Source organism: Arvicola amphibius, chromosome 7 (genome assembly GCF_903992535.2).
Source record: "Arvicola amphibius chromosome 7, mArvAmp1.2, whole genome shotgun sequence".
In the NCBI taxonomy this organism is placed as follows: domain Eukaryota; kingdom Metazoa; phylum Chordata; class Mammalia; order Rodentia; family Cricetidae; genus Arvicola; species Arvicola amphibius.
The window spans coordinates 50,470,141-50,594,467 of record NC_052053.1 but is presented as its reverse complement, the minus strand read 5'-3'; the positions used below and the strand labels follow the sequence as shown (position 1 = coordinate 50,594,467).

At 51.2% G+C, this 124,327-nt stretch overlaps 6 protein-coding genes across 10 annotated transcripts; all 6 read right to left on the bottom strand.

Moving 5' to 3' along the window:
- Positions 1-2,752: 2,752 nt before the first annotated feature.
- Positions 2,753-12,719, bottom strand: Ak1 (adenylate kinase 1). Its single transcript, XM_038337455.1, has 7 exons — positions 12,618-12,719; positions 9,673-9,711; positions 8,269-8,304; positions 7,728-7,891; positions 6,800-6,916; positions 4,032-4,223; positions 2,753-3,881 (listed from the first exon to the last, which is right to left on the bottom strand). Exons 2-7 carry the CDS (start codon positions 9,677-9,679, stop codon positions 3,813-3,815), a joined length of 585 nt encoding a protein of 194 aa, XP_038193383.1. The 5' UTR covers positions 9,680-9,711; positions 12,618-12,719; the 3' UTR covers positions 2,753-3,812.
- Positions 12,720-16,059: 3,340 nt separating this feature from the next.
- Positions 16,060-30,683, bottom strand: St6galnac6 (ST6 N-acetylgalactosaminide alpha-2,6-sialyltransferase 6). 3 transcript variants are annotated; one of them, XM_038337228.1, is made up of 6 exons: positions 29,577-29,754; positions 28,285-28,375; positions 25,664-25,843; positions 20,889-21,295; positions 18,125-18,232; positions 16,060-17,515 (listed from the first exon to the last, which is right to left on the bottom strand). In XM_038337228.1, exons 1-6 carry the CDS (start codon positions 29,600-29,602, stop codon positions 17,269-17,271), a joined length of 1,059 nt encoding a protein of 352 aa, XP_038193156.1. In that variant the 5' UTR covers positions 29,603-29,754; the 3' UTR covers positions 16,060-17,268. The 3 variants fall into 3 exon arrangements, with proteins under 3 accessions (XP_038193156.1, XP_038193157.1, XP_038193158.1); XM_038337229.1 differs by having other exon boundaries at positions 16,060-17,519; positions 29,577-29,753; XM_038337230.1 differs by lacking the exons at positions 28,285-28,375; positions 29,577-29,754 and adding an exon at positions 30,536-30,683.
- Positions 30,684-39,751: 9,068 nt separating this feature from the next.
- Positions 39,752-50,298, bottom strand: St6galnac4 (ST6 N-acetylgalactosaminide alpha-2,6-sialyltransferase 4). Of its 2 annotated transcripts, XM_038338028.1 has the most exons (7): positions 50,161-50,298; positions 49,704-49,804; positions 47,685-47,870; positions 43,362-43,774; positions 42,147-42,228; positions 41,848-41,955; positions 40,327-40,462 (listed from the first exon to the last, which is right to left on the bottom strand). In XM_038338028.1, exons 2-6 carry the CDS (start codon positions 49,713-49,715, stop codon positions 41,890-41,892), a joined length of 759 nt encoding a protein of 252 aa, XP_038193956.1. In that variant the 5' UTR covers positions 49,716-49,804; positions 50,161-50,298; the 3' UTR covers positions 40,327-40,462; positions 41,848-41,889. The 2 variants fall into 2 exon arrangements, with proteins under 2 accessions (XP_038193955.1, XP_038193956.1); XM_038338027.1 differs by lacking the exon at positions 42,147-42,228 and having other exon boundaries at positions 39,752-40,462.
- A 3,139-nt stretch (positions 50,299-53,437) lies between these two features.
- On the bottom strand, positions 53,438-62,937 carry Pip5kl1 (phosphatidylinositol-4-phosphate 5-kinase like 1). The gene is given in 10 exon segments (XM_038338071.1): positions 53,438-53,705; positions 56,639-56,786; positions 57,010-57,122; positions 59,592-59,647; positions 59,737-59,771; positions 60,042-60,166; positions 60,382-60,536; positions 60,719-60,772; positions 61,861-62,024; positions 62,733-62,937. Coding segments are annotated over 10 exon segments (1,323 nt in total).
- Positions 62,938-68,555: 5,618 nt separating this feature from the next.
- On the bottom strand, positions 68,556-71,548 carry Dpm2 (dolichyl-phosphate mannosyltransferase subunit 2, regulatory). 2 transcript variants are annotated; one of them, XR_005286219.2, is made up of 5 exons: positions 71,439-71,548; positions 71,062-71,151; positions 69,733-69,835; positions 69,060-69,178; positions 68,556-68,942 (listed from the first exon to the last, which is right to left on the bottom strand). XR_005286219.2 is itself a non-coding variant. In XM_038337066.2 (4 exons), exons 1-4 carry the CDS (start codon positions 71,439-71,441, stop codon positions 69,120-69,122), a joined length of 255 nt encoding a protein of 84 aa, XP_038192994.1. In that variant the 5' UTR covers positions 71,442-71,548; the 3' UTR covers positions 68,556-69,119. The 2 variants fall into 2 exon arrangements, 1 of the variants encoding a protein (XP_038192994.1); XM_038337066.2 differs by having other exon boundaries at positions 68,556-69,178.
- Positions 71,549-72,533: 985 nt separating this feature from the next.
- Positions 72,534-103,715, bottom strand: Fam102a (family with sequence similarity 102 member A). The gene is made up of 11 exons (XM_038337413.2): positions 102,791-103,715; positions 83,307-83,427; positions 82,990-83,019; positions 81,211-81,327; positions 79,113-79,159; positions 78,821-78,978; positions 76,873-76,977; positions 76,568-76,784; positions 75,992-76,113; positions 75,828-75,897; positions 72,534-74,868 (listed from the first exon to the last, which is right to left on the bottom strand). The coding sequence occupies exons 1-11, from the start codon at positions 102,934-102,936 to the stop codon at positions 74,823-74,825; spliced, it is 1,179 nt and encodes a 392-aa protein (XP_038193341.1). The 5' UTR covers positions 102,937-103,715; the 3' UTR covers positions 72,534-74,822.
- Positions 103,716-124,327: the final 20,612 nt, after the last annotated feature.

Sequence of the window (124,327 nt, the reverse complement as noted above, 5' to 3'; positions counted from 1 at the left end):
CTGACCTCGGTTTCTCCCACTGTAGAGCTGGTGATTTTCCTGAGCTGTTTGCAGACCAGAGGGCTGGCTGCGTGGAGGCGACCCCTGCATTAGACCTGTTTTGTTTTTATTTACTTATTTTAAGACAAGTTCTCATGAAACCCAGGCTGGCCTCAAACTTGCTATGTAGCTGAGAATGACCTTAAATTTCTGATCCACCTGCTAGAATAACAGGTGTGTGCCATGGATCAAACCTGGAGTTTTTTCTGTGTGTTAAACAAGTACTCTACCCACTGGAGCTTCTGTCCAGTCATAGACCTGATTTAAAAATAAGACATTATTTTTATATGTGTGTGTGCATGCGTGTTTGTGTTCACGTGTGTGTGTGTGTGTGTGTGTGTGTGTGTACATGAACATGTGCCCTTGGAATCCAGAAAAAGGGCTTAGGGTCCCTTGGAACTAGAGTTACAGGCAGCTGTGAGCCCGTATCCCCACTCCCATGTGAGTCCCTGGAACAGAACTCTGGGCCTCTGGAAGAGTAGCAAGGCCTCTTAAATACTGAGCCATATCTCCAGACCCTAGTTTTGGCTTTTCCTTCAGACAGAGTGGCGCCATTGTAGCTCTGGCTGATATTGAGCTCATGACGAACCTCCTGCCTCAGTCTCACAAGGGCTGGGTTTACAGACCTTTTTACCTGGCTATAAACCTTCCATAAGCCCCACCTACAAGGACCCCCTTGTCCTTGAGGCTCAGCTTGAACACTGACATCCTTTCCAGCTAGCCACGGGTGTGCAGGACAGCGATGGAAAGGGGTGCACTGGCTCTAGGAGGAAGCCGGAGGGGGACCCCGAAGGAGGAAGCTCAGCAGGATAGCCGTCCTATCACAGACCCAAGCAAAGGACAGAGCTGTCCTCTATGGAGAGAGGTCTGTCTCAGCTGGAGCTCAGTGGCGGAACCCCTGCCTCATGTAATCATGAGGTCCTGCACAGCCTCCTTCGCTGGTACCAGTTCTCAAAAACCTGATGGCTAAATGCAATCGTGTGGTCGTACATCACACCTTGGCTTCAGCCAATCAGCTCCGAGGAAAATTAGGGAGTCATGGGAAGCCACACAAGGACCCTGTATTGGCTGGGTGATAGTGGGGACCCTACTGCTACCATACAGACTATGTTCAAGAGTGTCCTGGTTCCTCCAAGTCATATTTTAGGACTGGAGTTTCCCTTAGAGGCAGGGTGGCGGCTGCATGTGGTGACACCTGCCTGTCACCTCAGAGCCTGGGAGATGAAGGAAGGAGGTCTGAGCCTAAGAGTTCACCATCAGCCTGACAACAAAACAAGCTTCATCTTAAAGAGTGACTCTTGGGCACAATGTGGTGGGGCAGACCTTCAGTATCATCATTCCAGAGGCAGGTGGATTTCTATGAGTTCGAGGCCAGGCCATTCTACATAGTGAGTTCCAGGCCAGCCAGGGATATTATAACCAGACCTTGTCTCAAAACAAGAAAGGATCCCCACCCTGTATCTGTATGGAAATGACTTTCGTGCCAACACAGTGCAATGACACATGCATACTGTCTAATGAATTATGAGCACTCTAGAGACCACACAGAGTATACTAGAAGGTATCTGTAGGATCTTGTTCTCGTTTATTTTTTCTTTCTTACTTTAGCAGGGAGTAGAGTCTGAGGGAAGCTCTCTCTCTGTTGCCTAGGCTGCTTGGAGACCCTTCGATACACAGGCTGTTTTGAATTTTCAGTGATGCTATTGTTTCTGCAACCTGAATGCTGGGATTACAGGTGTGAGATGTAATCCACAACCAGCCTCTCTCCTCTCTCCTCTCTCTCTTTCTCCTCTCCTCTTCTCTCTCTCTCTCTCCCTCTCCCTCTCTCTCTCTCTCAAATGTTTATCAGTTCTTACACTATATAATCCAAGCTGGCCTCCAACAACTGTGGCAATCCTCCTGTCTTGTGATATAGGCATAAACTACCAGGCCAACAATGAGTATCCCACCCCTACCCCATCACGGAGGAGCACAGGCCCATGCCCCCATGTCTAGCCTCTGCAGTATTTTACAAAGGACATGGGTATGCTGAGCTCTGGGTATGTTCAAGGGCCCTAGAACTAGGTCCCTTCAGATGCTAATGGACAAAGTGACCCAATGGTGCGGAGTTTTTGGTTTGATCAGCAAGGTTTTCATAAACTGGGACCCACATGAATTAACTAAGCTGTAATTCACAAATAAAGACAGCAGGGGGTTTTCAGGCCTCTTTCTCCAGCTTTCTCCTCCCTCCATGAAGTCTGTTCACTCCTATGCTCACTTTAAGACAACCATGTTCAGAAGGGCTGTTGGGGGGAGTCTGTGTAAGAGTGTATGTCTGCACAGTTGTGTGTGCATGTGTGCACGCACACATGTGCACGTGTGTGTGTGCGTGTACACGGCAATGGGGGGAGAGTTGCTACAGAGTGACATGGGGTTCCAGACCCTTCCACATTCATAAAGTCAACATGGGGGACAGAGGACAGGTGTAGACAGCTCACCCCCAAACCTTGGCCGAGCAAAATCATGTTCGTGGTGATGCTGCCCGCTCCCTGCTAACAATGATTTGTTTCAAGCTCTCCTTTGAGTACACTCACCTTTATAGCTGAAATATGTTTATTTATTTTAAAGGACAGCTTAAATAGATGGTGCAAATGGAACAGAAGGGATGAGCACTGTCACCCCCAGGGGCAGGTGCCCCTGGCGCAGCTGGGGCAGCTGGCTACAGGCTGTCTGGGCATAGAGGGGAAGTCAGTAGTGATGGGGGCGGAGGTCAAGGACCGGGGAGCACCAACAGAGCTTTCCTATGTGATGAGACGTGCCAGCTCCTCTGGGGATCTCGGGTGTCCTCTCCAGGTTCCAGGCCTGGTCCTTGACCTCATGTCCATGTCTATGACAACTCACACACCTCGATCAGTAGGTCCTTGTCCTAGCACTGAGGCTAAGGCCTGGGACACAATGTTATAAGTTTTAGAACTGGAAAAAGCTCACAGGATGGTGAGGCCTGGCAGGGCCACACCAGAGTCCCCCTCAGGAAGGCTACCCTGACCTCAACGTCCCACCTAGCTCTATGTCCACTGCACAGCGCCTGCCACCTGGTAGCCACATGGCCCCGGCTGATGTGCCCATGTCCTATGCCCACTGCAGTCCAGGTCCCGGTCAGAAATAGCGTGCTGGCCACGGTCACAGGATTGATCCCCGACACCCCATAAACCAGGAGCGGCAGTGGCAGACACCCGTGGGCACGGCACTCAGAAGTGGAGGCAGGAGGATCAGGCTGTCTTCGGGTACATAGTAGGTGTGAGGCCAGCTTGAGACACGTGAAATGCTGTCTTAAAAAGGAAGAAAAAAGAAAACTCATTCGAGAGAGATGATGGCTTAGAGTCAAGCCATACAGTAAGGCTATGAGAAAGGGGCTGAACTTCAGAGCTCAGGGGCAGTCTGTCTGTCAACCCAGAGGCCCCCAGGCCTGGCACGGCTGGGCTGAGGAAGGCCTAGGATCCCAGCAGAGCTGGAGGGAGACAAGACAGCTGGGCTGAGGCACGGGCAAGAATGGGCAGGCAGTGCCGGACCCTCGGCTGTGGCAGCATGAATCACCTCAATAGGAAGCAAAGAAAAGGGAGTGAGCCCAAACGTCCTTGGCAATTCCTTTAGTGCTCGGATGTCCATGGAACAGGATAAGGTGGCTTCCTGTGTCTGTGCACAGCCCGGCAGGGTGGAGACGCTGGGCTCGAGCCAGGATGCCTGGGGTCAGGGGGCAAGGGTGGGGCGGGCTGGGAGCTGGCCAGGGTCTCCAGTTACTTCAGGGAGTCCAGGTAGTTGCAGACCTGGGAGAACACAGTGTCCACGGTGCCTTCGGCATTGACCTGTGGGGATATGGATGATGAGGGCAGAGATGCCATGGCAGGCATCCCACACACAATCCCACTCCAATAGCGACTCACTGAACTAGGGGGAGAAGGAGAAAGCGAAGCAGAGGGAGAGGCTGGCCTAAGGGCCTCTCATAAGAACCCCACCTTGCGCACAATGCCGCGCTTCTCGTAGAAGGAAATGACAGGCTCCGTGGCCTGGTAGTAGGTCTCCAGCCTCTTCTTAATGGTCTCCTCATTGTCGTCCACACGGCCACTGGTCTCCCCTCGCTTCAGGAGTCGTTGGGTCATGGTATCAGCGCCTGCGTCCACATACAGTAGCAGTGTGGGCTGTCCGATCTGTGTAGGGAGGACATTGTATCATTGCGACCTGTTCCTGCTTCCAACTCGGAAGCCCCACACGAGACGAGCTCAGAACGTCAATCCTTTCCCCAAGGCAGCCAGAGGGCCTTTCTAAAAACAACTACCCATCACTCCTCTGTTCACACCTCTTCCACAGCTTTCTAGAACCTCCAAGAGAAAGCCCAATGTCCTCACCACAGGTAAAGCACCCTGTTCCTCCCTCCTTCCTTTTGACCACACTGGCCTATCTGTCTCCATCCCGTGCCAAGCCAGCACAGATCCCTCTGCTGTGAGACCTGTCTCTTTGCCACATCTGAGACTGACTGAGCCTGAGCTAGAATCTCATCCCCCGCCCCCCAGGCAGTCTTCTTAGATGTGGCCCTGACTATTCCTAGTCCCTTGGTCTCCCCTCCCCTTGACAGATTATGTATTTTCCTAGTGACCCCCCTCCCCACTTCCCTCAGCCAAGGTGGGAGCTGACGACTGGATAAGGCCTGACTGACAGAAACCAGAGCAGGGACAGGGTGACGACTGTTAGGAAACCTGAATGATGTCACTGTCACTGGTATCAGCCACTCCAAGGTGGCTTGGAGACATGTGAAGGAATAAGGCCTGGCAGCCCTAGATCTCAGTTCAGCTTCCAGTGCCTCTCCAGTGTCCCGTGCCCAGGCTGGGCCTTGTTCTGAAGCTGGCAATCTAGGGTACCCCATCCCTCAGAGCGGCCTCTCCCCACCAGCTCTCCAAGCCTGGCACCGGCTAGGCTGCGTTTGTGAGGGAAGGAGGGGGACGCCCGGCCTTCCTATGACGAGGGAAGGAAAGCCACCTTTCTCTGGATAGCTTTGGGCCTGGGTTAGGACTTCTTTACAGTCTCAGAACCCTCTGTCCTACAGAGTCCAGTGTCTCCAGAGGTTGCTAAGCGGCTGTCACCCAGACTGCCACACTCAGTTCCTCTCCTGCTTCCGTCCAACCAAGTGCCCTTCTGAGTCTGGGGTTGTCTCCTGGGTGGTTGAGGGTTTAGGGTAACAAGCATCATCTACCTTAAGGAAGGAGTGATCACGTGACCTGCTGACCTTGGACAGTTTCCCAGGTTCTTCTCTTACAGAGACTGTGGGTGACAAAGGTCAGGTCAAGGCTGCCACCCCCTGTCCATCAGTCATCAGGTGCCCAGACACTCTGAGTCCCCAGGACCAAACACAGCAGACTTTGGGTGGAGGTGGTGGGGCTATAGTAACAGCTAAATCTCTGGGTAGTTCATCCCTGGCTGGAGCCTCAGTTTCCCAATCTGAAAATAGGCATCTAGCTTGAGGAGTGGGCCTTGGACACTGCCCACCCCAAAGCAGCATTTTAGCCAGCAGGATAAGCCATTTCTAGGCCCACCCCTCCTTTAGTACAGTTCTGCCACCCCCTAGTGTCAAGATATGAGAACTTCAGTTATTTGGAGACCCAGAGGACGCCACCAAGCCCTGGGTGAAATCTGCAGTCCCTTGTAATAATAGCACTGACAGGCTATTATCGTAATAGGACTGATAGGCACTTTTATTTGCTGGATGTGGCCCTGAGGGTTGCAGGTGACATCACACGACTGGGGAAATGGGGAAAGACCAGGCATGCCTCAGGGTTGCTACAGGCTCTGCGGCCTCAAGGAAAGCTAGACTAACTCCCATTTCACATATTGGCAAGCTAAGGCTCAGAACAAGGCAAGCACTTTCTTGAGGTCTTTAAGACTCTTAGAGGTTGCAACATACAGTCCCCTGTTTTTGGCTGTGCCTTACAGAGGTGGGCAGGAATGAGACTGGACGTATTCTGCCCCAAGCCCACCAGGATGCCCAGTTAGCCCACCACCCCACCTTTGTTTCCCCCTACACACACAGCACCTACAGCCCCACAGTTCCCTGTGTGGCCATATATGGTGTAAATGTATGCATACATGCATGAATGTGCCAGCATATGAATTCACATGCATGTACTCCTATAGTGCTTGCTACACCCAGAGCACACGTGTGCATGAATGTGCACTGTATGTGTATGCATCCTATGTTGCCTATTGCTTGTGTAGAAATGGGCCATGTGCACAAATGTCTGTCTGTACACATGTGTGTTTGGGGGAGGCGTCTCACTCTGTAGACCTTGTTTTCCCAATGGACAAAGGCTTGTGGAAACTTAGAACTGTCTGTCATTCTCTGCCTCCTGAGTGCTGGGATTAAAGGTGTGCACCACCACCGCCCAGCAGAACTGTCATTCTTGATGCCAGCTCTCCCCGTTCCCTGTGGCTGGGAAAGAATATGGGTCCTGTCCCTGGCATTCAAGGTTCCAGTCAGAGTTGAGGATCCTTCTTCCATATCACTCTGACCCCATCTTCTGGTCAACCCGGCCAGTACTGCTCTTGACCCTTGGGCTGTGTGTTTCTGGGGTGACAAGTCCCACAAAGATGAAGTCTCTCAAATCATGCCTTTCCTTGCAGCATTTATGACGAGTCTCATGTGACTTCCCCACCCTCCTCCTGCAGCCTCCATTACCCTCCCTCTTTTCAGCTGCAGCCCGGGCCCTGGCCAACAAGATCGAGGGCCTCTTACCCGCTGTTCAAATTCTTCTCCCTGCTTCACCTCCCTCGGGTAGCCATCAATCAGGAAGCCATTGGAAGACTCCACTTTAGCCATCATGGCATCACGAAGCATGTCCAGCACCGTGTCCTGTTGTGCAGCACAGGGGCTCCTGAGCTTTCTCTCCCCACCCCTCTGGGCCTTGGCTCATGTTGGCCCACCCAAGCTGCCCTCTTTCCTGGAGCATGAGCATGCATGAGTCCCCGAAAGCCCGTCTCTCCAGGGTTGGGCTTAAGTGAACCCCTTTCCAGTCAGGAAAAGTACTGAGTAGTGAACCAGCTCTTGCAGGCTTCCTGTCCCCACCCTAGCCAAGTCCAGGGTCTTGGGGAGGGGACAGATGGGGACACAATGGGGACACATTTGACTTACGATTCAAGCATGACACAGAAAGGAGGGATAAAATATGAGTAAAGAAGGAGACCAATGGGTCAGCAGGATGGCTGGGTGGGTAAGGGTGCTTGCCACCAAGCCTGATGGCCTGAGTTTGATCCCCAGCACCCACAGGGTGGGAGGAGAGAATCAATTCCTTCAAGTTGTCCTCTGACTGCCACATGGGTGTCGTGGAACCCAATAAACAAATAAAATAACAGAAGGGGACTACTCCAGTATAGAGTTAGGGGGGTCTGAGTGCCAACAAAGAAGGTCATTCCAGCCATAAGGGAGTTTGGACAAACAGCCAAGGTACTAGGGATGCAGAGTGGGAGGCAGGGTCTTAGTCATTTCTGGAAGCAACTTTTGAACAAGGGCAATGGGGAATCAACCACACAGGCTGACAAGCTAGAGAGGGACCTGGTCACCCTTGCCAGCATATCACAGGCTTTGCTGGCTGATCCCAGGGGCTCAGGCTCAGAACCGCCACCACTCCACCATCCTCCACCCCAGTCCCCAGAGGGGTCTTTACCAGTGGCACCAGCTGCCCCTTTTCCATGATGGATGATAGCATCTTGCCCCTCTCCGATCCTGAGCTGACTTCTGCCCGCAGCAGGTCCCCAGTGGAGAGATGGGTGTAGCCGTATTTCTCCACAATCTTCTCACACTGGGTGCCCTTTCCTGAGCCAGGCCCACCTGCAAGCACCCACGCATTCAGTAACCCCAAAAAGGAAGCCCCAGGAAGGACACTGATAGGGTCCCTCAATGAAAGAAGACCAGAAAAGCCCGCAGGCCTTTAAACCCAGCACTAGGGAGGCAGAGGTAGGCGGATCTCTGTGAGTTCGAGGGCAATCTGGTCTACAGAGGAAGTTCCAGGACAGCCAGGGCTATGCAGAAAGACCCTGTCTCAAAACAACGACAACAACAAAAAAAAACAAAAACAAACAAGCAAACAAAAAATTTCCCCAAACAAAACAAAACAAAACCAACCAGGAAGAACCCCAGTCCCAGACTTCCACAGGGCCTGCTCGGATCCTTCCCACTTGCCCACCATGTGCCTGTCCACAACTCACCCACCACAAAGATGATCTTGGCTTTCTTCAGTTTCTCTGTGGAGAGAACAGGAGACAGGAGTCAGTGATTGGCTAGATAAGCAGGCAGAGGTACCTCTGGGACCCAGGCTTGCACAGAGCAGGGATAGGCACAGGGTGTTCTGAACCCACCCAGACAAAGCCCAGAGGCTAAAAACTCAGCTAAGAACTCAGAGGAGGTTAAGGGACTGGGGTGGTAACCACGTGGCGCCTTCTGGGGGTACCCCCAGGTATTGGTCACCTCCGGCTTTCCTGTGTCCCTCTTCTTGGGGTTCACTAGATGAACAGCAGCCCATGATCCTGTTCGAGCAGCCGCCTCCCCTCTGCTCCCTGGCTTGGCCCTCCCCCTTGCTGGCCTTCCCAGCAGTAGTAACTTGGGCTGACAACCACAACATATTTTTGCCATAGAGATGGTTGCCAGGGAGGAGGCCTGTGGGCAAATGGGACTCTTACTCAGACAGGGAGGTAAGCAGACTTCCCAGACTGCTTCCTTAGAAGCCACAGCCCTGGTGGCCTGGGGTGGAAGTAGGTGACAGAGTGGCATGAGAGAGGCCCTGGGTCCCCTACCTGATGCTGTGCAAAAGGACCTCACAACTCCCTGCGGAGAGGGAAACTGAGGTCTACAGAGGGAGGGGCTTACGCAAGGGACATCTGAACTCAAACTGGAACCCAGGGCTTTCTCCCGGGTCTCCTCCCCTTAGGGAGACAGAACTGAGCAGGGGCCTCGCCAAGAAGGAGCCTCTTTGTTCTGTCTCTGACCCAGGCGGAGGTGGGATTCTGTCCCTGACCCAGGAAGCTCAGGCTGCTGGGGGGCCGGAGCCTTGAGGAACTGTCAGGGAAATGCCTAAGACTGAGAGAGGCAGCTAAGGGACAGACTGGTGGCCGCTAGCTTTAGACAGTAGCAGCACTCATGTCTGACCTGCTCTCTAAAGGGCCACCCAGGCAGAAGCCCAGGACCGGGGAATGTGCTGCCAGAAACCAGAGCCCACCCTGGCACTCTGCCCGTGCATAGGAGCAAGGAAGACTCAAGACCTTAGGGTCCACCTGATTGGCAACAAGGACACTGAGTCCCAGCAAGGGCCAGACAGGCGCCTACCCCACCCCACCCCACCCCCTGCTTGGCAGTTGATACATCTGGAATTTCTGCACCGAGTATCCCCATGCGCAGTATCCTCCTTCCCCAGGAAAGGGCAGGCTTGGCTATAAATATTAGCATATGAGTTCTGGGGCCCTCAGAGAGGCCTTGCATAGTAGGCTTAGAGGCCAGACATATCGTGACAGGCCAGAGGAGGACGCCTGGGGCCTCCACCAGCCCTTCCAGACGACCCGTGAGAACTCACACCCCTTGACACACAGACACTCTGTAGCCAGGAGAGGGCCTCATACCTTCCATCTTGCTGAGTTCAGGGAGCTAGGTCAGCCGCTCTGCAAGACAAGGCACAGGCAGGGGTGAGGGGTTCTCCTCCCACCCGACTCAGCTTCCACCAAGCCCCACCCACAGCAGCGGCAGGTAAGTGCCAGGCTCCAACATGCAATTTCCAAACAGAGGCTAAAAGGGAAGACGGACGCCCTGGAGGCAGAACGACCTTAGAAAAGTCACCTTCCTGCTGGCTTCTACTGCCTCTGTCACCCCTCCAGTGTGTGCCTTGATCTGTTTGGAGGCACCTGGGTGGAGGTCACAGAGGGGCGTGAACAGCACTGTGGAGTCTACAGAAAGAGTCCCTAGTGGGGGACTCTTTGAAAAAAACGCTCCCTGCTCCCGGGCATGGGAATGTTGGCAGGAGTGTCCTGTTTTCTTGCCTGGGGACAGGACAGGTGGGAAGAAGAGTGCTCTAAGACACAGAGACCCAGGGACACTCCTGGGGGCACAATCCTTTACAGTTTGTTGGGTTTTGCTCTGTTTAAGACAGGGGTCATTCTGTGTAGCCCAGACTGGCATCAAAGTAACAGCCACCCTCTTGCCTCCGCCTCCCCAGCCACTGGGACTACAGGAGTGTTTGCCACACCTGGTTCTTCCTGGTTCCTTTTTTTTTTTTTTAATTTTATATGGATGAGTGTTTGCCTGCATGTATGTAAGCGAACCATGTGCACACAGTACATGAAGACACCACCACTGGATGATACATCTCTTGGAACTAGAGTTACAGGTGGTTGTAAGCTATCATGTGGGTGTTAGAACCAGAACCTGGGTCCTTTGGAAGAGCAACAAGTGCTCTCAGCTGCTGAGCCCTCTCTCCGGCCCTTTCCCAGTTTTCAAACTGAAGCAGGCTCAAGTCCACCTCACGCGAGACCCTACCACTCACCCCACGGGGAACTTTCTTCACCGTCCCTAGTTTGCCCATCCTTTCTTCACAAATCCCAACCCCTCCAGCCTCTTTCAAACTACTTCTTCAGCTGGGCGGTGGTGGCGCACACCTTTAATCCCAGCACTCGGGAGGCAGAGGCAGACGGATCTCTGTGAGTTCAAGGCCAGCCTGGTCTTCAAGAACTAGTTCCAGGACAGGCTCCAAAGCTACAGAGAGAAACCCTGTCTCGAAAAACCAAAACCAAAACAAAACAAAAAACTGTTTCCTCACTCCCTACCTGTGGTCTGTGTCCTTAGATCACGGCCTGTCTCCACAGAGCCTCAGGGTAACACACACACACACACACACACATAGTGGTCAGATGTATTTTCCTTGGCAAATGACAATTTTGTGGCCCTCCTGCTCACAACCTTCCATGTGTTGTCCTCTTGCCTCCCTCAACCAAACCTGAACCTCACCTCTCAACCTAGCTGGCAGAGGCTGGGTAATCTGGCCCCTGCTTTCTCATCTACTGCAGTGCTGCCCCCCCGGCACCTGCCCACCTGCCCACAGGTCTTTGCCTCCCCCCGGGCACCTGCCCACCTGCCTACAGGTCTTTGCCCCCCGCACCTGCCTACCTGCCCACATGTCTTTGCCTCCCAACTGCACCTGCCTACCTGCCCATTGCCCACAGGACTTTACAGTGTTACATCCAATTCTTGGGGGATGTCTTTCTCCAAAGCTACTGGAGACCTCAGCTTGTCTCACCTACTTCAGGGTGCCTTCCAAGACTCCACCACACAATTCCACAGGTATCCCCTTCTGAACTGCTGGTGGCAGGGCACCCAGCAGAGGGTACCAGACTGTTCTTTTGCACTGTGAGCCTTGTTCCTGGCCCTGATTGGGCCTGGCAGGAGATGAGCCCTGGACTGGGACCCTCATTCCATCTTGCCTGTCATCTGGGGAGGGGACTGAAGCTGGGGAGGAAGGCAGACTAGCTCCAGTCTCTGTCTGGGTTCAAGCTCAGGCCTGGAGCCCCACACCAGACAAGGACCTTGAGCAACTTTGCACAGATACACAAGCAGACAGCTTCTAGTCCTGCAGACTGTGCAGAAGGGGGTGTGGAGCTGCCAAGCCCCTCAGCAGTTGCCCAGGGGAGGAGGAGTGTCCCAGGCTCTGGAAAGCCACCAGGATGTCCTAGGAGGCCACTCTACTCCACCTGCCCCACCCCTCCTGGTAACCTAAGCTCCTCTGCCCCACAGACACCTGCCACTTCCTTGATCTAAAATAACCTAGGTCGTGAGGAGGCCTCCAGGAGGCAAGGGGTCCCAGGCAGAGTAAGGTTACAGACTAAGCAATCAGGCCTTATAAGGCTCCCTGGGCCAGGGCCCCAGTGATTCCTAATATGACCGGAGTGGTCTTCTAGGAAGTTCAGGGAGCAGAGGCCCCACAGAACCACCATCTCCAATCCCAAGGCCTCGAGAGACGCTCTCCCAGAAGCTGGCGAGCAGATAGGGTTCAAATCACAGCTCCATCACTCAGCTGTGTGACCTTGGGCAGCCACTGTCCCCTCTCTTGCCAGTCTGCCTGTTACTCAAGTGCCGTGGGTAAGCAGCTGCCCAGAGCTGTGAGTCAGGCTGCAAGGCTCCTTCACAGCCCTTGATCCAGCAGGAGGTGCTGGCAGGGCTCCACCGTCCAGAGGCCCCAGGTCCTCCCGGGCAGGGACATAGGCTGTCTGTCTCCCTTTCCTTAGGGCCTCAGCAGGGATCTGCCAAGGGCACAGAGCTGAAGCCCCAGAAATGCCAGGTGGGGCAAAGGGGTCTGTGAGGCCGGGAGGAGTCACACACACAGCCACAGGGCACATGCACCCAGAGCTGAAAGAACGCACATGCAAAAGCTCAGTTCATAACCATGGATACAAACAACAAACACACACAGAACCCAAGGGCAGCCTGACACAAGCACCCCCACCTCCCCACAGGTGATGTCTCCCCACTCCCTCGGTGGAATCCACATGGGCAGACAATGGAGCAGTCACACACTGACCTGGGGGAGGGTGTAGTGGGCGCTGGGGCCAGTGCGTGCCCTGCCAGTCCTCTCAGCCGCCTGCAAAGGCGGCTATTTATAAGGCTGTCAGCGCGCACGCATGGCATGCCGGGAGCCAGCACTCTGGTGAGAAGGCAGGGAAAGGGGAGGGAAGAGGGAGGGGAAGAGGAGGAGGGGAGAGGAGGAAGCAGGGACTCTGATGGAGAGCCTCTCAAGAGTGAGCGTCCCCCAACAGGCACCCCAGGGACTGAACCTGCACACAGAAGTCTGCCACTCCCCTATGCCCACATCACTCCCCACAGACAAGGGTTCTACAGCTGGAGAAACTGATGCTCAGATGGACGGATTGTGTGTAAGATCTCACGGTGCTGGTGGCAAAGAGGCAAGTAAGAAGGGACGGGGACCAGGGTATGGACCTTGGGGTTCAAGGGCCACAGTCCTCATGTTCTGAGATCCCACCCTGAGACAATTTTGTTGGAAAAGACTCTGAGCCCCTCTGGGACCCCGAAGATCTGATGGTTAGGTAGATAAGCCAGCCCTGACCTCATAAAGCTGCCGGCAGTGCCCCATAGTTGAGCACTTGAGACACAGACTTTCAGAATGCTCTGTGTATCCAGACTGGGGGGGGGGGGGGTGTAAACCATGAGAGCTCTCATTGTGAGCACCTGGATGGAGCACTAAGCCAGCTGCCGACCAGCTGTGCCCAGGGAACCCAGAATAGGACCCAGAAGCTACCTGAGGCTCCTGGGTGGGAAGTCGTGTGCTTCTGGAACACTATGCAGGACAACAGGCATTGGGTGACAGGTACTCAAACAGCAGGGCACAGATGAGAGCCCAGGACCCTCAAGGGTCAGAACTCATGTATTTGACGGTCAGCAGCTCCAATGGCGAGATGGGGTGAAACTGCAAATTGTCTTGTAAACGCTAGGGAGCCACAGAAGTTCGGGTGTTGCCTTAGCAACAGCAGTAGCATGGATACCAAGATGCCTGATCTAGTCCCAACTCTGCCACCTGTGACATCATCAAGCAACCTCACTTTTGCAGTTGTGTGTGTGTGTGGGGGGGGGGGGGGTTCTCAGTGAGTCAGAGGTACTGTGTTGGTCTGAAAGCCCTCTTAAAAGACCTAGGGCGGGGTGTGTGTGCCATGACACAACTTTTGGGGAAAGCAGATCAATGATGTCATCCAAACTTCTACCAGATCCTACTTTTAGAAACCCATTCAAGCAAACGCTTGTGGGAACAGAGTTCATACCAGGAAGGCTCTTCATGCCTGCTGTGACTGACTTGGGGGCCATGGCGCAGCAGGATGCATGGGAGGCAGGGACCCTGCTATAAGGTCTAAGTGAAAAAGAAACCCAAGCAGCCCCTTAGTGTGAGACATGAAACTCACCTGCCCAGGTCTGATCTCACCTGAATAAAAATGATTGTAAGATGGGCTGTGGTGGCTCACACCTTTAATCCCAGCACTCAGGAGGGAGAGGCAGGTGGATCTCTGTGAGTTTGAGGCCAGCCTGGTCTACAAAAGCTAGTTCCAGGCAGGACAGGCTCCAAAGCTACAGAGAAACCCTGTCTCAAAAAACAAACAAACAAACAAACAAACAAAGTCCAGCTTGGTCTACAGACAGACAGGGCTACACAGAGAAACCCTGTGTCCAAAAAACCAAACAACAAAAAAATGAAAGCAGTTTAAAACACTAAAAGATATTCTGAGGGCTGGGAGGATGGTTCAGCAATTGAGAGTGCATACTGCTGTCCCAGGGACCCAAGTTCAGGCCCAGTCGTCCTCTGGACAGTGGGGAAGGCTCACAACAGTCTTTAACCCCAGTTCCTCCCTGTGGCTTCCTTGGCCACTTGCATTCACATGCACATGCCCACACACTGACATATAATTAAAAGTAAAATTAAACATGTGACTACAGAAAGAATGTGGGGGCTTGAACAGGAGCCCCACAGGGGTGAGAATGCGAGGGGTAGATAGATGGCCCTGGGCCGCTACACTGAGGCTCCCAGCCGGACCAGCTGGGGTTAATACTGAGAGAAGGGACAGGAGTGGGCATGCCCCAGGTGGACTGGTGGAACACAACCACCAACAACCCCAGGAAACATCTGGAAGCTGAGAACAGGAGGGAAAGGCTCTGCAGCTGCTTTAGGTGAGACACAACAGGAGGCAGAGAGGCTACAGCCTCTGGCAGAGGGAGAGGAGACGTGAGCCATGGTTTCACAGAATTCCCCCCACCCCCACCCAAGAGTGCAGACAAAGACACAGGGCCTGGATTTCAGAGTCACGGAGAGGCGGGCTTCAGAAACCAGAAGGTTTCCAATGGGTTCCACCTGAGGTGAGAATCTGACATCCCAGTAACAGGTCCGTATTCGGCATCTAACCTCTTCTTCACACCCACCTGTGGGCAAGCGGAGGCACCAGGATTATGGGAGAAACTCTACCGGGACACCCTTGACAGGATCCAGCTCCCCAGAGGCCTCCACATGAAGCTGAAGTGTGCCGTCTCTAGGCTCAATCAAGGCTCAGGACACCCCTATTATGACACCGTAGAAGCCTCTGCTTCTCTGGTCCCTTGTCACTGCCTGCATCACAGTGGTTGCCACCTTCTAACCTCCTGCCTAGCCTGCTGCTGCCCCACTGAGGGCTACAGACAAGTACCAAGGCTTTGCCACTCTCAGGTGGGTAGTCCCGGCTGCTGGCCAGCTGGCCGAGTCCCCCGCTTTACCACTCCTTACTGTTGCTGTCACCGTTACTGGTCCCAGCTGACACTGTAATATGGTTTGTGGCATCTGATGATTAATGATCCACACAGGACAAGGAACAAATGCTAGGTGTCTCTCTTGCCTCCCGGCCCTGGTGGCCCACCGTCTTGCCTGGCCTGGAGCCCAGGACAGCTCTTGTTCCTAGCCCCTCCACAGTCTGTCCTTGTCTCGTACAGTCACCCTTTGTTAGGCCTGCTCCCATGGGACTCTTATCTGCTGTAACAGGCTGTAATTTCCTCTCAGGAGTCAGGGACCCTTCACCTCCTGCCTGTCTGGAGTAAACAGTCCTTACACTAAGAGGCTGGCAGCCATGTTTACAATCTGCCAAGCTCCTTCTACCTAGAAGGCCGTTTTCCTGCCTCCAGGCCTTCTCCCTCCTCTTCAGCTGTTCTCTGAGGGGTCAGAATTCTTCCAAGAGCTCACGGTGCTTCTCCCTCTCCTGAACCCAAGCTCCTTGCCAGCAGTGTTTAACCCCTGACACCTCCAAACACAAAATGCCTTGCCCAACATCAGATCTATCGTGTCTGGACCCAAGACTCCCCAGGCAGCTGGAATCGAGAGGCTTGACACTGCTCATGAGAGCAGCTAACCCAAAGGCTACAGGTTGGTCCTTAGCATATTCCCAGCTGGGAGAGAGGACACAAGCAAAAATGCAGACTCAAGACACAGAACACCGAGCTGGGGCTTAGGTGTGTTTATTTCTGTATAAATCGTTACAAAACCAGATCTCTGGGGCTGTCACCGACCCCCATTACCTCAGTGTGCAAGGACTCAGAACTGGCCAGCCCCCACCCTCACAGACACTCCACAGCCTCCGCTGGGAAGGCCTTCCCTTGCAGGCTGTGTAAGAGTGGGCCTTAAACACACCCCACCCAGGCCAACTTTAGTAAAGTGCTTGAGCAGGAGACAGAATCCAGGTAATCCGGCTCCTGTTTCTATTCCCATTCCAAACTTGGGGGGCACTTCTCCCCAAAGCCCTCAGCATCTCTAAACAAAGGCTGCCCTGGTGTGGCTGGGAGACCCGGTCTCCATCCCAAAGGCTCCTTGGGCAGAGGGAACACTCACCTGCTACAGGGCAGGAAGAGACGCCTGGCCTTTCGAGCCAGGCTAATGGCAGCTGGACTGAGAGGGGCTAAGAAAACAGGTGCATGTTTGCCCCACTTCCTCAGAGTTCCTCAACCGTAAGGGCATTTACACAAAAATACCCTGAAGTCTCTAGGAGGTGGGGAAGGGCACCCCAGGCTCCCATCCCCAGGGACTGAGTCCCCCCAGTGACGATGATAGCTAGGGGAATTTCACGTGAGTATAATGTAGAGTAAGGGTCTCTGTCTGCACACAGGAATGTGATGTCATCATAGCATGCCAGAAAGAGAGGAGGGCTTGTCCAAGGTCACTCAGAAAGAAGCTAGGACCTGGACACCTGCCTCCTATCTCCCAGCCCTCCCTACCATTTCTAGAACTCCACAAAGTTCTAGAAAGTGCCTGGCCTCCTGACAGCTCCTACCCCATATAGTATCTTTGATTCCAGAACTGTGGGGCAACACAAAGACCCCAGATCCTTGGGACAGGACCTCTTTGTCCCAGCTAAGGAGGGGAAGATATGGGGCCGATTCCTGGGGCTCTGATGCAAGGCCTATGGGCAAGGACATGACCTAAGCCTCAGACTAACTCAGCAAGACCCCTATACCCTGATTGACTATGCTCAGACCCTGACTAGACAAGAAAGACCCCCTGACACCTGATTAAACCATACAGAATACCAAATCCCTGATTGACCAAGAGATAACCCCAGCCCTGATTGGCTGGAGGAAAAACCCTCATCAAGGCCCTGATTTGATTGGCTGGGAAATACTCCAGTCAGCCCAGACTGGCTGGAAGGTGGCCATGGTCAAATGGCTGGACCAGAGCCACTTTGCCTGCATCTCTCCAAGACTGCGCTGATGGGATGGCTAGGTCCAGGAGGGGTGAGAGAAGGTGATGCCATAGAGCTGGGCCCAGGATGAGAAGACCCTCTTCTCGGTGATGAAGCGGTGGTGGTTGCCCTTACGGCTGTGCTCGTTCTGGATGTAGGTGACACACTCATCAGGCCCCTTGGGCTCATAGTAGTGGTATGGCATGCGCTGCAGGCGGGGCCGCTGGCTGGGCACAGCAGACAGGGATGTCAGGGGCATCGGGGACAAGGCAGGCACCTGTAAGGGCTTTGTTCTGCTTCCACCCCTCACCCATCCTAGAGTCCCAGTGATGTCAATCTCTGTCCTTCCCCAAGCTTCAGTTTCTCCATCTATACAGTGTATGGTGTGGATTAAATTTGTGGCACCATCAAGCTTCTTTTAAACAAAACGGAACATTTTTCTTTCCCCAGCAGAGCAGCAGTGGGGGCTGGGGGTGAAGCAATGGTAAAGAACTGTGGACTCAGAGGCCTGGTATTCCTTACAGTTTCTGAGACCTTAGGTCCCCTCACTAAACACCTTTCTCGATTTGCACTTGTAAAATGGGGAGGGCAGTGTCCTGGCAGTGTGTGAAGAAATGATGCTCGGTGCATGGTTGGCACTCATTAAGACGTGGCTAGCACTCTGGAATTTTCATATGGTCAGTACAACAAACCCAAAACTTCGTGGAAGCCCCTGGGGCAGCTCCAAGGAGCCATCTCTATAGAACAGCAAGAATTTAACCAACAGGGGCCCTCAAGACGTAGCCTCAGCAACTGGGTGTGGTTCTCAGGGGTATTGACCAGGGGAGCTCACCTGCAGTAGTCGGGAGGGACCATGCCGTACACGTGCACATGGTCACACAACTCCACCGCAATCACCATGGTAAAAAAGCCCGTGCTCAACCAGGAATGGGATTTTTCCCTGGGGGCAGAGAAGAGTCTCAATGAAGGGATGTGCAGGCAGGGATGGGGAGCAAGCAAGGAGAAACAGTCAAGCCCCATGGAGGTTCCCAGATGCCCTGCCTACTGTCTATCCAGACACTGTGTATCATCCACTGTGGGAGTACTAAGGCTCCCGAAGGGGAAGGGCACAATGGAAACACCATGAACTCAAGAGGCTAATTAAACAGGGCAGGCTGGGAGTAACCATGACCATAAAGCATGCTAGCAGGCAGCTGTGTCTCCGCTGGGACCAAAATGGGAACACTAGCAGAAAAAATGATGCTGAGGTGACCACAAAGCAAGGCATAAAGGTATGGGCTCGTACCCTGGGGCTACAGCAGCCACCAGCTACATGTGGTTTAGTAAGCAGTTGATATGTGTCCAAAGGTAGCATGAAAAGCAGAATATAGACTATGTCATTCATAGTGTTTTGAAGTTGATTACATCACACACACACACACACACACACACACACACACACTGTTTTGTTTTTTGGTTTTTTTTTTTTTTTTTTGAGTCAGGGTTCTCTCTGTGTAGCCCTGGCTGGCCTCAAACTCACAAAGATCCACCCTGTGTGCATACACCATATGAATGCAGGGCTCTTGGGAACCAGCAGAGGGCAGCAGATCACCTGGAACTAGGGCTCTAGGGGGCTGTGAGCAATGGGTCCTGATGCAGGGGCTGGGGACCAAACTCTGGTCCTCTGGAAGAATGCAGGTGCTTGTAACCACTGAATCATCTCTCCAGCCCTAATTACAACTTAAGTCGAAAATGTTTTTCATGTATTCGGTGGAAAGCGGTTCTTTGAAGCATTTCAAAGAAAAGCACAGCAGTAACAAGTGTAACAAAAACACAAAACAAAAACCAAAGATGGCACACGGCCCAAGCTGCCAAAGACAGGAATAAAAGAAATGGCCCCTCTTCTTTAGGGATGTTAGGCAGAATCCACAAACACCTACAGCTACAAGTCTCACATGAAATGGGCCAACTCCCCAAGATGAAAGAGGTTGCCCAAACATTCTATAATATAATATTAAAGAAAATTAATCCAGTAACTCCGGGGCTGGGGATGCAGCTTTAGTAAGAGAATGTGTGTTCAGCAAGATTTGGGCCCTGAGTTCCACCCCTAGAACTAAAAACTAAAAAAACCAAACATCTTCTACAAAGAGGCTCTACAGGCCCAGACAGTTTTACCAGCAAACTCTACCAAATGATATCTATTGGGGGGGAGAGAGAGGGCAGGGGGAAATCTTAAAAAAAAAAAAAAGCTGGGCAGTGGTGGCACATGCCTTTAACCCCAGCACTCGGGAGGCAGAGGCAGGTGGATCTCTGTGAGTTCAAGGCCAGCCTGGTCTACGAAGTGAGTTCCAGGATAGCCAGGGCTACACAGAGAAACCCTGTCTCAAAAATCAAAGGTCTAGTCCCTGATAAGGCCACTTCTTCCTCCTGAGGGTGACCACCAAGGTCCAGCAATCAGAATCCCCCTTGGCTCACCTAATTAACATGCCCAATAAGACTAAACACCTCACCCTACCTATCACAGGGTTCCCCTTTATAACCTGACATTTGCCCATGTGACCCATCTGTCTCCTCTCTATCCAGAGGCAGGACCCCAGCGCATTCTAACACAGACCTCCCCTTCTTCTCCTCGTAAGAACCACCCATGCAAGGTCCTGCCCAAATCAGAAAGCCGCCACTTTTTCTTCCCCTACTTAATAAAGAATCTCTCTGTGAAAACAGGTGTTTGGGTGTGGTTTGTGCCTAATCAGGGGTCTGGGAGGGAGCCCTTCATGTGCAGGAGTTCCCCCTTTAATAGCTACAAATCTTTAAAAATAATTAGGTATAAAGGGGACTGGAAAGATAGGTCAGTGGTTAAGAGCACTGACTGCTCTTGCAGAGGACCTGGGATCAATTCCCAGAACCCACAAGGTATCTCACAGCAGCCTGTAACTTCAGTTCCAGGAGACAGAACACCCTTTTAGGACCTGCTCAGGTCCTAGGTACGCAAGTAGTGCACAGATACACACAGGCCAAAGGCTCAGACATGAATCTTTAAAAAATAACTAGGTGTAAATCTAAGAATCTATGTATACAGAAGCTGTATGTTAAGCATATTACTTTAAATAACACTGAAGTTAGCTGCACCCACTGCGATTATCATTAGCTTTTTTTTTGACACAGCTACTATAATATTTTAGATCACACATGTCCCATATTGTATTTATATAGGAGGAGACTGACTAGGTTTCTAGAGAGATTAATTGGAGAGGAGCATGTTGGGAAAGATAGTTCCTTAGAACAGAGCATGCTGGGAGCACCTGTGTGCTTATAGCAAGGCATGCTGGGAACAATCTACACTCTAAGAGCCATACTATGCAGAGTACCACCTAGAAAGATGCTAGAAACACCTCTGCAACAGCGCAGAGCATGCTGGGAAGAAGCAGGGGTGAGGGGTGGGAGGTGGCGGCAGACAAGTGAGGGAGGCCAAGGTGAATGCTGTGAAGATGACCCAGGTTAACAGCTGAGGAGAGCTGGGGAACCCTGAGGACGGCACAAAGTGGCCACACCCTCAACATAGTGCATGCTGGGAGTATCAGGCCAGAGATGACTGCAGCGGGCAGGTGGGAGGCTGGTACCTGTCCTTGCCCGTCTCACCCCGGAAGAGGTCGTCAAATTGCTGCATGCGGGCGGGAGAGACGGCATAGGCCTCCATGTTAGGGAACGCAAGGCCCGCCCGCTGGATAACTCGCAGGAGGCTGCCCTGTGGCTTTTGCATCTTGTTTGGGGGGCCCCAGAAGATGAACACCGTCTCAGGGGTCCGGTTGACGAATTCCTGGGGCCTCCTCAGCACGCGGAACACACTGGAATGGGCCACTATGCGGAAAGTGGTTTTGTTGCCGACGTCGGCTGAGTAGCCAGAGGTGGGAGCATCATTCATGCGGATGGTACACTCAGCCCGCTCAATCTCAGGGCCCAGTTTGGTGCCCAGCAGGTGGCTGGAGCTGGTTATGATCACGCACTGGTTGCACCGGGAGGGCAGCGTCTGTGGGGCAAGGAGAGGGACGTTGTCAATGGTGCTCTGTACAGGGTTCTGCACTCTAACAGCCAGGCCTGCGGGAGCTGGGGACCCTCGTGACCGTTCAGAGCACATTCAGCCTAGTTCTGTGGATGTTCCAAGTCAGCTGGGGACAGAGAAACAAAAGACAGGTCGTCTCCCTCAATATGTTTGCCATCTCGAGCATCCTCCAGAGTCTCTACAGGCAGTTCAGAGATGCTGGGGCAGTGCTTAGAGTCGGGAGAAGAGAAGGAAGATGGCCAAAATGCATCATATACATGCATGAAACTGTCATAAGAAACCCATTATATAATTAATATAGGCTTACACAAAACAACAACAAAAGGAAGACAGAGTTCGGGAGACAGACAGCATAATACACAGTAGGAAAAAATGTGGAAGGAGGTGATCAGAAACAGAGAGATGGAGGCTTCTTTAGAACAGTCTTTGGAGCCAGGCCATGGTGGCGCACACCTTTAATCCCAGCACTCGGGAGGCAGAGGCAGGCAGATTTCTGAGTTCCAGGCCAGCCTGGTCTACAGAGTGAGTTTCAGGACAGCCAGGGCTACACAGAGAAACCCTGTTTCTAAAAACAAAACAAAAAGCAAGCAAGCAAGCAAACAAACAAACAAACAAAAAACCCAAGTCTTCAGAATCACACCTGAAGAGTAAGTTGCCACTTAGGGAAAGAAGTTCCAGGCCAGAGGAAGAGCAAGTACAAAAACTTGAGACAGAAATACAGCAGCACATTGAGAAACAGAAGACAGAGGCTGGCTGGAGCTCAGCTGTGTGTGGCCAGGCTCCCTAGAAGGATGCCTCCTCAAATGCACCAGGCCATTTTCCATAGCCTTCAACAAGCTCCAACCCAGTTACACTCCCCTAACTAGTTTTCCCACCATCAGGCCAGGAGACGTGACAAGCCAGGCTCAGGCTCCTTTCCCTTCAAGCCACCCACACTCGAGCTGTCCCTTTCTCTCCCCATCCACTCTCCCATTCCTCTTTTTTTTGTTTTGTTTTGTTTTTCGAGACAGGGTTTCCCTGTAGTTTCTAGAGCCTGTTCTGGAACTAGCTCTTGTAGACCAGGCCAGCCTCAAACTCAGAGATCCGCCTGCCTCTGCCTCCCGGGTGCTGGGATTAAAGGTGTGCGTCACCACTGCCCGACTTCTCCCATTCCTCTTAACCCCAACTATGGGCCCCTTCTAGGGAGTGTAGGCCCATATTTCTATATGGTGTGACAGCAGGGAGACTTTGGACAAAGAGATCCCACTGAGATGAGCTGACTGCGGTGTCTGCAACTGGCTGTGGATTGAAACCTGTTGCTTCAGAACTAAGATACAAACTGAACATTTGAGTGTTCTTGGTTTATGGGACACAGAACTCATTTTGAATAAAATATTAAACCTAAGAACTACGACCTAAGCTTTCCCCTCAGGGAAAGAAAGACTCAAAATAAAGAATGATTAAAACCCCTCTTCACTTAACAAGGGGGCAGACTAAGGACTAAGGGTTTTTTTTTTTTTTTTTTGGTTTTTCGAGACAGGGTTTCTCTGCAGCTTTTTTAGAGCCTGGCCTGGAACTAGCTCTTGTAGACCAGGCTGGCCTCGAACTCACAGAGATCCGCCTGCCTCTGCCTCCCGAGTGCTGGGATTAAAGGCGTGCGCCACCACCGCCCGGCTCAGACTAAGGGTTTAACAGCTGCACAGACTAAGGGTTTAACAGCTGCACAGTGACTGAAAATGGGATTTAATGACAGCAAATGGTATTATACTCTTAACGGTAATGACCTGATATTTACAGCTGCATATAAGGTGATGGGAAAAACCTGGAAATGACCAGTGGTGCTAAATACATCGGTAATGACCAAAAAGAATATGAAATTATGGTAAAGAAAATATGAAAGAGTTGTTAATGACCAACTAAATATAAAATTATGATATGAAAAATTGGAAGATTGGTATTGACCGATAATGTGGAAAAATCATGATCGTGAATTGTTGCGATTGGAAATTGCCGAAAGAGAGGTTGTGACAGTGAATGTTGAGAGTTGATACGTATGCTGAGAATGTTAGCTCTAAATGATGTTCTGTACCAGCGAAAGAAACATTCTCAACTCAGGCGATTCTACTCTCCTTTAACATAGGAGACTATAGCCTTTGGGAGCATAATTATTCATAAAGCATTCTGATATATCCTGACAAAAGATATGGCTGATCACAGGGCCTGAAAAGTATATTTCTCTCCACTAATCTCTTCTCTTTACAGAGGTCGGCAGTCAATGACGGGTTTAAAGCTTCTCCTCCCCAGATGCCTAAGACAGGAAATCTTGCAAAGCCACTTTCCAAAGATGGGAAAATTTGGGTAATAGGAAGAAGACTTTGTCCAAGCCAGGCACGATCCATCTGTCCTGTTGCAGAAGCACAGGGGTTGTTAAAAATTCAATAAGAGAAAGTGGATTGTAGGCCCATATTTTTGTATGTGGCAGGCAGGCTCTAAAGCCATAGGCCCCATCTGAGGTGGTTACTAGCCCTGCAGACAGGCTGTCACTGCCTAACAAAGGGTCAGGATGTTGTTGCTCCTTTCTTAGTAATTTGGAGGATGCCTTATAGAGATGCTGATTCAAGCCTACGTGACAGCTAGCATACACAGCAGACAGGTAGATGCAGACGTGACAAAACACCATTCACCTGGTTACCTAGGAGACAGGTCTGGTGTATTTTTCTGCTCAGTTTATATGTTGGTATAAAAGCTGTTTGAATAATAAACACGGGTAGATCTTCAGGAGAGGAGAACCCTGAGATGCCCTTCCGCGGTGACCGTGTAAGCTGTGTCTGATTATTCCTTGAGACTCCGAACCAGTCCAGTTAGGGAAAACAGTTATCTATGTTGGGGCCCACGGGCTGTAACAGGGAGGGTTCATCCAAAGCCCAGGGACCTGCTCTGGGTACACAAAGGCTCTGAAGAAAATCAGCAAGGGAAGAGAGTCTTAATTCATGAATTCCACAGACACCCCAAGGCAAAGAGAGGTACTCAGGGAAGACATAACAAACAAGGTCCATAGAGGTAAGAGTGCCGGAAACGCACCACTAGACCCCAGTCACTTGACCTTTGGATCTAGCTGCAATTTAGTAGGGGCTGGACAAATCTCTCCCTCCCGTGTGGCATGGTGTTAGCCAGGTGATTCACATCTCTGAGCCTTGATCACTTCTAGGGAGATAATAGCACTGGGCAGCTGGCACTCTAGAAAGGACAGCCATTAATTGTTTCTGCTTTGTGTTCTCCAGAGCCTCAGGGGTCTCCTCCCAAGCTTATCGGGGTATGTCTTATTGGAGTCTGACTCCGGAGACAACAGAAGATACAGTTTTGTTTTGTTTTAATTTTTAAAATAATGTGTGTGTGTGCATGAGTGTGTGTGGGGGGGGATGGCATCCACAACACACTCCCACATGTGTGGAGGTCAGAAGGCAACTTGCAGGTATTGGTTCTTTCCTTCCACCATGTGGATTCCAGAGATGGATCTAACACACGTCATCAGGCTTGGCAGCAAGCGCTTTCTCTATGAGCCATCACATTGGACCAAGACAATAAACTTTTTTTTTCAAGATAGGGTTTCTCTGTGTAACAGTCCCAGCTATCCTGGAACTCACTTTGTAGGCAAGACTACCCTCAAACTTGCCGAGATCCACCTGCCTCTACCTCCTGATTAAAAGCGTGCACCACCGCCGCCCAACAAGAGACTTTTTAACACTAAAGTCAGGACCCTGGTGAGAACTGAGGTTCATTGCCAAACACTTGTCCAAGATCCCACCCCAAGCAAAGGGCCATGATCTTGACTCATGACCCTCATCCATCCTTGATGGGGGACTTCAGCCAATCGCATGCTGCTTAAGGTGTGTCCCCCTGGGGCCACACATAGCCAATAAAAACATCAATGTGCGCTTTGCTGGAACCCTGGCTGTGTAAATTTTTTCCCTTCCCGTTTTTTTTTTTTGTTTTTTGGTTTTTTTTTTTGTTTGTTTGTTTGTTTGTTTTTTTCTTAAGACAGGGTTTCTCTGTGGCTTTGGAGCCTGTCCTGGAACTAGCTCTTGTAGACCAGGCTGGTTTCGAACTCACAGAGATCCGCCTGCCTCTGCCTCCTGAGTGCTGGGATTAAAGGCGTGCGCCACCATAGCCTGGCCCCCCTTCCCATTTTATTAAAGCTGAATCTATCTTATTTAAGTTGGTCTGGTTAATTCTAACTGCTGATCGACTATGCCCCTTCACATCCTCTTCTCTAGGAGGCAGAGGGATATGGGAGAGAAGAGCTGGGAGGTAAGCCATATCAGCAGCCCACAGAACTCCCCACAGAATCTGCTCTACCTTGTTTCCCAGGATAGGAAAGTAGGCGTTGGAGAAACTCCACTTCTTGAGGTTGACGGGCGGACGCATGCGGCCCCTCAGGGAGCCGTAATGGAAGACCTCGTTGGCACTGTTGGAGCTGTAGAGGATGAGGATGGTGATGAGGGCAAAGAGGACCACAAACACTGCTGACCGTTGCTCCTGGAGAAGGAAGAGGCCATTGAGGGTTCAGACACACACAACAGGCTCGATATGCCACCTGCCTGCAGCCCACCATGCCCGTCACACCAGACCAGGTGAGTTCGGGTACTACTTCCTTCTGGCATTCCACCTCTCCCGGGTCCTAGGGATGGAACCTAGGGACTCATGCAGCCGAGACAGTTCCTCTACCTCTGAACTATCCAGTCCAGTTGTGTCGCCTGCAGACTGCTATCCCTTCAACCTAGACCTGTAGCTCTGAGTACCAAGGATGCGTCAGCCTTGCTCCCAGGCCCCTGGGTGAGGCGTGCAGAAGGAGCCCAGGAAGAGCACCCAGCATGGTGCTGCACACTTCCCAGAGATTTGGAGGCTGAGGCCTGAGGGTTGCTGCAGGTTTGATGCTAGCCTGGGCTACAGAGTGCAGGAAAAATGTGCCTGAACTAGATGTGGGTGACACAGGTGGAGAGAGGAACACCCAAAGGATCCAGACCTTCCAATGACAGTAACTCTTCATAAGCTGTCAGTGTACGGCTGGCCGCACACACCTTCAGGAACGCAGATTCAACAAACCACAACCAACAGTGTAGTCAGGCCTAGAATGAGTGGACCTTCCTATCTTGTTATTAGTCCCTACTTTGTGAATTTTTTTTGTTCAGAAGTCGTCTCACATAGCCAGTGCCATCTCCGATTCACTATATTATAACCAAGGCTGGCTTTGCTCTACTGATCCTCCAGCCTCCAGCTCCTCAGGGCAGGGATGACAAGCAGTGCCCTACACCAGCAGTTTTGCTGCACACACCGAGTTAGGCATTGTAAGTTATCTAGAGATGATAAGCCTCATATAGTGTGAAGGTTATATCCAATTACTAAGCCATCCTATATGAAGAACTTGTGCTCACGCCCTTGGATTTCTGTCTCCTCAGGAGACCCCGGAAGCAAGCCATCATAAATATGAAGGAACGGGTCACCTCTCACTCTATGCTCACCTATTTTGCCTGCTTGGTGAAAATGGATCTGGGCTCTTTTTAAGTATCTTTCCTTGCCAAAGTGTTTTAAGATGCCCCAGTAGAGGGAGCTGTTAAGAATAAAGGCAATATGGGCAGGCCCCCTAAAGACCTGGTTCATACTGGACCACAAGCTATTTAAAGTTCAGATTCTCCAGGGCACTCAACCACCAGCAGCCCCCAGAAGCCAGTAGCTGTCCCTTCACAGGGCCAAGTGGTGAGCAGACTGCAGCCCTGTCTCCAGCTGGTCCTGCGCTTGGGGCTGACACCTGGTCCTGGATCTAACAATCAGGCTGTGCCCTGATCAACCTACTGTAACTAGGAAATATCACAAGGGAGAAGATGCATTTAATTCAGGCGGTCAGCTCAGCCACGTCCCAGCTAGGCGGCAGCAGCAGGGAATGTTCCTCTCAGCAGGAGGGGCTCTTTGGAAGATGAAGGCCTCAGCCCCACCCAGTATCACCAGGGGTAGCATAACAAACAAAACCTCAGGTTTCAGAGTGTAGGTCCCACTGAATGCTTAGCATTTTTTTGCAACATCAAAAGCCCCCGTCTGGCAGCTGGGAGTGGAGGTCAGATGACAGAGCTCAACTAGCGTGCCCAAGCCCAGGTTTTGATTCTCAGTGTTACGTAAATAAGCCTGAAGTCCCAGCACTGGGGAGAGGGAGGCAGGAGGATCAAGAAGGAATTCCTAGACTACATAGAGAGGCCAGCCTGGGATATACAAGACCCTGTCTCACACACACACACACACACACACACACAATTTTTTTCTAAGTCTAACTATGACAAATCAGAGATCCCCACATTTTTTTTGTTTGTTCTCTGAGACAGGTCTCTCTACTTAGACCAGGCTGGCCTGGAACTCGCAGAGATTCACCTGCCTTGGCTTCCTGAGTGCTGGGATTAAGAGTTCCATTCCCTGTTGCTCCATGCCCCATTGCCATTGATAATTCTCTGTATTAAACCATCTCTGTCAAAGGACTGAGTTATCTTTCTCCTAAACGTAGAATGCTACAACCACATGCCCCACTTTCAAATCTCAAATTCTGCCATGGAGCCCAGATAAAGGTATGGGAGGTGGGTGTCAAACACATAGCAGGTGTTCAGGACACACATGATGGGGAACTCAGGTGCTCTGATTTTGAACATGGCCATCCATTCATTCCCTATCCTGTGTTCTGCACGGCATCCACCTTCACACAGTAATTTCCCACAGACGAGTCAAGCTTAAGACACCAGAGAGGACACTGGGCTCAAAAAGAAGCAAGACCTTCCCAGATCAACGGCTCAGTGGCTGAAGTGGAGTTTGAACCCAGGCCTCCCGATGTGGGTTGGAGCGCCTTCCATTGAAGGCTGCCAGCGGCTCGGATGGGGAGAGCCCCTCCCACTGAAGGTTGTGAGCAGCTCAGACCGGGATAAGAAATGAAGGGGACTTACTTTGTTGCTACTCATCTCTCTCCGGCGTCTGCTGAGGGGTAGGGGCCAGCGTCCTGCAGGTGGCCCGGGGGGCAAGGTGGTGGGGTCACACCTGTAAGCCACCAGAAAGGGTTATGGCCAGAGGCCCTCCCTAGATGCGGCTGGATCACAGGTCTTACCCAACAGCTCTACTACATGCCCCAAACTTAAAGGCTCAGGGCTGCACCCATGTTGTCCTGGTTCCCACTCATACTTCATGCTGAGTTGGTTCAGGTTTCCTAGGTCGTCGATTCTCCCCAAGCGCCACCTCACAGACCTCTGAACGATATGACTCAATGAATTCAGTTATCGGCCAGTGTGATCTTGGGGGTCAAGGGCACAGCCCTGATTCTCAGAAGTCCAGTGGTGTCTCAGCTGAGGGATGGCTACAATTGCAGCCTTGCACAGGCCTGCCTGCCCCGGACCAGCCGTGTGCCTCTCCCCCACCGCTGGGCCTAACCCTTCTACACTTCCCTTTCCCCACCTATAAGCAGGCCATAAGTATTCGGATCCAGTCCACCTCCGACAGCTACAGCCCAACAGGCAAATCTAATGATGGTGTAAAAAGGAAGAAAACGGCCTGGATCCTCGGAGGGGATCCCCGCTTCAGAGAGCTCCCCTGGGGGCCTCTCGGTTCCCGTCACTATCTCCGCCCCCTGACCTAGCAGCTGTTTACTCCCACACCAGGAATAGCTGGAATCCTCAGGCCAGAGCGCCACACACTCACCCCGCTCCTGATTGGCCAGGCCTGGCCCCTCCCATCGCCGGGCCCGGCCCCGCCCCGTGACGGCCCCCTCTGCTCTCCCCAGACTTGGGGTTCTCTTGGGCCGTGCCTGCACCTCCAATCACGGAGACCCCAGCCTGCCATCGGTCCCCACCGGGCACTCCAGGAAACCGAGGCTCATCGAAAGGGAGGCGCGGCTTGTCCTTGGACTGAAACCGTTAGAGCAAAAGACAGGCGGGCGTGCAGAACCCAGAATCTTTCGAGTCGCCCCAAGAGCCCTGCCATCTCCAGCATTCAAAGCGCTCCCGGGTCTGACCGCAGCTCCCAGAGAGACCTCGGTCTTACTACCCTGTCCTGCGCATGCCCCTTCTCCAGCCACCTGGAGCACTCCAGGTGCCAGGCCCACGCCCCACTTTCCCACCTTTGCCTGAGCAGTGCCCTCAGCCAGGACCACGGTCCCCCTGGTCAGCCCCGTCACGGTCCTGCTCTGAGAAGGCCATAGTCAGGACAGCATGTCAGGTGCCAGTGCGAATGTCGGGTCCACACTTACTGGCTGGGGGGCCTCGAGCAAGCCATGTGACCTCTCTGAGCCTCAGTTTCCTCATCTGCGAAATGGGAATGATAAGAAATGGTAACTCCTGGGGTGACTGGAAGGATTCACGCAGATGTGACAAAGGGCGCCCGAGGCTTGAAAGTGCTCTATCAGATGTCCTTAGCTTTAGGGTTCAATGCCCGCCCCTGCACCAGCCTGTCCCAGAAACAATCCTCCTCCCCTTGATCCCAAGCCAGGGGCCACCCCTATATTACGGAACATGCCCCATCGCCCGCCTACAGAATCCTCCTAGCAACGCGGCTGGTAGGTGCTTTTGCTCCCCATTTCACAGATGAGGAGACTGAGGGATCAGGGCGGCAACGTGCCTTGCAGGCCGGCCGGAGCAAGCAGAGAGAAGCTTAGACGCGTTTGTTTACAGGGCGGAGCCTGAAAAGGCCTCCCGGGGGTCCCCCTCCTGTCCCCGCGAGCGCCCGACGTCCAGCTCGGCACGGAGCGGACGGGCCTGATGGGGAGAGGCTGACCCCGCTGGGAGGTGGCACCCCGGAGCCCGTACTCAGCCGCTAGGCTGGACGTGCGGAGGCTGAGCGCTGAGCTGCGGGTGAGGGCCGCACCCTGAGCTCGGTCTGGGGCTTGGCTTCTCCGGATTCCGGGAGCAGGGTACCCCCAAGTGCCGCGTGGGAGGCTCAGTCCCGCGCCCCCTCTTCGGCTATTGCAACCCGGGATCGGGCACCCTGACCCCTGCTCCGTAGGAGAGGGGAGCGGGGCCGCGGCAGGGTTCCCCATCTCCAAAGCGGGAGGCCCAGTGAACCCCGCGAGCCTTTAGATCTCGGGGCGCGGTTAGCAAGGAAAGTGGGTCTCGGGGAGCCCCGGGGACCCCCTCCCCAGCGGCTCTCCATCCCCGCGGCGCAGGCACAAGCCCCCGTCTCGCTGCCCGCCCCCACACAGCGCCCGCTCACCTCCGCCGGGGAGCGCCAGGCCCCCCGCGGCCCCCGAACCCCCTCACATGGCGCCGGGAGCCGAGAACCGGGGTCCCCGCTGCTCCGGCTGCCCAGGCCCCGCCGCAGCTCCGGCCCGCGGGGTCCTAGCGCCGACGCTCACGACGGAGCGGGGATGGGGGGGGGGGGGGAAAGGCAGCCGGGAGGGCGGAGCCTCCGGCTGTGGGTGGCCCCGCCCCAGGGAGGTACCAGAGAGGAAGGATGCTCTCCAACAGCCTCCCATCCCATCCAATTTCTCACCCTCCGTGTGGACACCAACCAAGACCTCAGATAGGGAGACTGAGATTCGGAGATCTGGCCAATAACTCCCTGGGCTCCTCCACCTTGAGATTCAGTAGTAACTCGCTGGGCAACCTGATACATTACTTTAATTCAATACGGCTGGAAAATGGAAAGATCGTCTCAAAATGTAGCTTCTGCTGAGCCTAGTGGTGCAGGCCTCTAAGCCGCACTTAGAAGGTAGAAGGAGAGCAGAAGGCTGTTGGAAGTTTGAGGCCAACCTAGTAGACATAGTGAGTTCCAGGCTGGCCAGGGCGACCTTGGCTCAACCCTACCCACCTATTCATTGTATTATTATTATTATTATTATTATTATTAATTATTATTAGTTTTTCGCCAGGCTTATTGTATTATTTTATGCATCTAAAAGGAAGCATCACGGGACTAGAGAGTTGGCTCAGCACTTAAAAAATGCTGGCTACTCTTCTAGAGGATCTGGGGTCTATTCCCAGCACAGTCCTAGGGAATCTGACTCTCTCTTCTGGCCTCCATGGACACTACACATATTTGTGGTACACAGACACATATGCAAGCAAAGCACCCATACACATAAAATAAAACTTAAATTAAAAAAAAGACTAAACAGTGGTGGCGCATGCCTTTAATCCCAGCACTCGGGAGGCAGAGGCAGGCAGATCTCTGTGAGTTCAAGGCCAGCCTGGTCTACAAGAGCTAGCTCCAGGACAGGCTCCAAAAACAAACAACAAAACAAAACAAAACAAAACAAAGCAACTGTGGGCTGATGAGATGGTCAAGTAAGCCAGACATGATGTTGTGTGTTTGTATTTGTTGCTGTTTGGGTTTGGTTTTTTTAAGACAGAGTCTCACTGTCTAGAACTAGCTGTCCTAGAACTCGCTCTGTAGACCAGGCTGGCCTCACACTCACAGGGATCTACCTGCTTCTCCTTCCGAGTGCTGGGATTAAAGGTGTGCACCACCACCGCCTGTTGCGGTCATGTGTCTGTAGTCCCAGCTCTGGGATTACTCTGGGGATGTGAAGACAGGGAGATCCCTCTGTCTGGTTTACCCTATCTGGGCCTTCCAGGTCCATGAGAGAACAACATTGGAGTCTCACCTTTGACTTCCACACACACGTGAACATGCACATATGTACACACGCACCCGCAGAAGCCACCTAAGGAGCTTGTTAGGAGACTGGTTAAATAAACACAGACACGGCCTGCCCATCCATTGTGCTCTAAGCGGGTGGCTTGTTGGGAGAGGGCCCCTGGGACGTTACAGGACACCTAAGTATAGAGAGCAAGTTTGAAGAGCTTTGTTGTGGAATCACCTTGGAAAGCAACATAGTAAAAATTTCCATTTCACACCGTGGGTACCTAGAAGTCCCTGCAGATGTACCCAGTGATGTTTACAGTAGCACCGTTTAAATACAAATGTGGAAATAGTCCAGCTATCTGGCAATGGGAGAGCAGAAGGTTTTGTTTGGTCTGGTTTGGTGTTTTGAGCCAGGACTTGTCTGTGTAGCCCTGGCTGTCTTGGAATTCACTCACCATGTAGAGCAGGCTGGCCTTGAACTCAGATCTATCTCCCTCTGCCTCCCAAGGTGTGTAACACCACTGCCTGGCAAGGTATTTTTTTTTTAATATTATGAAACATTTACCCTGCGGCATATCACCCAGCAAGGGCAGTGAATAGGCTACAGGTGTGCTGGGGAATCTTGGAGCCCTAAGGAGTGAAAAGGACAAACGTGGGAAGGGGGCAAAGCTACCCACATGGCTAGGGGAGTGGATACAGTAGATACAGTAGATCAAATTCAAGGGCAGCCTGGGCAACAGAACATCAGTTTCCTTCATCCCCTTCCCTCCTGCCTCCCTCCCCATTCCCACCCCTCTCCATTCCCCGACCCCCGCCAGCTCTCAGCTACTGCGGGCAGACATACCCCCTGCCATGATGAAAATGGAATCAAGCACCCAACTAAATGTAAGAGTTGCCGTGGTCACTGTCTCTTCACAAAGAACACAAAGAAGAAACCTACACAGCACTGCCAAGGGCAGGAGATAGCCTTGCCCGTATCACTGATTAAAGTTTTAAGAACCCTGAGGAGGCGCGCACATTACAGTAACCGTGGATATTGAGTTCAAGAGGCTCATGGCATCCACATACATTATAATTTACTAATATGACGTAGACAGCTCAGCCTATCACAAAATCAGAATATCACCATTTCAGAAGAAAGTTCAGGGCTGGAGAGATGGCTCAGCAGGTAAAAGCGATTGCCACCAAGCCTGATGACCTGAGATTGATCCCTGGAACCCTCATGGAAGGAGGAGAGACTCCACTCCTGCAGGTTGTCCTCTGGCCGCCACATGTGCACTGTAGCATTCTGTGCCTCCCCTCCCCCATAAATAAATAAAATGTAGCAAAAAAAAAAAAGTAGCAAAAGAAGAAAGAGAAAACAAGATATTTTTGTTCTTTAGGGTAGCATGCCTGTGAATACCCAGGACTCTGAGACCAGGTGTTCTCAGAGTCATGCCCGAGGTGACAGGTTTCAACATAACTCAGGAGCCAGTGCTGGTTCAGACCTCCAGTTTATTTCAGAATGAGTGTGGTGGCACAGCCTGTCGGTTCAGCTGCTGGAGCAGCTAAGGCAGGAAATCCCAAGGGTTCTGATGCCCTCTCCTGGCCTATGAGGGCGCCAGCACACACTCAATTTACATACAGACAAGCAGGCATGCACACATACAGTAAATTAAAATTTATAATAAGGGTTTTTTTTAGTTTTTAATTTTTATTTTATACCTATGGGTGTTTTGCCTGCATGTATGTCTGTGTATCACTTGTGTGCTTGGTGCCCACAGAGGCCAGAGGAGGACATTGGATCCCTTGGATTTGAAGTTACAGACAGTTGTGAGCTGCCGGGTGAGAAGTGAACCTAGGTTCTCTGAAAGAGCAGTTAGTGCTCTTAACTGCTAAGCCATATCAGATTTTGTTTTGTTTTGTTTTTTGAGACAGGGTTTCTCTGTGTAGCCTTGGAGCCAGGCTGGCCTCGAACACACAGAAATCCACCTATCTCTGCCTCCCTAGTGCTGGGATTAAAGGTGTGCGCCACTACTGCCCGGCCCAGATTTTTTTTTTTAATTTAAAGGTAGTTTTCATTTATGATTTTATTTCCTTTAGTGTATGGGTGTTTTGCCTGCATGTATATTTGTGCACCATATGCATGGCTGGTGCCCTCAGCTGTCAGAAGGCACTGGATCCCCTGGACCCTGAGTTAGAGGTGGCTGAGTCATCACAAGGCTGGGAAAGGAACCCTCTGCAAGAGCAGCCAGTGCTATCAACTGATAAGCTGTCTCTCCGGTTCCAGGCCTTTAAGATGTTTAAAATTGAATTGCACGTGCAGCTTGCGTGTGAGTGTCTCTGCTCGTGAGTGCACGTGTTGGTGTCAGTGTGGAGCCAGGGGCTGACCTCCACCACTCTGCAGACGCCTTCTTGTTAGGAGAGACACAGAGAGAAACTCTGCACTGTTCTGCCCTGTGTGAGACTGGCCAGACAGCCTCAGGGATCCAGGGATTTTCATGTGGGTTGTGAGGACTAAGCTCAAGTCCCCAGGCTTGCTCTACACAGCACTTAACCAAGTGAGCCACATCCCACCTTCCCTTTCTTTTCCCCTACTTTTTTTTGTTACCTCCTGCTTTGATACAATTACCATGTTTGTAAATGCACACAAAGGTGTGGGGTAGAATCCACAAGGAACTGAAGTGCTAACTCCCTGGCTCAGTGGTTCTCAGCCTTCCTGACACTGCGGCCCTTTAGTACAATTCCTCATGTTGTGGTGACTCCCAACCATAAAATTATTTTCACTACCACTCCATGCCTACAATTTTACTACGGTTATGAGTCATAATGTAAATATTTGTGTTTTCCTCCCATGGTCTTAGGAACCCTTAAGAAAGGGTCATTGGACCCTTGACCCACAGGTTGGGAACCTCTGCCCTAAGGGTTGGGGGGGGGGAGGTCATCATTTTAAGTCGTTTGCATTGCATTCATTTAGTAAATTGTGATTGGTGCTCAAATTCACTAGGTGGCCTAGGATGAGCTTTAGTTTCTGATCCTCTTGCCTCCTTTCAAAGCACTGGGATTACAGGCATGTGCTGCCAAGTCTGCTTTGGTAAGTTAATAACTTTTGCTTTCTTAAACAAGTGTGATGGAGAGATGGCTCAGTGGTTAAGATCACTGGCTGCTCTTCCAGAGGACCTGGGTTCGATTCCCAGCACCCACACAGTTGTTCACAACCATCTGTAACTCCAGTTCCAGGAGACCCAGTACTCTCTTCTGTCCTCTGGTTGCCCCAGGTGTGTACATGGTTCACAGATGTGGACACAGGCAAAACACCCAAACACATTAGATTAGTAGATTAATTTTAAAATTGAGTGTGTGTGAGTGTGTGTGAGTGTGTGAGTGTGTGGTGTGTGTGAGTGTGTGTGAGTGTGTGTGTGTGTGTGTGTGTAAGTGTGTGTGTGAGTGTGTGTGTGAGTGTGTGGTGTGTGTGAGTGAGTGTGTGTGTGTGTGTGGTGTGTGTGAGTGTGTGTGAGTGAGTGTGTGTGTGTGTGTGTGTGTGTGCGCGCAGGATAAACTCCTTCCTCCAGCCATGGTGAGAAAGCAGGCAGCTGAACCAGAGGGACGCAGGACACAGGAACCCTGCTCTCTAATCTCCACCTCTAGTGTTCACCAGCACTGCAGGCCTCCTGACCCACCCTGCAGGGCAGAAAGGAAACCGCACGAGTGTGCTTGAGGAGAAAGAAAGGAAGGGCAGGTGAACAGTTGATGAATTTGACTGCACATGGCTCCCATGAGGAAGGACAGTCAGGTGGAGGCTGTGCCAGACATGGAAATACCCGTCCCCATCACAGCTCTCTCCCTACCCAGGCCCTGGCCTGGACCCAGACCAAAGCAAAGCGTGGGAACCCCATTAAAGCAGGTCAGATCTCTGAACATGTTCCAGGAGGGCTGGCTTCTCTTCCTGGACCCCAAGAACAGCAACAGCCCCTTTTGTGGTACTAATACTGTGGGTAAGAGTTGGTACACACCTTGGGAGACAGAGGCAGGCAGATCTAAATTTGAGGCTAATCTTGTCTACAGAGCTAGCTTCAGGATAGTGTGGGCTACACAGGGAAACCCTGTTTCAGAAAAAGGAAAGAAAGAAACGGGGGGGGGGGGGGGAGGGGGGGAGGGAAATGGGAGGAGGGGAGGAGGTGGAAATTTTTAATAAAAAAAAATAAAGGATAAAAAAGAAACAGGGGGCAGTAAGAAAGACATAAGGTCCTCTTGGGGTGCTTTTCTCTGCATTAAGCCCTTTCCAAGCACCCCTTACTGAATCCCTAAAAGACCTGGGAACGTGGGAGTGACCTCCGGCTAGTCTCTGGAGACGCTCACTCCATTTCAGCCCTTTCTCCCCAGGGAAGGTGTATGTGTAACAACCAGGTACCCTACTTCCTGCACTTTGCCAAATGGTTTTCCCCTCCCCCCACTGCTGGGGTTAGAACTCGGGTGCACCTAGCAACACACCTGATTCACTAAGCTACACCTGATTCCTTCCTTCAGCAAACTTCTTTGTGCTCTTAGGACTTTTCTGGAGTCTTTTTCCTCACCCTCCTGTCTCAGTTCCACGGACAGATCTGTGCTCAGCTCAGCTGGAAGCCAGGACTGGGGACTCCAACTTTCAACCTTTAAGGAGGAGGCTGGAGACAGAGGCAGAGCTCTGAGCCTGGTGCTGGGGTTCCTGGGTCTCCATGGACAGGAGCTGGACAGAGGTACCCAGCTGTTCCCGGTAAGCATGGGGTTCTTTTCTTCCATGGAATAGACACCACAGAGAAATTCATACCCCAGCCGGAGGTCCCTGAGAAGAAACTCTAAGACACCAGGGGCCGTGGGACCCACCTCACTTCCTTTCTGGACTTTAGAAAGAAGTTGATGAGTTCCCTGAAAGGCAAGGAACCAGAGCAAGGACACGGGGATGCCCGAGCTCAGAGAGTCTGTAAACCTGAGTGACTCCCAACACCTCAAGGCTTCGCGGGGCCCCCATCCCCTACTCACCTTCCAGCAGGTACCAGGCCCACAGTGACTGAGGAGGGGGCTCTTCATTTTCAGCACGGGAGAGCCTTCAGCAGACCCTGCTCCAACTGGATCTGTCAGAGGGCATCGTTGTGTGCCAGGAGGAAGCAGCAGTTTCCTGGGACTATTGGACTATTGGACCAAACTAATAGTAAACACCTCACCCAGAGGCAGGGTCAGAACAGAAACACTTCTGTGTGCTGGACCCAAGGGTTGGGCCAGCATTTCCTGGTGGTTAGAAAACACGACCGGCTCTCAAGAAAGAATACAGCCTGAATCCGGATGGGAGGAGTATGTCTTTTGGTTCTGAACATCCAGGGTGAGGGCTGGAAGACCGGCTGGCTTGAGAAACCCATCCCCACTGTGAGAACTGAAAGCAGCTGTACCTACAGGGACAGTCCACAGGCCCCAAATCGCTTTATCTTGAGCTAGCTTTAGCTTCAAACAGCCATTCCTTCCTATCTTTGTCAGAATATCCTGAAACTAATAGATAAAAACCTTTGAAAGTCTTTAACTTAGCAGACTGCTAGCGTCCACAACTCTAAAGCTAAGAACACCATCAGATAACATCTCGGGCCAATAGCAGGCTTCCCCGTCTTGCTGTGGCTGCCTCTCTGGTGCACACAACCAATGTATTTTAAACTTGCCTTGATCTATGTCTTTCTTTGTACTGTGAAATTATGACCCTTCATGAAACGGCTTCCACATTGGAACATGGAATTTGGAGTAACCTAAATTTGTGTCCTGGGCCACGGATACTCAAAATGGCTCCAAAATTAACTAATCCCATTAAGGTAAGAAATATTTTTTTTAATTTCTTTGGTTTTTCGAGACAGGGTTTCTCTGTGTAACTTTGGAGGCTAGCCTGGAGCTCTGTAGATCAAGCTAGCCTCGAACTAAGAGATCCGCCTGCCTCTGCCTTCCGAGTACTGGGACTAAAGGCAGGTGCCACCACCGTCCAGCTAAGAACTGTATTTTTTGCATTGATACCAGCTATACCAGGGTGGACAAGGACCACTCGAGGGGTTTAAATGGTGGCTTACACACACACCAAGTGCCAAGTGTGCTCTAAGTCCCATGGTCAGCCTAGCATCTCTGAGCTCATGTAGTCTTGTGAGGTAGGAATTACTTGATCGCCTTTATAGGTGGGGAAACTGGGACCTCAAAAAGTTCTAATCAACCAGAGCCACAAATCAGAGAGTGAGCTGTGGAGCCAGACTGGAGCCAGGCCAGTTGCCAGGGCCCTCCATCTCACCCACTACATACCTCTACCCTATTCCTACCCACAGCCCCTCAGCACTGCCACACCTGCAGAAGTGGTTTGGCATCCAGCCTGCATGCTCAGCTCAGAGATCATCTCCCTTCCCCCCTCCTACTCATGAGAAGGCTTCTAGACCACCTGGCACAGGATATGCAGGGGACAAGGGCAGTCCTGTCGGCCAGGTGCCAAATCTCCAGTCAGTGCTGAGAAAATGGGGCAGAGGGAGAGAGGGCTAGGCCACCAGAGTCCTCAGCATGACAGGCTCTGTCATTTGTGGGAGCCCGTACAATACTTAAGTGAGAGGTTCCTTGTTAACAACCAAAACGTAACACTACAAAGAATTTCAGGGCTGGAGAGATGGCACAGGTTAAGAGCACCGCCTGCTCTTCCAAATTGTCCTGAGTTCAATTCCCAGCAACCACATGGTGGCTCACAACCATCTGTCATGAGGTCTGGTGCTGCAGGCATATATGTAGACAGAATATTGTATTCATAATAAATAAATAAATATTTTTTTAAAAAAGAATTTCAAGCCGGGTGGTGGTGGCGCACACCTTTAATTCCAGCACTCGGGAGGCAGAGGCAGGTGGATCTCTGTGAGTTCAAGGCCAGCCTGGTCTACAATGGCTAGTTTCAGGACAGGCTCCAAAGCTACAGGGAAACCCTGCCTCGAAAAACAAACAAACAAACAAACAAAACAAACAAAGAATTTCAACTTTGTAGTGGGGGAAATCAAAGGAACACAGGCCTGTAGGGGGTTGCACAGGTCACACCCAGAGGGTCCTGAGCTCTGGAGCCAAGAGCTGAATTCTGGGTTCCACTCTTCAGTCGTCCAAAGAGGGGAGGAGGCAGAGGTAGTGAGCTCTCAGGCCTGCGGGTATCCCAGCTCAGCCACCTCACCAAAGGTAGCCCGGGCTACTTTATCTGTAATAAACAGCTGATCCCTCCTCAGGGTCACGTCATACCCTCGTGAACAGCAGGATGGCAACTGTTAGCCCTTCAAGAGTGGAAAACAAGCAACGCTCAGAGAAAGGGCTGCCCCCGAGACCCCTTCCTTCTACACAGCACCACTTTGAGCTGCATTCTGCCTTTCTCTCTTATAAAGGGACCAAGTCCCAGAGTTAACAGGCGGCTTGACCAGCAAAGCTATGGGGCTCTGACTCATGGGACAGAAAACTGGCATTGGGTGGAGTCTCCCTCCCAGGCCCTGCTCTGTGCCTGACGAGGGAAGAGTTCGTTTCCTGGGCCAGTATAGTCTTGTGGTTAGACCTGGCCTGGGGATGTGGGGGCAGGAGGCTGCAGCGCTGCAGGAGGCTGAGATGCTGCTGGAGGCCGCGGTGTGCAGGAGGCAGTGGTGTGCAGGAGGCTGCGGTGTGCAGGAGGCCGCGGTGTGCAGGAGGCCGCGGTGTGCAGGAGGCTGCAGCGCTGATGCCCAGACACAATGCTGGAGTTGCCGACAGCTGTGGGTCTAGAGAAGGGCTGCAGGGCTGTCTGCCCTCCAGTGAACAGGCTTCAGGTCTGTGTCCTAACTCTATCCCACATCTGTTACCACACAAGACACAGTGTCCAGAAAATATGCATTTACTGGCACACTTTTGAGACAGTCCTGGGAGGCTGATACTCAAATTCAAAGGCCCTTGTACCCATCAAATCCCAGGTTCCAGTCTGCACCAACCAGAGCCACCAGCCTGAGAACATGGCACCATGTGGCTAGGAAAAGGTAGAAAAAAGACCAAGACTGGCACAGAGCCATGATGCTGGTGAAGGGGCATTGGACAGGATGCTGGTGATTGGCCTCAGGGCAAAGGCCACCTGAACGACCCGGAAGTAGGACGAACCCCAAGATGAAGACGTGGATTTGCCAGGGAGCAGGGCTGGTATAAATGGCACACTCTTGACTCCCCTTCAAGTCACAAGGCCCAAGATTTCTCCAAGTGTATGCAGTGTGGGGGGTAACAGAGAACCCAGGTTCCATCTGGCATCAGGCAGAAGGTCAGAGTCATAAAAAAAAATGTTCATAATGGAGCGTGGAGGCCTGGAAAGGGTTGCAGGCCCAGCAGAGGCCTGGTGGCACTGGCAACAGGAACTACTCCGCCCTCCAGGACGGGTGGGCGAACACGATGGGTCTCTTCTTGGCCCAGCGGGAGAACACAGCCTTCTCAGTAATGAAGCGATGGGCACTCCGTGGTGCCTGTTCATGCAAAAGGTACATCTGACACTCGTCCAGCCGGCCCTTTTCAAAGTAGTGGTAGGGTACCGAGGGGCCACGCTTGTCACTGTCGGGAGGGGACAGGGTCAGGTGGGACATCACGACCTCAGAGCTGCCCACCTCAGGACTACACTTCAGCTACTACAGGTCCAGGGACACCCACATCTGGACAGATGGCTGCGGGACCCAACAGCCACAACTCAGAAACTGCTTCTTGGGTAATTCTGGGTAAGAGAAGCTTCCTGAGCCAAACAGCCCATCTGGAAAACGGAGCGAGCGGCACACTCAGCTCAGGGGCGAGCAAGTCACTCAAATGGTGCTCTGAAGAGTGGTAACTAACCGCCATGCCCAGAGCTGTGGGCTCTGCACACCCCGTCTTTTGTGGGCCACTCATGGCAGGGACCGTGCTCTTACCATCTCGTGTGCCCAAGACACAGGGTCTGAAGGAAAGAGAATGAAAACCTGCGACTTTCTACAAGCTCCTTACTTGTTATAATATTGAAATCTAATAAAGTAACATGGTTAAAATACAATTCCACTTCCACATCTGAACTCACAGTATTTAAATAATACCACAACTTAATCTATCTTGGTGTTCTATTAAAATAGATATAGGTGGGACTGGAGAGATGGCTCCGAGGTTAAGAGCACTGGCTGCTCTTTCCAGAGGACCTGGGTTCAATTGCCAGCAACCACAGGGTGGCTCTCAACCATCTACAGTGGAATCTGAGATCCTCTTCTGGCATAAAGTCAAGCGAGCACTCGTATACATAAAATAAATAAATCTTAAAAAAAATAGATACAGGCTCCAAAGGGGGATGGGCAACCCTTTAAAAAAATCATTCCATCAGATGGGCCCAACCCAAGGCCTATCTTGCCATGTATTCTTAGCAACTTCATTTTTTTTTGCACTTACTTACTTGTGTGTGGGGGTGGGTGGGCAAGAACCTGCCACAGTGAACAGTACACGTGGAGGTCAAAAGACACATTGAAGTCAGTTCTCTCTTTCCTGGTGGGTCCTGGGGATGCTTAGCAGCAGGTGCCTTTACCCACTGTCCACTGAGCTATTCCACCAACCCCTTTTTTAGTAACTTGATGCATGGCTCTTTTTTGTTTGTTTGTTTTTCGAGGCAGGGTTTCTCTGTGTAGCCCTGGCTGTTGTGCAACTTGCTCTGAAGACCAGACTGTCCACCTGCCACTGCCTCCCGAGTGCAGGGATTAAAGGTGTGTGCCACCACTGCCCAGCGACGGCATGGCTCTTAAGTGTGATATCATGTCACAGTGTCAAAGGTCAGAAGTCAGACACACCTGCTCTGATGGCTCAACGACCTTCTGAGAAAAGTACAAGTCTTTGTTTTCGCCAAAGGCCTGCACTTAGGAGGTCTGTGCCTGGGTCAGCCATCACCAAGCCCTCACGCCTTCCCCCACCCCCAGCCTGGGAGCCAGTCTGACCTGCAGTAGCTCTCACTGACCATCCCGTAGACCACGATCTCCTCACACAGCTCCAGGGCCAGGATCATAGTGAACCAACCAGTGCTGAGGAAGGAGCCTGACTGCCTCCTAGGGAGGATGGGACATGTCAGTGGTCCCCTGACACCCCTGCCCCCCACCTCACAGCTAGGAAGGGGTCCTGAGGAGGATGGGACATGTCAGTGGTCCCCTGACACCCCTGCCCCCCACCTCACAGCTAGGAAGGGGTCCTGAGGAGGATGGGACATGTCAGTGGTCCCCCTGACATCTCTGCTCCCCACCTGATAGTTAGGAAAAAGTCCTGGGGAGGATGAGGAAGAGGCAGCAAACCAGCCTGAGGTCAGCAGTGAGTCAAGGGCAGAGCTGTACACAAACACAGTCTGATCAGTATTGCTACCCAAGCTGCTGATGCGCCTGGGTCCCAGGGAGACCCCAGTACATGAGAGCACAGAGGTAAAAGGGATGGAGTCTGTAGGAGAACCCCACCTCTGCCGTAGGGCAGCTGATTCACCCCTGAAACTCCCAGCCTCAGTGACTAACTGTGAAATCGGGAGACTTCCGGGTGGCTTTGAAGAGGGAATCCATTAGCCTTGCCCATGCCCCACCCAGCATTCCGCCAGTGTCAAGGTGCTGTTGCAGCCCCAGGTCTCAGCTCTCTGGGTACTCTCCAAGCAGAGGGTCACCGCCTCTGAGGGTGCAGCTGGCTCCCCCATTCATGCTGAGCACAGCCAGCACCTGCCCCACCTGGAGCTAACACACACACAAAGTGATGTCAGATGGGACAGGCGCTAAAAAGACTGGGAAAGAGGAGTGAGATGCGGAAAACCGGGGCAGACCGCTGCTTCAGACGGGGTGGCCCGGGAGGGCTTTCCTAAGAAAGTGACAGTTCATCTAGACCAGACAGAGACAACCATGGGAAATTTTACAATATTCTAGGCAGAAGAAACAGAGAGCATGCGCAAGGAACTGCAGCTGGGGACAAGTGTGAGCATCTGAGGATGGGGGTTGGGGCACAGGCATGCAGGTGAGGTACGTGGGGAATTCTGAGGGCCATTGAACAAGGTATGAAAGAGGTGTCATGCACAGTGCTTAGCTCAGGGCCTGAGACCTGAAAACAGCTGGTGTTTTGTTTGTTTGCTCATTTTTGAGATAGCGTCTCATGTAGACCAGGCTTACCTCAACCAAACTCCCTATGTAACGGAAGATGCCCTTGGACTCCTAACCATCCCGCCTCTACCTCACGAGAACTGGGATTACAAAGGCGGGCAAGGTCAGTTTATTCTGTGCTGGGGTTGGAACCCAGGGCCCCATGCATGCTAGGTCAACACTCTGCCAACAGACGCACACCCCCAGCCTGCAGGCAGCTGTTCTGATTGCAACCCTTATTTCAGTTATCTGGGACAAACCTCAGAGGGCACCTCCAATCTTAAAGCATTTCCTGGCACAAAGAGGCTCTTGGAGAAAGCAAGCCCCAGGTGCCGGGGTCCCCAGCTCACCGGTTCTTGCCCGTCTCCTCTTGGAAGATCTGGTCACAGTAAGCCATCATGCGTTCAGTGAAGGTGTACACCTGCAGGCCCGGGTACATTCTGGTGAGCTGCAGCAATGTGCGGTAGGTGCGGCCACCCAGCATCCGGTCCATGTGCCTGCCCTGGCCCCACACCACATAGAGCGTGTCTTGGGCCTGCTGGAAATAGTGCGAGTAGTTGCGCAGAAGCAGCGGCACGCTCGTGTGCGAGATCACGCGCAAGGTGCTACGCTGGCCCACGTCCTCCTCAAAGCCCACGGTGGGTGCCTGGTTCATGCGTAGCACACACTCAGCACCATCGATCTGGGCACCCAGGCCTGAACCCAGCATCTGGCCAGAGCTGGAAACCACGGCACAGCTGTGGCAAAGCTCTCGGATAAGGGGCTGCAGGGGAAGGTAGAGAAAGAAGAAAACCTCAACATTAGCCGCCATCCACCTGTCCCACCTGCCCCCCTCATACCCACCCACCCTTCCCACCTGCCCCCACCATACCTACCCAACCGTCCCTCCTGCCCCTACCATACCCACCCACCCATCCCACCTGCCCCCACCATACCCACCCATCCCTCCTGCCCCACCATACCCACCCACCCATCCCACCTGCCCCCACCATACCCACCTATCCCTCCTGCCCCACCATACACACACACCCATCCCTCCTGCTCCACCATACCCACCCACCCTTCCCACCTGCCCCCACCATACCCACCCATCCCTCCTGCCCCACCATACCCACCCACCCTTCCCACCTGCCCCCACCATACCCACCTATCCCTCCTGCCCCACCATACCCACACACTCATCCCTCCTGCCCCACCATACCCACCCACCCTTCCCACTTGCCCCCACCATACCCACCCACCTGTCCCTCCTGCCCCCATCATACCCGCTAACTGGCCTATAGTTGGATGAGTTCCAAGGACTAAGATTTACTGGGTTTTGTTTTCATTTTTAAAATTTGTCTATGTACACTTGTGTGTGCACAGGGGTGGGTGTGCTGCACACATCTGTGTGCATGGGGGGCAGGTCAGAGGTTGACACTGGGTATCTTCCTCAATCACTCTTTAGTTTTTTGAGGCAGAGTCTCTCACGGAACCAGGATCTTGCAAATTCTGCTAAACTGGCTGGCTAGGCACCCCAGGGACTGTCTGCCTCCCAGCACAGGATGGTAGGTACATGATAGGCACCTGGCTCTTACATGGATGCTCAGGACTAATCTCTGGTCCTCATGCTTGCCCACTGATTACCTTTACCAAACGAACCACCTCCCCTGGTGCTAGGGACTTTGGGGGGCGGAGCCCGTGCCACAGTGTACACATGAAGATTCAGGGCCAGCTTGAGTGGTCAGTCTCTCCTTCCACCATTTGAGTTCCAGGGCAGAACTAACTCATCAGGTTTTTAAGAAACGCTTTCATCCACATTAGGTCACCTGGCTGGTCCCAGTTTTCATTTGTGACATAGACTCACTTTGTTGCTTAGGTGTGTCTTGAACTTGTGGCAGCTCTCCTGTTTCGACTTCACAAATGCTGGAATTACAGGTGGCAACCAGTTTGCCCACCTGGCAAGCTAGGCATGTGAAAATGACTTCCTCAAGCTATAGCTAGCACTGTGGCTGTCCCCAAGGCCTTGAGAAGTCCCTACTGGGACCTTGTTATGGCTATAGGAGCAAATATTTGTAAGGCTCTTAGAATTGGCCCCTGGCACCGGCTGGATGTCATGCAAGTGTTTGGTAAGTAAACATGACAAGCCTCAGCACTTCAGAACTACCTCCCCAACCCCCACACACACCCTGTCCAAGTCCAACCCACGCCGAATAACAGGTGGGTTTTCAGGAGGGGGTCTTCCACGGCCAACCCACGACAGCTTGGGCAGTCTGGTTCCCAGCCTAAATTCTGGCTCCAACCCTTCCTAGCTCTATGGCCCAGGGAAGGGCATGCTACCTCTCATCTATGAAGCAGGTGTGAATACCTCTGCTGGTTCTCTTGAGAATGCAAATAGAAAAAGCACAAGGAAACAAGGAGCTGGGGGGACACAGGGCAGTCTTGGAGACGGGCTGCCAAAGTCAGCAGGCTAGAACACAGCGGGATGGAAAAGGGGCCTCTCCAAGCTTCAGGCCTGCCCTAGAACTTCTCAAGGCCAGAGAGGGCTGCAAAATGGCACGAGAGAACTGGGAGTGACAGAAAAGCACTGTGTCGCCATGGTGAGAGCTAGCCGTGTTCTCCAACTTCTGTCAAAACTGACTGTCCGGGTGTGACGGCGCAGGCCGTTAGTTCCAGTACCGGGGAGGCAGAGGCAGGCAGACCTCTGTGAATTCAAGATCAGCCTGGTCTACACAATAAGTTCCAGGCCAGTCAGGGACACACAGTGAGACCCTGTCTATAAGAAAAAAAAAAAAACTCCATCGATCTGTATATTTATAACTGGTAAATTATTTTACAAATCATACAGTTCAATAAAGCCGATTTAATCTGTTTATTTTTTATTTGTTCTGCCTCTGCCTCCCGAGAGTGCTGGGATTAAAGGCTTGCGCCACCACTGCCCAGCTGTTTGTTTACTTTATGTGTGTTTGCACATGTGGACAATCATCCACGTGGAGGCCCAAGGTTGACACATAGTGTCTTCTTTGTTCTCCACTACATATATTGAGACAGGGTCTCAATGGTGACACACTGAGAACACTGTTTTGGCTAGTCTGGTTAACTGTCTTACCTTGGGGGTCCCACCTCTGCCTCTCCAAAGAAGGGATTACAGCAAGCTAGCATATCGACCTAGCTTTCTGTGGGTTCTGGGGGTCCAAACTCCAGTCCTTACCCTTGCAGGGCGGCACACCCTTTATGACTGAGCCATTTCCCTGGTTCTGCCCCACCTTTTGTTACATAGAGACTGACATGGGACTCGAATGCTGGGACGACAAATGAAGCCACCACACAGACCTCAGGCCCTGGAAGGGCCACTGTCTCCAATCTGTTAGACGCAAACAGTGTCGGGGCTCCCAGGGAAAGGCTGGGCCCTCACCTGGAGGAACTCAAGTTTATAGAGGCATGCAAAAGATACAGGGACATTAATTCCACCCAATAAAAGACATTGGGAAATCCCATTCAAGTACGTTACTTTTTTATTGGATAAAATGTTGATTTAAGAACTTGTATTTTCTGTACCACAGTGTTAAGAAAAAAAAAAAAGACGACTGACCCAGGCAGGATGGGCAAGGCTATAAACTCAGCACTCAGACACGGAGCAGGAAGACCAGACTGGACAGTGTCCACCCAGCACATGCCAGCACTTGTCCCCCCACCTGGCCGTTCTGGGGGATTGGAGAGTTCTCACCCCAGGATTTTTTTTTTTTTTTTTTTTTTTGCTTTGGTTTGGTTTGGTTTAGTTTCTGGTCCTAGGGATTGAACCTAGCATCCATTCTTGCTCACAAGGAACACTAGACTTAGCTCCAGCCCCGGCCCCAGGTGTTCTCATCTTTTCAGCAAAAAGCCACGCGGCAGCGGTGCTATGCCCTGTCCGCTGTCTGTCATCCTCTGAGTTCTCGAAGCAGACCAACAGAGGCAAGTATGACTCGGATGGCCCTTTATAGATGAGGAGGTGCCTGGGACTCCAAAGGACGAGGACCCACATGTCTCTGGCAAGCCAGAGCTTCTAAGCATACCCCTAGGGCCAACTAAGAGCCAGCAAACTAAGACCCAGAACACTAGTGCCAAGAACGAGACAGGATGGCATCAGGGGGCTGTTAAAGGTGAAATGTTGACATGTAGGGTCACTACTCTCAGGGTCAAGGATGGAATGTCCCTTTGCCACACCAGGTGCAGCACCTAAGGGGACAGGAGTCACAGGCGTCTTGTCACACTTGGACTCCAGCTTCCCTGTCTCGTGAGTCATGGGACCATAGATAACCTTGACCTATGTTAGCTCTTTGTCCTCAGCTGCCACACGATGCCAGACACACTGCAGGAGCCAAAGCCACGGTTGCTGGGCATACAGTGTGGAGACCCAGAACTCTAAAGATACACACAGGTGCACACAGACACAAAACAGCAGTCCCAGGTGGGCAGCCACCCTTTCACCCCAGAATGTAGCTGGGGGGAGCCAGGCAGTGCTTGCTTAGTGCAAACCCTATTTCCTCCTATACCCCGAGAGCTCAGAGAGGTGAAGTGACTGGCAGGAGTCACACAGTTGGTGAGCAGAGAAGCCAAGCTCAGAGTCTAGGCTGGCTTGCCACCAGTCCCGTTCTCACTGCTTCTAGAGCTGGGGGCATGCTGCCCTCCTGAGCGTTTCCTGGCTGACTCACCTTCCCATCTGGCACGCTGCTGTAGCCACTGAAGTGCAGGGGTCCTGGCACAGTGGGTCTGGGTGCCATGGGGAGATGGTGGTCCAGGCAGGCTGCCAAGCAGAGGGGCAGGCAGGTCCAGCAGCACAGGAGAATGTAGACAGCAGAGAGCGTCAAGGTACACAGTATGAGGAGCAGAAGGCGACCCTGAAAGAGAGAGACAGTGGTCATGGGCCTGGGGGGTACCGCCTTCAGTGGAATCCAATCTCCACTGATGAGGCCTTCTTCAGGGATGCCTACATCTTGGCCCTTGAAACTAGAAATACCTCCCCCAAATCCCCTCTTCCAGGTTGAGACACCCATTTGGGATAAAGCCTACATACTGCTCGAGGCCACACAGCAAAAGTGCAGGGTTGCAGGGTACAGGCTGGGGTCTTTTTTTTTTTTTTTTTTTTTTTTTTTTTTTTTTTTTTTTTTTTTTTTTGGTTTTTCGAGACAGGGTTTCTCTGCAGCTTTTTTTGAGCCTGTCCTGGAACTAGCTCTTGTAGACCAGGCTGGCCTCGAACTCACAGAGATCCGCCTGCCTCTGCCTCCCGAGTGCTGGGATTAAAGGCGTGCGCCACCACCGCCCGGCTCAGGCTGGGGTCTTAAATCCAAATTGCAGAACCCAAATTCTCACCTAGAACCCAGATACACTCTGTAGTCTGGGGTCTCGATGGTCCTCAGCCCTGGCCAGTGCTGCCCCCATGGCCTCGCCTCCACCACCCTGCCCCCAGCTGGCCCAGGGCTGCCCCCATGGTCCCACCTCCATAACCCTGCCCCCAGCTGGCCCAGGGCTGCCCCATGGCCCCACACCTCAATCACCCTGCCCCCAGCTGGCCCAGGGCTGCCCCATGGCCCCACATCTCCATCCTTGGCTAGGGTCTGGGTGGGCTCTATAGGAGGTGGATGGAGACCCACCATTTCAGAAATGCTTCAAGGGCTGGAAAGAAGGCTCAGAGGTGACAAGAGCTGTCTGCACTTGCACCAGGTCCCAAGAAGCCCCGATGCCTCACAACCACCCATTACCTAGACATAAGACAGGTTAGATACATGTCTCCAGGCATGACAGCTCATCCCTTGCCTAGGCTAGGATTGTTACAAGTTTGAGGCCAACCTGGGCTACACAGCGAGTTCCAGGCTAGCCTAGGCTACAGACTGAGCCCCTGTTTCAAAAACCAAAAACAAACAATAGAAGCCACTTTGAATAGTTGGAAAGCTTCTGCTCAGTCACCCCCACTTCTAGAGATGATATGCCAAAGGCCACTGGAGGTCACCCTCTGCCCCTCTCGCCTTGGGGCGGCTACCCCCACACTCACTCAAAGTGCCGGCCAGGGTACCTGTGACTCTCGGACCTGCCACTCCAGAGGAAACACTAGGAGCTGGCCAGTACGCCCAGAAAACCAGAGGTGCAGAACAGCCCCTGGCACATCCTGCCAGGGGCCCACCCTTCCTTGTCTGTCCATAAGCCACACCAGCTTCTAAAAATAAGTCTTCTCTGTGGCCAGCTGTCCAGGAGACAGGGTTCACAGCCCCTGAGGCCTCCGGCTCCGCATAGCAACGGGTCCCCTGCCCACAAGGGACTTAGAGACCTTGGCTCAGGCAGTGGTAATTAATCTTGCCACCCTAACATTCAAGGGGCTCACCAGTAAAGGCAAGAGTGGCTGATCTTAACCTTCACACTTCTCACCCCCTCGGCCGAGTGACCCCGTATGGTGACCCCGTATGGTGACCTCCATTTCAAGATGAGAAGAGCAAAGTGAAACTAAAAGGGGAACAAGTCACTCACGGGGGTCACAGAGCCTCAGGAGCAGGGGGCGGCACAGGAGCAACCACAGGGGCTGTGGGCGGGATGTGCTTAGCATCTACATGGCTCTGAGTTCTGTCCTAACACCAAAAGGGGTGGGAGGTCCCTATAATTCCTGACATAAGATGACTGTAAAGCTCTGCTCAGATTGTCCCCAAGTTCCCAGTGAGCTTTCTTCCTCCCATGTCACTTACCCGGGTCTTCATGCTGTCTGTGCCCTCAGCAGTCCGGAGGCTGCTGTCTCCAGAGCTTGGGATGGGAAAGGCTGGAAGCTGGTCCTAGGATATGGGGGAAACTGAGGCAAGGGAAGAGAGTACAGATCCAGGTCAAGGCAAATGGCCCAGGAACCAATAGCCTTAAAGTCTCCAAGCATGCGACAACGTGCCCCGTCCTAAAGGATGTGGGTTCAGAGACCCTGCCAAACCAATCCCCATTGTGCAGATGGGGAAGGATAGGCAGGGAGGAGACACTCTCGGCTCAAGGTTACCCATTTGGTCAAAGCCAGGCAAAGAAAGCCAGGAGCAGGGATCTCTTTCCTACCCATCCCATCTCTCTACCGCGGGGCGATGGAGAGGCCTGGGGCGGGCGGGATGAGGAGTTTTCTTTCACCCTGCTAAATTCCATCGTCCCCTCCCCACATTGGGCACTAACCAGACGGGAAGGCTGGGGCGCGCCGGGGGCTCACGATGCGCTGCTCGGAGCTCCATGTCCAGTGGGCCCGGCCAGAGGGCCTGGAACCGGCCCCGGGTGGGAGGCGGTGCTGCAGCCGCAGCTTCTGCTGGGTGGAAGATCAAGCAGCGCAGCCCGGGGGCATGGGCGGTGCCTGGCGGAGGGGCGGAGGTTTTGCGCGCGGGGGGCGGGGCCTACACCGGGTTGGGGGCATGCGTGGCGGCCTCGGCGATCTCGGGACTGGAGGGCCGAGGTCTAGACGTCGGGGGCGAGGCCTGTCTACTTTAGCATCCCACCCTACTTGTTGTGTGCCAAGGGCATGGAAGAAAGAGGAAAAAAAAAAACCTCCAGAAGGTCTGAGCCAACATGCAAAGGCTGCCTGGCCTGGGAGACTTGAGGTTCTCCATTTCTTTTTTTTTTTTTTTTTTTTTTTTGGTTCTTCATTTCTTGAAATGGCCCGGGAAGTGACAGGCGACAGGAAATGAAGCAAGAGTTTCGAATCAAGCAGCCCCGGGTTTCAGGCTGGTAGGGCTGTCTGCTCAAATGAAGTACAAGATGTGAACTTGACATTCAGATCGACAATAATGAAGCATGTTTTCGTTTCTGAGACAGAATCTCACATGCTTCAGACAGACCTCGGACTTAACCAGGATCCGGCTGCCCCTGTTAGCCGAGGTAGAGGGTCGAGAGCTGGGATTAATGACTCAGGTTGTTTTCTTTTTTCTTTTTTTTTTTTTTTGGTTTATCGAGACAGGGTTTCTCTGCAGCTTTTTTAGAGCCTGTCCTGGAATTAGCTCTTGTAGACCAGGCTGGCCTCGAACTCAGAGATCCGCCTGCCTCTGCCTCCCGAGTGCTGGGATTAAAGGCGTGCGTTGTTTTCGATATACCCACTTTGTATTGATTATGTCAATGCAGGTCGTCCCCCTGCCCTACCCCCCCCACCACCTCCGTAAGGTGGGAAAAGTCACTCTCAGTCAAAAAAGGGCAGAGGTGGTTCAGGGCACCACCAGAAAATCCTGTATCCCAGAAATGCGCTCTGGCTTGGTTGGTGTGGCATTCCCACTACTCTCTCACGGTCCTCAGGGCCCCTGGGGATGAGAATGGCCCCCCTCCTTTGTGGCCACCTTTTGAGCTCATAGCCAGCTCATTCCTATCTTAGGGCCCTGCACTTGTGGCAGAACTACCTCTGGGCTGCTCCAGTCACATGCTAGTGGGGCTCCTTGTCACTCAGCTCAGATCTCAGCTCCTCGGGAGCACCGTGGCCAACCACCCTTTACAACGTGACACCCCAAATTTATTTTATTATTTCAGACAGGATCTTTCTATGTAGCTGTCCCAGCTTGCTTTCTGCTGCTGTGACAAACACCACGACCAAAAGCAGCTTGGGAAGGAGAGGGTTTATTTCACCTTACACATCCCCATCACAGCCCACATCATAAAGGGAAGTCAGTGCAGAAACCTGGAGGCAGGAGCTGGAGAGGGGCCTTGGAGGGGTGCTGCTTACTGACTTGTTCCTTAGGCTCACATTCAACCACCTTTCCTAAACCACACAGGACCACCTGGCAGGGGAGGCACTGCCCACAGTAGGCTGGGCCCTCCCACATCAATTATTAATCAAAAACAGAAAGGAAGGAAGAAGTGTCCCCAAAGACGTGCCTGTAAGCCGTTGATGAAAACTCACTAGCACAGGAACACCCAGAACAGGCCATGTGTGTGTTTGGAAAATGACAGCTGCTGGAACGTTCCACTGAGGCCAGCCTCGTTTGCTTTCCCCTCCCATCCCGTCCAACTAGCCACTCTTTTTGTGTGGTTTTTCAAGACAGGGTTTCTCTGTGTCGTTTTTGATCACGTTTTGGAACTAGCTCTTGTAGACCACGCTGGCCTCCAACTCACAAAGATCCGTCTGCCTCTGCCTCCCGAGTGCTGGGATTAAAGGTGTGCGCCACCACCGCCCGGCCCACCAGCCACTTTTCAAGGTCTGGCCATAGCCAATGGGCCGGTAGAACAATTATTGAGAGATTTTTCCAGGGTCCTGGCTGGCCAGCCTTGGGGGACCATCTCTCAATCCCTCACAGCTGCCACAATGCTACTTCTTGCTAAGAGGTTTCCTTTCTCCCAAATTCCAGGTCCTTCACTGTGTCCTTGGCCTGGGAACTAAAAGGGACACGTCTGACCAGTCTGGTCTCAGTTTAGAAGTTAAGGTCCCTTCCCTCCTGACACCACCTGGGAGGTGATTTGATAATGGTTCCTTTCCCCAGGTCTTTGACCCCAGGCTTCTCCCCAAAGCTGTGTATCCCAGGAAAGAGCCTGCTATAGGGCAGTTGCCCAGGCCTTGTCGAGTGTGTTACTGAGGTCTGTGTGTATCTTTCTATTTCATACATTAGACCAAGAAGGCACCGGAGGTTAGCACCATGTCCTGGAAACACAGCCAGGCTCTAGACCATCTTGGAAGAAAAGGCCGTTGAGCAAAATTGTCTCAGACTGGGGTCAGAGGTCATACTGGTTTCAAGAGGAAGGAAAACAGGTGGTAAGGGATTCTAGTGGCTAGCCTAAAAGTCTTGTACTAGCAGCTGGGGCTTCCCTACTTGACAGGTGACTGAGAGATCATTCAAGATCAACAGTGAACTCTGGTTGCCCCCCGTCCCGCTTCCCCCCCCCCGCCACGACCAACTCCAGGACGACTGCTCTGCCTCATCTTAACCCATTTGTCTCCCAGAGGGGCACTGTGGAGCCTTAATCAGAGCTGGGAACTGGGAGGCCTAGTATCCGGGACTGGTCTTGCTCCTAACCTGCACCTTAAAGCCTCTGGACTTGTTCTCCCATTGGGACAAGGGGGCAGAGCTTCCGCTCTCCCCTTCTACAGAGTGTGAAGCTAGGGCTACAGGAGCTGGGTGGGTGGCCAAGACTGTAAGTCTCCAGGCTCAAGGCATGGTGAAGGCTGATTCCAGCATTTATTGCTGTGGTCTTTTCTCACCCCCTTCACCCTGTGAGCCTTCATTTCGCGGTCTGTAGAAAGAGAATATCAACATTTTTTAATAGTAAATGAGCTAATGGGGATGGGGGTTGGGGGGGGGGGGTCCTTCCTCTAAACAGGGCACAGCACCATCACCGAGTAGGGCTGAGTAGTTACAGCATTAGTTAGGGGATGCTGCCCTCCTGTGGCTAGTAGGAGTAACTGCAGGCTAGCTCCCTGGGTACCGCTGGAAAATTGTTGCGGGCGCGTGCCCATTGTCCAGATGAGAAAGCAGACAGGTGAGAGTCACACGGTGTGCGTCTCCACCCACTGACAGAGGCGACGGGCGTAGCGAGCCGGGCTGACGGTGGAGAAGGACTGGCCTGGATAGCGCATCATCTTCCACAACTGCTCCAGCCGTTTGCGAAGCCCATAGACGGTGGTCAAATCCACCAAGCCCAGAAAATAACGTTGGTCTGGCCCATCCACGACATGAAGGGCGTTGGGGACGTCTAGCAGCAGCCGGCGATTCTGGTCCTCCGTCAAATCCAAATTTGGTGCACCATGTATGGACCTAGGTGTGGGAATAGGATAAAGCTGTCCCCTCCCAGCCAGTGAGCTACATTAGGAAGCTGAGGAATAGTGTAATTGACAGTCAGACACTGGCCACAAGTGGCTGCTGAGCCCTTGAAATATAGCCAGGGTCATGGGAAATATCAAGTTCCAATATAAACTGAACTTAAAAGTCAGTACTGAGGGCCTGGAGAGGTGGCTCAGCCATCTTGCTGCTCTTGAAGAGGACCAGAGTTCAGTTCCCAGCATACACCAAGAGCCCCTCAAAACTGCCTGTTAAATACCCTGTAACTCCTGCTCCAGGGGCTCCAACGCCATCTTCTGGCCTCCGCAGGCAGTGCATTCATGTTCACACATGTAATTTTAAAATAAAATCTTTTAAAAGGGCAGTATTGAAAACAATGCAAATGGTCTCATATACATTTAGGTTGTTGAAATAAAATATTTTTGTTTTGAGACAAGGTTTTGCTGTGTAACAGCCCTAGTTGTCCTGAAGCTCACTTAAATTTTGGCCTCAAATTCAGAGATCCACCTGGCTCTGCCTCCCAAGTGCTGGGATTAAAAGTTTGCACCACCACACACTGCATAATCAAATATATTGATTCAGTATTATTACTTTTTAAAGGTATGGTTTTCAAATTTTTATTTATTTTTATTTTATGTTCATTAGTGTTTTGCCATGGATGTCAAGTCTCTTGGAGCTGGAGTTACAGACAGTTGTGAGCTATCATGTAGGTGCTGGAATTGAACCCAGGTCCTCTGGAAGAGCAGCCAGTGCTCTTAACCACTGAGCCATCTCTCCAGCCCCCTCAATATTATTTTCTAAATTTTTGGGTTCTCCACCTCCCTTTTTTTCCCCCAAGACAGAGTTCCTCTGTGTAACAGACCTGACTGTGCTAGAACTAGCTTTGTAGACCAGGCTGGCCTCCAACTCACAGAGATCCACCTGCCTCTACCTCCCAAGTGTTCGGATTAAAGGTGTGCACCACCATGCCAGGCCTTGGTGTATTAGATAAACTCTTTAACAACAACTGAGCTACGTCACCAGGCCAAAAAAAATTAATTCTATATTCAAAGACTCAAGAGCCACTTGTGGCCAGTGCCTATGAATGGGACATAGGGCTCTAGACTAAATTATATTTCTGTTGGGGAGGGCCAATCTCAAACATTTAGATCATACAACCTGGCTCTCATCTTGTATCTCCTAAGCCTCTGTGGGTAGTTCAATCCCAGAAGCCTTCGGCACATAGAGATAAAGGACTGAGAACAGAGTCTAACGGCAGTTCATAGACCTGTGAGCTCCTTTTAAATGTGTGTGTGTGTGTGTGTGTGTGTGTGTGTGTGTGTGTGTGTGTGTGTGTGTGGTTTTTCGAGACAGGGTTTCTCTGTAGCTTTGGCCCCTGTACTGGAACTTGCTCAGTAGACCAGCCTGGCCTTGAATTCACAGAGATACTTCTGTCTCTGCCTCCCGAGTGCTGGAATTAAAGGCGCGCGCTACCACTGCCGGGTTCCTTAAATGTGTTTTTAGGAGCAGGTTCCTGCCGCCAAATCCCAGGCAAAGCAAGTTCAATTTCTCTACTTTGTCCTGCAGGGGACACTATAGGGCAGTGGTTCTCAACCTTCCTAATGTCGCGATCCTTTAATACAGTTCTCATGTTGTGGTGACCCCAGCCATAAAATTTTTTCATTGCTACTTTGTAGCTGTAATTTTGCTACTGTTATGAATCGTAATGTAAAATCTGATATGCAGGATATCTGGTATGCAGCCCAAAGGTGTCAAGACTCTGGTTGAGAACTACTGCTGTAGCTGGGGGCGGGCTCTTGAAGAAAATTCAACCAATGAAAGACAAGCCCCACCACAGTACCGACCAATCAAGAGGGGTGTCAGAAGAGCCTGGGCAGGATTAAGCTGGAAGCTGAGGAGCTGTGAGGCAGGGATAAAGAGCCTATTGGGAAATAGTTCAACCTGACGACTATCCTCTGCAAACTGGGACTTGGCAGTGCTCCGCCCGATGAGCCGGGCTTGAGCAGCACTGCTCCGTGGATGCCCCTTCACCATCCCATCCAGATGTGGTTGGGCTGTGACTGTGTGGGCCATTATCACTCTGGATCCTACTCAAACCTCCTCTGCCATAGATGGGGCAGAAATAGAAGGTGCATGAGAGCCGAGGGCATCCTCATCTTTTATTCCCCTGCATTAGACCAATGGGCTTGGGTTCAGGGTTGGTGTTGTTTGAGACAGGGTCTCACTATGTAGCCCTGGCTGACCTTGAACTCAGAGGTCCAGCTGCCTCTATCTCCTGAGTGCTGGGATTAAAGGTCTGCTTTAAAGTATCCATCCAGCAGACTTGGTCTCTTAAATGGCCCTTCTGTTCAATCACAGGGGTGAGCCTTGGAGAATGCTATCAGAACAGGAGCCCTTTGACTTCCCTCGCCTGCTCTGAATTTGACATCTGTGAAGTGAGAAACAGCCCATGGTTTCAGTGAGGGTCATGGCCAACATGGACAGAGTGACAGTTACTTCTACACAGTACACGGTGATGGTGCCAGTCGTGGGGACTTCAGGGGACTAGAGATGGAACGACTAGGTAAGAGGGCACAAAACTCAACAGATCTTATCCCCGCTCAGAAACCTCTGGTGATCCCATATGCCCTGCCAGAAAATAGGCAGACTGTTCAAAAACATCATTAATAGGCCTTGTCCAGTTAGACTCCTTTAGTTCTGCTCTCTGCTGTGGTCGATCTGGGCCCCTTGCCTCTAGTAGCCGTGCTCACACACGCGCGCGCGCACACACACACACACACACACACACACACACAGTACTTCCCAGCATTCAGGCCTGTGTCGTGCCACCAGAGGGAAGGCAGCCCTCACACCCCACGGCCTATCTTTCCACACCCGTCCCTGCCATTGCACTTGAAGGCAAGGCTCACCTGATCATACTGTAAATGTTGTAAGAATCCTTTTCATCTTCGTGGAGAAGCTGAAAGGCCACCAGGAGACTGTAATCCAGCACATTCAGGTCCCGCAGGAAGGCGGTGTCCAGCTCCATCTGGCGGAGGAACCAGCTCCGCTGGGGTCCTGTGAGACCACCAGACCCCACCTGAGTCCTCCTCATGTGTGGGCTGCACCTGCACTTGCCCCAAAGTGTAAATGTCATGGCCATCCCCATCCTTGTACACCACCCCCATTGTGTAAGTCTGGAGCAAGGATCTGAATTTGGGCACAGGGCGGTACTAGGGACCCTCTTCCAAACCTCATCCTGGATGGAGGAAGAGGAGACAGTGACTACCACAGGACTCACCCAGGTTAATGGTCTTCCCCTCAAAGTTGAGATCCTTCATCACCAGGATAAAGGGGCTGCCCTCAGGGACTGGCTCCACCCAGCGGCTCACCTCACAAGCCTTGATGTCATACCTGGGAGGTGGGGTACACACAGAAATCATGGGAAGCAAGAGCTTCCCAGATGTGATTGTTCCTATATGGGCTAAGACACCTCCAAACATCAGCACCCCATAGACTGTGTCCCCATGTTAGAGATGAAGACATAGAGTCTCAAGCATTCCTTTAAGTTGTCTGTGTCACAGGGTAAGCAAATAACAGAGCAAGGATTTGAACTCAGGCCTTTGCAAGTCCAACCCCGGTGTAAGCCCTGCCTTGCCTGTTTCTCGGTATTTTGTCTGCCAGAAGAGGATTCCACCAGCAGGGTGGGTCTGTTCTCCAATTTTAACTACATTTCTTTATTTTTGGTTTATCTGAGACAGGTTTTCTCTAGGTTTTGTGTAACAAACCTAGCTGTTCTGGAGTTTGCTTTGTAGACCAGGCTGCCCTTGAATTTACAGAGATTTGCCTGCCTCTGCCTCCTGAGTGCTGGGATTAAAGGCGTGCACCACTGCCTGGTCATTTCTTATTTCTATGTGTGAGTGCATGGTGCCTGTAGCTGACTTGAAAGAGTAAGTTAATTCCCATTAAAATCCCAGCAAAAGTCTTCAAAGACCTTGAAAGAACGGTACTCAACTTCATTTGAAAAAGCAAAAAACCCAGGATAGCCAAAACAATCCTGGGCAATAAAAGAACTTTTGGAGGCATCACAATCCCTGACTTCAAACTCTACTACAGAGCTACAGTAATGAAAACAGCCTGGTATTGGCATAAGAACAGACAGGAGGACCAAAGGAAGTGAATCGAAGAACCAGATATCAATCCACACATCTTCGAACACCTGATCTTTGACAAAGAAGCAAAAAATATTAAATGGAAAAAAGAAAGCATATTTAACAAATGGTGCTGGCATAACTGGATATCAACATGTAGAAAAATGAAAATAGACCCATATCTATCACCATGCACAAAACTCAAGTCCAAATGGATCAAAGACCTCAACATAAAGCCAGCCACACTGAACCTTATAGAAGAGAAAGTGGAAAGTACACTTGAACGCATTGGCACAGGGAACCATTTCCTAAATAGAACCCCAGCAGCACAGACACTGAGAGAAACAATTAATACATGGGACCTCCTGAAACTGAAAAGCGTCTGTAAAGCAAAGGACACAGTCAACAAGACAAAATGACAGCCTACAGAATGGGAAAAGATCTTCACTAACCCCACATCAGACAGAGGTCTGATCTCCAAAATATACAAAGAACTCAAGAAATTGAACACCAAAAGAACACATAATCCAATAAAAAAAAAAAAACGAAGTACAGACCTAAACAGAGAACTCTCCACAGAGGAATCTAAAATGGCTGAAAGACACTTAAGGAAATGTTCATCATCCTTAGTCATCAGAGAAATGCAAATCAAAACAACTCTGAGATTCCATCTTACACCTGTAAGAATGGCCAAGATCAAAATCACTGATGACAACTTATGCTGGAGAGGTTGTGGGGAAAAGGGAACACTTCTGCATCGCTGGTGGGAATGCAAGCTGGTACAGCCCATTTGGATGTCAGTGTGGCGATTTCTCAGCAAAGGATGCTCAATCGTGCCACAAGGACATGTGCTCAACTACATTCATAGTAGCTTTGTTTGTCATAGCCAGAACCTGGAAACAACTAAATGCCCCTAGATCGAAGAATGGATTTTAAAAAAAGTGGTACATTTACACAATGGAGTACTACACAACAGAAAAAAATGACAGCTTGAATTTTGCAGGAAAATGGATGAAGCTAGAAAACATTATTTTGAGTGAGGTAACCCAGACCCAGAAAGACAATTATCACATGTACTCACTCATAGGTGGTTTTTAAACATAAAACAAAGAAAGCCAGCCTACAAACCACAATCCCAGAGGATTTAGACAACAATGAGGACACTAAGAGAGACTTACATAGAGTTAATCTACATGGGAAGTAGAAAGTAGAAAATGACAAGATCTCCTGAGTAAATTGGGAGCATAGGGACCTTGGGGAAGGATTGAAGGGGGGAGGTGGGAAAGGCAGGGAGGGAGCAGGGAAAAATGTAGAGCTCAATAAATATCATGGGGGAAAAAAAGAGGAAAAAAAGAGTTAATGCTTTCCACCGTGTGGGTCCTGGGGATTGAACTCGAGTCCTCAGGCTTGCCTGCAGGCGACGTTACCGTCTGAATCATCTTACCTGTCTTGTTCTCTGATCCTATTGACTTCCTCAGTTTCTCAACTATAAAATGAAGGTGGCTACTACCGTGTGGTGGCCTGTGATCCCAGCACTGGGGAGATAAGGCAAGGGGAGAAAAGAATGGAAACAGCTCGATGCCTTTTTAAGAGAAGTGGGTTGTGGGGGTCTGCCTCCCGCCTACTGACCTTGGGAGGATCATATTTGGTAGTCTAACGCAAAAGTACTGGGGCCTCAGACTGTACCGTCCCTGTGAAATCGGAACCCTGCATGCGCTCCGGAAGGACTCACCTCTCGGTGATGCGGCCCACAGGGTAGAAGATGCTCTGCATGATGATGAAGTACTTCTGGGGACAGGGGTGGGGAGTGAGGGGAGCCCGGACCTCATCCTCCGGCAGCCCCCACTGTTGAGCCACCTCGCCTCCGCCACACCCACCTTTTTTCCGCGAGCCACCCGCAGACTGTGCACTCCTGAAAGAGGAGAAGGCTCCAGGTGAAGGACTCTAACTCCGCAATCACGGATCCATGTGACTGGTCGCGCATCTTTCTCAAGACCCACAGCATACCTGAGTTTGTCATTCCAGTTCCGCCCCCAGACTCCCTTCTGAATCAGTGCTGTTCCACCCCAAAATACTCCAATCCCAAATCGGCCACTTTGGATCCGCCCCAGGATCCGCCCCGTCCACAGACCCCGCCTCTCCAGGCACTTTGCAGTTTAGGACCTGCCCCCCAGCGGCGTACCCAACAACCGTGCCAGCAGCGAGTGTGGGTGCCGCCGCAGGTGCTGCACGTAGCGGGGCAGGTGGGCGAGCAGCACCTGCACCTCCTGCTGCCTCTGGGTCTTCAGAAAGAAGCGCTGGTCGTGGCTGCGTGTGAGAAAGAGCAGTTACTGTCCAGACTTGACTGGAGCAGCTCCGACCCGATCTTTTTCTTGCCCCTATTTTGGCACGAGAATGGATGTGTCTGACTACCCTCCCTCGCTTCATTCCACCTTCATCTGGCCCTGACCCTCTCTGCCCGTGGCCATCCCGCCAGCTTGGAAACGAGCCCCCAACCTGCCCCACCCCTGCTGCAAGCTCACGACAGGAAGAAGCTGGCCTTGCTCTTGGAGGTGCTAAGAAATTGAAGGTAGGGGCCACCGGGGCCCAGAGTAGCCTGGTAATCCTCTTCGGTCAGGCCCAGAAAGTGCCTCAAACGTGCAAAAGCTGGGCCGGCCAGGGTGCCCATCTCGAAGCCCTGTGGGGGAGAAAGCAGCCCCAAGGGAGATCATCCATGTGGGTTCAGGTGTATGTAAGCAGCTGCCTCTAGTTTGGGAGAGGCAGGACACACAGCAAGGTCCCGGGAACAAGCCTTCACTGGCACTCACGGCTGAGGGGGAAGGAGCCAAGGCAGACTCCTGTTCCTTCTGGGTTCCTTACCTCTTCGTGAACCTGGGTCATGACTTCAGAGAAATCCTTCTGGGTGGGAGGTCCCTGCAGGGGTGAGTAGAAGGATTTAGAGAAAGTCGGGATCGGCTGCCTACCCAGAGATTGCGAATAAAACACCTGGCCTTGTCTGTTACTTTAGCAAACAGGGACTGGATGAGTCTTGTTAGCCTGAGCTGGGCAGTTGGGCTTCGGGCTCACCCAGGGCTGGAGGAAGGGATGGGCAGGACCTGAGGCACGGCCCCCTGGGTGTGTGCTATCACCCACCTCTGAGTCTTGAGGACCAGGCTGTGAGTTCAAGCCTGCGACATTTTTTTCCTCATGCTGGCTGTGTGCAGCCAGAATCCATCCCAGCCAAAGGAAAGGCCCCTGAAGCCAGGCCATCTGCCTGCTGTGCCTGCGAGAGCCAGACTAGAGAAGGCTGCCTGGGGAAGGTGGCCTCTGGGAAAATCGGAAGGGGGATGGTCCTCAGCACTGGCAGCCAGAGGCAGGGTAAGAGGGTTCAAATGTTTGGAGCCCAGCCGGAAGGGCAATGAGTGTGGATGAGTGGCCAGCCAGCCCGGCCCCCAGCAGAGGAACCAGAGGTGATCTTCTGCAGGTGAAGTCAGGCTGTGCTCTGGGGAATTTCCTCCAGATGTGGTAGTTGGACTGTGCACACGTGTGCACACACAAACAACATACAGGCTCACTCGCCTACTGGGTTGCTGAGCTGGCAGTTAGGTGACCCTTTCTGCTGAGCCAGCGTGGCCCCAGCCTGACAGGCTCCAGGGAGGATGGGCTGGGTTGGCTTGGGTGGAGCTGGGGTCCCTTCTCAATCATACAAGCTGGCAGGGCCCAGGGGCCTCAGCAACCAAGGGGTAGTAACCCCTCCACCCATTATACAGATGGGGGTACTGAGGCCCACCTAGAGAGAGAAAGAGGCCCGCCTAGAGCACACATCCACCTCTTGAAGCAGGGAGTCCTTCATACCTCCCAGGCTTTCCAGCTTCCCACCCCAGAATTTCTGCTTCCTGACACAAATCCCTGCCTCCTTCTTTTTGTTAGGTTTCTCTGATCCCCAGTATCACAGCATCACAGATAGCCGGCCGGGTGTCCCTCTTGGAGTCTGAGGTGCACGCGATGGACTGGTCATTCACCTTGGGTGGGTTGTCCATGAAGACCTGAGTGGCAGCCCACAGCCCTTCCTGCATCATGCGTGTCATTCGGTGCAGCTCGTGCCCTGGATTGACCTCAAACAGGCCCACTCGGTTTTGCTTGTCTCGGAGACGCCACAAGAAGCCATGGTGGTTCCCCGGGGAGACTGCCCTGGTTGCAACCTCCAGGGAGGCCATGTGATGGGAAGAGGCATGGGAGACAAAGAGCACGTGGTGGTGTCCCCGAAGGGAAATGCACAGATTCCGATCTTATCTCCACTAACTGGGAATCTCTCCCTTGGGCTCTCTCTGCTTCACTTTCCCCAGTCATAAAACACAGGGATGATGCTATGGCCGCCCCTGCTGTTGAGGGGCCCACGTAGCACCTGACGTGCGATATCCAAATAGGATGAAGACAGAGCATAAAAATTCCCATTTTCTTTATTCTATGTGTCTTTTACATCATGTTTCTTGGTCCCATTCCTTTCCCCGTCCCGCATCCGCCCACCCGCAGCATGCCTTCTATTGTCAAGTCCAGTTGAGTCTGACTGGCTCTCAGAGGCTGCCTGGCCTTAGGTTAGTCGGGGTCTCATTTTTTCCTCTGCATCATGTAAGGTCTGTTAAATGTTAGCTGCTACTGTTGTGTCTGAGCTGCCTTCAGAGGAAGCCTTGCCAGCAGGTGCTAGGATGCTGGGAGATTCCTTGCTCTGTGCCAGCAAGAAAGGTCAAGTAGATGCTGAAATCATATCAGTTGCCCCATTGCTAGTGGAGACCCACCATATACTCAAAGCTGAGAGTTTGCGCTCTTAACAGCCTTATGGAAGACCTTATCATTCTTTTCCTGATGAGGAAACTGAGGAGACCTGGGGGGGCACCCACCTGATTATAGCCCCCTTCATACCTGTGCCCATATGGGGCATGTCCTGGTCTTCCCAGAACAAAGTCCTACCCTTGCTGAGATGGGGGCGTGTCCACACCTCTGGCCAAAAGGAAGGCGGGACCTGTTCACTCACCCTTCCCTCTTCTGTCCCCTCTCCGGTCCGCACCTACCTCGCGAGGCCCCGGGCTTGGAGTGGCCATCGCCCCAAGCTGCTGCTTCTCTGGCTTTGGCTGTATCCCCGAGACCGCGATGCAAGAATCAGGCCCCACCTCTGCATTGCGACAGGCCAATCGCGTGGCTGCTGTCCGGGTCACGCCCAATCCGCGAGGTGGGCGCTGGCCTTTGCCTGAGACTCCCTTCTCCGCTGCTGCTGCTGCTGCATCTTTCCCACCCTGGGCCTGGTCGGGTGGGGCTGCTGGACTTTGTTTAGGACGTCGGCGAAAGGATTTTCCTTTGAATTTCCTTCTGTACCGAGGCGGTGGGTTTCTGGTGCTGGCTCTGGAGGCAGGTAGTCTAAACTGTGTTCTTCGGCTATTTTTAGGCATGACTGTCTCTCAGGTGAAGAAACTAAAAACATAAAAAGAAGTGACTATCGCCAGGTCATACAGCCTTCCATATGACTTGAAGCACCCACCGGGGGCCAGAGCGGTGCCAGACTCCGGGGCTTTTATGGTGAACTAGCTGGAGGGATACAGCTTCTAGCCTGATCTTTTAAAGGCATGGACGGGATGATGTCACCCTTGTCCGTTAAGCCTCCAGTGATTTCCCTTGGCAGTGGAACAGAAGTCAACCTCCTCACCATGGCCCAGGCCATGTGACCTACTCTAGCCTTGTCTCCAAACACCCGTTGCCCTGAGCACCGGCTGCAAGCTTCCACCTCGAGGGTTCTTTCCCCCTTCCTGGACTCCCTAGTAGTTCTGTCTGGACTTTTACTTGCCATGATCCTTCTTGCCACCTTGAGGACTCTATGCACTTCCCCTGAACCCTGGGTCACATGACCTTTATTCTCATCACCCCTGACATGAGCAGACATTGTCTTGCTCATGTATTGGTTTATTACATCAAAATCCTCCTAAAATGGGAGTGCCACTAGGGCAGAAACCACATGGAGCAAATTTCCTGCCTCAGTGCCCAGGACAAACTGGTGCTTGAGAAGTCTAGAGGGGAATGATGGGAGTGGGGGGTGCAGGGGGCCTTGATGTGTTCCCACAAGTAAGAGACCACAGTGGCTGTAGTGATTAGAGATAGTCCCTGTCATGCAGGGCCTTGGGGCAGTGGGAGGAAGAACCCAGAGAACTAGAGCTGTAGATGAGAAAGGTGTCCAGACATTCTGGCTTAAATGTGTCTGTGTGCGTATGTGTGGGGTACAGTGTAGATGCTGGCTTAAATGTGTCTGTGTGCGTATGTGTGGGGTGCAGTGTAGATGCTGGCTTAAATGTATCTGTGTGCGTATGTGTGGGGTACAGTGTAGATGCTGGCTTAAATGTGTCTGTGTGCATATGTGTGGGGTGCAGTAGACTCAAGAAGAGAGGTTGGGTCCTCTGGAGCTGGAATTGCAGGCGACTGGAAGTCACTTAATGTGGATGCTAGAACTGGACTCTGGTCCTCTGGAGTAGCTGCTAATACATCTCTCTAGCCCGATATGTATTTTTGAGAAGCCAGAGTGGTAGGGAAGCACAGAAAAAGAGATGGTGGCTTTGTAGTCAAAAAGGGGGTGGAGAGAACTTGAGAAAAGAGTGAGAACTGATACAATTTGGGGTCATGTAGATGAGATTTGGGGGAAAGAGAGCCAGGGTGAGGGACACACGCTTGCCTAGCAAGCATAAAGCCCTATGTTCACCCCAGATATGGTTTCCCAACCTTGGAGTCCCAGCCCTGGACAAATGGAGACAAACAAAAGAAAGAAAGAAAGAAAGAAAGAAAGAAAGAAAGAAAGAAAGAAAGAAAGAAAGAAAGAAAGAAAGAAAGAAAAGTAAAGAAAGAAAAAGAAAAAAAGAGCAGAAGTTCAAGGTCATCCTCAGCTACATATTTTAATGCCAGCCTAGGCTATATAAGACCTTAAAAGATGTGCTAGGCTCCTCTCGACTCCCCAGCTGTGACTTTTCCCCAGCCAGGACCATGTCTATCCCAGTTCCTGCTTTACCTTGTGTGTGGCATAGGGACAGCACGGAGGTAGGACAATGAGGCAATCTGAACCCCCTCCAGCCATTCTCGCCAAAGCAAAAAGGTAGAGAGACAAACACCAACCAACACGATTGACATTTATTTGTAAATCTTCCCAAACAGGCCTGCTGATTATATATATATATATGTGTGTGTGTGTGTATATATACACACACATATATGTGTGTGTATGTATATATAAATATGTTTTCCCCTTACAATATATATATATTACATATATATTACATATATGTATATGTATATATATATTGTAAGGGGAAAACTCACGAAACAGGAACGAGAAGTCCAAGCTCAGCTATGCGGCGAGGGAACCACTGAGAGAGAGCACACCTGGGTCGCAAGTTCTTTTTCTCCAGTCCCAGAAAACCACACCCTAACTTGGTCTCACATCTTAAAGATAATTGGTTAACAAGGCTTCCCCATTACTTCCCCCTTTTGTCTAAACAAGAGTGATCCAAACCCAATACAAAACTATATACAATAGGAACAGATATCAAGTATAAAATTACAAACAACAAACAATATTAAGCAAGGAACACATGATAAATGTTTTAATAAACATTCTATTTCAAAGAGTCTAAGTCTTGCATCGGAAATAATCTTGGCTATATCATAAGAGGAAGGTAACTACGACTATCTAATCTTCAACCCCATCGAAGGCCTGAGAAGGGAGATCATATTACTTGAGTCGAGCAGTCTATGATGGAGACAACTGGCTACTTGAGCAATCACCTAAAGTCTCATTTGCAATGTTGAAGCAACCAACTTTGGCTAAGGCTTAGAATAACTGACAGACCATTTTTAGAGGCAGGGAATTTTTTAGAACCGTTTTACCCTGTCTTGGCAAGGGTTGGTAGTCCTTTTCCTTGTGTCCTGCTTATCCAGTCCCGATACCATGTACTTTGTCAGTGGTTGAAGCATGGACAGTTCCTTGCCCAAAATCCAATGGTGCCAAAGAAAAAAACAAACTCTGAGTGGAGTGTCTTCAGTGTTCAACATTCTCTCGGGAATAGATTGGTGCTGTCAGGAGCAATTATATCTCATGTCAACAGAACCCTAAATTATTTAAATGCCATGTTCTACAGATCCTTGAAGTGGTTGAAGGTGAGCTATCTAGGCAGGATACAATCTCTATGTATCTAAAGAACCTAGTTAATTTGACTATATGTATAACAAACATGAACAACTATTGACCTATAATATTTAATACCTGTATAACTTAAGGACTAAGACTTCATGTCAGAATATTAAATAACCTGTAGACAAATGTGCAGGAAATGAGGACAATGACCTCAAAATGTAAACAATGTATAAGTATCTTGGTCGGAGGTAGGAATAATATATAATACAATATGAAAATATATCGTAAAAGTTGTATCAATATACAAAATGTCCTAAACAGAGATAGAAACATGCATGTATACAATCTGACAGAATTTTACATAGGTGTCCATATTGTAAACAGAAATAACAAATATAATTTGAACTTATATCAATATACAAAACTATACCAATAGAAATTATCCATAAATAGCTCACAAGTATTCACCTTATTACCCACTATTATTATCTCTTTTTTTGTGAACACCCCTCAAAAAATTACTTTGCCCAATAAACAGCAAGAAGCATTTTGGAGAGAACTATGCCCATATTCCCAAATATTGTTTATAAATGTTTTTCTACATTTAAAGAGGATATGTTATAGATCCATTGGTATGGATCTTGGTTTATTGATACAAATTTCAAGTCAATTTGTTCTACTGTGTATATATATTTCTGATCTTGATTAAGGTATTGTGTGTGTGCAACTCAATTAAAAATGTAATGTATAGGGGCTAGAGAGATGGCTCAGTGGTTAAGAGCTTTGCCTATTCTTCCAAAGGGCCTGAGTTCAATTCCCAGCAATGACCAGCAATGACATGGTGGCTCACAACTATCTGTAATGAGATTTGGTGCCCTCTTCTGGCATGCAGGCATACATACAGGCAGAACACTGAATACATAATAAATCTTTTAAAAATATTTATTTATATATTATGTATACAATATTTTGTACACATATTCTGTATATGTGTGTATGCCTGCAGGCCAGAAGAGGACACCAGACCCCTTTACAGATGGTTGTGAGCCACCATGTGGTAGCTGGGAATTGAACTCAGGACCTATGGAAGAGCAGGCAATGCTCTTAACCTCTGAGCCATCTCTCCAGCCCCCCATAACAAATCTTTTTTTTAAAAAAAATGTAATGTATAAAAAAAATAGGCAAATAGAGAGTCTTCTATAACAGTCAAGCTTGTGGTCATGTTAGTTAGATTTTCTAGATGGACAGATATGTATTTCAGATGGATAGGTACTCTTCAAATCTTTCAGAGACCTTCAGAATATGGCATTTAAAAATGTTTTAAAAACTTATGACTTTTCATGACTATGAGACACATCTGCTCCTGGCAAGAGAAAAGAAAGATGGACATCAAAGAGACTCCTTATGGAGTTGGTTAGCCATTTGGGCAAGGAACTGCTTTTGCCTGAGTTGCTGAACTGGACATGCAGTACCCACAGAGAAATGACTGCTGAACTTGCCTAAAGATGAGATGGGTCCTTCAGGGTGCCTGCTTCATAAAGAATTTGCCAGACATTCTGCAGGACACAGAAGAAAGTGACTGACAAACTGCCAATATAGGCGTAACTGTCTTTGAAATTTCCTGCTTTATAGAAAGGTCTGCTGGATACTATGGGCCAATAGGCTAAAGATGGATGCCCCAACAGTAGAGAAGAACTTTGGGTGACTGTCCAGGTAGCAAGATGTCTCTTTCAATTCTAGAGTTTTGGAACTTCCTGTTTACTTAGGTAATTTATATCCTTCTGGAGTCTGTGATGAAGTTGAAAAATTTATAGTTATAATTATAGTTTTTCTTAATTATGATAAAAGATAAAGTAGATATAAATATTATAATTCTTGCTTGATCCTGTTTTGTTGTATGTAATCTTGCTATGTTAAAGTTAAAACCTTCCTTTTTATTTAAACAGAAAAGGGGAGGTGATGTGGGATTCCCCTCTGTATGCTGTGAATATCATTGGTTAATAAGGGAACTGCTTTGGGCCTATAGCAGAGCTATAGGGAAACAGAGCTAGTGGGGAAAACTAAACTGAATGCTGGGAGGAAGAAGGTGGAGTCAGAGAGAAGCCATGTAGCCCTGCTGGAGCCAGACAGAACTTTACCCAGTAAGCCACAGCCACATGGCAATACACAGATTACTAGAAATGGGTTAAATTAATATGTAAGAGTTAGCCAATAAGAAGCTAGAGCTAATGGGCCAAGCAGTGATTTGTTTATTTTTTTAAGGATTTATTTATTTATTGTGTATAGTGTTCTGTCTGTATATATGTCTGCAGGCAGAAGAGGGCATCAGATTTCATTTCAAATGGTTGTGAGCCATCATGTGGTTGCTGGGAATCAAACTCAGAACCTCTGGAAGAGCAGCCAAGTGTTCTTAACCTCTGAGCCATCTCTCCAGCCCCCAAGCAGTGATTTAAATAATACAGTTTCTGTGTGATTATTTCGGTTCTGGGCAACTGGGACGAACAAGCAACCTCCAGCCATTCTCCCCAAAGCAACAAGGCAGAGAGACAAACACCAACACGATTGACATTTATTTGTAAATCTTCCCAAACAGGCCATCTGGGATCTGGGGTGGCTGCCTGGATGTCCCTGGGTTCTGTGGTCTGTCAGTCTTTCCCTAGGGCTTTCTGGGTCCAGAAGTCCTCATGGAGTCTGGACAGTGTCAGACACAGGAGAGCTGCCATGTGAAGGGACAGGGTTTGTCCAGGAGGCGGGGAGGCTGCACACAACCATGGAGCCTGCTACATCTATCAGCACATGACAAGAGGAACACAGATGAGAGCAGGACCCTGTGGGAGTGGCAGGGAGCTTGGACTGTGAGGTGGACAGGACCAGCCATGTTCAGGCCTGAGCCCAAAGGGAATGAGGGAGATGTTTCCCAGTCAACCTTCCTCTTGGCTTCTGGAAGGACAAATAAGAGGGGAGAGGGTTCCAGTTTGTCAGAGCTGACTTGGAAGCAGTCCCACCTCCCAAAGAGGGCTGCAGCACAGCCAGGCTGACTGTCTCGCAGGCTGTGACCTTTGGCCTCTTCCCTGGAGGAGATATGGAGAAGGTTCTGGAAGCCTCATCGCTGGACCTTCACTGAGCCTTCTTGGTCACCCTCTGGCTCTTCAGCATCACATAGGTGATGAACAATCCTGGAATACAGAGTGAGAGGACTGGGCAGACCCAAGTGAAGGCTGGATGGCAGGGCAAGATGACCCACACGCGGGGTCGGGCTCCCAAGCAAACACCCGTGGGCCAGTCAACCATCGTCAAGTGAATGCAAGGAGCTTTGCTGAGTGCTTCCAATTTTGTGGGGAATGATCTTCCTATCCATCTACTCACACATCCCTCCTACCCACCAGCAACCCATCCTACTATCCCATGCCCTGATCACTCTCTGCACTAGCTCAGTGAGCTTAGAACGCTGTAATGATGAAGACAGTACCCAGCCCACGGGAGCAATAAGAGATGCAAGGGTGGCAGGAGGGTAGGGGGCCCAGATGTGAGGATGAGGCTGCGCCCGCAGGAGGGAGACATGCCCTATCGCCCCAAGAGCCTGTGGTTGTTAAGGAGGAACAGGGAAACCCCAGGGAGAGCTGGGGACAAGGAGCAAGTGTCAAAGAGTGGACGCACACTCGGGTGAGAGTGGCCAGTCTTCCACACACCCTGCCCCAGATCAGAGATCACTGGAGAATGGGAGACTTACCCACAAGCAGGAGCAGCAGGAGGCCTGTGACCAGTGGGATGAGGACAGCATAGGCACGGGGCAGGAAGTACTTGTGGATGACATGCTGGCTGTCGATGAATGGCTGGCACCAAGGGCAAGAGCTCTGGTGAGTATTGCTCATCTTACCCAGCCTGAACAGGAAGCCATCCCACCTCCTTTGTCCAAGGGGCTGGACCCAAAGACAGCACTGGGCACTGAGGACCTGTCCTGATGGTATCTATGAGGAATCCCCAAGAGGTCCCCCACTTTCGCTCTTCTAGGTGGATATGTATTTTAACAAAGTCTCACTGTATTATCTCAGGGAGCCTTCTGAGTGCTGGAAACCAATCTTTTTGTTTTCTGAGGCAAGGTCTCATGACATAGCCCTGGCTGACCTGGACCTTGCTATGTAGTCCACACTGACCTCACAGAGTCCTCCCTTCCCCTCTCTGCCTTTGGAATGCAGGAACTCTAGGTCTTTTTAAACTATTCTATTTTTTTTATTATACATATGTGCACAAGCATGCAGGTGCACCTCATCCACACCCTGGATCTCCAACCCAGCTAACACTTAAGAAGACTGGTGTGCCAGGTACTTTGGCTGGATTTCCTTTCTTTTTTGGGGTGGGGGGGTTCAAGACAGGGTTTCTCTGTGGCTTTGGAGCCTGTCCTGGAACTAGCTCTTGTAGACCAGGCTGGCCTCGAACTCACAGAGATCCACCTGCCTCTGCCTCCCGAGTGCTGGGATTAAAGGCATGTGCACCACCACCCGGTCTTTTGCTGGATCTCCTGGAAATGGATTATAGATGGTTGTAGCTGGCCATGTGAGTGCTGGGACTTGAACCCCAGTGCTCTGGAGGAGCAGCCACTGCTCTTAACCGCTGAGCTATCTATCTCTTCACCCCCCTAACTTAACTTTTCTTTCTAAAGTATACCAGGTACTGACTGCAAGGTTACCCTTTTCAAACACAATGCACTTTTAAGCAATAACTAACAGATTTTTCCAGAGAGAGAGAGAGAGAGAGAGAGAGAGAGAGAGACCGCGCGCGCCTCAAGGTGTTTCTACTGGCGATTGCTACACCCAGGAGGTGCAGGCTAACCGTACAGTGCAGCAGTTGAGAGAGGCTGGGCCTTACCCTTTTCCCTGGGTCTCAACCTCACCTATAAAATGTAGACACCATCAGCAATCATAGTGGAAATTTCGTGAAATTAGGCCAAGCACCCAGCACAGTGCCTAGCATGCAGATGCTGCTTGAGTCGTGTTAGGAGTCGGCTTATTAAGAAATCTAGGGCAGGACGAAGGTGAGTTTGGGGAGCGGGGGCACATACCAAAAGAATCACCCAAGTGGTGTAGTAAGTGAAGATGATCAGGCTAACGGCGACGAGGCCAAATCCCACCACTTGGTCTGTCCCGGTGGCCTGGAGAAAAAGGAAGGCTCAGCTGGCGAGATGACGCTACATGGGCGTGCACTAATGGAGGGTCCGCACAGCCAGTTTACAAGCCAAACTTCTCATTCATTCAACAGCTGTACACGGGGGCTCACTAGAAGTGGCGCTCCAGTTTAGGAAGCCACGTCGGGCCCCGTGTCACCTGTCCACAAGCGGTCGGGAGAGCGATCCGGGTTCGGAAAGCCCGACCCCAAATAAGACCCCAGACCCTACCATTGATATCCCCAAATCACACAGGTACCGCAACCCAGGCTCACCATCTCCCCAGTGTTTCGCCGGAGCAACAGGACACATCCCGTTCCTGGTTGAGGACTTTCCGGCTTGTAAATCGAGATTGGCACTCTGGGAATTGTAGTCTTTGGACCAGTCCAGGACAGACATGCGGGCACGTCCGCCAATCGCTTTGCACGTCGGGAAATGTAGTCTCTGATGGAAACTGGCTGCTGACTCAGACTTCCTGGTCTTTGTGGCTACAGCTGTCATAACCTTCCCAACCAATAATCCTCCCTTAAACATCACAGCCCCAAGCCAGAGAGAGATGCATCCCGGGGTTGGAAGTCCTTCTCCCCCACCCCCACGTAGGAAAAATGAGGGTCAGCGAAGGACAGACCATAATCTGAGCCACTGATGAAGCAGACACCAGAATTTAAAGGTTCTATTTCGCGGTCCTGAAATTGTGAGAGGTTGTAGAATGATCGCCACCGGCCCAAGGAAGGTGGGGACAGACAAGCCAGCACGGATGAGGAGGATTTGCACTGGCTGAGAGGGAATGATACTCCCTTATGTTGGCTGGTTTCCCACTAGGTTCTGACTGCCACGTTTCTGGATGGCCGTGTCCGCCCCCAAGGCAGCAGCTCCCTCTTTGTGCCTCCACAGCCCCAGTGTGGGTTTTTTTGTTTTTTCGAGATAAGGTTTCTCAGTGTAACAGTCCTAGGTGTGCTGGAACTAGCCCTTGTAGACCAGACTGGCCTTGAACTCACAGAAATCCACCTGCCTCTGCCTCCTGAGTGCTCGAGTGTGCCACCACTGCCTGGCTATGTTCTATGTCCTCTTTTTGTGCCCACTCCTCACAAATAGAATTGAAACGCAAAGCTGGACAATGGTGGCTCACACCTTTAATCCCAGCACCAGGAGGCAGAGGCAGGCGGCTCTCTGAGTTCAAGGACAGAGAAACCGAGTCGAGGATTTTTAGGGGTGTGGAGATTGTGATTGAGGGGCAGACTGGAAAACCCTAAACTTTCCCCAGCATCTCATCCAGCATATATAAGATATATGGCGAGCTTCTGTTGTTTTGGTCCCCAAGTGATCATGGTAATAAGATAATTTAAAAACAAACAAACAATGAAACAGAGTAACAAAAACATCAACATTTAATCCCCCCCAATCAAACATTGACACTAGGCTGATTTCCCCAATGACATTATGTTCTACTGTAAGCGGAGACAGAGATACAAACAGCCCATGGAATGGGGAGCAGCGGTAACATTGTTAGAAAAGGAGGGAGTAAAGCAAAACCAAATATTCCTCCTTCGCCTCCCACAGGGGAAGACCCGCCTTCTCCTTCCTGCCAGACCATGCAGTGTGGTCCGTTGTGGGGATAACCAGAAAAGAACCCTAAAAATATTGTAGACCTTTATTTCTCCTAGTAGAAATATTAAACTGTCTTTCAAGAAGGCTCCAAACTGGCATTGCATAGACCAATTCCTTTCCAAAAATATCTCTGAATATAGCCTATCTCTGTATATAGAATTTGAAGTCCAGGTGCTTGGGCAGCATGTGGGAATCACTGAGCTCAAGAGAACTCTTAGGCTGGGGAAATTCTCTTAATCTCTGGCTCCCGCCAACGTTCATTTGGTTGTGGCCGTGTTTTCAGCCCAGTGTCTAGAACAGGAGTGACATGGCAGAGACCCTCTGGTTCAGACCTGGTCTGGAGGCGTCCTGACAGCACTGACTGCTTTGTTTGGAGCCCAGGAATTCTGAGCCAGACATGGGCAAGTGAGAGTGGTAGCGCTCCATCTTCTAGAGGTCACCTCACCTAGAAACAAGGCTTCCAGAGCCCCTGAAAGTGCCAGAAACCCGCTGGGCAGGAAAGGACTCTCTGAGCTTCTCCAGCCATGTTCTGCTCTGCCTCAGCAGCGCCTTCTAACATCCATTTTCCAAGAGTCGTCAGGTGTTTAAAACAATGGCAACAGAATCCCTAGAAATGCCCTGGCCCTAACACCAGGAAGGCTCTAAAATCACAGCCTCAACTTTTGCTAACTAAGGAAGACAGAAACTGAGCAAGGGACCTCCCAACCTGGGGAGTCCAGCTATCCCCCATCCACAGAACGAGTGGCCTGTACCCCACCCCCCACCCGTTCCCGCTCCCTGTCCCCAGCCCAGCTGAGATGTAGGTGGAGTGGGGAACAGAGGCACCTAGCTCCCCTTGCTGGGGGAGGAGGGAGTTCTGAACTGTGAGCTTAGGAGGAAAAGGAAAATACCTAAAGGCTAAGGAGACGCCAGCCTGCTGGGTCCATACAAATGAGCGAAACTCAAGGGGTGGGAGTTCATCCAGGGCCGGACTGGCAGCCAGTACCCTCCTCCTCTAAGCAAATCACAGAGGACACAGAAAGTGCTAGGGCTGGGGAGGTACAAAGAGGGTGGGTAGTAAGGGGAAGGCCTGAGCAGGGCACAGGACCAGACTCCCCAGGCAAAGCATGCCCCTTGCCCAGAGGGCTGAGGCTTGTCTGGCAATAAACCAGCTCCAGTCCGTGCAGTCACAGCCCACCTGGCTGACTGCCTCTCCAGCCTGGAACCCAGCCCAGGCCTGCTGACAGGAGAGCAGAGGAAGAGGTCTTTGCTTACCCAGCACAGCTGGGCCCCACCCTTCCTTTCCTGCAGGAAGGCCAGCTGCTCAGGACCCAGCCCCGAGCAGATGGCACCATGGCGCTCAGACCTTTCTAGGCCCTGCTCTTGGGTCTGAACGGGGGATAATTAGAGGGAAGGGGCAGTGCCACGTTCCAGCCGGGCGACTGTACCCTAGGTCTGGCTGCACAGCAGACAGCACCCAGGAGTCTGGGATAAGGGGGAGGATGGGTGGCTGTGTTGGGGACAAGCACGTGCAAAGTGCAGGCTGCAGGGCAACAGGAGAACATTTGACGAGGGAGGTAGGGTTGAGGTCTTGGCTCCCAGGAGAAAGCTGCCAGCAGGTCTCCTCAGGACATAAGGACAGCTGAAGCATTGAGCAGAGGGTCAGAGGTGGCAGCACTCTGGGGAGGGTCCAGCTCCTCAAGGGCAAGGCGAAGGGGCAAGAGCCGTGTAAGACTGGCTGAAGCTGCTGCTCCTGCAGGAAGCAGGCACGGGGATGGGGTAGGCAGCCACAAGCACCCCAACATGAAGGAGTGGCTGTGTCCTTTGCTGGGCCCAGCTCCGTCTTCCCCATTTTCTAGTGGTTCAGAGGACAATATTCACAGTGGCACCGGGACCAGCGGTTCCGGGGTGGACGGAGGACAATGGAATGACGCTTTGGGGCTGGTGTGGCTAGAGTACGAGGAGGCACAGGCACGATGCAGAGCAGATCTGAAGGGCAGCTTCCGGCTACTCCAGGAACACCGCAGACCTGGGTGCAAGAGACGGCAGGGCCCTTCTTCAGACCTGGTCCCTCAATGGCTTTCAATCACGACAGGCTCATAGACTCCAGAGGAGACTCTGCAGGGGAGAGAAAAGTGAGCTTATTCCCTCTGATGCTCCAGTTACTGAGCATTCCCCTGGGCCAGCCCTGTGGGTACTCCACATATCATCACGGCTACCAGTCTCTGACAGGGCTGAACTGATGCCCGGAGATGGTTAGCCATTTCCCCAGGGTGACAGAAACGGGTCCATCAGCTGTGTACATACACACCTGGATGGACCACCCAGGCAAGGAGAGATTGTTCCCTGGGTCATTTGACCAATGATGAAACAGGTTTGGAGGGACAAATCTTAGCAGATTTGTTAAGATGGCAAGAAACCCAGGCATAGCCTTTGATCCCAGCACTTGGGAAGCAGAGGCCAGCCTGGCCTACAGAGTGAGTTCCAGGACAGGCTCCAAAGCTACAGAGAAATCCTGTCTCAAAAACAAACAAACAAAAAACAGGGAAAAAAAGGGTGTGTGTGTGGAAAATGCTAAGGGAGTGCATCTGCTCTTTTCACCGCTTGGGTCCTGCAGAACCAGGCTTTCCTCCTCCAATCTCCAAGTCCCAGCTTCTCATTCTGCAAGTGGCCTAAGGTCTTTATCACCTTTGTAAGAAGGGCCCCGAGGTTTCTTGCTCTTCCACCCAGGGCAGCCCAGAGGAATGCTGGGAGAGGGTAGCTGTAATTTCTGGTCTCAGCCAACAGGGGTCAGCAGAGTGGCACAAGACACACACTTCACAAAGGTTTTTGGGCTCCGGATTCAGAAGTCCAAAGGACATGTTCTTTGCTCCCAGGAACACAAGGGGAAGCCCTAGGACAGTCCTGTATGCTGGACACTACTCTCACTCACTGGCTCAAAGGCCTGGGGAGCCAGACACACAAAGGACTGTGAGAAGGCACTCTAAAGACACAGCAAGGTGACAAGACAGGTGTTCAAAGCCAGGTCAGTGGTCCCCGTAGCTGCCTTACCACACCTCCCTGCCTCCAGTCCCTACCTGTTGGCCAGCTGAATGCCACTCAACGTGGTGGAGCCATCACGGCTCACAAACAACCGAAGGTTACTGTCTGTGGGGACACAAGGGAAGACAGAGGCTGAGCGGGCAGGGGTAGCCTCTGGAGGTTATCATCGCCCCCAGATGGCTTGAAGTGGCCAGCTCACCCTCAGTATTGCTGCCATCCGTGAAGTCCTGGCTCTGCATTATCTTCTCCACAATGTCATCTGCATCAATGCGAGTATCATCCACCCAGGTTGGGTGGCTCTCCACTGAGTCCTTCTTTCGCCTTGAGGGAGAGAGACAGAACTATGACAGGGGCAGTGACAGGCACAGCAACAAGACAAGGATAACCCCAGCACCTATGGCACTACCACTCTATGCACACCCATGCTGCACTCCATTGAGCCCTCCCATTCATCCTCAGCGGCAGGTGTTAATAGACTAGGACTAAGGTTAAGTACCCTTCAAGTCAAACAACATGTATGCAGGGGATCTAAGGCTCAAACAGAGTCGGCTGGGTCTACAGACTAATACACAAAACCACAAACAGCAGCACTGGATAGTAAGGGTACATGCCTAGCCCAGGGCTGTGCTCCTGCAGCCAGCAGCTGGTTTAACCATAACCATTCAACACTTGGAGATGGGGAATCTATTCTGTTATCCCTGTGTGGTTAGATGCAAAGTACAGGGAGCACTAGAAGGGTTCTGTTTACCAGGGAGTCTCAAACAACAGGACTCACCGAAACGAGCGGTCGGACAGATGCAGGGGTCGTGGGGGTCGTGGTGGCTTCTCAGGAGGTCGAGGTGGCTTCTCCGGGGGCCTGTGTTCCCTGTCGATGCCCTCAGGACCCTCTACAGTCATGCTGAGGCCACCAGAGGTGCTGCTACTAGTGGACGTGTTTCTGCGGTGTGTCAAGTCAGACAGGCTGGAGGAGCGAGAGTGCTCTGTGCTGTAGCCTGGGGGTGAACGATATTGGGAAGGCGATTACAGGGCCCCAGGGCTACGGGAGACTGCAGATCCCCACGTTAAGGCCTGACTGCTTACCTGACAGCTTGGACTGCTGGCTGGCGTAGCTGGAGTTGCGGGAGTGACCAGAGTGGAATACCTCCTCAGGACTGGACAGGCTCTGCTCTGGCTCCTCTGGCAGTCCTGGGAGAGGAGCAAGGTTACTAAGGGGCCACCTCACCCACAACCCTCCTCTCAACAAGTCTACATGTGACACTTGTCTTGAGACTCCATTCCACAGACTGAAGATCAGAGGCTAGAGGAGCAGGAATCTACCTCAAGTCACAGGCTACCCTCGGAACCAGTCATCCATTTTTCGAGTGGCTTTGGGACCTTCCAGTAGACTACCTGCTACAGGTCTTTGCAGACAAAAGATGAAAACAGTTATCCACAACTGGTGGGTGTATGGATCAGGACAGCACCCATGGAGGACTGGTCAGTCTGTAACCATGGTGACTGTGTGGATTAGGACAGCACCCATGGAGGCCTGGTCAGTCTGTAACCATGGTGACTGTGTGGATCAGGACGGCACCCATGGAGGACTGGTCAGTCTGTAACCATGGTGACTGTGTGGATCAGGACTGCACCAATGGAGGCATGGTCAGTCTGTAACCATGGTGACTGTGTGGATCAGGACAGCACCCATGGAGGCCTGGTCAGTCTGCGGATCAAATAAGACTTTTCCCAGGACAGAGCTTAATGCTGAGACCTTTAGGACACCACAGAGGGGAGACAGAGAAGGCAGCAGGTCCATGGCCTTCCAGACACAGGGAACAGCATACTAAAAGCCTTGAAACTAGAATGGACTTTGGTTTGTTGGCAAATCTGGGAAAAGACAAGCAGGGAGGATGGAAAAAGACAAGACCCGGAGATAGGCAACAGCTATGTTCTAGGTCAGTTCAAACCCCCTTTCCCGGCCCTCACTCCCCAGCTGTGAACAAAAGGAACTAGGTGGAACCTAGGCATGGCTCTACGTATGCACACATCCGGGCCTTACCAACCTCCTCCACTCCAGAGATGAGCAGAGATACTCAAGCTACAGGCTGCATTCAGGTCTGCCATATTCCCACCGAAGCCAGGCAGGGATTTTTTGGTTTTTTGTTTTTCTTGAATAGGGTCTCACTAGGCAACCGACCCAGAACTCACTATACAGACCAAGCTGCCTCTAATTGAGATCCACCTGCCTCTGACTTCGGGATTAAAAGGTTTGCATCACTATGCCCAATTTTTTTTTTTTTTTAAATTTTAAGATAGGGTCCCAAGTAATCCAGGAGGATTTGATTTTGCTATGTAGATTAAACTCTGATCCTCTTGTCTCCTTCTCCCACACTGGGCTCATTCATGTACCACACCAGCTCAGGCAGACTTCAAGTTCTCAACATGCTCGCTATATAAGGCAGGGGAACAAGCTGCTAGGTACCACTCTGCTCAGGAGAGAATTGCCTTTCAGTCTACACAGGACAGCATGTGTGCTGAGGGGCCCTGGTCGAGACAGCTCTCTCCTCTGTGGCCCAGCATCTACTAGCTAGAAAGAGAGATGGTGCTGGGAAGCCCCCACTCCTGTACAAGCCAAGCCAAGGCAGGAAGCAACGGCAGTGCCTGAGGGAAGTCAAGCCCTGGTGGTGAAGTCCAAGCTCTCGGGTCTGGGAGCCACGCATGCCATCTGCTCACTACTCGCCTCAGGCCCCGCCTCCCAGCTTTGAGGGTACCCGAGAGGGGCCATCACGGCACTCAGACCACAGGATCAAGGACAGCACCAGCAGAGGCATGCATCGTCTTCCACCACCCCACCACCCCCATTTTGAGAGAGGGTCTCAATATGTAGCCCTGGCTAACCTAGAATTAGAGATCCTCCTTCCTCTGTCTGAGTGATGGGATTAAAGGTATGCCTGTACCCTCCTCTTAATAAGCATCTTCCTGGGACAGGATGTTCGGGGGAGAAGCTGTAGTCACAGGCAGTGGAGAGACAGGCAGATGAAGATGGTACCTGAACCCAGGATGGTGGGCCGGGCCTTGTGGGGCCGGGACCCAGTCAGGGAATTGGTGCTACTGCTGCCACTGCTGCTGGTCCCACCACCTTTGCATGTCAGCTGCAGGGAGGAGTCCTGGCCCGGGATGGAGATGGACTTGGCAGTAGACGGTGGCCTTGGGAGGACAAAGGTGTGTGACTGGGGTGCCCCAATCTCAGGATCAGATGGAGACGGGCACCCCAGAACCTGGAGGAAGGAAGAATCTATTTCATGGCCCCCAACCCCACTGATAGCCAGGGTGACACTCACGTCTTAAAACAGGGGTCTCCAGAGAGCAGGAACATGCCAATAGTGACCTATTGGTAGAGGAGAGAAATCAGCACTGGCTGCCAACACCCAGCCCGGGTCAGCCTCTGGGCCCCACCTGCCCACAGTGAGCCCGGTGTCCTGTGTGGGGGACAGACTGGGCAGCCCGGGGAGGAGTGACAAGGCCCACTTGGCACCTAGCACACAAGCGAACAAGTCGACACCAGCAATTACACATCACAACTAGACTGTGAGCTCCGGGGCCACACTCACTCACACCTGCTTTCCCCAACTCAGAGCTGGGGAGCAGGGCTCAAGGAGCCGCACAAGAAGTAGCAGGTACTCACAGGGCCCAACCATGGCAAATGGGGCTGCCTCAAAGTTCTTTTGTTTGCTTTAAATCTTTTCCAAACATGGTTTCTCTGTAGCCCTGGCTGCCCTGGAACTCACTTTGTAGGCCAGAATGGCCTCGCACTTAAGAGATCTGCCCGCCTCTCTGCCTCTAGTGTGCTGGGATTAAAGAAAGGCCTGTGCCCCTACCACCACCCAGTAAAAGTTTTTTTTTTTTTTTTAACGAAGTAAAATATCCAACCAGTATAGAATTTAGAACCCACTTGCAAATGACTCTGCCAATGGTTAAGTCTGAGTCTCAAAATATGGGCTGAGAAGGAGTAACAGGCAGAGAGTAACAGACCAGGAAAGAAGTTCTCAGATCCCAGACCTCAGTGTGATGTCACCATAGCCTCTGGGCTCAGGCTTCTTTATGGATCATTTCACTTGGCCATGATAATGCTCTACAAAGTAGGTGACAGACCCAGTTGAAGGTGGGGGAAGCAAGACTTCACAAAACTCAGCAGACAGGATATAGGGGAGCTGGCCTTGAACCTGAGGTTGCCTGGCTCTAGACTTCTTTCTAACAGAGTGCACAGGCCTACTGGGAAAGACTTTCCATTAACCAGTCTGGACCTTCTAATTTTTTCTTACTTTCTACAGGGTCTTGTGTCCTGACTGTCCTGGAACTCACGTAGATCCACCAGCCTCTATCTCCTGAGTGCTGGGATTAAAGGCACATATCACCTTTTTTTTTTTTTTTCTTTTTGAGACAGTGTTTCTCTATGTAACAGCCCTGGCTGTCCAGGAACTCACTTTATAGACCAGGCTGGTGTCAAACTTAAGAGATCTGCCCGCCTCTGCCTCCCAAGTGCTAGGATTAAAAGCATGCGCCACCACTGCCCAGTTCTTTTATTTAAAAGACAGGTTCTTGCTTCTTGTTGTGTAGTTCTGACTGGTCTCAAACTCATGATCCTCCTACCTCAGCTTCAAATTCTGGGATTACACAGCATGCTACCACATTTACCAGCCTAAACCCCTATTCAGATGTGTTTCAAGTCCTGTCGATTACCTTGTGCCCAGCTCTGTGCCAGGCACAGCAGGCTACTCATAGGTCAGCTCAGACATGGTATTAGGACAAACTGGTTTCCTCAGCCAGACTCTAAAGGGCGTGGAAAGGGACGAAGAGGTGTTCTGATGCAGACACCTGGGTATTTCTGCTCCTAAGAAGATACATTAGCAGCTGCCTGAGGGGAATGAGCTACCCGGGCTTCTAGAGACCTGTGTGGCCAGCAGGGCAGGCCTGCCTCGGAGCTCACACGGGTTCAGAACATCAGTTCTACTCACTGATACCTCACCAGGAGCCAGGAAATCTCAGATCATGATGGGCAACAATTGGGACCCAGGCTGTGCAGCTAAATGACTGGCGGGATTAATGAGCTAGGGCAAATGATGGAATTTCTGCTGTCATGACTCCCTCCTATTGAAACTTGGAGCTAATGACAGATACCACACCCACAGGCTGTGCTTGCTGTCAGGGCCATAAGATAGAAAAGGACAGGCACATGGCAGAAGGTTTATCTTGACAAAGGTACTTATCAAGCCCTTTTGGAAGGTGGGGATCACACCCAACCATGGATGGGAAAACTGAGGCCACAACCCAGGGGCCCACATCCTCCCTGCATCTCTGAGAACTTATATCTTCTGATGAGGAGGTACATTTGTCCCTGCCCCTTGGGAAGGCAGAAGAGGTAGCAGGGCCTCAAGGTACCTTGAGGATGGAGTTGTCCTGGCGAGTGTTCTTGGTATCATATCCCTCCAATAGGCAGCAGCGTACGGTGGAGCCTGAGCCTGCAAACTCAGCCAGGTTCAAGTCAGTGAAGCCAAGCTGGGAGAAGAAAAGAAAATGTGGGAGGCTGCAGGAGTGTGGGTGCTGGGCAACAGAGGCACCAGAGGGGTTAACTTGGTAGGGGTGGGGAGGAGGACAGACTCACCCCATAGCCACACTGACTGTTGCATAACCAGGACTCAAGGACAGGATCCTGGGTCAGCAGCACCAATGTGGCAAAGCAAGGAGCTCACATCCCTGAATGCCACAAAGCACCCTTTGTGTGGAGTCCCAGGGTGCACTAGGGCCAGTGTGACCGAGATGAAAGGACATTGTTGTCTGTGACACAGACACATTGTTCCCAAGGAAACAAGGCCATGCTGTCGGGAGCTGACAGAGAGCAGGCAGAAGAGCAGGCAGGCCCATGGGAACTGGGTGGCAGGGTGAGGTGACGAGACACTACAGAGTAGGCAGGGTCCCCATGATGTCCCCGGTGGAGGGAAGAATCTAACATATGGACACTGTGTCGCGTGCACAGGCTTACTGGGTAAGACTTTCCGCCAACCAGTCTGGACCTGTTCCTTTGAGGGTATGTGCAGGTGAGATGTGAGAGACAAAAGCAGAACAGGGGAAACTGAGGCTGAAGTGACAGTGCCAGGCTTGGGGATCACCAGGACAGCAAACTAATCGGGACATTTATTGTGCACCAGTTACATACAGGGCTCGACTACAATATTTAGGGGCACAGGCTACAGGATCAGAAATGACTCAGACGGACCCCATTTTATAGTCCAGTCCTTCTGTAGGTATTGGTTTCCTCATTTGTACAATGGGATAAAGGTAAGGTGCTGCTATGGAAAAGCAGGGAAGGTCTGGCAGCATCTGATGTGGGCTGAAGGCTCCTTGGCTGTACACTGACACTTTGACAGCTCCTCCATTGCCGGGCCAGGGCAGGCAGATAGAGCTGTGGGCTTCTGGAGCTCTAGTAGTGGGGACGTCTGAGCCATGCTACCTTTGTCTCAGGTATCTCCCACAGGGTCAGAGGTGGTCTGCCTTGTGCTGAGCTGGCCAGGAGTCCCCCAGAGACAAGAGATGGAGGACAGAACATGCTCATTCAAAGCTAGGTCATCTTCTTCCCATCTTTCCCATAAAAAAGGTTTTACTTCCAGGGCTGAAGTCAGGAGTGGGGGTAAGGGTGGGAGTGGAAGGGAAGCATTAATGAAAGCCTAGGCAACACAGCTCTACAGCAGCAGTGAATGGCTGAATCTGAGTCACCAGCCACACAGTGAGACACTGCTGCCATTAGAAAGAGTACAGGAAGCTGAGGTGACCTGCAAGATAAGCGAGGCGCTGAAGTCGTGGAATCTGTGCATCGGTCTGAACAACTGCTGCCTACAAGCACACGCGTGCACACGGCACTCCCTTTCCGCTTCCCTAAGTCACATCACGCTTTTACTCGGTTTTCCTTAGAAAAATGGAGCAGTGGTAAAATATTTGCCTAGCATGCATAAGGCCCTGGGTTCAATCTCCAACAACACACGCACACATAAAACACAGACTCCGAGTACAGAGGCTGGGAGTGGTCGCACATGCCTTCAGCCCCAGCACTGGGAAGCAGAGGCTGGGTGATCTCTGCTAAGTTTTAACCAATACCTAACACAATTAGTGAAGTCCAAGGAAAAGGAAGAAGGAACCGGGTGGTGCGGAACACGGCCCTCTTACCTTGGAATACGCCTTCCCGCCTTTCAGCTCCTGCAGAGACACAGACACATAAGGCGTGACTAGGAAACCCTGGTCTCTCAGAGATGGCCCCAAAGTACCATGAGAACAGAACACAGAAAGGAGCAGGTTAACTGCTCACATTTCTCCTTGCAATGGACTTGGTAGGAAAAGCGCCTACACCCACAGGTGGAGAGTCTCACACCCATCCTCTCAGGTATCTCCCACAGGGTCAGAGGTGGTCTGCCTTGTGCTGAGCTGGCCAGGAGTCCCCCAGAGACAGAGACAACCCTAGGCTCAGTCACACAAACCTGCCTCACCTTGCGCACGGACACTCGAAAGATGCAGGGGTCCAGCAGGCCTGTAGCCGGGTTGGCACTCATCTTACACACAAAAGTGAACCTCTTCTGCCACCGTACACAATTCTCCTGTACCTCCTCCCTGCAGAAACAGGACAGATGAACACGGGACAGGTGAATACGTGGTTAATACGGGCACCAACCCCCACTCCAGTCCTATCAGGGGCAGGGCAGGGCCTTGCTGCCTGAGTGTTTCCATAAACTACAATAGCATGACTGTAAAAACAAAAAGCATGAAATGAAAACAAAGGATAAGCTGGGCAGTGGTGTGCTCACCTTATATGTTTGAGGCCAACATGTCCTACAGTGTGAGTTCCAAGACAGGCAGGACTACACAGAGAAACCTTGTCTCCATCCCGCCTCTCCCCCACCCACCCCCACAAAAAAGAAACAAAAACAAACAAACAAAAAAAACAAAACAAAGAATCAAAAAGCAGCTGTGGGTGAGGAAAGGCTGGGGCAGCTAGCCTTTCAGGGGGCCAACAGATGTGCTGAGCTTCTATTCCCAGCACGGTGACCTTGGCAGTTCCTATACTCCCATTACCAGCCCCTGCGGGGCTCCTGCTGGCCTCCTAATGTGACCCTCACTTTAGTCTTCCCAGAATGAACTCTGGGGTACCGACCAAGCCCTGATCTCCCACCAGTCTGCTGGGCCCACAGCTGGGTTCAGTCAGACTCTAACAACACAATAACCACAATAGCTAATGCTGCGTGCTGCTGCCCAGTGCTAGGCACCATTCAAAGAACTGCAGAGCCGGTAGTCGCCACAGCCTGCTCACAGTGCTGGAGAAAGCCTGCCAGCCGGTCTACAAAGAAACAGAAGAGATACCAGGTGGGATTCCAACCTTCTAGCCCTGGAATGTGAGGACAGTAACAACCCAGCATAACTGAGATGGCTGTTCTTCGATGGCAACTCTGGGGGCAGCCCATCTACACCTCAACCAACTGCCGTGAGGAGCTCAGTAAGATCTGGGGTGGCGGCGTGGAGAGCTGAACTGTGGCACCCTGCAGTCCCCGCCCAAATCCTGCCAGAACTGGTGCTCAGTGTCTTCTTCATTCAGCACATCCCACCTAACTGGATGGGCAGGCACACAGCTGAGAAGTGACATTTCCACACCCTGAGTGACCCAAGAAACATGGGTTACCTACCAGATGTGAGAGAGGGCTGCAGCAGGGCATCTGCTTTTCACAGAGCCTGGGTGGCTGCGGATCTATGCTATCCTTTTTTATAGTTGGTGACACTGGGGCCCCAGCAGGACTGCAAGAGCAGAACTCACAAAGCAGGCTGAAATCCAGGCTATTTAGCTTCAGACTGAGCCCTAGGCTGCCACATTGGCTCAGGGGCACAAAAAGCAGGAACCCCTGGCAGCTGAAACCCCGTGGGCTTGTGAGGCCAGCCATTCCACATTACCACATGATCTAGTAATTCTACTCCTGTGTCCACACCCAACAGAGACAGAACATACAGCCACACCAAAACCTGCACATAAATGCGCCAAGCAGCACTGTTCACAACAGTTAAAAAGCAAAAGCAACCCAAACACCACAAATGGTGAGTGGGAAAGACATCGGTGGCCTGCTCAAGAGGCCGCTGTCCTTTGGAAGGAGGCACTTACACAGTGCTACTAACCTTGAACACATTATCACTAAGTCAAAGCCAGGTGCACAGGAGAGCCTACTGTAGATTTTAACTGTAGGAAATGCCCAGATCAGGCAAATCCAGAGAGACAGAAAGCAGACTAGACTGGCGGTTGCCAGGGAAAGGAGTTGGGGAAATGAAGAGCGACAGCTGATATGTGTGAGGTGATGTCATGAAATGGTCTGAGGAATGAGAGCACCTTGTGAATGGGAAACACCACTGGCTTGTGGTCTCTGTTAGCTCGAGGCCAGCCTGATCTACAGAGCTAGCTCCAGGACAGTCAGGGCTACACAGACAGGGCGTAGAAAGGTAGAGAAGATTCATTCTGGAACAACTGAGGCCTGAGCCCAAAAGGGCACAGGGTGGGAATCACTCTGTGTGGACCCCACCTCCACCCCACCTAAGAGCAGAAACAGCTGCCGAGACCTGCAGAAGCAGGAAGGGTAGGAATTAGGGTTAGAGTCTGGGAACAAAGGCCAACAGCAAACTGCCCACCCCTCCTTTGAGACTGTAGTGGGAGTACCAGCTAGGAAGCCTGAGGCTCAGTTGTGGTTCCCGTCAGCCCTACCAGGCCAGCCCAGAGCAAATCACGAGCCGCTCTTCCAGGCTCAAGTGAAAAGGCTGTTCCCTCCAGCAGGAAGGTGAGCAGGGCAGGGCTTATGGGATCAGCCCTGGACCACCCTCCTGTGCTAGGAACCATTAACTAAAGCATCCATAATGTGCTAGGCATTCCTAAAAATCCTGGACGGAGGGCTGGAGAGATGGCTCAGTGGTTAAGAGCATTGCCTGCTCTTCCAAAGGTCCTGAGTTCAATTCCCAGCAACCATATGGTGGCTCATAACCATCTGTAATGAGGTCTGGTGCCCTCTTCTGGCCTGCAGAAATACACACAGACATAATATTGTATACATAATAAATAAATAAATTTTTAAAAAAAATCCTGGACGGAGAAATGAGCAGTACACAAAGAAGACAGAAACGCCTGCTTTCAAGGGCCTGCTACTCAGGCAGATGGTAACGACACAGAAAACCCAGGCGATGCATGTCCTAGATGTTAAAATGGGAAGGGAGGAGGTAGACAGCAGACAGGCAAGGCAGAGACTGAGAGAAAGGTGGCCAGGGGGTCTTAACAGGAGAGTGACATCACCAAAGCACCAACGTGCAAGATGAAGACAGGAGCAGAAACAAAGACCCTAAAGTAGAAATGTGGACAGTATGCGTACTGAGGAACAAAGGGGGGGAGTGGTAGGCTCTGAAACAGGCGGGGAATGGGGAGGGGAGTCTTAGTCCCAAATTACAAAGGGACCACGCGGGGTGCTAAGAAGGGTGAGTAGTTAAAGCCAGTGAGGCAAAAATAGGAACAGCTCCAATGTGAGGGGTTGCTTATTGGCATCTGAGTTCAAGGCCAGCCTGGTCTACACAGAAAAACCCTGTCTCAAAACAACACACCCAAAAAAGTAAATAAATAAATAAAATTTTTTAAAAAAGGAAGAAGAGGAAGGAACAGGGTTTAGTGGCTCACACCTTTAATCCCAGCACTCCTGAGGCATCAGCAGATGGATCTTTGAGTTGAGGCTAGCCAAGGCTACGTAATGAAATCTTGTCTCAAAAAAAGGAAAGAAAAGGCCGGGCGGTGGTGGCGCACGCCTTTAATCCCAGCACTCAGGAGGCAGAGGCAGGCAGATCTCTGAGTTCGAGGCCAGCCTGGTCTACAAGAGCTAGTTCCAGGACAGGCTCTAGAAACTACAGGGAAACCCTGTCTCGAAAAACCAAAAAAAAAAAAAAAAAAAACAGGGAAGGAGGATGGTCTTACCCATTGGCGGGACGGCAGGAAAAAGGTTTCTACAATACATCATCTCCGTTGTTTTCAAAAGGACACAAGATGGTGTGCACAGAGAATTCAGAGATGCCCATGATATCACATGGCAAATGAGGGTCACCACTGGGCACTTGAGTGTGTGGAAACTACAGACGAAGAAGGCAGGGAAGAGATACTGTTGTCTTTTTTCCCCTCTGGGGATGGAATGCAGGCCTTATGAGGCTAGGCAGACAAGATTCTACACTGACAGCCTAAGTCCCCTTCCCTTCCTTGTTTCTCTTCATTTTTGGTGGCATTAGGGATTGAACCTAAGGCTTTGCACATGTAACCAAGTACTCTACCATTGAATTAAGCTCCCAGCTCCTTATTTATTCACCGAACTGTTAGTATCAGTTGTAAATTTTCACAGTGCCTGCCTGGGTAAAGGGACTCCTCTATAAGCCTTGGAGTACTATCAGAGGCAGAATCAGAGCCCCTCTCACACCGGGAGACTCCCATATCACGGATGCTGAGACTGAGCATCACCTTATACCTCTGCAACTTCAGTGGGCTGGGTGCTAGGAAGGCAGAGACTGAGCCTACCAGGACACCACAGGCCCATGCACAGCAGTACCCAATCTATATCCTCATTCATCAGGAGCACAGTGGGCCAGCCATGGAAATCAAGAAAGTGAAAAGACAAATTATACTTAAGATGTAAACGGCGTGCATCCCACTCCCTGTCCTGATGAAAAATGGCTCAGGGTGCAACCAGACAACAGCAAGTGTAAAATCACAAAACTTTAGCATGCTCAGCCCCAGATAACTAAATAAAATGGCAAAACCCAAGACTTGAAGATCATTCCAACCCAAGAAAAGACCAGAACCCTGAACTGCTGGCTTCCTGGACACCTGGCTTATTCATGCTGATATAAAGGGACAATGGCCATAAGGAAGGGGACAGTTCAGTCAAGTCTGTTAGAACTGAGGTGAGTTGTTTTTGTCTAAGAGTAGTTTTCCTCATCAAAAATTAACATCAAAATTTAAGCCGTGTGGAGGAGATGCACACCTTTAATCCCAGCACTCAGGAGGCAGTGGCAGGCGGATCTCTGTGAGTTTGAGGACAGCCTGGTCTACAGACAGTCAGGGACAGGACAGTCAGGGCTACACAAAGAAACTGTCTCAAAATACCAAAAAAATAATAAAAATAAAATTTAACTTTAAAGGAGAGGGAACTTAAGTTAGGATGGGTGGTTATAATAAGCAAAGGGATTTGAACCACAAGTATCTGATTCAAGGCCAGGGCCCACCCTTACTCCCCTCCCCCCAGGCACTGTCAAGTGGGGACATGCCGAGTGAATGTGGGCAACCGGCTGTCAGGGTGGGAAGGCTGTAAGTCAGCTCTTCCAGCTTGGGGTTTCAGGGCGTGCATCCCTGCTCCCTGCTGCCGCTGCCACTGCCAGGGACAGGTAATTAAAGAGACAGGTTTTGCTTTTAGTTTTAAGATATACAATTAGACGTGCAAATCCCAGCGCAACAGGGCAAGGCCTTTAACCACTGCGGTCTCTGTGACCACCTTGCAGTTATTTTTGAACTGTCCTAAAATAGAGTAAGTGCCCCACAAAACAGTGGTCTCAGATGCTTTGGACTTCCCGGATCTCTCCTGGCTCTAGGACTCTTCCAATCGGACTCCCGACTGCCTCTGCCTATCTCAGGCAGACACAGAATGGCTTAGCAAGAACCTTGGACTTGTATCCAACTGTTAAGCAGACCTCTGTAGGGTATCCATGGAGAGTGCAGGCACCAGCTCAGGCTAGAGGCATGGCATGAACCTTTTGAAGGGTCCTGGAGCAGAGGGGGGAACATGTTACACAAGAAAACAACTGGCAGCTGTCAATATCTCTGAAGGGCTACAAGAGCTCCCTACAGAGCAGGACAGATGTGTAGGGGCAGTGACATCAGAGCCAGGGTTTCAAAGCTGGGGTGGGGTGTCAGCTGGGTAAAGATAAAGGGAGTCTCCAGCAATAGGAACACAGGAAAGCCCAAAAGGAGGAGGTGGCGTGCCCACTACATGGGGCTCTCTCACTCATCAGTTCAAGTGGGGTAGAAAGAAGTGCATCAACCCAGTGTCTCTGCAGAGCCACATCTGCCTAGCATCTGCCTTGCTGTGTCTTGAGACCAGGAAATGTGGCTGGCCGCCATGAGGGTCCCATACTAACGGGGACCACATCTGTCTGTGACCATGGCCTCTTTCCCTAAAAGTCCACGACAGAGCTGGCAGAGGGATCTTCACTCTCTATGCCCCCGGGCCCTCTACTTCAATGAAGCATCCCCAAGCCTTGAGCTTATTTTGTGGGATTCCAGGTTCAAGCACAGGACGAAAAGAACAGCTCCATAACCCCGAGGCCTGTGTAAATACCACCTCTGTTCTACAGCGACAAAACTGAGGTCCAGGGGGGTGAAACAAACTCATGGGACACCAGGTCTCCCCGCAGCAGCCTGCCAGGAGACTCCCAACTCACTGTACCATTTCAGTCCTCCCCGCACCAAAGCAGAAAGGAGGGAAAGGCCCTCTGGCTCACAACATAAACACGGACACAGAGGAGGGAAAGGTCTCTCTGGTTCACAACAACCAAGACTATTAAAGGAACCCCTGAGAGTGGGGAAGGTGGCAGGTCAGGCTGAAGTGAGCCATTTCCAACAATTTCTCTGACAGAAGAAATGCAATGTCCCCATTAGGAGCCACCCCAGAGTCTGGCTTCATGGTTCCTAGGAATGAGCTCGATGCAACAAATACTGTACCTGGCAGCATCATTCTGAACTCTACCACACAGGAGACAGGGACTGACTGCCATGGGAGCTCCCTCCTAGCCATAGGTTGCTAGGAACCCATGGACCCAGGGGGACTCTCCCCAGAGTTGGTGCCAAGGTACAGCAGCAGGACTGGCAGTTACAAGGAAAAGGGAACCCCAGGAAACAGTATGGTAGCTCAGTCCCCGTGACAGGGATCCAGGGTGACCCTAGAGCCACCTACAACACTCATTTTCCCAGGTGTAAGTGTCCATCAGGGGCCAGTTAAAAGGTTCACTAGGAAAAGGTGCTTGGTACACAATCCTAGCCACCTGAGTTTCATCCTCCAACATACATGATACATACAGACACGTGCGCATAATAAGCACATGGACACACACAAATGTACATGCCCATCAGGACATTTACTCACCACTGGCATGCTCAGTATGGGGCACTGCACTGGAAGAGGGTTAGGTGCTCAAATCTGAGCAAAGTAGGGTGTGAAGGTCAGCAGGACAGGTGTCTCCAGACACAAGTGAGCACATACGTGTCTACTAGCCTGCAGGACCAAGGGCTGTGCAGGATAGGGATTTTCTGAGAAGCTGTCCTGTGGCTGTGGCACATTTAGCTGCACCCTGCCAATTAAAGTTGAACAACTCCAGATGTGACAAGCTGTCTTAAGACTTAACAAAACCAGCTCCAGTTGAGATGCACTATAGGGACCTTGGAAGCCACTCTTCATTCAACTTCCAGGTAACTCTGATCAGAGAAGCAGGCATTAATAGGACCCCTAGCTGTATTCCTGGGTCTTAGGAGACTTAGTTCTTTATTCAGACCACAGGCATCAGAGCAAGTTCCATCACCTGATGTCCACACTTGCTATCCAGGCTTTTGTTTCAGCAACAGCCTGAACCCCAGGCTTTGCCTGGTTCCTCAAGGAATGAGTGGTCCTAGTGATGCAATCTATGCTCCGGCCAGATGAGAGGCAGCCCTGGCCTGAGCGAGAATCTAATAGGAAACAATTTAAATCAACAACATCTGCCAGTGCTTTCCCGAAGAGCACGCCACAGCTGCCTGGGGAGTGGCCCACCCCAGGGGCCAGTCAGGGCATCCGTCCAGGGGCTGCAGGCCAGAAGGGCCAACGTGGCAGCCCAACAGTGTCTGGCTCCTGCCAGGAGTTCAGGGCCACGTGCGGGGGAAACAGTTCCCTACAGTTCAGCCTGCCAGTCCCTCCTCCTGTAGTGAGGCAGCAAGAAGTTCCTAGAAGCCAAGCCACCTCGTGCCCAACACTGGAGAGCTTAAAGAAGCACCTTGGGGTCCCATGCTGTCTTTTCGGCTCCCCTCCTGACAAGAACCCTAAAGATGGTTCAGGGGTTGACAAAAAGGCTGGGAGTGAGGCTGACATTGACCAGTGACCCCATCAAGCGCAATGTGGGCAAACTGCAGCTTTAGAAACTGCACAACAGAGCAGGGGTGAGGTTTCAGCAGGGTGCTCAAGCTTGCTGGGTTAGGAGCATCAGGGCTAGTTAGACACATCTGGGTTTGAATCCTGGTATTCTTCAGCCAAGTAACCTGGGGACTGAGCTACAAAAAGCCCAAGACAGGTAGGTGTTGGGATCCTCTGTTTACAGACACTGGCATGTCTCTGTCCCCTTCTACCTTCTGCTCCACAGCCAGGGTATGCAGACAGTTCACGTTACCACCCAGGTAATGCCTGTGAACCAGGCTCTGAAATGGTGCCAGTAGTCACTACCTTTTATTTTTATTGTTGGTGCTAGGGTTGAAACCCAGAGCTGTGTGCATGCTAGGCAAGAGTTCTACCACTGGCCTGTATCCCCAAACCCTAGTGAAGAGATCTACAGCAAACTGCTAGCTTTGAATCCAACGCAGGTCCAGTCCCATGAACTAAGCAAAGGTGCCCCCAGCTCCTGCTTCCTGGAAGTCCTCTTGCATGCCAAGTACAGCGATTTTCACTGGCTGACTCCCTACTTCCACTTCACAGATCAGGACATTGACCCTCAGGGAGTCCAGGGACATGAGGCAGGTCTTACAGGAATTGAAGGGTAGCCTGTACCCCAAGCCCAACACTGCAGGATCCCAAGATCCCTGGGAAATCTGCCAACATAGGAGAACCATTCTCAGGTCTCAGTGATAGATAGCATGACTATCTGTCGTGAGAGAACCCTAGGCCCTGTGGTTTCATCCTTTACCACAAATATTACACAGAAGGGAAGAGATGGTATTGCAAACTGAGCTCATACCAAGGGAGAGATGGTCACAGAATTCATAGCCCATCACCCCTATGTCACAGGCCAAGAACCCAAGGCCCAAGAATTCAGCTGCCCAAGGTCTACTGACTGGGGTTTGAGATCTGAACCCATGTCCAGCACTTCCTTTCCACATAAGGACCGGAACTAGAGGCCCTAGGAATTCAAATCAAGACACAGTGGATGGCTATACTGGGATGTGATACCAACTTCTTCTCCTAAAACCCAGACTATTAGCACACACAGAGCTGCAGAGCTGGATCGGTCAGGGAACTTCCCTTCCTGTACCTAGCAGGCTCACTTTGAGAGGCTTGGAGTGGCAAAGATGGGTCCAAGCAGGCCTCTGCCACCCAATGACCTCCAGAGCTCCTGGGTCTCAGTCACCATCCTACCCTTTCTCATGGGGCTGACCTGAACATAGTAGGAGCCTCTGCTGAGTGGAGGACAGGCCTGGCCCTTTGAAAGTGTCTGCAGAGAGGAAATCAGGGGCAGGTGATCCGGAAGATGCAAAAACAGCAACCCAGCCTTCTTCCTTACCCTGGACCCTGGATCTGGCCATTTCCCTAGACCTAAAACCCAGCTGAGATGCCCAGAGGTGTGGCAGGTGGCAGGAATGTGTGACCAGCTCCTGGCTGACTCAGGCTTGGGTGGTGTTTGATTCACTGGGAGAGGAAGGAGTGAGAGGAAAGAAGGATTACTCTCCCTGAGGCCTGGTTCCTGAAATGACTGGACACTAGTTATGGGGACACCGGCACCCAGGCCCTCCTGAGGTACCTCCTGTGCACACAGGACTCGGCCTATACGTGTGGAAGGAATCAATCAAGGCCTCTGTCTCCCAGAGCCAAGATCCCGGGAGCAGGGCCTCTCCCGGTACACTCGCTGTTGTCTCCTGTCCTCAAAGATGGATCTGGGGATCTGACAACTGAATGAGAGATCTTTTGTACTCTTTTTCTGTAGAGCCAAGTCTTCTCACTCTGCTTCTAAGTAGGAGTTTCTCAGATGTGACTACACCTTGTTCTCTACCCAGGTGTTCCTGCTGCACGGAGGATTCCTCATGGCTCTCTGAACTTCTGAGGCGACAAGATAATCAGGAGCCATTTAGTCAGTCACCTTTCTTCACAGCCTGACTCTGACTCAGACCTGATTTTCCAGCTGTCCTCAGCAGCTACCCAAGATTCCAACCACAGGACCGAGGGCTCAGGGTCAAATAGGACCATGAGGACCTGACTCACTGGGTTTTACCTCCTCAGTGCACACCTGAGACTCTGCCGACTCAAAGACCGTCCTGGGCCGACCACCACTACTGTCACTACCTCCACTTACTGAGCATTGTCTAGGAGTCAGGCTAAGTGGGCCCCTTCCAGGCACAGGTCCCACACACCAAGGATAACCTTATCAACTTCTTGAACCAGAATGCCTTTGAACTCTACTCAAGTGCCATCGTGGATCTTGCCTTGGGCCTTTTAAAACAGGGTCATGTGCTGGGTCCTTGTCTGTGATAACGGCTGCTACAAAGGGATGCCTTCTGCAACCTGGAGTCCCAAGCTGTGCACTCAACTGCTGCCCAGATAGAAAGGCTGTCTTGCCTATACCCATAATGGGCAGAGACAGTCTCACAACTAGGTCCAATTGTTTCCTGTCATCCTTTTGGCATGAGTTGTTGAGCTCAGGGTACATCTCTTGAGACTAGTGGGACACATCCATCAAAGGCTCATCCCAGAGACAGGGTTTGGAGCCAGGTATCATGATGTACACCATTGATCCCAGCCCTTGAGAGGCAGAGGCAGGCAGATCTCTGTGAGATCCAGGCCAGCCAGGGCCAAACAGTGAGACCTTGCCTCAAAGCCAACAACAGAAGGTGAAGGTTTGGGGTTGATGTAAGCTCAGTAGCAAAACCCCATTTCCTCTATGCTCTCTACTTCCCTGAGACGGATATGTCTAATGGTCTCTTCCTGTTTATGGGCCTCAGGTAGGGACCACAAGTATCATGGCCAGGGCAGTGGTCCAGCTCTAATCACACTTTTTCCAAGAGGTGAACCTCAGAAAGAAAGAAGAGCAGTAACTGGAGAGAGGAAGGAAGAAATGTGAACCTTCCTTTTTTTTTTTTTTTTCCTCTCCAAAACAGGGTTTCTCTGTGTCACAGCCCTAGCTGTCCTGGAACTCGCTCTGTAGACCAGGCTGGCTTCAAACTCACAGAGATCCTCCTGTCTCTGCCTCCCAAATGCTGGGATTAGAACCTTTCCTTTTATGCTTTCAGCCCCAGACCCCCTCCAACTACTGCTCTGAATTGAAACTAGCCATGCCAGGTAGTGCTCTGAGCCAGAAGCTATGATGGGTAGTAACAGGTTCACCATGGCAGCCAGGTACTATCACAGGCAAAGCCCAGACACCCAGTGGTCTGGCAATAACTCAGGAGCCCACCAAGCCTTCAAACTGCTAAACTCGAGCCTGGAAGCTCTGCTGTGCTGGGGTTACAAGTGGTAAAGGAAAATCCCCAGCCCAAGAAGACTGCCTGCAGTTGCCAAAATGAACCACTGCCTCATAAACAAGAACGATGCTCATCAGGTTGGAATGGTTCAGGCTGGCTTGCCAGGAAGACCCAGGAAAAACCCCAAAGATCAACTTCAGACTTCCAGGCACCCTTGTGTTTGTCTTGAAAGCTTTGGTGCCCACCTAGAGCCTAGAGGTATGGGCATCTCAAGGCTTGTTTTTGCAACAGAGATATGTAGCTCACAAGTCCTCAGAGAGAACATACTTGTGTAACTAAACCTAAGCAGAATTCTGCAAGCCTAAAAGCCCCTTCCAGATACGGTCCCAACTCCAACAAACAACTTCATCTTTTCTAAGCCAGGTCATTTTTGAACTCATGGACTCTTGGGCCTTTTGTCTGTGGTACCCAACAGTCCTGGAACTTGCTCTTGTAGACCAGGGTGGCCTTTGCTTCACCTTGGCTGCTGCAGAGGATGGCTCCAGCTTTGAACTGGTTCAAGACAATGGTTGGGAAGATACCTTTCTCGGTTTAACACACTTGCCCTTCTATAACTGGCAGCCCTAAATCGTCTACCGTACTGCTGCCTTCGGTAGTTCTAAAGTGCAAGTCTGGGGCCTAGAGAGATGTCTCAGCAGTTAAGAGCATTGGGTGTTCTTCCAGAGGACCAGGGTTTCATTCCCAGGACTCACACAGAGACAGACAACAATCTGTAACTATAGTTCCAGGGGACCTGACACTTTCTTTTGGCTTCCATGTGCACTGCACATACATGGTGTACAGAATTACATGAAGGCAAAACACGCATATACATAAAAGTAATGAACTAAGAAATAAATCAAATGCAAGTCTGAACTAGGTATGTTGGCACACATCTCTAATTCCAGCACTCGAGAGGCACGCCGACCTCTGTGAGTTTGAGACTAGCCTGGTCTACAAAGTCAGTTCCAGGATAGTTTGGGTTGTTACACAGAGAAACCCTGTCTCGGGGTGGAGGGAAGCAGGTCTGGTTGATTTAAACCCACCCACTTCTTCAGCATACTGTCAAGTCCAGCCCCAAGAGCCTCCCCTCGCTAAGCCCCTTCCAAAGCACTGGCTCTTTCCTGCTCAGCTCTTCTTGTCCCACAACCAATCTCTAACCCAAACACCCCAATTCACATCACTTCCTCAAGGGTTGTTCAGCACTGAGTTCATGTGCCACAGGTGGGATCCTACAGCGGTACAGACTATATCCCCACGGCCCCAGACATATAAGGTGACCAGGAAACTGACACGAACAACCCAGGGAAGCCACAGGTGGTGTCTGCACACGTCTGCACACAGGAAGTGGTGGGTGAAGAGGGCACATCACATGTGAGCAGGAACCAGCCTCTGTCCTCCTGATAGCAGGTTGTGCACTTCCTCTCTTTGCAGGCTTAGCCGGTAGTAGCTGCCAGGGTCTGGTCATGTGCTGATCAGCTAACCTTGATCTTGGGCAGTTTTTCTGCCCTCAAGTGAGCACCCTCTAGAAGAGGAAACAGTCTGCAGGCATAAAGCCCTTGGTCACAGTCACAGAGCAATTCGGCAGTTACAAGATTCAATGTCAGAGCCTGAGCTCACTCTCTTCCTCCCAAACCTGCGGCTCTCCTCTGCAAGTGGCACATCCAACTGAGCCAATGGCCGTGGCTGCGTTTCAACTGCAGCCTTTAAGCCAGCTGCCCAGTATACGGGTACGGGCTCCTCCTGGCACAGGCTGATACTTTGGGCACTGGGTTGAGGGTAGGCTTGGGCTTAGCAGCTGGCAGTAGCCACCACACAGTCAACACCAACAACCACATTGGTTCAGAGCCAGGAGAGAGACGTCCCAGCCTGGGACACCGCCAACACATAGCAAGAGGCCTAAAGACTAAGATGCAGTGGAGGCCTTGAACTCCTGCTCCGGGGAAGGAGCTAGACACAATGAACACTCAAATGAGGGGCTATAGCAGGTGACAAGGCAAAGGATAGGTAGAGACTCCCCATTTGGGCTGAGCAGTGGTTTCATGTGGAAAAGAACGGTAAGGGGGTTGAGGAAGAGCAGAGTAACCAGAAAGACAGGGGGCAGGATACTGGCCACTGAAAGACCTTGGGTTCTCTCATCTACCTCAGCCTACCAGAAGGTTTAGTCAGTACCCTGCACCTTTGTGAGGGGCTGTCTGCTTGTCTGCAAGGGTCCCTGAGCAGTGTTTCGGTAGAGAAGGACTAAGACAATAGGGAAGAGAAAGTATGTGGACCTAACTGCAAACCCCACTAGGCCCTGAGCTCAGACCCTAAGGTACTCCCCTACTGGCTCCCACCACAAAGAAGCAAGCCCGAGGAATAGGCATCCTCTCTTGGCAGCACCACAGTGGTCCAGACCCTCAGGGAAGTACCAGCTATGAAGAGGCATACCACTTGGCCCGGAGGGAATAGGGCGGAGTGTAACACAGTGTTGCCACTGAGAGCCAGAAGCCAAGATGGCATTCCAGCAAGCACTATCACTACATTCGCCGGCCCCAGCAGCTCTACTTCAAAGAGAGACTCAGGCGAGAGGCTAGGGTTCAGCAGACCCCTAAAACAAGGTGGCTTCAGAGCCGAGGGCTGCTTACTGCCAGGCAACATCTGGGCAGAATGGGGTAAAAGCAGTTTCAGGTCTATATTGAAGAGCTCTTCTAAGCCACGGGTACCAAGAGACTCAAAGCAAAAAGACCACAAGTTTGCAACCACAACCCTCTTGTGACACTTAGGTTAGGGACAGGTTGGGCAGCTTCAAGCCTACAAAAATGCAGTCTGACCTTTGGGTAGCCAGCAAGCTCAGACCACTGGGACCCGGGGAAAGTCTAATGCCCCCATTATACAAAGCACTGGCCAGAAGTAGATGAAGAGGAGCTCTATGCCCTCCAACCCCACCTTAGCTCCAGGTCTCTCCCTTTCTCACATTTGTCTTTGGCTCCCTTACCCCCCAAATACCAAATCCCTACCCAAGTTCCTGAGACCTGGAGGCAGACTTACTAGCTGGCACCCAGATGCACAGGCAGGGCCCTTTTAAAACAAGCCAGGGTTTCCAGGTTCTGATAAAGCAGGGCCTCCCAACCACTCCCAGGTAAGCAGGACCTACAGGCAGGCACTGTTATTACTGCCAAGAAGCCCCAGCCAAACAGGAGTTCCAGGCAAAGAGCAGGCCTCAGGGAGCAGCCTTGGCTCCAGAGAGCCAGATCTCCTTGGGTCAGGTCTACTACCAAGCTGCCAGGCAGGCTAAGGCACTGCCAAGATGGCACATGCCAACAGTGTAGCCAGTTGGCAGCAAAGACCAGGTCCAAGCAAGCAGCAACTACTAAGGCCTGAAAAAGGCTGGGAAGCTTCTTACCAAGGCTATCAACCCACAGTATGACCTGACTTCAAAGAGAGACAGACAGGGGACCTGGACCACAGCCTTGCTGCCCAGCCAACCTCTAAGACCCACTCCTTCCTTTTCCTCTGCCAGAGGGGTTTCTTACCACAGGTCCTCTGCTCCCCCGACCCATGCTTGCACAGGAAAGACCTCAGGGCCTCAGGAACCAAACTGATAACAAGAGACCCTCAGAATATGCCAAAGATCGAAGAGTATGCTATGGGGGGAGGAAGAGCTCTCAAAACCCAGTTACAAGGCCTCTGCATTGAATGCTGCCTCACAGTACTGTTATCCTGTTATCTAATCTTCCACTTAAAAGAAACCGAAAATTTGGATTTTGACATGAGCAATAATTTCCAGGGCATCTTTGACTACTATGTACCCTATCTTCTAGCACTTTCAAAGTATGGTGCCATGCCTTTAGGATAGGGAACCTTCCTGCCCATTCTGCCTGCTATCCTCTCTAGTCTGTTCCCTCTTCTCTCTGCCTCCCACCACTCTGCCAGGCTAGGTCAACACGGCCTGTAGTCTCTTACCAGCACCTAAGAGCCACCATTTTAACTGATAAATGATGTCACGTTGTTCCCCTGCCCCCTATAGGACTCCCAAGACTAGAAACAGTTCAACAGTTTTTGTTTTCTTGAGCCCCTCTTCCCACACCCCAATCCCACCTTGCCCAGACACGCCTTCAAGCCAGAGGCTTCTCCACAGGCTCTTCCCCATCTTCAGCTCGACCCCACTCAGTTTCTAACAGTTCCTCACGGAAGCCCTCCCCAGTGATGGTGTGCTTACCATGAGACAGTGAACTATGGGCAGGGGTGAGACGACTTGAGAGAAAACAAAATGGACAGAATCTGAACAAAAACATTTCCCCAGTTGGTCTGCCAGGGCCCACTGGGTTTCACAAGGACCCGTCCCAGATTAGCTGACATACTAGGCATCCTAGTAAGTCTCAGTCAGGGAGGAAGAGACCTGTGTCTACTACCTTCAATTTGTTCAGCCCACAGCATCCCTATTCTGAGCAGGACAATAAATACCTTACCCAATTTAGGGTTTCTTCTACATCTTCACACTGCTGGAGAATCTTGAGTGAGGGCATCCATCTCCACTAGGCTTTCTCAGAGCCCCACACCAATCTATCCCAGAGTACGCCTTGCAGGGCTGTGAACTCAGTGGCATTCCTCTTTCAATGAGGGACGCTGAGAGACAGGGATGGAACCCTGGCCAAATGTGTGGCTTGGATGACGAAAAATCAAGCCTGCCTGCCTGTCCCAGAGTCAGGGCCTAGACCTGGGCACAGGCCTCTGGATGCAGAGCTAATTCTTCCAAAGAAGTCCTTCATGCTCCAAGAATCCCAGAGGCTCCCGAGTACTCCTACATGACGGGCACATGGCTGTGCCCACAGAAGGCAGTGTGATAAGCAATCAGGTTCTATTTACATAAATAAAAGCCCACTGAAAGCTCACTGAGCACTCGAAGCTGGTCAAGAAGAAAGGACAAGGATGAGGGAGGCCTCCTCGGGTCATGGTCGGTTTCGGCGCTTAAGTACAAAACAGGAGGTGACCTTGCAAGGGGTCTTTCTCTTCCTCCTGGCCAACCCCCTTTCTTAGTGGGTTGAAGCACAGGGCACAGAGATAAAAGCTTGACTACAGTGTGTCCAACAGGGTCCATTATTTCTCCTATGAAGTAGCCCTGGCAAGTCACTTTTCTGCCCCAGGCTGTGGTTCCCCATCCACTGGCTAAGAGTACAGTATCCTCCTCTCCTCTCTCTTCTCCATCTTGTAAGTTAGTGTTCCCTTGCACTCCTCTCCCGACACAGCAACCACAAGCATGTGGCAAGCCAAAGAACCAAGGCCACCAAGGAGCAGGGCCCCTGGGAGGTTTGGGGTCCTTCTGACCTGAAGGCCACTTAGACATGCTAACTCTGCCAGACTCACCACACTTGGATGGGACCTCTGTACGCTCCTGGATACCTTCCAAACCTGAAAGCCTTCCCAGGTACCACTTGGATTATCTTCCTGGAAGGTCCCAGGCAAGAACACATGGTGAATGCCCACTGTGCCCGTGACTGCCTAAGCCTGACCACAAATACACAGTGATTACTTCAGTCCCCCTGCCACCCGCCTTATAGTCTTGGGGACTCTATTTACCTTGAGCGTCATAAGACCCAGTTCGGTGCCTCTACACTGTACAGTTCCAGATCCCATTGTACCACCCAAGCCACTGAAAGAAGCCTTTGTAGGGTCTGGAATGTCACATGGGTCTGTAGTTGCTTCTAGCTCATGCCACCAAGGCAAGACAGGTCTCTGAACTGGAGCTGCTGCAATCAAGGTCTCTCTCTGCTACACTGAACCAGTCACTTCGTCTCTAAGTAGGGCATACGGTCAAGTATTTGAGTGGCTCAGCAAGTCCCTGGCATCGAGTACACAATCAGAGAAAGTCATTATGAGAAAAGAACTGGTTCCCCACTGCCATTTACAGCCTGGTAACCTCCAGGGTGCGGTTTTAGTCTCTGGCCTCAGTGTCCCTCCAAGTGGAAGATTAGTGGGAATACCCGAGCAAAACACTCAGCACTATGCCTGGCACAGTCTGGGCACAAGAACCTAGCTGCCATGTAAAGTGCTGCTCCTAAGGTGGTGCTGGAAGATGAGGCTAAGGAACAAGCCCGGGAGTCACCTGCTCCACCTGTTCCAACTGGGTCAGATAGAGCTGAGCACAGTTGTTGCCATGGCACTCAACACACTGGAAAACACCAGCAAAGAAGGCGGGGCTGCAGGGGTGGGGCCTAGAGCTGTTGTTAGTCTGTTACCACCCATGCCGCCAATAGCACATCAAGCGATCCAGAGGTCCCGGCGGTTGGCAAGATGTGCTGCCACATCTAGGCCCAGCATCTAAGCAGGTCCAGTCACCTAAGTCCCTACCGAACTTAAACAATAAGGTCATAGGAGTGGAGGGGTGGCCCAGGCTTCTGGGCTACAGGATCAGTGTGGGAGGGGTGCGGGCAAAGGGAACAGCAACCTAGGAACCCCCACCTCCTGGGTAAAAGGATACAGAAACCAAAGCCACTTCAAAGTGGCTCAGGTTCCAACATCGATGCTCTCTGCGGCCACAGCTGCAGCACCCAGTGCGTAAGCGGTCGGCTTTGGGCCTCAATGTTAGTTCTTCCTCTTTAGCCACTCCCCGCTAAGAGGCTTTATCCAGGATGGGAACCAGGAAGACTACCTAGGCTCAGCTGGGCTCAGAGAATCTGTGGCCTCTTGCCAGAAGGAAGACGGGGAAACAGAGGTAAAATCCAGAGCATGTGTGCTAAATCCTGGAACTTTCCAGACTGTCCAGGATGTGGGAACATGCTGGGGCAAGGAAAAAGCTGACAGGTAGGGTCATGGTGGCTGGCTAAGGCTCTAGGTACAAATTTGGTACAAATTCCTGGTACTGTGCCCAATCCTAGGACCTCTGCTGATTAAGGGATGACATCCCATGTTCCCCCTAGCTCTCTGCCAATGACCTGGGGTTGAGGGGAGCTGGGGCTTGGGCCCCTTACAATACAGTACAATATACTCTCCATCCCCCACACCGAAAGGTGAGGATTCCCCATTTTATGAAAGGGGAAACTGAGGCTAAGAGGCACAAGACAGCAGCTAAAGCCGCCCTGAGCCTCTATTTTCACCTCTGTAAAAAACGCTCCCCCAGGCCCCCACCTCTACTCCTGCTTCATGGCACGGTCAAGGGGTTAAGAGGCACTAGTAAAACGGTAAGCAGAGCACCGATAATTGCTAGCTCCTGAGATCAGGGCTCAGGGAGTCTGGGTAATTCACCCAAGTCTAGAAGCGGCTGTCTCCAGGCCCATCTCTGGGCATAACCCCCTGACACTGTGCCATTAGGCGAGGAAACTGTAGGTATTACAGGCTTCACAAGCGGCAGACTGCAGCAACCCCCACCAGAAAGGTCTACATTCTTCAGATAAGCAGCTCTAAGCAGAACAGGAGGACGGTGCTTAGGACAGACACCTCACTCTATCCACGCAGCTTCTCTTCTCCCAGCAGATTCACCCAACAGGTCTCCAAACAGGGCCAAGTTTGGTTGACTATTGCTCAGGCAAGGTCCCCGGCAACCATTTCCTTCCTCTTTCGGGGCCCATTATCCCGACCAGTAAAGCACACCTCTGAGAACTCAGAATAGTGAGGCATCTCCAGCTACTTAGGCCCACAAACCTACGGAGCGAAGAAGGGGGTAGGTCAGAAGAGTAGGGCAGCCCAGGCCCTGGACCAGGCACGGTATTGGGGGACTATCTACTGCAACTCCTCTCTACGGAGAAACCTGTGTGGTTCACGGTGCACAAGAGGGAACAGACAAAACTGAACTCCCATTCCCCAGGCCAGGACTGTGCGACCCAGTGAGCTCAATCTGCAAAGGCTAGACTGAGAAATTGGATCTCACTCAGCAATAACCTGGAGAGCTGGACCTACCAGGACGGCAAGAGACACAAAACCTATCTGGAGGGCTTCTTTCTGCGAGGTAGTCTCCTGGCAAGGACATTTGCAATGCAAAGCAGTCCAGCTTCAGCCAGACGAGGGCAGTCACTCAGAGGGGGCTGGGCAACCCAAAATCCAGCCACTACCCTCAATCAGATCCAGGGAGTGCCTGGGACTGGGTTTCCAAGCCAAGAAGAGAGTGCCAGAAAACCTGTGGCTGGCCCAGGCTCTCAATCATATGACAGCCACAGGGGCCAGCTTGGTGGCAAAGTGGCCTGGGACACCCCTACTTACTCAATGTGCAAATTTCATTCAGCTCTTTCCATGCAAGTTTGCAAAACGAGTGACTTGGAGAATGCATGCAGGGCCCTAAAAGGTTTCGGGTTGGTAACCTGCAGACAAGTGCCTCCCTGGCACACTGCCAGCTCATTCGGCCCAGAGTCCTGCCTAGAGCAAATCTTCCTAAAGACACGTATAACGCCCGGAAGCCCCTTGCCCGTCCCCACCTGAGGCTTCCACACTTACCAAGATCTCACTCACTAGCACCCCCCCCCACACACACACACCTTCCCCTGCAAAAACGAAAGCCTCAATGCCTACCTGGACGACAAACTAACAAAATCCCCGCCATCCAGCAGCCGGACTTTGCAAAAGAGGACCCCGTTCACGAAGGGGACCGCAGTCAGTTCCTCCAGGGTGAAAGTGGTTTGGAATTTGAATTTCTTCTTCTTCATCAAAAAAGCCATGAGCGAGTTCCCTGAGTCTTAAGCCCGCAGGCCAAAAAAAAAAAAAATAGAAAAAGAGGGGTCCTAGAAATCCTCAGGAACCCCTTCCCGAAATTACACCCCCCCCCCTCCTCAAAAAACACCAGAGCCGGATCCAGTCCAGATGGCGGCGGAGGCTGCAGGGCAGGATCTGAGTCCGGAGCCCGGGGTCTGAGGGACCAGTCCTGTGGGTCGGCTACTTTCACCTTCGAGGAGCCCGGGCTCCACCGGCATGTAAACAGCGAGGCGCGGCCCCGGCGGCGGGGGAAAGCGTGGAGGGCGGCTCGTGAGCAGGCAGCAGCATCCCGAACCGCGGGGCCCGGCTGACCGGTGAGACTGAGACGACCGGGCGAGCCGCTTGAGGCCCGGGCTGCGGCCCCGCCTCCGCCCCGCTGGCGGCCGGGGGAGGCGCCCAGGCGGCGCACACGCCTCCGCACCTGGCGCCCCGCGGCCTGCGCAGGTGAGGCCCCGGGAAGCGGAAGCCACCTAAACGTTCGCCCGGACTCCGCAGGGACCTCTCCGGGAGGCGCTGCCGGGCAGGGACCGTGTACCGTTCGGCCTCCGGCTCAGTCCTGGGACCCACGCCGCGCCTGCCCTGACCGAGCCTGAGGCGCCTTGCGACCTGGCCGGGTGGCTTCTGCCTCATCCAGCACCCCGGGAGCACAGCGGCGCCGTCGCCCGCACCTCCGGACGCAGCCGGCAGAGCTCGACGCAAATCGGCGCCGCTCGGAGAATACCGAAGCCCGGGCGCCCGCCGAGCAGCGGCCGAGCGCGGCAGGGGCGGGGCACTCGGGACTCACAGCCCACCTGTGATTGGACGGCCCGACTGTACGAACACGAATTTCGATTGGCTGACTGTGGCGTGGGGCAGGGCTCGCGAAGGCAGAGCCGGTTCTGGGCGCTCGGATTGGTGAGCTAGCAAATGTGGACCCGCCTCCTTGAGGAGAGCTGGGGTGGGGGTGAAGTGGATGGAGAGGGGTGGGAGGTCGCGGGGTGGGGGGTTGGCTCATACAGGAACGGGAGGAGAGTGCGCGCGAGCCCAAGAGAAGGAGAAACAATGACTTGGAGAAACCATCTGAAAACTAAGGCTGGGACGGCCTGCCCGGGTCCCGCCAAGACCCGAGCTCGTTGAGCAATGAAGCAGGCTAAGGAGGTAGTGAGCCCCCTATTTCTCAGGAAAACGACCCTCTGAGAGGTGACTCAAGAGCCAAGCAGGTCGTTCTCGCCTCTTAATTGACAATGTCTGCCCTGGAGTTGGAGTTTGTGAAGATCCCGTGGAGCCCTGCAGCTTTGTGACCCAGCTTGCCTCTTTCCAATCTCTTATCTAAGGCTTTTGTTGTTCAGTTTCTAGGATAGTTAGGGCTAGATTAACTGCTCTGGAGGCGGAGGACTCTTTGGGGAGCCTCGTATTATCCAAACCATCGGCGTTTTGTAATTCTTTTCATCCATTTCACCTATGTGTAGGGGCTCTGCTCTGATTCAAGCAGGCACCCACTGGGAAGTCTGGTGGGCTTCTCTTCTACCCCTCCAAGCAGACGGGATCACAGAGGGGGCTACAGTCAATTGAAGAGCTCAAGTAGACATGTCGGGGTAGGTCAGAGCAGGCATCCGGCATGAAACTCAAAAGAAGGGCTCTGGCAAAGCAGTTCTGGCATCAGGGTACGGACAGTCGCAGCCACCAGTCACCTCACAAAGTTTTGAGCACCCCTGGACACATTCTGATTTGAGAGAAAGGAAGATCCGGCTAGAATCTGGCACATTCTTGTACACCAGAGTAAAGAGCGAGCTCCCTCTTTACTGGTTTTTTGAGCTAGATAGTGACTTTCTTGCTCTGGCCTCAGGTAATGGGGTGAGTGAGGCCATTTCTTGATTCCTGCAAGAGATAAGGCCTGTAGGAACTCACTGTGGAGGATTAAAGATAGTGGAGCTGATTGACATTCAAGATGCAAATTCTCTGCAGGACTTGATATGTTTGGACGTGTGAATGAAGGCTCTTGTTTCTGAGCTTGCATTTCAGTAGCTTGGGTGGCAATCTTGCCGCTCTTAATTGTCCTATAAAGTAGAAAATACAGTCAGATTGGAGAAAAATGAACCAATCCAGTCCTCCCTGATGTAACTAGGCATCTCCTTTCACGGACTAGGAAAGAGAGGCCTAAAGGCTTTGTCTTTTTAAAAATAAGTTACATTTATTTAAGTGAATGGTCACATGTGGCACAGTGCCTATGGGGGTCAGAGAGCAACTTACGCTCTGACTTTCTACAAGGTCATCAGCAAGCACCTTTGCCAACCGAGTCTTCTTGCCAGCTCTGGCTTTGGTTTTCCACTTGTTTGTTTGTTTTTGACGTGGTACCTCCACGGTTTTAGCCCAGGTTGGCCACAAACTAAGTGGCTTGGAATGATCTTCCTGTCTTTATTGATTAAGCCCTAGGATTACAGGCTTGTACTTCCAAAACAGACTTGGCCTAGAGGGTTTAAAGTCTTTGTCTGGGCTCTAAACCATTTCCCCCAGGCCTGTTCCATAAGTGAAGAGCCTGTGGCTACCTGAGCCCCTAGTGGGATTTCTCAATCAGCCAAGGATGTCTAGAGGCTTAACTAGCTCCTCAGCTTCCACTGTGTGTAACTTTGGGCCACGCCAACAGGAAACCCAGTAAGCTTTGCCACCAGGCTTGGCTCCATTTGACTCTGTACAGGCTAAAGGCTAGGAACCCAGGATGTGTCCCATCTCACTTCCCAAATAGTGCAAGAAGTGTGGTACCAGGACAAGATGCAAGATTTGGTGTGAGACAAACCCTAGTTAGAATCCTGACTCTGAGCTGGGTGTGGTGGTGCACACCTTTAATCCCAGAGGCAGGTGAAGCTCTGTGAGTTCAAGGCCAGCCTCTACAGAGGGAGTTCCAAGACAACCAGGGCTATCCTGTGTCAAAAACAATACTAGCTCTGCTGGTACATTGGCATGGGGGCTCAGTTTGTGACCCTGAGGCTCAGGACCTACAAATGGCAGTGGGTTATTCCTTATAGTGAAGACTCTATGCTTTGGAGCACACAGAACCGAGCTCAGAATCTAGCCAGCATCCCATTGGTACCTTGTAGTACACAAGCTTGGGTGAAGCTTTGCATGCACAGAAGAAAGTGCTAAAGAACTTCTTCTGAGAGAGGCTAGCCTTGGCTGCCTGTTCTCAATACTCCAGTAAATGAGACAAGAGTGAAAGGTAGGTTTCCCCAATGTGGTTACATTGGGGAAAGGAACAGGAAAGCCCAGTGACTTCCCAAGTCTCTAGGCTACTGACATAGGTTTGGGTTGAAAACAGAGGGCAAGAGTTATGGGCAATGGAGTGCCTTCACTTCTGCCAGGACGGTTCCACTCCGCGTGTAGTAGTGACGCTGACGCGTGCCTGTAATTCCAGGACTCAGTAGCCGGAAGCTGGAGGATCCCACCAAGATTAATCCTGTCTTAAAAAGAAAGAAAGGGGAGGGGGAGCAAAGGGACGTCAAAGGAGACATCTTCAGCTTTCCTGTCTATAAAGCTGTCATTTCTTCCCCTGCAACTTTTCTAGAATGTGCCCAGGAAAGACTCAGGACCAGAGGGACGGGGAGCTGAGCAAGTGTTCTATGGGAGGCTCCTCCCAGCAGGTTACACTCCTCCCGCGCCCCAGTTAGCAACCCTTGCTGCTCTACATTGTTGAGGCCTTGACCAGATGAATGAGGAACCTAACTGATGCCACGCAGGACCATTTCAGACAAACAGTCCTGGGGGGACATCTAGGGAGACTGTCGGAGCTGGAGCTTCTGACTCAGATGTGCTGGCCAAGGGATGCCTCCTAGAGGTGGCGTCTCAGCTGAGACTTTGGGGACCCAGGCATGTGATGCACTGGGAGCAGAAGCACAAGTTTGCATATTTAGGGGACTCTGTGACTGAAATGGGATAAGAAGGGGTAGAAGGAGGGTTGAAGCAGGAGGGGCCCTTGAGGGCCTTAAAGTTTAGATTTTACTGTAAATACAAGGGGGACCCAGATACAGTGACTTTTGTCATCCCAAAACCTAGAGGCTAAAGCATTGCTGCAAGTTGGAGGTCATCCTGGTCTGCACGGCAAGTTCCAGGCTGGAGAGGCGGCTTCGCAGAAGCGCTCGCTGCACTTGAGCCTGAGTCTGAGCCCTGGGACCTGTTGTGGAGAAACAAGACTGACTCCTGGAACTGTCTTGGTAGAGTTTAAGAGGAAAACTGGGAGTGTCAAGCTGCAGATCTTTAGAACTGCCTGGAAGAGGAAGCCAGAAAAGAGAGAAAAGGCCTTTCCTTGAGTTAGGCTGATATGGAGGTCAGCCACGGGGCCTACCAGCAGCCTCGGGGCAGAAAGGGAACTTTAGACCAGGAGCAAACCCCTGAAGTGTTAGGAAAAGCTTGCTTAGAGAGTGAAGAAAAGGGTCAGCTGGGCAGATTTACAAGGCTGCGTGACTGTGCCTCTCTAAGAGACTATTAAATAAAGTTTTTCTGTATCTTTACTTTTTATGTGTGTGTGTGTTTTACCTGCATGTACATCTGTGCACCACATTTGAGCCTGGTGCCCGAGGAGGCCAGAAGAGCACATCCGATCTCCTGAAATGGAAGCTACTGATGGTTATGAGCTACCTTATGGGTGCTCCGAATTGAACCTAGGTCCTCTGGAAGAACAGCCAGTGCTCTTGACTACTGAGCCATCTCTCCAGTCCCCCAGATAATTTTTTTTTTAAATTACTCAAAGTCCTGGTCAAGACTAAAGAGTCCAAGAAGGACATCCCACCCATTGAATATCCTCAATGTTTTTTTTTTTTTAAATTTGATTGAATGCCTTCTGCAGGGCTCTTGATTAGATTTAAGTGAAGGTCAGCAAGGGTTCAGGCATGGGAACTGAGTAAACAGGAATGAAGAAATTTAGTGTGACCACAGCTGTCAGAACAGAAGAGCAACCAGCGGAAACAGGGACTCCATAGAGGATTTTCACCTTTTGGGCCAGTGAGGGTTTTGTTTTTTTTTGTTTTTTTTTTTTTTGTCAACTTGACACAGGCTAGAGTCATCTGGGAAGAGGGCACCTCAGTTGAGAAAATGCCTCCACCAGACTGGCCTGTAGACAAGCCTGTGGGGCAGTTTCTTGGTTAATGTTTGACAGGAGAGGGCCACACCCGCTGTGGCAGGTGGTCCTGGGTTGTAGAAGGAAGCAGGTTGAGGAAGGCAAGGGAAGCAAGCTGTCTCTGCCCCAAGTTCCTATCATGGCTTGCCTCAGTGGTAAAGGGGAAGCCAAATAAACCCTTTCCTTCCCAAGTTGCTTTGGTTACGGTCTTTATCACAGCAATGGAAAGCCAACTAGGACACCATCTCTCTCTGGCCATGGGTGTACTCTATGGGCACCTGCCACCTCAACACACACCAGCCTCCTGCTGCTGTTGACAGCTCTCTGTCTCCTTATAGCAGGAACTGCACAGTCAAGCACTTCACCCCCAGGGTCCTTTTATCCATTCCAAAATCTTCCACATGGTGCATGTTCTTAAACCGTAACCAAATGCATGCATATGTGTATGTGGAGGTGTAGGTGGATGGGTACATAGTGAACAGATACAGGAATGGGTGCATGGATGGATGGATGGATGGATGGACAGGTGGACATGCCTGGCTGGTTGGATGAGTGACTATATTTCTACTCCTTAAAATAATCGTTCAGAGTGATAAAGATTATTGGGCTAGACTGTTCAGTGGATAAAATGCTTTGTGTGCAAGCCTGATCACGTGAGTTTGATTCCCAGAAGGACAGACAGACTCCTGAAAGCCGTCCTCTGACCTCCACGAGTACGCCATGGCATGCATGCTCCTACACTCACACTTACCACACACACAATCATTTTTTTAATTTAACAATTTAATATGATGCCGGGCGGTGGTAGCGCACGCCTTTAATCCCAGCACTCAGGAGGCAGAGGCAGGCGGATCTCTGTGAGTTCAAGGCCAGTCTGGTCTACAAGAGCTAGTTCCAGGACAGGCTCCAAAGATAGAGAAACTTTGTTTCGAAAAGCAAAAAAAAAAAAAAAAAAAAAAAAAAAAAAAAAATTAATGTGTATATAGTTCCAGTCATTGTGGAGGCTGAAGCAGGAAACTGCTCCTGCTAAGAGTTCCAGGCTAGCCTAGTTAACAAACAAGGACCCCAACATCAAAAACAAACAAACAAACAAAAACCCAAAAAACAAAAACCAACTTTTGTGCAGAATTCCTTTTGTTTGAGACAAGGGTCTTGCTATGAAACCCTGGTTTGCCTTGTACATAGCCCAGAGTGTCCTCAAACTCCTGTAGTCCTTCTGCCTCAAGCATCCAAAGTGCTGGGATTATAAGCATATATCTCAACACACAGCTCTCAAAATTCCTTTCACAGATGATACAACTGTAATATTTCCACGTGCATGTGAAGATCCATACACAAACCAGCCTGGATCACATAATGAGCTTCAGGCCATCAGCACTATATAGTGAGGCTGTCTACAAATAAACGAGATAGCCTGGCATGCATATATTACAAGGAGATACTGGAAGGAGGAGGCCTCCAGGGCAAGGACTGTGTTTTATTCCCTGCTCCATCCTGGGCATTCAGTTCCAGAAGTGTCCTGTAGGCCTGGCAGTGGTGGCTCACACCTTTAATCCCAGTACTCGGGAGGCAGAGGCAGGCAGATCTCTGTGAGTTCAAGGCTAGCCTGGTCTACAGAGCAAGTTCCAGGACAGCCAAGGATGTTGCACAGTGAAACCCTGTCTCGAAAAACAAAAACAAACAAGCAAAGAAGTGTCCTGTGAAACAGGTGACATCGATGGGCTCCTGAGAGACTGTCAAGCAGGAGGTTGGTGTGTGCTGAGGAGGAAGGTGGCCACGTTTCTCACAGAACAGTGTGTAAAGGACAAGCTTGGTTTTGTGGGGGGAAAAAAGAGCTATTTATGTGAATGTAGAAAAGGATCTTGGAGGGATACACCCAAAGGGTTGCTACCAGAAGCTTTCACCTGAGGAGAAGCTTTGGAAAGAAAAACATGATTACTTGACTCATTCTTCCTGGCTCTTCTGGGTGGGGGTGTGGCTCGGTGGTAAAGCACTTAACCTAGCACCGGGAGACTGAGTGCCAACACCACGCATGTGCATGCACACATACACACAGATATGCACGCACGCACATATTACGCACACGCATGCACATGCACACACATGTGTGCACGCACACCGACACACACACAGAGTTCATTCAAAGAAAATACTCATGGCCTTTGCTTTTCATAGTAGAATTTGTTGTTGTTTGAGACAGGATCCAGTACGGAGTCAGCTGCCCTCAAACTTGCTGTGTAGCCAAAGACAACCTTGAACTTCTGATCTTCCTGTTTCTACCTCCCAGGCACGTCCCACCACGCCCAGTTTATTCAGTGCTGGGTCAGAACCCATGACTCCATACTCTCAGCCAGCACTCTACAACTGAGCTACATCCAAGACCTAAATTAGTTTTTGTCATTTAACAACATACAATTATAAGACTATGTCAGGCAGTGGTGGTGAACGTCTTTAATACCTGCACTCAGGAGGCCGAAACAAGTGGATCTCTCTGAGTTCTAGGCCAACCTGGTCTACAGAGCTAGTTCCAGGACAGGCTCCAAAGCTACAGAAACCTTGTCTCTAATAAACTATATATATATATATATATATATATATATATATATATATATATATATGTGTGTGTGTGTGTGTGTGTGTGTGTGTGTTAAACAAAAGTCACGCCACATTTCTGTCTCAGCCTGGTGTTTAGAGTCTTTTAGAAGCAACTGCTCTGACCCTCTGCCTGCCTCCCTCAGACCCCTACTGCCCATCTGATAACATCACTCAATGTCCACCCCTACCACCAATCTGATAACATCACTCAATGTCCACACTAGCTCACACATCCACACATCACATCGTCCTTCCCCTTATTCAGTGACTGTTCCTGACTCTGTGGCCTCATGGTACCAAACACCCACATGCACAGAAAACGAGAGCCTAGGGTCCCGTTTGCTCTCCCCTGCCCAGGACTCAGACAACACCTGGCCATATTAGCTGAAAGAAAGAAGTGCAGGGGAGGGTGAGAAGAGGGAAGGGAATGATCAAAAGAGAGAGCCAGACACAGGAATAACTAAGGTAGGCATAATAAATGTCACTTGTCCAAATCTCCTTGAGGGCAGCCACCCAGCTGGCCCAGGCTCTCTGTCACTTGACCCCCAGCACAGAGCTTTCTTCCTACAGCCATGCCACACCAAGCAGCTTCCTGGCCCAGCTTGCCAAGGGCAATCAGTGCTGATTCACCGGTGACTGGGCTCCAATTATTTGCAGAACCGGAGTGGCAGCCGAGCCACCAAAGCAGCTGACCAAGGACATATTGATTTGTCCTGGGCTCCTTGCTGCCATCCGAGCCAGCCACACAAGGAGATAAAGACTCCAAAGAACTCGCCCACGGCAATCCATCCTGCTTATGCCTCCCACGGCAAAGTCCACAGTCCTTTGAATAATCTGCCAACTCTGCCCTTTTCAGCCCCAGCCTGACAGTCACTCACAGGGAAGTCATGGTTCACAGCACAAGATCCGGAGTCAGCCGTCCAGCGTCGAGCCCAAGGCTTACTGAGTCAAAGGGCGTTTGCAGATTTGCTGCTGAGTGATGCCCCCAAGCTGCCTTGTGAAAAGGCTGGACACATGCTATTGACGTGTCCCACCAATGTGCGTGGATCAGGCACACTCCCGCCTCTCCCACCTTCCTAATCCGTTGGAATAAGCCAGCAAGAAAAGCAGTATTATTCTGCTTGCCTAGCTTTCTTCAGCATATTTTTCTATTTTTAAGCTATTTGTATTTTTTCTATAATTTTTTTAAGAGACAGGGTTTCCCTGTGTAACGGTCCTAGTGCTGGGATTAAAGGCATAAGCCACCACCGCCCGGCCAGAATTTTCTACTTTCATTGTCTATTTCTAAACTGAGGTAATATTTTCTTATTTATTTGTAGTGATTTATTATATAACATAAACACCAACTGCTCTTATATATACATTAAGTGTTGCTCTCGTTTATAGACTTGATTTGGTGTTGTTTTTCCTCATAGGGACCTCTGACCAAGCCTGAGATAACACCCAGGAGTCAAGTGACTTCAGAGTAGCCCTGGCTGTCCTGCAACTTGCCATGTAGACCAGGCTGCCCTTGAATTCACAGAGATCACCTGCCTCTGCCTCATAAGTGCTGGGATTAAAGGCACCCAGCCAAGGAGCCTAGGTTTCCCCTTCCATGGTTTTGCTGTTTGTTGCATTATTTATTCTTTGCTTATATGTTTGTATGTGTGTGAGTGAGAGCACACCAGAGGACAAATCTCAGGAGTCGCTCCTTCCACCCTGTGGCTGAGGGACTCAGGTTGTCAGGCCTTTCCCTGGTGAGCCAACTCTAGTTTTGTTAGGTTTTTTGTTGTTGTTGATTTTTAAATAATTTATTCATTTGTATTTTATGTACATTGGTGTTTTTGTCTGCATGTATGTCTGTGTGAGGTGTTGGATCCCCTGGAACAGGAATTGCAGACAGTTGTAAGCTGCCATGTGGGTGCTGGGAATTGAACCTGGGGCCTCTGGAAGAGCAGTCGGTGCACTGCTCTTAACCACTGAGCCATCTCTCCAGCCCCTGTTTGTTTTTTATTCTTAGTAAGGTCTCATTGTATATTCCTGACTGGCCAGGAACTCATAATGTAGACCAGGCTAGTCTCAAACTCACAGAAATCCTCCTGCCTCTGCCTCATGAGCACTGGGATTAAAGGCATGCACCACCATGCCTTACTCCTGTTCTCTTTTTTTGTTTGTTTGTTTTGTTTTGTTTTGTTTTTCGAGACAGGGTTTCTCTGTAGCTTTGGAGCCTGTCCTGGAACTAGCTCTTGTAGACCAGGCTGGCCTCAAACTCACAGTCCTGTTCTCTTTTTTAATTTCTTTTTGTTTGTTTGCATTTTTTTTAAACAGTGTCTCACCCATAGGTCAGGCTGGCCCCAGACTTGCTACTTGGAGGAGGCTAACCTTGAACTCCTGATCCTCCTGCCTCTACCTTCTGAGTACTAGAATTTGTAGACATATATTGTCATACCCAGTTCTACCAATTTTCAGCACTCAGAAGAGAGAGGCAAGAGGATCAGGAGTTTTGATTTATGAGTATAAATAAAAGTTTTAGCCTGTTGTAGCAAAAATGAGGCCTGATTCCTAGGGTGAGCCTGGGGTGTGATTACGCAGAGACCCATGAGGGTTTTCACAGAGCTGTCCATCTCTCCCTTTGGCTCTTGGGGTCTGCTTCACCTTCCACACCCCACTTCAGCTCTAGAAGGCCATCCGCTAAGGCCTACAAACAACCACAGGGCAAAGTGGCCCTGGCTGCCCATGTTCCTAGCCAGGGAGGGCTGGTCCTACTCTTAGGAAGCTGTTCTTTGTACAACCCACAGATCAGCCTAGCAGCGTCACCCCTGACTCACAACAGCCTCACCCACTCAGCCGCCTGCCCCCCTCCAGCCCCCCAGTCCCCCCTCTTGGCTCCCCCTTCCAAGTCAGCAGGGCCTTTTGTTCTTTCATGTCATTTTCCCAGGTGTATTTCACTATGTGCTTTGGCTGCAGAAAGGTTCAGGCGGATGTGGCTCCCATGGTGACTGACCATGTCTGGTGACAGTGGTTGGGCAGTAGAGCCAGGAGCATGGGGACAAGAGAGACTTGATGTGATGGAGTGTGGGTAGTCAAGGCCTGCTTCTCTGAGGTCGTAGAAGTCAGGTAGGGGAGGCAGCATTGATGGAGAGGAGACAGCTGGCTCATACTAAGAGAAAGTCCAGAATCTTCCAGAGGGATAGGCAAGGCTAGCAAGGAATACAGGCCCAATCCCACAATGCCACATTAACAATGCTGCATTTATCTGAGTAATGGGAAGCCATGGAGGGTATCAGGCGGGGGACAGTAAGCCCAAACCAGATCCATGTGGCCTTTAAGACTCAGAAGTTAGGGCTGGAGAGATGGCTCAGAGGTTAAGAGCATTGCCTGCTCTTCCAAAGGTCCTGAGTTCAATTCCCAGCAACCACATGGTGGCTCACAACCATCTGTAATGAGGTCTGGTGCCCTCTTCTGGCCAGCAGGCATTCACACTGACAGAATATTGTATACATAATTAAAAAAAAAAAAAAGACTCAGAAGTTAACCCCTTCACCCACCTTCCCTTTCTAGCTGCTGCCAGGTCTCAAAACGCCTCCCGTATACACACTTGCCTGGACCTGCCTTCTTTCTGTCTGAGGTATGACCTGGGTTCAGAAGCCAGCCCTGCCACTCCTTGGCCCTATGGCTTCAAGGAAATCATTAACCTGTTTCACCTTCGGTGTCCTCACCTGTGAAGGAAGATAAGGACACCTTCTCTGCTCGCTTACATAAGGCACAGGGAAATGGGCATTCTACAGAGATGCCCGGGAAGTGGAGTGAGGGTGGGGTGGGGAATAGGTTGGCTGAGATCTCTCTTGGTCAGCCTAGCCAAATGCTAGGCCTCCTCCCAAGACACCTGCTCATCTTAGACTGGGTCTTCTGGATCCAGTGGCCAGATGTGGGTTTCAGGCATGGAGCTTACATAACCCGGCAGGACCTTTCACCCAGTGATCAGAGCTGTGCTCACCATGGAGAAGCACTCCAGGGTCACTGCCCTGTCGTGTCCTCAGACACTGGCACGTATAGGTCCCTTCAACCTTCACTGAGCTCCGCATGTTTCCTTAATTCTTAGTCATAGTCCTCAGACTGCAGCTTTTTTAAAACATTGGCAGCGTGGTGGTGGCATGTTGGGCTGAAATGTGGAAAGATGGGAACAGCGAGAGATAGAAGGGACAGGGGAGGCACAGGTATGAATCAGGAGACTGGCAACCTCTGTGCCTTCGACTCTGGAACCTGGAGCCAGGTGTGGCATTCCTGCGCTTCAGTTTTCTCACTCTGGGGTCCTGCTAACCTGCATAATGTGGATCTGACAGTACTCAAGAAAACTTATACAGTCTATAGTGTAGAATATATCCTCTGCATGATATAAAGGGCCTTGTGAATTACCTGGAAGCACTCATTGGATGTCGGCTACTAACATACACATAATATAAAGCATAACATAATAATATTGTGTTACTTGAGACAGGACTTTACAGATTCCAGGCTGGCCTGAAATTTGATATATAGCCAGAGATGCCCTTGGACGGATGACCACGCTCCTGTTCCAGATGTGTGCCACTGCACCTATCCTCCTGCTACCACGCTCCTGTTCCAGATGTGTGCCGCTGCACCCGGTTGGCAGGATGCGGAGGATCCAGCCCCAGGCTTCCTGCACGCTAGGCGGGCACTCTACCAACTCGCTACAGAGAGCCCAGCCCTCGGTGCTGTAGGATGTGCTGTTTTTACTCATCCGACCCTCCCCAGGGACAGCAGGGAACTTGCACTGTTGGGGTTTCCCATCAATCCCAACTTCCTGATGGCCTGGGATCTGGGTACCCTAAATTTTAACATTCTGCTTAAGCTTAGAGTTCTGCTATCTCCCACATTTCAGCCCTCACTTGAGGAACCGTAGAGGGCAGGGCGGGGTTGGTCATGTTCCAGGCCTTGTCCTCTGATTCTCCCCTTAAACCCAGAGACTCCAGACTCAGTACCCAGCCTCTCCTCAGTTAGCCAGGATCACTTCAGCTTCAGGCTCTTCCTCTGCCCCTGAGTGAGCTTGGGCAAGTTGCTTAACCTCTCAGTGCTTCCATTTTGGAGCTCTAAAATATGAATCATCCTAGTCTATTTTGAAGGTATTTGTGAGAAGTGAATTAAAAAACAGAGGGCTGGAGAGATGTCTCAGAGGTTGGGAACATGGCGTACTCTTCCAGAGGGAACCAACTTCAGTTCCCAGCACCCACATGGGAGAACACAGTTGGTCGTAGCTCCGCTTTCACGGACACAGCACACACATGGTGCACAGACATACCCGCAGGCAAAACACCCATATGCATAATAAGAAATCAATTAAAATGTAAAAAATGGAGTCCTTGCTGTATGTGCTAGGTTGCTATAGGCACTGGAGAGAAAGGTGAGCCATAGCCCCTGAGGTTTGTAACCCAAATCACCCTCTCTTGATATAGCCCCAAGGCAGCATGGTGTCGGGCACCCTGCTTTATTTAAAGGTCTCGATGTTCTCCGCTGTGTTTGCTGAAACAGTGGTAATAACGTCCGTGTTTTGGCCTCAGCCTGAACACTGTACCCTGCGATAATTAAGATCTGCTCTAATGCCAACTACAGCCTTCCAAGGCTACCCTCATCTCCATCTCAGAGGGAATAAGGCCCAGGGAGGTTTTACCTGCCCCCAACCTAGGGCCTGTACGGCAGGGGCCAGAAAGTGACCACTGGACAGACGAGTAAGTGGGCAGCTGAGCCGGAGGACAGGAAGGAGTTAAAGCCAAGAGTCGGGAGCCCTGCAGCTCCCGGGGACAGGAATAAGTTTCCTTATTAAAATAGTCTGTGGCTGCTGCAGCGGGCTGAGCAGAAACATTCAGTTTGTGATGTGTGATGGGCATGTCCCCTTTTTTTTCTTCTTCCTGCTCAGAGCTGCTGGACCTTGCCCTTCATGGCCCTTAGGAGCCTGCCCAGAGGTTAAGCCTGGGATTCCTGCATGGAAGCCTTCCTACTTCTCCTTTTTCTTTTCTTCCCTTCTTCCTTCCTTCCTTCTTTTCTTTCTTTCTTCTTCTTTTATTTTTCCCCTGAGACAGGGTTTTTCTGTGTAGTTCTGGCTGTCACAGAACTCACGCTGTAGACCAGGCTGACCTCGAACTCACAGAGCTCTGCCTGCTTCTGTCTCCTAAGTTCTGGGTTTAAAAGCGTGCGCCACCACCGCCCAGCTGTAGGTCTCCTTTCACAGATTAGAAGACCAAGAAAGGTAGCATGACCATTGTACTGGGGTATAGTCAGGGAGTCATTGATGGAGCTGACTTCAAATTCTGAGCCTGAACTCTTGCCCAGAGCCACGAGGGATGTAACTTGGTGAGAGAGCATTTGCCCAGCATGCCCTGTTTGATTCCTAACGAAGCCAGGAGGAATGAAGGAATATGTGTGGGCGGTGAGGTGACTCAGAGGGGAAAGGCGACAAGTGCCACCAAGCCTGACGGCCAGAGTCAGAACTCAGGACCCACCTAGAAGAGAGAACAGGCTCATCCATGTTCTAGCACAGATCCTGCATCCTGCCTTCCCAAGGCTGGATAATGGTCTGTTGCATAGACCACACTTACTCACCCATTCATCTGGTATCAGATGGAGTTGCCTGGAGTTGTCCCCATGTGTGACCTCGTGTGAGTGAGGCTGCTATGGAGGGGGGCAGGGAGCAAGTCTCTCAGAAGGGGAATTTTCTTTTTCACTTTGTTTGTTTTTCTGAGACAGGGCTTCTCTGTGTAGTCCTGGCTGTCCTGGATTTCGCTCTGTAGACCAGGCTGGCCTCGAACTCACAGAGATCCGCCTGCCCCTGCCTCCTGAGTGCTGAGATTAAAGGCGTGCACCATCACCGCCCAGCTATTTGTCACTTTTTTTTATTGATATTTATTGAGCTCTACATTTTTCTCTGCTCCCCTCCCTTCCTCTCTCCCCCCCTCTTCAATCCTCCCCCGAGGTTCCCATGCCCCCAATTTACTCAGGACATCTTGTCTTTTTCTACTTTCTACTTCCCATGTAGATTTATATCTATGTAAGTCTCTCTTAGTGTCTGCATTGCTGTCTAAGTTCTCTGGGATCGTGGTTTGTAGGCTGGTTTTCTTTGCTTTAAGCTAAAAACCACCTATGAGTGAGTACATGTGATAACTGTCTTTCTGTGTCTGGGTTACCTCACTCAAAATAATGTTTTCTAGCTCCATCTATTTTCCTGCAAAATTCAAGATGTCATCATTTTTTTCTGCTGTGTAGTACTCCATTGTATAACTGTACCATATTTTCCTTATCCATTCTTCGGTTGAGGGGCATTTAGGTTGTTTCCAGGTTCTGGCTATGACGAACAAAGCTGCTATGAACATAGTTGAGCACATGTCCTTGTGGCACGATTGAGCATCCTTTGGATATATACCCAAAAGTGGTATTATTGGGTCTTGAGGAAAGTTGTTTCCTAATTTTCTGAGAAATCGCTACACTGACATCCAAAGGGGTTGGACCAGCTTGCACTCCCACCAGCAATGCAGAAGTGTTCCCTTTCCCCCACAACCTCTCCAGCATAAGCTATCATCAGTGTTTTTCATCTTGGACATTGTTTCAGGTGTGAGATGGAATCTCAGAGTTGTTTTGAGTTGCTATTTCTCACTTTTTGAGGAACGACCGAAGTATTTTCCTCAGAAGCTGTGGTGTTCTTACCATCCATATTTGCTATTTTCTAGGGTGGTTTTTTTTTTTTTTTTTTTTTTTTTTTTTTTTTTTTTTTTTTTTTTTTTTTTTTTTTTTTTTTTTTTTTTGGTTTTCCGAGACAGGGTTTCTCTGCAGCTTTAGAGCCTGTCCTGGAGCTAGCTCTTGTAGACCAGGCTAGTCTCGAACTCACAGAGATGCGCCTGCCTCTGCCTCCCGAGTGCTGGGATTAAAGGCATGTGCCACCACCGCCCGGCTAGGGGTTTTGTTTTGAGAAGTTTTTTTGGTTTGGTTTCGTTTTTCAAAATAGAATTTTTTTGTGTGACAGTCCTGGCTGTCCTGGAACTCGTTTTGTAGACCAGGCTGGCCTTGAACTCAGAGAGATTTACCAGCCTCTGCCACATCCTCCCCTGGCCTCCTGCTGGGATTAAAGGTGCAAGCCACCACACCCTGCCTTGAGACCAGGTCTTGTGTAGCCTAGGCTAGCCTCAAAATCATTATGACCTTGAATTCCTGATCCACCTTCCTCTACCTCCTCAAAACTGGGATTACAGGAGCATCCGCTGTGCCACCTCGTTGGCTGATGTGGAGCTGGGCATAGATCCGGGGCTCGTGCTCGTGGGGCAATCCCACTCCCACCTAAGGCTTGTTGTATCTTCAGTCCTGTTTTCTCTCTTTTTTTTTTTTTTTTTTTTTTCGAGACAGGGTTTCTCTGTAGCTTTGGAGCCTGTCCTGGAACTAGCTCTTGTAGGCCAGGCTGGTCTCGAACTCACAGAGATCCGCCTGCCTCTGCCTCCCGAGTGCTGGGATTAAAGGCATGTGCCACCACCGCCCGGCTAGGGGTTTTGTTTTGAGAAGTTTTTTTGGTTTGGTTTCGTTTTTCAAAATAGAATTTTTTTGTGTGACAGTCCTGGCTGTCCTGGAACTCGTTTTGTAGACCAGGCTGGCCTTGAACTCAGAGAGATTTACCAGCCTCTGCCACATCCTCCCCTGGCCTCCTGCTGGGATTAAAGGTGCAAGCCACCACACCCTGCCTTGAGACCAGGTCTTGTGTAGCCTAGGCTAGCCTCAAAATCATTATGACCTTGAATTCCTGATCCACCTTCCTCTACCTCCTCAAAACTGGGATTACAGGAGCATCCGCTGTGCCACCTCGTTGGCTGATGTGGAGCTGGGCATAGATCCGGGGCTCGTGCTCGTGGGGCAATCCCACTCCCACCTAAGGCTTGTTGTATCTTCAGTCCTGTTTTCTCTCTTTTTTTTTTTTTTTTTTTTTTTCGAGACAGGGTTTCTCTGTAGCTTTGGAGCCTGTCCTGGAACTAGCTCTTGTAGGCCAGGCTGGTCTCGAACTCACAGAGATCCGCCTGCCTCTGCCTCCCGAGTGCTGGGATTAAAGGCGTGCGCCACCACCGCCCGGCCTGTTTTCTCTCTTGAGACAGGGCTTGAACGTTCAGCCTCCTGAGTGTCTGGGGTGCAGGCCCGCACAATCAGGTCATGTTCAAATTTTGAGTGCACCCTTTCTAAAATTTTGCGTGGAAACTAGGCAGTGGTGGCGCACGCCTTTAATCCCAGCACTTGGGAGGCAGAGGCAGGTGGATCTCAGTGAGTTCAAGGTCAACCTGGTCTGCAGAGAGAGTTTCAGGACAGTCAAGACTGTTACACAGAGAAACTCTGTCTCAAAAAAACAAAACAAAACAATAACAAAAAAATTTACGTGTGTTTACTTTATGTGTATGGATGTTTTTCCTGAATGTATTTATGTGAACTGTGTAAATACCAGGTCCCTTGAAAGTGAGGAGACTCAGATCCCAGGAACTAGAATTACAGATGGTTGTGAGCTACTCTTTGGGCTCTGGGAATCAAATCCCGATCTTCTGCAAGAGGAACCCATTCTCTAAACTTCTGAGACATCCTTACTGTTTTTGCAATGCTGGAGATCAAACTCAGGAACTCGTGTGTACAAGCCAAGTGCTCTGCCACTGAGCTACAGCCCAGCCCTAAGATTTGTCTTGGTTGTGCCTGTGTGTGATTGTGTGTGTGTGTGCATGCTCTCAGAGTGTAACTGGAGCTACAGCTGGCTGTGAGACCATACTATGTGCTGAGAACTGAAGCTGGGTCCTCTGCAAGAGCAACAAGTGCTCTTAGTCACGAAGCCATCTCTCCAGCCCCCTGATACTGTTTTGTTAATTCATGATTTCAGAAACGTTCATCAGATCCAATTTGTCTGTTTTCTTTTGTTACCTTTGATGTCACAGCCAGGAGACCATTGCCGGACCCAGTGTCACGAGGCTGTTGCCCTTTGCTGCCTTCTGAGAGTTTTGCAGTTTCCAGGCCTCAAATTGAGGTCTTTGATCCACCTTGAGTTAATATTTGTAACCGGTGTTAAACATAAGTTATTTCACAGGCCCACTCGATGAAGGACTGTTTTTTCCTCCCGTGTGGTCTTGTGAACACACACGCGCAGACTGGCTGCTAGCTCGGAGCTCCTTGCATTGTCCTGTCTGTCTTTACACCTGTTCACTCTGTCTTTACACCTGCTCACTCTGTTGGTTGCTGTAGTTATGTGGTCAGATTGTTTTTGTTTCTATTTTCATTTTCTTTTTATGCGGATGAGTGTTTTGCCTGCAGGTATGTACACCATATGTGTGTCTGGTGCCCTTGGAGGCCAGAAATGGGCGTCAGATTACTCTGGAACTGGAGTTACAGATGGTTGGGGGCCACCATGTGGATGCTAGTAACAGAACCTGGGTCCTCTGGGAGGGCCAGTGTTCTTAAACACTGAACCATCTTTCCAGTCCCATACCCCTACCCTCAAAAAAAAAAAAAAGCATATATACATAGTATGCATGTATATATGTCTGTGTGAATGAAGACAGAGGACATGCGTGTTCCCCACCTCCTACCCCACTTGCAGCGGGGTTTGCTGGACAGGTTAGCTGAGAGGCCTCTTTGTAGTCCTGTTTGGTGAGAGTCCACTCCAGTCCCTCCTGGCGACAGATCTGTCTACTGCCATTCAAATCCAGAAACGGATGGTGCTTGTCAAGAAGTTCCACCAAGTGGCCAAGCTGAAAAAACACTTGTCAAAACCGCAGCACTGCCTCTAACTCATTAGAGAAGCTGGGAATGTCCCGCATTAGCCTTTGGAGGGAAGCCAACCTCTGATAGCATCTGCAGGCTGTTCCCTTCCTCCGTCAGCCCGGCACCCATTCCCTGACTCATCATGACTCCTGCAGACAGCACCACGGAGGTTATGTCCTTCAGGACACGTGGGATCCAATCTCGAGTCTATCCCCAGAGTGAAGGCTATAGACATATAGACATCTGCCTGTGATTGGTAAGGGAGAAGGTGGAACAGGGTCACAGAGACCAGGGTTGGGCTCTTATCTTGCCCTGTTACCAGTGCCCTGGTGACCTTTGGAAAAATGCTATGTCATCCAGGGCTCATTGTGTATGCTGTCTTCTGTTACCTGGTGTCTCCGCACTTTGCCTGGTTCCTCTTTGCCATTCTTAGACTCAGCATCAGTACCTTCCTGGCCCCTTTAGAGAGGGGTGACTGGTCCCTTCCCAGAGACTCTTAGATTGTGCACCCAAAACAGGAATGCCTAAGGATCATTGCTAATGATGTTTCTGCTCCCTCAGGTCGTCAGTGAGGTTCAGGCAGTTGGACCCATGTCTACCTGCCTTTTCTTTTTTAAAGATTTATTTATTATATACAACATTCCTTCCATGTATGCTTGCATGCCAGAAGAGGGCACCAGATCTCATTATAGATGGCTGTGAGCCACCATGTGGTTGCTGGGAATTGAACTCAGGACCTCTGGAGGAACAGTCAGTGCTCTTAACCTCTGAGCCATCTCTCCAGCCCCCTCTACCTGCCTTTTGAAACAGGGTCTCCCGTGGCAGAGCTGGCTTCAAACTCCCTATGTAGTTCAGGGTGACCTTCAGCTTCCAATCTCCTTGTCTCTGCCTACCAAGTGCCAGCATGACAAATATGTATATACCACTGCACCCAGTTCATTCTGGTGCTGAGATTAAAGCCTAAGGGCTCCATGGGTACCAACGGAGCCACCCCCCCCCAACTGAAGACCTATACCTCCATCTATATCCCAGCATCTGGAACTGCAACAGGCACAAGTAGCCCAGTGGACAGTAACAGGATGGAGCAGCCTGCTACCCAGGTCTGGACCCTGCCTGCATCCACTAAGCAACTTACTGAATATCTGCACCTTAGTTTCCCTGTCAGTAAAATGGAGCTAAGAGCCTGTTGTGGTGTCACGCACCTTTAATCCCAGCCCTAAGGTGGCAGAGGCAGGCGGATCTGTGAGTTCGAGGCCAGCCTGTTCCACAGGTGAGCTCCAGGACAGCTAGGGCTGCACAGCGAGTCCCCGTCTCGAAATGAATAAGTAAAATGAGGTTGAGAATACTGCCTGAGAGTTCAAACCAAAAGCTCTGACAGCTGCGTGCCTTCCGGACATGGGATCCGAGTGCTCTGGCCCTCTGAGCTCCACCTGCCCTACCCATGGTCTCCCCTCTTCAGGAACCCAGTGGCTAAAACCCAATGACCCTACTGAGTGCTCTCCGTACCTGCACTGTTTGGAGCCAGCGTGTGTGAGTACCTGGTGGTCAGGTGGGTCATGAAACTGGGACTCACCCTGGGCCCAGGCTCCACGGCACACATGGGCATCGGCATCTGTAATACTTGTTGGGGCATAGTTATCCTGACAGACCCCAAAGGGGTTTGAAAGTTAGTTTTCTCCTGTGCCTGGTGGAGCAAGCACTGGGTTGGTGGGCAGACACGGAAGGACTTCGTCATAGAAGATGCTATAGGATTGGGGAGACAGTGGAAACATGAGCTCTCGTTCTTTGGCTGTGAATGTTTATGGCTTTCCTTCAGGGTCTATAGGGACCAATCTCCCAGACAGAAAAAGAAAACTTCTTAGTCATTAGGATAGGAGGGGGCTGGAGAGATGGCTCAGCAATTAAGAGCTCTGCCTGTTGATCTTCCAAACGACCTCAGTTCAAGTTCCAGCACCCATAGGGCAGCTCACAACTGTCTGTAACTCCAGTTCCAGGGGCTCCGGCGCCTCACATAGATACCCATGCAGGCAAAACACCAATGCGCATAAAATAAAAATAAATCATTTAAAAAAAAAAAGGAATAATAGGGGAGCTCCTTGAGTGAGTGCATGTGAAGTCCTGGGGTGAGCTATGGGTGGTTGTGAGCCTCCCTGTGGGTGGGTAAGAGCAGCCAGTGCTCTAACTACTGAACCTTCTCTGGGCCCCTTTAGACAGAGTCTTACTATGTAGCCTAGACTGACCTGGAACTCACGCCAATCTTTCTGCCCCAGCATTTCCAGTGCTGGGATTACAAGCACGTGCCATCTGACTTCCACGGAAGTCTCTGCGGGCACACGCACAACCCAGTGGTAGACACATGCCCAGAGAAGCAGACAAGAAAGCATTTCATTGGTATGGAGACTTCAACTTGTTTCCTGGGTCTTTTTTTACACGTCTAGGGGGTGTGGCTAGCCCCATTTCCCTCCAACTACCCCTTCCTCCATATAGCCGTCCCCTCCCCCTTCTGTGTGGGGAAGGATTGTTTCAGGGTGTAGGGCAGAGGACAAACTGAAGTATCAAATCCTCGGGCAACCTTTATCTTTGTGTAAGACTGGGTCTCTCATTGGTCGGAACTTTGCCACATAGACCAGGCCAACTGTCCCGGAGCTTCCAGGGTTCCGCCCATCTCTACTTCCCATCTCCCAAGCTGGAGTTTGCAGAGCTATGCCAGCCACCGTGTCCGGCATTTTTACCCGAGTTCTGGGGATCTGACTCAGGCTGTCACTCTTACAAAGCATGCACTTTACTGACTAAATTGTCTCACCAGGCCCAGATGGTGAAGCTAAGTGGGAGAGGGCCTTGTGCCCCACCTCCCACCGCCCCATAAGCCACTTCTTAGGCAAACCTGTGCATTTCCCACCGCCTTGGCCTGTCTC

Bases quoted from the DNA above. Each gene is read 5' to 3' on its own strand.
- Ak1 (XM_038337455.1), bottom strand. The intron at 7,892-8,268 runs GTGAGTTGTGGA...GGGTGCTTGCAG, and splicing joins CAAGATCATCTTTGTGGTGG to GTGGGCCTGGCTCAGGAAAG. The intron at 4,224-6,799 runs GTAAGAGGCCCT...CTCCCTACACAG, and splicing joins GAGAAGAATTTGAACAGCGG to ATCGGACAGCCCACACTGCT.
- St6galnac6 (XM_038337228.1), bottom strand. From the start codon at position 29,602: ATGGCTTGCTCGAGGCCCCCCAGCCA. The intron at 28,376-29,576 runs GTAAGTGTGGAC...GGTGGCTTACAG, and splicing joins TGCTCGAGGCCCCCCAGCCA to GTGTGACCCCACCACCTTGC. The intron at 17,516-18,124 runs GTGAGCTCCCCT...GTGCCCAGCCAG, and splicing joins GTCCCTCCCGACTACTGCAG to CGGCCCCGCCTGCAGCGCAT.
- St6galnac4 (XM_038338027.1), bottom strand. The intron at 43,775-47,684 runs GTGAGTCAGCCA...CTTCCCCTGCAG, and splicing joins GCAGCGTGCCAGATGGGAAG to CCCCTTATCCGAGAGCTTTG. The intron at 41,956-43,361 runs GTGAGCTGGGGA...CATCCTCCCTAG, and splicing joins GAGGAGACGGGCAAGAACCG to GAGGCAGTCAGGCTCCTTCC.
- Dpm2 (XM_038337066.2), bottom strand. The intron at 69,836-71,061 runs GTATGTGCCCCC...CCTTGGTGCCAG, and splicing joins CCACTTGGGTGATTCTTTTG to CCATTCATCGACAGCCAGCA. The intron at 69,179-69,732 runs GTAAGTCTCCCA...TCTGTATTCCAG, and splicing joins CCTGCTGCTCCTGCTTGTGG to GATTGTTCATCACCTATGTG.
- Fam102a (XM_038337413.2), bottom strand. From the start codon at position 102,936: ATGGCTTTTTTGATGAAGAAGAAGAAATTCAAATTCCAAACCACTTTC. The intron at 83,020-83,306 runs GTGAGGCAGGTT...GTGTCTCTGCAG, and splicing joins TTCGAGTGTCCGTGCGCAAG to GAGCTGAAAGGCGGGAAGGC. The intron at 76,785-76,872 runs GTAAGCAGTCAG...GTTCACCCCCAG, and splicing joins CCAGCAGTCCAAGCTGTCAG to GCTACAGCACAGAGCACTCT.